Source organism: Cebidichthys violaceus, unplaced genomic scaffold, assembly GCF_023349555.1.
Source record: "Cebidichthys violaceus isolate CVI_PGR_0920_01 unplaced genomic scaffold, fCebVio1.0.p SCAF_11, whole genome shotgun sequence".
In the NCBI taxonomy this organism is placed as follows: domain Eukaryota; kingdom Metazoa; phylum Chordata; class Actinopteri; order Perciformes; family Stichaeidae; genus Cebidichthys; species Cebidichthys violaceus.
In genome coordinates this window covers 13290878-13412773 of record NW_027176274.1, presented here as the reverse complement: position 1 = coordinate 13412773, position 121896 = coordinate 13290878, and the positions used below count along the sequence as shown (strand labels likewise).

The 121896-nt window shown below is 40.5% G+C and overlaps 11 protein-coding genes across 16 annotated transcripts in view; 5 read left to right on the top strand and 6 right to left on the bottom strand.

The window, feature by feature from the left end:
• Positions 1 to 237: 237 nt before the first annotated feature.
• Positions 238 to 4377, bottom strand: otc (ornithine transcarbamylase). The gene is made up of 10 exons (XM_068735603.1): positions 4232 to 4377; positions 4001 to 4139; positions 3824 to 3905; positions 3085 to 3172; positions 2837 to 2990; positions 2630 to 2752; positions 2370 to 2423; positions 2132 to 2281; positions 1384 to 1521; positions 238 to 1269 (listed from the first exon to the last, which is right to left on the bottom strand). The coding sequence occupies exons 1-10, from the start codon at positions 4303 to 4305 to the stop codon at positions 1210 to 1212; spliced, it is 1062 nt and encodes a 353-aa protein (XP_068591704.1). The 5' UTR covers positions 4306 to 4377; the 3' UTR covers positions 238 to 1209.
• An 856-nt stretch (positions 4378 to 5233) lies between these two features.
• rpgra (retinitis pigmentosa GTPase regulator a) lies at positions 5234 to 16133 on the top strand. Its single transcript, XM_068734089.1, has 14 exons — positions 5234 to 5299; positions 5646 to 5771; positions 5862 to 5954; positions 6378 to 6440; positions 6548 to 6706; positions 6831 to 6980; positions 7076 to 7234; positions 8110 to 8265; positions 8408 to 8532; positions 8737 to 8913; positions 9733 to 10255; positions 10364 to 10446; positions 12288 to 12480; positions 13825 to 16133. The coding sequence occupies exons 1-14, from the start codon at positions 5269 to 5271 to the stop codon at positions 16041 to 16043; spliced, it is 4257 nt and encodes a 1418-aa protein (XP_068590190.1). The 5' UTR covers positions 5234 to 5268; the 3' UTR covers positions 16044 to 16133.
• Positions 16134 to 19128: 2995 nt separating this feature from the next.
• On the top strand, positions 19129 to 34791 carry srpx (sushi-repeat containing protein X-linked). Of its 2 annotated transcripts, XM_068704941.1 has the most exons (10): positions 19130 to 19249; positions 25207 to 25263; positions 26926 to 27114; positions 28213 to 28389; positions 30004 to 30130; positions 30265 to 30386; positions 30907 to 31086; positions 32197 to 32330; positions 33355 to 33476; positions 34151 to 34791. In XM_068704941.1, the coding sequence occupies exons 1-10, from the start codon at positions 19189 to 19191 to the stop codon at positions 34332 to 34334; spliced, it is 1353 nt and encodes a 450-aa protein (XP_068561042.1). In that variant the 5' UTR covers positions 19130 to 19188; the 3' UTR covers positions 34335 to 34791. The 2 variants fall into 2 exon arrangements, with proteins under 2 accessions (XP_068561043.1, XP_068561042.1); XM_068704942.1 differs by lacking the exon at positions 25207 to 25263 and having other exon boundaries at positions 19129 to 19249.
• A 1061-nt stretch (positions 34792 to 35852) lies between these two features.
• Positions 35853 to 69206, bottom strand: sytl5 (synaptotagmin-like 5). Of its 3 annotated transcripts, none has more exons than XM_068704938.1 (18): positions 69118 to 69206; positions 51507 to 51860; positions 51204 to 51419; positions 49939 to 50051; positions 49725 to 49836; positions 48410 to 48553; positions 47913 to 48012; positions 47673 to 47802; positions 45576 to 45676; positions 44853 to 44948; positions 42766 to 42831; positions 41123 to 41301; positions 40844 to 40946; positions 40561 to 40722; positions 40333 to 40441; positions 39461 to 39599; positions 38971 to 39179; positions 35853 to 38220 (listed from the first exon to the last, which is right to left on the bottom strand). In XM_068704938.1, the coding sequence occupies exons 2-18, from the start codon at positions 51623 to 51625 to the stop codon at positions 38078 to 38080; spliced, it is 2241 nt and encodes a 746-aa protein (XP_068561039.1). In that variant the 5' UTR covers positions 51626 to 51860; positions 69118 to 69206; the 3' UTR covers positions 35853 to 38077. The 3 variants fall into 3 exon arrangements, with proteins under 3 accessions (XP_068561039.1, XP_068561040.1, XP_068561041.1); XM_068704939.1 differs by having other exon boundaries at positions 47919 to 48012; XM_068704940.1 differs by lacking the exon at positions 42766 to 42831.
• A 1772-nt stretch (positions 69207 to 70978) lies between these two features.
• Positions 70979 to 73837, top strand: LOC137891131 (dynein light chain Tctex-type 3-like). 2 transcript variants are annotated; one of them, XM_068735591.1, is made up of 5 exons: positions 70979 to 71118; positions 71915 to 71956; positions 72057 to 72180; positions 72280 to 72357; positions 72816 to 73837. In XM_068735591.1, the coding sequence occupies exons 1-5, from the start codon at positions 71092 to 71094 to the stop codon at positions 72884 to 72886; spliced, it is 342 nt and encodes a 113-aa protein (XP_068591692.1). In that variant the 5' UTR covers positions 70979 to 71091; the 3' UTR covers positions 72887 to 73837. The 2 variants fall into 2 exon arrangements, with proteins under 2 accessions (XP_068591692.1, XP_068591683.1); XM_068735582.1 differs by having other exon boundaries at positions 70982 to 71118; positions 71912 to 71956.
• A 202-nt stretch (positions 73838 to 74039) lies between these two features.
• On the bottom strand, positions 74040 to 83150 carry xk (X-linked Kx blood group (McLeod syndrome)). The gene is made up of 3 exons (XM_068704935.1): positions 82659 to 83150; positions 77489 to 77751; positions 74040 to 76154 (listed from the first exon to the last, which is right to left on the bottom strand). Exons 1-3 carry the CDS (start codon positions 82901 to 82903, stop codon positions 75211 to 75213), a joined length of 1452 nt encoding a protein of 483 aa, XP_068561036.1. The 5' UTR covers positions 82904 to 83150; the 3' UTR covers positions 74040 to 75210.
• A 4835-nt stretch (positions 83151 to 87985) lies between these two features.
• LOC137891124 (gastrin-releasing peptide receptor-like) lies at positions 87986 to 90536 on the top strand. The gene is made up of 3 exons (XM_068735570.1): positions 87986 to 88383; positions 89177 to 89528; positions 90065 to 90536. The coding sequence occupies exons 1-3, from the start codon at positions 88010 to 88012 to the stop codon at positions 90377 to 90379; spliced, it is 1041 nt and encodes a 346-aa protein (XP_068591671.1). The 5' UTR covers positions 87986 to 88009; the 3' UTR covers positions 90380 to 90536.
• A 2067-nt stretch (positions 90537 to 92603) lies between these two features.
• On the bottom strand, positions 92604 to 96505 carry asb11 (ankyrin repeat and SOCS box containing 11). Its single transcript, XM_068735558.1, has 7 exons — positions 96409 to 96505; positions 95887 to 95966; positions 95687 to 95794; positions 94742 to 94892; positions 94526 to 94660; positions 93966 to 94154; positions 92604 to 93869 (listed from the first exon to the last, which is right to left on the bottom strand). Exons 1-7 carry the CDS (start codon positions 96503 to 96505, stop codon positions 93745 to 93747), a joined length of 885 nt encoding a protein of 294 aa, XP_068591659.1. The 3' UTR covers positions 92604 to 93744.
• A 761-nt stretch (positions 96506 to 97266) lies between these two features.
• On the bottom strand, positions 97267 to 102121 carry piga (phosphatidylinositol glycan anchor biosynthesis, class A). The gene is given in 8 exon segments (XM_068704934.1): positions 97267 to 97804; positions 97807 to 98056; positions 98521 to 98727; positions 99528 to 99660; positions 99970 to 100102; positions 100273 to 100543; positions 100632 to 101108; positions 102006 to 102121. Coding segments are annotated over 7 exon segments (1533 nt in total). The 5' UTR covers positions 101079 to 101108; positions 102006 to 102121; the 3' UTR covers positions 97267 to 97712.
• Positions 102122 to 102996: 875 nt separating this feature from the next.
• si:dkey-192g7.3 (T-lymphocyte activation antigen CD80) lies at positions 102997 to 109947 on the bottom strand. The gene is made up of 5 exons (XM_068735547.1): positions 109685 to 109947; positions 106008 to 106307; positions 105614 to 105901; positions 105283 to 105397; positions 102997 to 105085 (listed from the first exon to the last, which is right to left on the bottom strand). Exons 1-5 carry the CDS (start codon positions 109725 to 109727, stop codon positions 105019 to 105021), a joined length of 813 nt encoding a protein of 270 aa, XP_068591648.1. The 5' UTR covers positions 109728 to 109947; the 3' UTR covers positions 102997 to 105018.
• A 313-nt stretch (positions 109948 to 110260) lies between these two features.
• Positions 110261 to 121896, top strand: part of appb (amyloid beta (A4) precursor protein b) — a 13524-nt gene continuing 1888 nt past the window's right edge. The window contains exons 1-18 of one of the 2 annotated variants that reach the window (XM_068704930.1): positions 110261 to 110592; positions 113496 to 113663; positions 113801 to 113930; positions 114023 to 114135; positions 114494 to 114684; positions 114779 to 115020; positions 115180 to 115347; positions 117028 to 117161; positions 117274 to 117348; positions 118146 to 118304; positions 118635 to 118763; positions 118845 to 118944; positions 119766 to 119833; positions 120698 to 120836; positions 120975 to 121028; positions 121255 to 121346; positions 121442 to 121588; positions 121679 to 121896. The exon at positions 121679 to 121896 is cut by the window's right edge and continues 1888 nt beyond it. In XM_068704930.1, coding sequence (XP_068561031.1) covers positions 110533 to 110592; positions 113496 to 113663; positions 113801 to 113930; positions 114023 to 114135; positions 114494 to 114684; positions 114779 to 115020; positions 115180 to 115347; positions 117028 to 117161; positions 117274 to 117348; positions 118146 to 118304; positions 118635 to 118763; positions 118845 to 118944; positions 119766 to 119833; positions 120698 to 120836; positions 120975 to 121028; positions 121255 to 121346; positions 121442 to 121588; positions 121679 to 121780 — 2271 coding nt within the window. In that variant the 5' untranslated portion in view covers positions 110261 to 110532 and the 3' untranslated portion in view covers positions 121781 to 121896. The remainder of the gene's footprint in view (positions 110593 to 113495; positions 113664 to 113800; positions 113931 to 114022; positions 114136 to 114493; positions 114685 to 114778; positions 115021 to 115179; positions 115348 to 117027; positions 117162 to 117273; positions 117349 to 118145; positions 118305 to 118634; positions 118764 to 118844; positions 118945 to 119765; positions 119834 to 120697; positions 120837 to 120974; positions 121029 to 121254; positions 121347 to 121441; positions 121589 to 121678) is intronic. The other variant, XM_068704931.1, reaches the window with a different exon arrangement.

The following is a 121896-nucleotide window of genomic DNA, read 5'->3' as shown; positions in this document are numbered from 1 at the left end:
GTGGAGTAAAAGGTACAATAATTACCTCTGATAGTTAGTAGGCTCGAAGTATTTCTTTTTTTCTTTTATTGGTTTGTTTTTCTCAACAGTAAAACATAATATTAAACTAATTCTGTAAGTACCAGTAACTATCTGTAAGTGTACTTTTAGAGGACCATACTGAATAATTAAACCCTGGATTTAAAACACTGTTGAGCCTCCACAGTAACAAACACCAGACTATTGTAGACTGTGGACTAACATTATGAAGAAAGTGTAATGTCTTTATTTATAGTTTGTGAACAAGGATTTGACTCTCTCAGTTTCATCATTGGTGCATCACACTCACAAAACACTCAGAGTGGACTTTATAAAAGTGAAGAGCATGATGTAAGGCACATGTGTGTACATTCAGACATACACCTGTGTTTTTGTCCATTTACTACATTTTTAACCACATTGCATGGTAATACTGTATTGCCTTTTATAAACAATCTGCACTGACAATTGGTATGACACACAATGCCTTTTTTAAGAGTAGGTTTTTGCCATTTTGCTTTTAGTAGATAGTATACAGTAGAAACAGACAAGTAACATGGATGGAAGAGAGAGGGTTTTGGCATGCAACAAACCGGAGACGTTGTGGTTATATCATGGTATCTTTTTGGCAGTAAAGACAAATGTATAGTTGTGCATTTAATGGGCTTATGCACAGCGACTGATGTACGTTCCCTCAAAAAAATGAATTACAACAACATGTCGGGGCAGCGGCTACGTAAACACCATGTGGATACTGCAAGAATGGGAGTGGTCAGCTCGGACTGATTGCATTTTCTCATTCAAGTTTCCGATGCTGTTGGAGAATGTTGTGAAGTGAAGGCAACGTTAAACGAGTTGAAGAAAGGATCGGTAATCTTTTCCTTTTCAGGAACAGGTCTGTGAAACTTACGCTCGCAACAATCCTCGTTCTCTATCACAGTAAAGTAGAATGTAAACATCAATCTTTGGCTTATAATTGAACTTCGAGGGAACACTAACCGTGCCATCCATGCTGTAAACCAGGAAGTGAATTAAACAATGTAAACACAGTTACTCTCTGGTAACCCATCTAGTGTTGTGATGGTGCTATCAGTGGGTGAAATCAGACATTGAACTATGCAGAGGCATCTGCAGTAAGACTGTCATACTGTACTTCATGACGAGCAAGTAAAACTCCACCTTATGGTAAAGTTAAAACTTGAGCATGGGGATCTGAGGAGTGTAGTCAGTCAGAAGAGACACCATCAGACCCTGAAAGAGAAGACAGTTGTGACGATCAAACCGGAGGCAAAGACTATTCTGACAGGATCATTTTAACCCATACCAGTGTTAAACTGTGCGTTAAATACTAATCAGGTTATTCACCATGATTGTCCACTTTCTATTCTCCGCCTCGGAGAAGACGAGGGAGCGGGATGAGTAGAACACCTGGTCATCCACCTCCTCCATCTTGCGGGGGAGACAATGCAGGAAGGTCCAGTCTGGTTTGGCAACACTTCCTGTCTGTAGCGGACCAGAACCAAGACCCATTTCAACTCAGTGAAATTAGATAACATTAGATTTGAGCTCCTTTGCAAAGTATTTACTTGCCAGACATAAAGACATATTCTTATTGACCAAAATAATTACTGTAATCTTTTTTTTTCAGAAAATCCTAACAATTATATCATCATGTTTGGTGCAAAGCTTTTATTTTAAGCTTGCTTGCGAATTATAAGACAGATGACGTCTGTAATTACCGTTAAGACTATTTTACCATACAAACAATTTGCAGAAGATTAAAATCTACTGCTTTGTGTACAGGCATAAGAAAGGAGCATGTTTAAGACTGAATTGCTTACTGTCAAGAAGTGTGTACAGCTGTCAAAAGGGACCAATTTGTGAAAACAATTGACTGAAAACAACTGCTACCGTCTCCAAAAGCTACTGCTGTGTTTTGTGGGTGACACCATTTAGATTTTTAAGCAAGAAAGAGCATCTGAGAAAGTAAAAAAGCAGTTACAGTACAACGTAGGAAAGAGAGCAAATGTGAAAAAATAACATAAATTGCCAAATCAAAAATATACACAATGCCAAGAATATAAACAGGTAAAAAGAAAATGTTCTTAGTTACCTGCATTGTAATCTGGTAACCTTTAAAGTCTTTGAGCCTCTTTTTCTTCTCCTCCTCCTGTCCCATGCTCACCCAGGTGTCAGTGACCAAAACATTGCTGCCGCGGGCGGCCTCCATCGGGTCAGAGGTCAGAACAAGCTGGGTCCCATGCTGAGGGACAATGCGATGTTATGAATTAATAAGAAGTCCTTTGTCAAGAGGTCCTGTTTAAAATAATGACACCTGAAGAACACCTCACTTCTTTGGAGAGTCTCTGTGCCTCTTGAATAACACTGCTTTCTGGCTCGTACCCCTGTGAATTAAAATACAGCTTTAGCTTTGTACATTACAAAACAGAACCACAGGCTTTTGTTTCCCAAGCAACTGGGGGGATTTGATGCTTAAGGTTGACTGCATGCATGTATACCTGCAAACTACAAAACAAGTAACTACTAGGAAGCAGAGGTAGTGCGCTAAAAGAGAGGCCAAATGTGCATGACAACATAAAACGAGGCAAACCTTTGGTGTAGCAATCTTAAGATGAACTCCCAATTTAGCTGCAGTCATCATGAAGGAGTGGAGAACGTTGTTCCCATCTCCAATCCAGCTCACCGTTAGTCCACTAAGGGACCCGTAATGCTCCTGGGCGAGAGTGGTAATTAAGAAAACACTGTGTCATTATCATTTACTGGATGAAAACTGCAGTGCACGTAGGAGTTGCAGTACCTGTAAGGTGAGGAAGTCAGCCAGAATCTGGATTGGGTGGTAGAGGTCAGACAGGCCGTTAATGATGGGGATGGAGGCCTCCTTATCCAGCTCCTCCAGTGTGGAGTGGCTGTACACTCGTGCCAAGACAATATCGCAAAGCCCTGAGAGAACCCTGAAGAAGGAGTTTAGAGATTCCAGATGCGGACATGTCAGTGTCATTAATTCAATTTTATTTCCATAAGTGAAAGCATAAATATAAAACTCACCTAGCTGTGTCTGTGCTACTCTCATTCACTCCAAGGTGGATGTCCTGAGAAGTGAGGAAACAGGGGTGCCCACCCAGCAGAGCAAAACCTGAAATTATGATATTATGACAACTTCAATTTCCCTAATGGCCAACAATAAAAACAACAAACACCACCTGATGTGAGCGTTGAAGGGGAGCAGTGCAGGGAAAGAGAGGAGTGGACTGTAGACCGCTTTGTCCCTGGGATGGACTGAAAGTCGCCTTTCAACAGTTCTTTTGTGTCCATAATGACAATGACCGTCACACCGCTGAACACAGTATCAGTCCTGCTAACGGTGTGAGATGTTACATTTCTATTAGATTGTTGTCATTAATGCTTTTTTTGTATAAATTGTGAGGATTATTAGTAATGTCATTATCATTTTACTTGGATATGTATTTAAGCTGATGTATCATTATTGTGTTCATAATCTACCTTTCTTCTAGTTCATTTGCATGTATCTGTACATGTATTTTTCTCTTTCCTTTATTTTAAATCTATTTTCTCGTGCATGAATGCAAATTTTATATCACATATTGCAATTGCACTGTAAAATGAGTATACATTAATTAAACAAATCTTCACCAAAAAATAAAGATTGTTCTAATTGTGCAAATATGACACTTATAAAATGTTCCCGCCTTTCTAAAAAAAGTTATTTGTGGTATTGTTAAAGTATATAGTACATAGTGCAGATACTTGTATACAAAACGGACACCTGTTTCTGTGGACATTCTTGTTCTGGTGCTCCTCTTCTCAAATATCATAGCAATCGACTTTCCTTGCAGCAGAGGAAGATACTGAAATAGAAATGACAATTAGCTACCTTTGAATGATCCACCCTGAGGATATTTAACATATGGACACTACAGCAGACATTGGTAACTTAAGCTACCTGTTTTTCATGCTTGATGCGATGTTTCAGATCCCCTGACACCCACAACAGCCTCTTGATTTCATCTGAGCTGAAGTCTTTCAGAGAGAGACAACTGCGACCCTTTAAATGAGCCGATCCGAGGGAAGCAGCTCCACTACTGAGAAAGTAACACACGAGGACACAATGCATACAACTTAGTATTACCTGTACTAACAATACTTCATAATAAAGTTATCTGGAGCTGCTTACCCAAACCCTCGTGCCGAAAGAGTTTTCAAGCATTTGAAGACAGTGTTGTTCACAGACAGTAGTTTAGTAGACATTGTAGCTCAAGTAAACTAGAATGGAAGACAACTGTTTTGGGAATATATTTCATCAGCGTAGACGTTCATTCGCTGTCTGTCCGAACTGACGCGCGACCAGTAGCGTGGCTGCTCTGACGTCACCGCAGAACCAGGAAGTGAGGCGTGGCTTCCTCCCAATCACAGCGAGAGTTTACTGTCTGTTGTCGGACAAGTGTAATGGGATGACTAACGCTTTTTGGTTATTAATGTTGCAACATGTGGGCTATTCAATTGGGGTTTGAGTGTATTTCATCTGCAAAAGAAGAATTTTTGCAGCTAGTTTTCAAAACAACAACTTCCTGCGTTATAACGCTCTCTGCTGCTCCACTACTGATGGGCAGAGCTGCTGTGGAAACTATTGGTTTCGCCAACATTTTATCACATAGATATGAAGGCAAATCAATGTTAAAATCCGCGAGCACAAATGAGACCCACGAGCGGGACCTCTACACACGGGTGTGCTCCCGGTTTGATTGATTAGCCTTCACACCTATGTGAGATCTCGAAAATGCATTTTGTAAATAGCCTGCTGGTAAAAAACCCAAACTAAAACACGTTTTGTCTGTCCCCCAAATGAACAAATATTGTCTAAATATAGGATACGTGTTACTTGTCATAGATGTACGTTTGATACATTTTAACGTTTGTATATGGATAACGTAAAACCATAATTTGTCTTTTTGTTTTCCTTTTAGTGTGTTTTGGCATGGCGTTGAATAATCACGCCATTAATATGCTGCTTTATTCACTGAGTAGGCTACTTTGAAAACATATATTAATATTCCTCACCTATGAATAACTTTATTTCCATGGTTAGCTCAGGGATAGCAGCTAGCTGGCTATCACCTGTCCCTCTTTTACGTCATCGTGATCTTCCCGTCATTCAGCACCGGGACTGACATATGGTGCAGGTGAGGAGGTGCGAGGGGGAGAGCAGTGGAGATGACGGGACAGGATGATGTGGACATACCCGGTGAGAGCACTTCATACAATTATCCAGCATATATAACACTTATCTTAATGAATGGTATACTTACCTGTCCGTTGGAATAACGGTGTCCACATATCATGTGTGTGTGTGTGTGTGTGTGTGTGTGTGTGTGTGTGTGTGTGTGTGTGTGTGTGTGTGTGGTGTGTGTGTGTGTGTGTGTGTGGTTGACCTGTTGCTATTTCTGTCAGGCTGCTACTTAAATGGCTTGAGATGTCAGGTTGGGATTTAGCTGGTGTTAAGTTAGAGAAGAGTAGTGCTGCCTTAGTACTGCTCAGTGTTAATTATACCCAAAGGCTGTTTAAAAAATTAATCGTACATTTGTCCTCAGAAACAGGAGCCATCTTCACATTTGGAAAGAGCAGTTTTGCTGACAATGTGCCTAGTACATTCTGGTTGAAGAATGACCAGCCAGTGCATCTATCTTGTGGCGGAGAGCACACTGCTGTGATTACAGGTGCAGACAATCTATGCACATTTTAATAGTGAATAATTACTGTGTTAAACGTTAAATATTTGTGTAATTAAAGGATTCTTATGTCAGCAGAAAATGGCAGGCTGCTCATGTTTGGTGGTAATACTTGGGGCCAACTGGGGTGTGGATTTAAGCCTGCTGCCAGCAAACCTGCCTCTGTGAAAGGTGAGTTATTTCCACCAAAAGTGTCAATAATGATCATTTTCATTATTGATTAATATGCCAATTATTTCTTGATTAATCCTTTAATCGCTTGGTCTATAAAATGTAAAAAAAAAAAACAGTGGAAAAGCCAAGCTAACATCGTCAAATCACTTGTTTTGTACGGTGGTGGAGAGTAATGTACATTTACACAAGTACTGCTCAAGTATCATACTTGAGTATTTTTATTTTTCTTCTATGTACTTCTACTCCACTAAAAACAAACAGATGTTGTACTTTATACTACACTACGTTTATCTAATAACCTTAGTTACTTTACAGATTCAGATTAATGATACAAAATATAATACAATTTATGTTCTATTGGTATGGGACGAGATAACACTTTTACAAGCTGTATATAAAATCACTGTATTTTCCTTTCAGCCTTAAAGTCTGAGAAGGTGAAGCTTGTAGCTTGTGGGAGGTATCACACAATTGTCTGCACATGTAAGATGATTAACAAATAACATCAGAATTTCATATGACATTCCTTAAATATAGAACAGAAGGGCCCATAATTGGTTGTATTAAAGTCCGGTTTTGTATATCTTTAGGGCGGGGTAGTGTGTTTGTTTCTGGCAGTAACCTGGAGGGGCAGCTCGGTTTGGGCCACTGCAACAACACCACATCCTTTCGCCTCCTGCATCCCTTCTGTGACCATGCACCAATCAAAATGCTCTCTGCAGGATGCAACACCTCAGCTGCCTTAACAGGTCCGAACAGTGACGAGTAATAATGTAACAAGTGTCTCATTAGATCAACATGCTCTGGTCAAAGTCCAAACTGTGTGTGTGTGATGTTTGATTTTCTACTCTGTGTGTGTGTGTGTGTTGTTAGAGGACGGGAGGCTCTTCATGTGGGGAGACAACACCGTGGGTCAGATCGGTTTAGGGGATGAGTGCTTTGCAGCAGAACCCACAGAGGTGGATGTTGGGGAGGCGGTGATGTGGGTCTCCTGTGGGTACCACCACTCAGCATTTGTCACAGGTACAACACAGTCCAACCAAGCACAGCACAAGAGACTGTTTGAGCTTTCATTTAACCAGCCTTCACACTCCAGTGTTGTGTCGGCTTTGCTCTAGTGGATGGAGATCTCTACACGTTTGGCGACAGCGCGAATGGAAGGCTTGGTCTCCAGGTGGAGCAGCTGGCCAATCACAGAGTCCCTCAGCGGGTACAAGGGTTTCTGGGTCATGTCACCCAGGTGTGCTGCGGAGGGGAGCACACGGTGGCACTCACAGGTAGGTTTAGTACAGAGACTTTTTTTGCTTTTGTTTTACCGTCTATATTTGACGTAAATCAGAAATACAGTCTGTTAGTGGTGGAAGTATTCAGATCCTTTACTTTAGTAAAAGTCTTAATACCATCGTGTGGAAAACACTATTACAAGTCCTGCATTTATAATTTTACTTAAAAGTACAGTTTCAGCAAAATCTAATTAAAGTTTCACTCATTATGCAGACAGGCCTTTTTATTGAATTTTTATCACCACACCACAGATAGGTATAGATAGATAGATTTATTAATTTTGCACATTTCACAAATAGTAAGAAAACTAAACATATATAGAATAAATTCTAAATTAATAAATAATATTTGTCTGAAAATTAGTAGGCAGATACAAACACTTATATGGTCTTACCCATTTCTATAATTTAAATAATTAATATACACATAAATAATCATCTTAATATGAAAAAAAAAGCACAACATCAACAACCAGCGTCACAGCCCTGAGAGAGACAAGACCTCTTCCTCATCCTTGTACTGAACCCCTCAAAGCAGCATTTTAATATGTAATGCTTTCAACAGAAATCAACTTCAAGAATATTTTAGAGAAGAGTGTGAAAATCTTGAAAGAAGACAGAATAAAGAAATTGCTATAAAAATGTCACGCGATTGAAGAAAATTCATCAATTTGACTCTTTATTTAATTTAATTACTTGGAAGATGAAGATTTTTTTGCACAATGCAAACTATAAAGTAACCCGAGCAATTCAAAAGTACAGTATTTCTCTCTGAAATGTAAGTGAAAATACGCAGTAAATGTACTTTCTTTCCACCGCTGCTGTTCGTCAAAGCAGTCAGTTCCATTGTGTCTGTTTTGCCGTGCCAGAGGAGAATGTGTACACGTTTGGCAGAGGTCAGTACGGTCAGCTGGGCCACGGGACGTTTCTGTTTGAAGCTGATTTGCCAAAACCACTGGAGCACTTTTGTAACAGCAGCATCAAACATGTCGCCTGTGGAGAGAACCACACCGCTGTGATCACAAGTAAGTATTCTCTGAAACTCATTCTAGTCATTATGATAGTGTTTAAAAATAGTGCTGCCTGTTTATTTCTGATCGTCTGAATTAAATGTGAAGCGATTGAACACAAGCTTCAAACTTGATGTAAAGCGTTTGTCTTCCACAGACAACGGGCTTCTGTACACGTTTGGTGATGGTCGTCATGGGAAGCTGGGTTTAGGGGGGGAGTACTTCATCAACCAGTTCAGCCCGACACTCTGCGCACGTTTTCTCCATCACAGTGTTCAGTTAGTAAGTGAATGTGATGAAACGGCTCAGGGTGGTCGTGTCATCCTCAGCTCCACCTGTGTGTTTGTGAAATGTCCTTTAGCAAAACACTAAACCCACAAAATGTGACTGTAGTCCACCTCCCAAGTGGTTTGTCCTGTGTGTCTGCAGATTGAGAGGATCCTCTGTAATAAACTACATTGAGTCCTTGTGTTTTCTTACGTTTAGGTGTCCTGCGGTGGTAACCACATGCTGGTACTGGCTGCACCCAGACCAGAAGAAGATGTCACAGAGAACTTTTTAGAGCCAAGTTACACAGAAATGCTTCTGCTGGACACTTTGATTGATCCTACTCCAACAGTCCCACTCTCGGCCCTCTTTGCTCGAGCACGCCACAGAGAAAAAGTGAGAACCTACACCGTTGTACTTATTTTCAGTTGGTTGCAATCTGCAACTTCACCATTTGATGGCAATAAATCCTACACACTGGTCATTTAAATACACTAGGCCTGCAACTACTGATTGTTTTCATAATCCATTAATCTGCTGATTGTTTTATCCATTGATCGATTTATTGTTTGGTTCACCAAAAACAAAAAACTACAATAGTACAAAGGTGACATCTATAAATGTCTTGTTTTGTTCAACCAACTGTCCAAAACCCAAAATATAGAATTTGTTATATTTTAAGACCACCCAAGCAGCATATTATCACATTATTATTATCACATTACTGAAATGATAAATTAATCGAAATAGTCGCCCAATCAATTAATTTACTAATCATTGCAGCTTTTTTTTTAACTATCATTTGAGCTATATATTTATTTTATGCTGCATATCTGGATTCTAGTCATATTTATTTCACTAGTTATATATTTGGGAATATATTTTACATACTGCTGGGAAATAATTCTAGGCCCAATACTGGTTAGCCACCATACTTTCATACTTTGACCAGTGTGATTGTGAACAAGTATTAAATTGCTTTGTATGTAGTATTAGAAAGTCTTTTATTTAACTCGGGGAACCCTGCAGAACGTTTGTCCTCTTAGCTTTAGATAACTGTAATCACAGTTTAACTCCAGTAGGAGGCGGTCTTACACCAAGTCGTAGCTCTGCTGCAGTGCTGCTGACTGACATGTTGGGGGAGCTCCATGATGTGGTTCAAACCTTTTACTCACTTTTTTTTGTTGTTGCTGTTTTTCCTCTCTTTTCTTCCAGGGAAACTCTGCAGAGCAGTTTGGAGAGATGTTTCACAACCTCCCACGTCTAAATTCTGACTTCTTCAGCACCTCCTGGCAAACGTCCAGAAATATCCCAACCCCTAAAACACTCTCAAAGGACTTTGCCACCCCTTCATCATCCCCAAAACCACAATCAGAAGCAAGACTAAGCCCAGCACTCTCCCCCAGATCTCCAGTGTTATCCTCTAAGCCATCAAGCCCACATTCTCAATCATCAAACACCTTTCAGAATAAATCCTCTACTGCTGCTTCCTCTGAGTCTAAATCCAAAGAGCTGCCTTCTCCCTTACTATCACCAAAGACTATAACTAAACATAGTACCCTAGTATCTCATAAAAGGACTGCAAAAAGAAGACTCTATGGAGTGGCAACCACCAAAAAGGCCTTAATTGGTGAATCTCCTCTACCACCTAAAGAGCCCTGCAGCCCCACCAGACCCTCCAGTGATATTTCCAACAAACCTCTCAGTGAGGAGGAGCATGCTGCCTTGTCTAAAACAGGTATTTTCAACCTCTAATTTTATCCAGCGATGAGCTGAGTTTTTATTTTGTGTTAGATGCTCTTGTGTGCAGCTGTTTCAATAACCCAATCATTGTCGGTTTTTGCAGAGGGAGAAACTTCTCAGAGACAAATTGCAGTAGAAGAAAATATCTCTGAGAAAGGAGTCAACTCTGACTTTTTGCAAAACATGGTGAGAGAAGTTTGGTTTCACTTTAATAGAGTATTACAATATATTGTCTACAAAGTCATAAATGCAGAGTCAGTTGAATGTTATTTAGAGTCAGTTGAATGCTATTTTCCTCTTGTCTACATTATGTGCACTCCAGGGTAGGAAGCAGCAATGTTGAACACGCACTGACTTTTCCAGGAAATGTGCATAAGTCAGCATACATACTGTGTGTGTCTGCGGAGACATTTTCCATTTGGTAAAACATTGAAGTGAAATTGAATTCAGTGTTATGGTTTCTTAATTTTTCACTTTCATTTGCCTTTTTTCCCCCCAAGAATGTGTGTGATGAATCCCCTCAAAGCAGATTCAGAGATTAGGATTGCTTCTGCCAATATACAAATGTGTTTGGGCTCCAGCCTCAGATACACACACACACACACACACACACACACACACACACACACACACACACACACACACATTAAATACTTTGGGAAAGTTTGCAGGAATCTTGCCACATCTCATCAGTGTTTCCACAGCCAGAGATGAAGCAAGCTGTGAAAGAGTCTCCTGCGTTGTTGTGTGTCAGTGCAACATGTGGTGCTCAGTAACCCATTCCTGCCTTAGTTGTAATGTTGAATGGGCTCGTGTCTGTAGTAGTGGAAGGAGTAAAAGTAGTAGTACCACACTTTAAAACTGTTCATTACAAGTAAAAACATTCATAATCATACTTAGGTACAACTACTGATTTTGTGTGCTGAGAAGTTTTGAAAGTAAAATCTTACTATCACTAGCAACTTCAGGTGTAAAAAAAAAAAAAAAGAGTGAAGTGTAAAGTACAATATTTCACAGGGAAATGAAAATACTCAAGTAAAATACATGTACTTCAATATTTACTGAACTGCATTACTTGAGTAAATGTACTTAGTTACTTATGCTCAGACATGTGTGGGCTTAAATGTGTGACAGAGATGAATATCTCTAAAGAGGTGCACCACAGTTCACAGTTCAGAAATTCTGCTGTGACAGTGATTCATTGTCTGTTTTCACACACCACTGGCCCCCAAATAACCCCAAAATAAGTCTGTTAATCTCAAATGCAGATGGTAAAATAAGGATTCCCTTTTCTCTCCGTTGGTTTCCTTTACCTTCCTTCCATATCTGCATTTGAGCCTGATGACAGATTTGTTGATGACTAATCAGTGATCCACATCATGTGTGCCCACAATGCTCATACTGTAAAGAAAACCCATTGTTTTTCACATGTTTAAGCCGTGGGATGCAGTGGAGTAGAAGTATAAAGTTGCACAAAAGGGAAATACAGTACCTCAATTTCTACTTACGTACAGTATTTGAGTAAATACACTAAGTTACATTCGACCGCTGGCTTTAACTGCTGTTTATGACATTTCAAATTACATTGTACAAAACTGTACCAAAATGTATTTCTACATGAGGATGAGTTCCAAAATATACTTTTTATTGGCAATATATTATCTTACTATGTATTGCTGCCAACATTTTGATGTATATTTGTAATTATATTCAAAACATTTTAATCCATCTACACCTACAAAAATCTACTGCAACATATATCCAAAAAAATGCTGAAGTTCTGATTTAGTTTTGAGTTTTATTGAACAAGAAACAGCTTCCTCAAACTAGTGCAGACATGCTTTTGGCAGTAAACCACATAAAACATAAAATGCCACAACTACACATTCAGTAATGTTGATTGCAGGTCTGCTGCGGTGCTTGTTCAAATTTCCTTTTTAATAACACACAATTATCAGGCATCTGACTTTTTTCAGCCAGGCTTATTTTTATTTTTACATCCCTATTTTCTCTGTGATTTGTTATAGGAAAAGAGGAAAGGCCCGGCTCTTAGAAGAACTACGAAAGAAGCAGAGTTGTTTCAGTTCAATGGGAAGGCAGGACAAAAGTTTCTCAAGGCCTCACCCACAGAGCTCCTGAAAGGCTCTTTGAAGAGAGAAGTATCTTCACTGATGAGCTCAAAGAGTCTGAAAAACGCTTCTAAAAGTGCCTCATCTAAAGGCAAAGAGAATATCACTAAGCAGTACAATAAAGTCCCAACTTATGGACAAGCTCGAAAGGAACCCTCCCATTTTAAATCACCAAAACTATCGGAGTCAACCTCAAAAACTCTACAATCTGTCAGGAAGACACTGACTGAAGCGCAGCAGAGACTGACGAAACTGAAGGGAAATGACAGGAGAAACAGAAATGTGAAAGAAAGTAATATAAACAAAGAGGATATGGAAGCCATGACTTTAAAGAAAAACGTGTTAGGGACACCAAAAAAGGAGGACAATAAATCAGCTTTTGACAAGACTCATGTTATTAAGATCACTACAGGAAATGAAACAAGCAGTCCATCTGTCCGAAGTGAAAGTTGGTCACCTGTAGAAAAAGATGCAGAAATCAAGGGTGAAACCACGGATGTCAAACCTGTTGAAGTGCAGATGCAACAGGAGATGCAACGAGTCAAATCGACTTTAACAAAAGATTTGCACAAGGTAGACACTGCACTGGGAAAAGGTCAAAATAAAGCACTGGATTTAAAATCACCAGCTGTGAGAAAAGAAATCACACCTGCTCAGGTTGATACTAAGAAAACTCAAAGTGTGACATCTACACCTGTGAAAATGAAAGGTGAACTGCAAGAAGTCAAATCCACACAAGTCAAAAATCACAGGAAATATACAGGAAATACTCAATTTAAAAGTAAAAGCAAAGAAAAATGTGTAGAAAACACAACTGCAGATAAGCAGAAGATACCTGAAGGTGACAGCTCTAAAATAAATGACAAATTTAAGTCAATAGAATCTAAACTGAAGGTAAAAACAAAACCAGGTAGAGAAGGAGAGGATGAAATCAGAGTAAAAGGAGAAGCAGACTCTGAAGTTAATACGAGGGCCAAACCAAGGAGTAAGGAGACTGAAGCTTCCAGCTCGCTGATATCGCAGCAGGATACACAGTTTGAACTGCTCTGTAACCCCATTTCCTCACAAAGCACTCGGGGTACAGAGGTGGTTTCCGTCAGCGGCGCAAAATCCCTTCGAGACCCAGAACCTGTTGATAGGGATCTACTTGTTTCTGGAACACACAGAAAGGATACTCAAAGCCTGACTGAAAAAAAGCCAAGGGGGGGGGAGATCCTCAGTACCGCAGCCTGTCTTCTTCCCGCTGCTGGGATAGCAGGTGCAGCTATGGGGGTGCTTAGTGAGGCAGTGACAAGCGTTGCGGGCTTCCAGTCCGACAGTGACACGGTTACCTCTACAACCCCGAAAACACCGTGTCGGGTGAAACATTTCACAAAGCAGAGTGCAGTTATGCAACCTTCTTTTTCCTCGACATTGTCATATTTTTCTTCAACAGACGAGTCAAATTTACCAGAAGGAAGCATACGGAAAGACGGTCTGGTCAAGAAGAATGTGGTTCAAGAAGAGGAAAGTCATGATACCACTCGGTCACAACAGGGGGTGATGAAAGATGTGGGAACTTCCCAGCAAGAACATGAGGATAATGAGAAAACCCCCAAGGATCATGAAGGAGAAGAAACAGATACTGAAGATGAGGAAAAGAAGGAAGATGAAGAAAGTGGAAGCGATGTGGAAAACAAAGAAGAAGATGAAGAGGGAAGTGAAAGTAGCAATGACTTAGGGGAGGAAAAGGAGAGTGTTACGGGAGGGACTGAGGAAGAGCAAGATCATGAAACTGCAGAGGAAGATGGTGAAGAGGAAAAAGGCTCCAGCAGTGAGGAGGAGGATGAAGGAATTGAGAAGGGCAATGTCACTGAAACTGAAGAGGAGGAAGCAGAAACTAGTGAGGCAGCAGAGGAGGATGGAAGTGAAGAATCTAGTCAAGAAGAGAATAAAGAAGAAGAGGAAGAAAGTGAGGTGAGTGAGGATGAGGACGATGTCAGCGATGAAGACTCGGGGAGCAGCAAGAGCAAAGAGTCAGAGGAGGAGGACAGAGACGGAGGTGACGCTGCAGAGTCTGATTCGGAAGAGGAAGAAAACATTGAGGAAGAGGAAGATGAGGTTGATGCAGAGGAAAATGGTGAAACTAAGGAACAAAGAGATTCCACCGAAAGTGAGAATGAGGAGGACGACTCAGAAGAAGACGAAGAAACAGATAAGAGTGAAGGGAAGGAAGATGAGTCACGGGACAAAGCGAGTGATGAAAATAACAAGGAGGAAGACAGTGAGCCTGATGAAGACGAGGAAGAGCAAGATAAAAAGGGTGATAAAGAAAATGAGGAGGAGGAAGATTGTGAGGAAAAAGCATCTGTAGAAGAGGGAGAAGCTGAGGACGATACTGCTGAGAAGGAATTAGAAGAGGGAAAGGAGGAAGTTACTGATGAGGAAGAAGAGGGTGAGGAGGAGGAAGAAGAGAGCGAGGAAGAAGAACAGGGAAATGAGAAGGTTTCAGAAAAGGAAGAAGAAGTTGAGGAGGTGGAAAAAGAGAGTAAGGAGGAGGTTACAGAGGAGGAAGGAGAAGAGGGTGTGGAGGAAGAAGAGAGTAAGGAGGAGGTTATAGAGGAGGAGGAAGAAGAAGAGGGTGAGGAGGAAGAAGAGAGTAAGGAGGAGGTTATAGAGGAGGAGGAAGAAGAAGAGGGTGAGGAGGAAGAAGAGAGTAAGGAGGAGGTTATAGAGGAGGAAGGAGAAGAGGGTGTGGAGGAAGAAGAGAGTAAGGAGGAGGTTATAGAGGAGGAGGAAGAAGAAGAGGGTGAGGAGGAAGAAGAGAGTAAGGAGGAGGTTATAGAGGAGGAAGAAGAAGAGGGTGAGGAGGAAGAAGAGAAGGAGGAGGTTATAGAGGAGGAAGAAGAAGAGGGTGAGGAGGAAGAAGAGAGTAAGGAGGAGGTTACAGAGGAGGAAGAAGAGGGTGAGGAGGAGGAGGAGGAAGAAGAGGGTGAGGAGGAAGAAGAGAGTAAGGAGGAGGTTATAGAGGAGGAGGAAGAAGAAGTTGAGGAAGAGGTAGCAGAGGAGGAAGGAGAAGAGGAAGAGAGTGAAGTTGAGGAGGAGGAAAAAATAAAAACAAAAGAGAAACATATTGAGGATAAAAAGATGATGGTAGAGAGCGATGATGATGAGGAAGAGGAAGAGGAGGAAGAGGAGAATGAAACAAAAACAGAGACACGACTCAGAAATCAGAGAGGAGAAACAAAACAGGAACGCCTTGGTTGTGATTCTGAGGAAAATGAAGATGAGAGCGAGGAAGAAGCTAACGAAGAAGAGGAGGGAGGAGAGGAGGAGAGTGAGGATGAAGAAAAGGCTGCAAACGTCAAACATAGCAAGAAACATGCTAAAGAGGAGGAACATGAGAAAGAAAAAAAGGGAAATACAAAGGTGGAGCAGGAAGAAGGAGATGAGGAGGAAGAAGAAGAAGAGGAGGAAGAAGAAGAGGAGGAAAAGGTCAAATCAACAAAATCAAAAAACATGCAGGAGTTGCCTCCTGACAGAAAATACAAACAACACAAAGAAACACCCAAACCAGCACTGAGGACGAAGCAGAGTGCTGCAGGAGAGAAGAAACGAGACGACTCTCAGCAGTTCTGGAACGATGTTCTGCCTCAGTACCTCGATCTGCAGTGAGGTTCATATACAAAACAGTGTTTAACTGAAAGGACACGGACTCAGCACCACAAGGGCCATGCAGTACAGTGAAACCTGATCACTGTGAGTCAGACAGCTGTTGATAAATTATTCTTACTGTCAACAAATCACATTAAAAGACCAAAACTAACAATGCATTAGTTTGTCTCTCAATATTTATCACTTCCCAACTTTGTCTGTGGCACCCGGCACCAAGCTTCATTCCTACTGAAGGCATTCATTTTATTTGGTTCACAATTTTTCAAAGCTATACAGAAAAATAGTTAATTTGGTGATTAACACACATTTGATTATTGAAGGCAGCAGAGTGATGTATGTGGGATTGACTTAAAATAATCTACAATGCCCATGAAGGAGCCCAGAGCAATATAGCTCAATATGGCTCATCTATATGTTTTGCTCAATCGATTTGGCATTGAACTTCTCTAACATTGTCAAATTGTTTTTATTCCAATCAGTCTTCTTCCTTACCAAACCCTGGTCCCTACATTTCCCACAATGCTACGCGACTGCTGAAAGTTCTGTTCGAGATTTCGGTTGTGTTCTGCTAGTAGCGGCTAATGTAGCCCCGAGCTGCTAGCCTCGAGCAGAGATGAGGAGCGGGCTGCAGAAGTTCACTTCTTCCTACTCCACACTACTCAAGATCAGACTGTACAAGTGCACAGTGTGTGTTAGGGTAGGGATCAATGCTTTTAGATGCTGAATCTTCAAAATAATCCCCAAAATATATGCAAAATGAACACCAGCTAAATGTAAGACTGTGTAAACAACAGTTAAAGACAATAAAGCTAAACCCAGAGACAATCTTAATCCCAAATCATTGTCTGTAACACGACATCAAAGCAAAGCAAAGATGGGGTCAACTAACTCTTTGTTCACTTGACCTCACAGAAACATTTCGGCTAAACTGTCGGCTGTACCCACATTACATAATTACAGCTCAGGAGATCCTCTCACAGTCACTTCATCACACGTCTCCCCTTCCTGTTTCCTGACGAGACAAAGAACACCTTCATGTGTGGACTCGCACTCCAGACAGGGTCTACAACCAAACCATGTGCAAATTAAACCCTGATCAGTCTTTCAACAGCTCCTACTTTCACCCCGCCCTCCTGCTGTGTGTGTTTGTGTATGACACAGAATGATAATCAGGTGTAGAAGACTGCCGTGCAAATGTCAAGACAGAATCGATTACACCAGAGGTCTTCAACAGGGGGTCCGCGACGCCTAGGGGGTCCGCGACGCCTAGGGGGTCCGCGGAGGTACTGCAAGGGGTCCGCAAAATGTTTGGTTGATTTTTCCACAAATTTAAATGTCTTTAAATACACATTGACATGAATCCAACGAATGGATAAATGGAGGCAGAAGATGTTATCTCTACCTGCCCCTATCGCTGCTGTGCCAATCACGAGGCCGCATGTTACATGCTGGCTCTGTCAGGTTCCCCGTGATTGAACGAGAGCCTATTCAGTCCCCAGCTAAGATCCCAGACACAAGGACGCACAATGCAATATTATTTGAAGAGAAAATACCGTTCTAAAAAAAAATTTAAAACAACGACATTTACTTCACCCACGAATCCTTGTGCAATAATTTTTGCAAGACATTCCTGGCTAAAACACTGCAGCTCCTATCAACAACAGCCATTATATGATTATGCCAAGTGTATGAAAATGGATCGTTTTGTAACTCGACCAAAAACCATGAATCTGTCCATTATTTTAATAGTTCAGTATTGTATCCAAGATAACAGGTATGTTTATACATGGCACTAGGCCCAGTTTAATATAAAACACAATTTTATATAATATATATATTATATATATAATATATATATATTATATATAGTACGGGGTCCCTGCTCCATCTCTCTATCAGTTTGGGGGTCCTTGGCCTGAAAAACATTGAAGACCCCTGTATTACACTAAGGTTACTATGGAACATTTCATTGTTGCTATAGGAAACAACTTGGATCCAACTTCCCATAAAATGTTCACATCATTAGCAAACAGTGAAACAGGCAGTAAACTTCTATCCTTGTTTGAAACTGGAAAATCTTTCCACTGTGTTATTGCTGCGCTTTATAGGTGTGTGTGTGTATGTGTGTGTGTGTGTGTGTGTGTGTGTGTGTGTGTGTGTGTGTGTGTGAGAAAGAGAAAGAGAGAGAGAGAGAGAGAGAGAGAGAGAGAGAGAGAGAGAGAGAGAGAGAGAGAGAGAGATCTACTAGATGAAGTGATGTGCAGGAAGGACCATGTAATGTATCTTTCCATGTATTTACATGTGCTCTCCTGATCAAAAAAGATTTCTCATGAAACTCCATGACCCTTTACAAAATAGGTATTTTTGTAACATAATTAGTTATTCTCTCCTATGCAGTTCATAATTTCATGACCCCACAACCTGAGGTCATATTCATTATGGGGTCCCGGCCCTCAGGTTGTGAACCACTGGTTTAATTTGTAACATTTCTTATGTATTTTCTCACTCTGCTACTTTGTAGGCTACTTCTACTCCACTGAATTTTAAGGATCTATTGTACATTTTAGTCCACTGCATTTATCTGACACTTATAGTAACAAGTTACTTTTTACATAAAAAAGACATGATATGCTTATATATGATGCAGTGGGCCTACTAATCTACCCAGTAGAATACAAAATGTCTCTCCACATTCATATCCACACTCCACAAACTTCTGTTACTCTAATTTTGATCAATATTTCAGGACTTGCTTGTAATGTAGTATTTTTAAATGACGGTATTTCTACTTTTAACTAAAGGATCTAAATACTTCTTCCACAACTGAGTATAAGTACCTCAAAATGTTACTTACTGTATGTAACTAATTGAATATACACTAAAGAGTGTAAGAGTAGTTTTAAAAGGAGAACTGGGTTGACTTATTCTAGTAGATGTGTCCATGTCACAGTTTACCTACAGGGGTTGTTGGCACAGCCTCGTCTCTCTGACCCGCCTCACGCCGGTCACCGGGCCTGACTGTATTTGGAGAATCCTCCCTTGTTTCTGGATCTGGAGCAAGAGGCGGGCCTTTGGGAAGCAGGAATGCGCTGGAAGTTTTCCTGCGAGCTCCCTCTTCACACGTTGAAGAGTCCCGCGTCTCGACATGGACGTGTGGCCGCTGGTGCTCCTGTTCGTCCAGCTGTGCTTCTGCTCCGCTTATGAAGGTAAGGAACTGACAAAGACCCTCATTCACCTCCTGGACGTTATGAACCATGCAGGAAATAATCGACCCGTTTTTAGACTGCCTGGTGAGAAAGAATGGGACATCACTGATTTGAGGCTGAACTTAAATCAAACTCTGTGTATTGGGTGAATATTTTTGTATCCCTTTTTTTTTTGCATTAATTTGAAGCTTATCCTCACCGCTGGTTTTGGGTGAACCGCGGTGGTGTTTACGTGGAGGGGGTGGACAGCGGGGGGAGTGCAGTGTGCATCTGGGGGACGTTTCTCTGCACAGAGCTCAGTCTGTGGTCCTAATGAACGTCCTGCAGCTGTAGTGTAAGTTAAATGTTTCGCCCTCTCTTTTACTGCTATACAAAGAACGACCTATTCATCAACTCTTTGGATTAAACCACTGCAAAGGAGCTTTACATCTTTTAAGTATTATCAGTATTTTACTGATGAATTAGTCGATCGATTAATCATTAAATTAATCAGCAGTTATTTTTTGTAATCAGTTAATCGTCTGAGACATTTTTTTCCAAGCAAAAATCCCAAATAGTATCTGGTCTCTGCTTCTCTATTGTGAGCGTTTCCTGTTTTAGCTGTATCTTCTATCATTGTAAGTGTAGAATCTTTGAGGTTTGGACTGTTGGGTGGATAAAACAAGACATATGAGGACGTTATTTTGTGATGGACATTTTCTCAGCTTTTATCGACAAGATGATTCATTTATTAATGTTAGTTGAAAGGAAAGACTGTTGTAGCCTCACACTGAGGAAAAGCATACAACATAAGAACACACAGACTATTCAGATAGATGGGAGAGAGCTGGGCCTGTAGCCTGCAGTGAGGAGCTGAAATGACTTCAAAGCTTAAGTGTGGATGGAGTATTGTGTGTGTGTGTGTGTGTGTGTGTGTGTGTGTGTGTGTGTGTGTGTGTTCACAGTGGCACTGTGCCTGTAAATGGTTGGAAAGTGGCTGCTGTATGATCATACAGGCTGAAACATGAACACAAGCTGCAGAGCAGATTTACACTGACAGACTAAAAACTGCTTGTCGAGCAGTAGAGACTCTGGTCTGTACTTTGTGTGTGTGTGTGTGTGTGTGTGTGTGTGTGTGTTTTTATGAGGAGTTTATTTTACAGGGGTGTGTTTGTGTTTGTTCTGGTGGTCAATTAACCAGTTGAGTTGTTGAGTGTGCGCGTGCATGCCTCAGAAGGACTCCTTTTGCACCTTTTGGGCTCTTTTTTTTTTGGAAATGGAAATCTTTAAGCCTAGGCCATGTGTTCTACATCGCTTCTTACAGTTAAAAAAAACCTCTTAAGCAAGTAGTCATAAAAGCCTGATTCACATTTTCCACGACGATTCTTGTGCTGATGTGAGTCTGGGGAAGATACATCCTCCACACTGGAGAACAGTCACTCTAATAAGTTTAGCTGTGTCTTTGCCAGAAAGAAAGACTGTTACACACATGCTACACATCCATCACAAGCAACAATTCTTCATTTGAAGTCGTGTTTGCACATATGAAAGGCCCAATGTTAACTCTTTTAGCTCTGGGAACTGCAGAGTCAGCTGATAATTCACTGTGGATTTGTCACAGGCGAACCCTTTCACATTACACACACTCACTTGATCCATTGTTAATGCAAATATATTGATTAGAGCAGCTTTAGGAGCAGACGGATAAATGGCATATTAATTGAGCAGCGTGCTATGATGAGTTTCTAACTGTGAATCTGCATACTGAACGCTTTCTAAATAATTCATTCCCAATTAACTCTGCTGCTAACCCCTATTATTCATTTTTGTGCCTCTCAGGTTATGTAGCGCTTCATCCTACGCAAGTAGTTACTGAGCCTTATGCTCATGCATAAGTATGCAAAACACTTTTATTTATAAATATTGTTGAAATGAAACATCAGTTATGATTTCAACATATACAGTGGCGATCTGTGAGCCATTACTGTAACTACTTAGCAACTATTGTACAGTATACCTCACTGTAAAGTGTTAATGGCTGGTTCCTCAGGGTCAGAAACTGCTGATGTGTTTAAGAAACCAGCAGCGGAGGTGTTGGTATACAGTTTAAATGGGACAGAACTTATTAGTGCTCCAAAAGGAATTATGTAACTCTGTAGTTGCATACCGTTGAATTAAGCGATAACCAAATGACTTCCCATTTTATTTTCTGCTCTCTTCAGCTGTGTTAGCCTGTAGCTACTTACAGGGAATGAGCTTCCACATAACGACAGTTTGTATTACAGAGCCGCAGAAAAAAAAGCTAATTGGGCTATCGGGCTCTGTAATTTAAAGCTCCCAGAGGTTTGTCAGGAAGATGAGCTTCTATGCTTCCTACACAATTAACATTTTGACATCTAACATTTTGACATCTTTCTGGCTAAGACCTAATTTGAAGTAGATGAACAGGAATGTGATGCTGGCAGCTGATCCCACCTTGTCATCAGATCTCATTTTCTTTTGTTGGACTTGTTAGAATCTGGAGTGCTTTTATCAACAACGACTAACCAGGCTCTTTCCTTGAGTGTCTCTTTCTCTTCACTCTGCAGGATATATATCATAGACTTTTTCACAGCGATGACCTCACATGAAACAAAAGGCTTGAGTTTTTGTTTAACCAAGCACATTTACACAGTTCACTCTGCTCTGAGTGTCCTCCTATGGCCCTTGTCATCTTGGTTATGTTGGAGAAGGAAGAAGTCCAAAAGAAACAGTTCAGGACGACTAACAATAAACAAGGACTGCGTTCTGTCTTGCACGTTATTCTGCTATTGTTTACATATTTCTTGTTCAGTAGATTAAAAAAAAGAAAGTTTGAAAGTTAGCATTTTGGTGTTCTGCAGCCAGTTGAATTGTCTGTCATCTAGGTCATGGCATATCTACAGCACAAGTGCTGCAGTAAAGGTCAAAGGCTCTTGCAACACAAGTTGAATTGTATTTCTGTTCTATTTGATATCCGCTGGAGGCTAGTGTGGCACAATCATTTTATTATAAGATATTTAAAATGGAGTTTAGGGCCCTTTTCTTTCCCAGTAAAAGAGATACTTTTTAAATACTCCTGGGATTTAGTTATCATGGATTCTATATCTCATCCTCTTGCCTTTGTTTTTTTTCTGCATCCAAGTACTGGATTTGGCTGAACTGAAATGACATAACAGGACAGACTACAAGTTCCCAATGGACATACTGTAAATATGAATAATATACTGGATAAAAATGACTAATTGTTCTCTAACGCCGTAAAGGTGTCTACTGTAATGTGGGTTACTGTATCTCTGTCTTAGTCTTTGTAGATTTGTGTTTTACTTGTTTAGTGTTTGCTGTGGATGTGGATTCGAATCTATGAGGTTATACTGGTTAAGTCAAATTGTTATTACAGGGCGGTTAAAAATTATGAATGACAGTGACAGTTATGTGGTTGTTATGTTTGTCTTCAGATAGAAATATACTGTAGCTAACATGTGGCATAAGCATTAAAAAGTAAAACACACAAGTGGAAGAAACAATGCTGTGACACTGGTTGCCTGCAGGTGGTGCTAGTATTTAAAACTGCAGCATCTTTTACTTTGTGTTCCTGTAGAAGGCTACAACAGTTTCAATATGTTTCGTCTGCTGATGCTACGGTGTTCTGATGTTGGTATGGTGGTGCAGGTTGGCGTGTGTAGAACTTTTCTGGCACTGACCCCACTGTAAGTGAGTTAAAGTTATAATCCTTAAGGTTTCAGTCTTGGTTCTTTGATGACAGCCATGGCGTTATTGGCTGTAACCACAGTGTAGAGTGGTTTCCATTAGCTAGTGGGGCGCCACAGAGAGACTAACATACACTGAAATGCATTCCTGGCCGGCCCGGCTATGTCAACAAAGCACAACATTCGACACACAGAGAGGTATTCACTGCTCAGGTAGACATTTCTCCACTATATCTTTACATTGCAGATATTTGTCTGCTGCTATGATTCCCGTGTACAACCTTTCAAAAAAATTATAATTATCTGCTGAAAAGAAAAATGTTTTGTAAACACATATTTCAAAAACTGGTCGCACTTTGGGCCACAGTGACAAATAAACCACGTTTCCTGGGACTGCTTCACAATAAAAGCCATCCCGTCAGTTGCATGCTTTTAATGTGAAGCAGCAGGAGAAAATATTAGCTTTGCATTAGCAGTTACTTTACACAGCTCTAACACGGTGTTAAGAGAGTGAACAAGGATGATATCCATGAGATAAAAATACGAGGATAACATGCATGCATCGTTTTCTGTGAACCCCCATGCATGTGAAGGCAACTTCAATCCAGAGCAGGAATGGTGGACTCCGCCACTAAATACATTAATGGTTATTGCAGGAAAAAAACAACGTTAATAGTATCAACAGTTTCATGAAAATCTTAAGGATTGTAACTTAGCTTCATAAGGTGATTTGCGTCTGAAGAAAAGAGACCAAGTAAATCATTGTTTGTGGTAACACCTATCAGCCAATCACAGACAAGTAGCTGCTATTGACTGTGGTGTCACTTCTTGTTTGCATGGAATAGCTGCAAGTTGTCACAGAACTCTTCATTTTTCTGGCCCATGTAGCCCAAACTATTGTTCACTTTGAAGGAGACACAAACACACATACACACATACACACACACACACACACACACACACACACACACACACACACACACACGCGCGCACACACACACACACACACACACACACACACACACACACACACACACACACACACACCTGTAATTAATTTTCCATACCTTCTCTGCCTCCCTTCCACCCTCCATTAAGAAGCAGACATTGAAGTTTTCCCATTAGACAGCTAGATGTGATTCACTCAGTATGTGGGTTTGCTCCGTACAATCCATGCTGTGTGAGCTGACTGCTAAAACCTCAAAACCTGTATGTGTGTGTGTGTGTGTGTGTGTGTGTGTGTGTGTGTGTGTGTGTGTGTGTGTGTGTCTGTGTGTCTGTGTGTGTTTGTATTAGATGGCTTGCGGGATTTTGGTCCAGACAGCTTTTATTAAAGTGGCAGAAAAGCCATGGTGAGGAATGGAGGGAAGGGGACGTGAGATGTGCTCTCAGTATCAGGTTCAATCCCCAACATGCGGCTGGTATATGAAGCTGAAGGAGGCTTGAACACTCCTCTCTTGAAGATCCTGAACAGAGGACACATTCACACTGGGGTTCATAACATCCCGGGGCCAAGGTTGAACACCCTTCCCCCTACTTTAACCCCTTCCTCAAACATTTCCTCTTTCCTCTCTGTTTTTACTGCTTCCTGACCCCATCCCTTCATCCTCTTTCCTCAAATAATCCTGCTTGCTCATCACAATTCCCCTCACACTTGTCTTTTAGGCCTATCACTCAAGTGTGTTCTCCACCAGCTCTGCAGCCACCACTGACAAATATTTCAGTTCTCCTTGAATGCTGCTATTTTATACAATTTGCAAGTTGCAATGTATTTTCTCTGTCTGAGTGATCTGCTCACTGTTGCAGTTTACTTAAAATGGTAAGTGTGATCTATGGGAGCTGTTTTGGAACAAGAAGTTTCAAAATAGTTTCACTCCCTCCATTTTTAACAAATGCAATAGCCACAGTAAAAGAAGAAGAAGCAAAATAAAAAACAATACTAGATTGAGAATAATGAATGTGTGTTAAACAGATTCATTTTTCCAAACCAGCTGGAAAAAAGAGGATCTTTTGTGATTCATTCCGTGTGCATGTGGTCTGTCCAAAAGATCCAGATCCCCCCTAGAGTCTGGTTCAGATGAAAAGTTAAGCAATATTTTTAAGCCTGTTCTTGTGCTGTTTGCAATGAAAAAAGAGGCAAAGTTGCAAAGAGGTCAGCCCAGGACAATGCTTTCAAACATTGCTTAACATCTTGGATGCAACTCTTGTCATTGTATTAGTTGCTTTTTTCTTCTTTTCTTCCATCCCCAGGATCAGGACAGTACGCATATGGAGACGATGAGGACTGGTATTCTCGTAGATATAAAGGTGACTACCTGCTCAGTTGGATACGGCCAATACCCATTCATTCTGAAATGTGACTCACATTTCAATTTAGGGACTGCTTATTTTGAGATCAGAGTAAATATGGTTTCCTGAATTGTTATGAATAAAGATCCACTGAAACGTCATTTAGCGTCATTATCTAATATCTAGATGTTTCAGAGTGATACAGACTATATTGGTGGGGTTTAGAGCCAGAGGGATTTAGGTAAAATCCTTCAAATTTGATTGGCATAGCAAATACAGCACAATATGAAGCTAGAGGATTGTTAGCTTGCATCCTCAGCAGCGTTGTAAGATCAGAAACAGAGCTGCTACATCCACTTTCCACTACCCACTGGCTAACAGTATGTAGGTAGTTGCCCCAAATCACATTTGAGGGAATTAAAAAGAGTTCAAGATGTGTCATCAATAATATTTTAGCGTTTAACAGGGAGACAAAAGGGAGGTATGAAAAAATACAACTGATCAATTAACACAAGGACACAGCATTATAATTAGTTTAATGTTATTTCATTAAAGAGACATAACTCAACAGTCCACCCTTTTTTGTGAACTGACTCAGCTACGTCAAAGTAGCTTCCAGCTTTAGAGTCGGGGTCAGTTAGACACGGAACATTGTTGTCCAGGCCAAACCAAACTGTGTAAAAACTCAAATGTAGTATTATTTTCTCTTACTCAAGGGTTGTAGAAACTTTGCCAACACACACACACACACACACACATACACAGAGACAGAGAGAGAGGCAGCCAGAGAGGCTTGCTGTGTAATGAATACTCATTTTTATTCCAACTGGAAATTAGCCTAAACTGATGTGTTCTCTCTCCAAGTGTGTGCATACATGTGTGTTGATGTGAGTGCTTGTCCTTAGCCAGAAGGAAATAAATTGCAGATTTTGATTTCCCTGTATTGAAATAAGAACTTTGTGGCCCCTCATACTTGGCATGCAACAGGAATTTCTTTTGCATAAGCGTTGTAGAGATGGGCAGAGGTGTCCACCACGAGAGGAGCAAAGTTGAAGGCAAATTCTATTGTTTTCATAAGTATTAAAGGACTGGTCTTTATATTTACCACAGAGACGCCACATTTGTATTGAACTCCTAAATTAACTATTCCAATTAGGACGTTATTGTTTTGGAGTGAAACTGATACATCTGCAGTCAGCCTAATAAACGTCATGTTTTTGACAGACTAAATCCAGAGATAGCACAACAAACAGCTGATATCAGTAGTGTGATGAGTATCAAAACTGCACTAACCTCTCAACACAACTATCTATGTGGAAGGTTTCTCACTTTATCACACACAAACTTTTAAACCTAAGTGCTTTCTTCACATCATCATATGTCTTTCCCTCAAGTGAGACTATCTTCTCTGCCTCATGAGACACTGTTGGATTATGGGAAGTTGCAAATAAGGTAAAAAGAAATCCTCCGTATCAGTCTGAACTCAAATGATGGGAGGGTTTTTTCACATTTTCACACTAATAAAGGAAGTCTTTCTTGGCTTTTATAGTCTTCAGGTAAGTGCTTATTATCGAACACTGATAATCTCACACTCCAAGGATTTACCGTCAACAAAAAGCAAATAATTGCCATGATGCTGTGAAGGAAAGGTCATTGCAGCTGTCTTCCCTCCGTTTTTAGGGACCCCGTGGTGTGCTCCCATTAAGGTGAAACATGGGGACGTGAGCTGTCGTACACCCAGAGGAGAGCACTACAGGAACGTGATGGGGACTCGTTGCAAAATCCGCTGCAAGCAGGGATACGAGTCCCAGAGCTCAGAGGTGGTGTGTATGGCCAGCAAGCACTGGTCCTCTAACTACGCCTGCCGAGGTAAAAAAACGGACATCTACACATGAATATATACAGTCATGCACATACCTAACCTTACATACTAGGTTTTGGGATTCCTGATAGTAATTCTTACACTTTTTAGCAAGTTAATTCTTGGTCGTGGAGATAGCAGTCCACTTGCAAATCTTTTCTACAGCCTTGAACCACATCTGACTGTCTTTATCTGGGGAGGGAGTCCTTTTCTGTCCTAAATTAAAACTGCCTGTACTTGATGTTCAGGATTTTAAAAAGTTGGTTAATGTTCATACAACTAATTTGTATATGACTACATGGATAAATCTCATCTACCTGATGTCTATTCTCTGCAGGGTGTGAAAGTCTCTTTGAAAACAGTATTTACACCATGGCACACTGAATCACTCCATGGGAAATTACTGCCAGTACTGCTACTATAAAGTGGGATGATACATGAAAAGGCTAGTTTGTACAATTGTGGAAAGCACAAGTGTTTTATAGCTGCCCTGAGTGGCCACACTGGGGGTTTAAACCTTGACCATTCTAGAGACGCCATGGATACAATAATCGTTTAAATAAGGTGGATGGTGCACTCAATCTGAAAAGCACTTTGTTTAAAACCTACTGACTCCTTTACTACGTCTGTTGTTATTAAGGATACTGAATGAAGATTTGTTCCAATACTACTACTACTACTACTACTACTACTACTACTACTACTACAACTACTACTACTACTACTACTACTACTACTACTACTACTACTACAACTACAACTACAACTACAACTACTACTACAACTACAACCACTACTACACTACTACTACTACTACTACTACTACTACTACTACAACAACCATTGCTACTGCTATTATCACTGCTGATCTAGAATCAGCTCAGGTTAAGGGGTTCTCCTAGTCTTTTTTTGTAATTAAAAGATTTAATCAAGGAAGATCAATGATGATAGTTGATGAGTTGTAATAAAAGACCAATACAGGCCAGTTAAGGTATTATTTAATAGATGCATCAGCCTAAATGTATTGCATTTACCTGAACCAAATTGAACTAAGCAAATCATCCCTTACCTCAAAGCCCTTTACCACTGAACTCTTTCTCTGACAGAGATCCGCTGTCCCAAGCTGAACATGCCGGCTAACGGCGGCTACAAGTGTTCGGACGGCTCCTACTTCAACTCTCGCTGTGAGTTCTTCTGCTCGCCTGGATTCAGTCTGAAGGGACAGAAGACGGCAACGTGCCAGTACAGCAAGGCGTGGAGTGCTGGAGTCCCCACTTGTGTCGGTAAGACTGTGTGTGTTGTGAATTTGTGCATTATTTCATCTCCCACAGAGAACTGGAGCCTGCAGACCACTGAGCCGCAAAAACACATGTAACAGGTAATTATTTGCTTAAAGCAAAATGTGAGCTGCAGTCTACAGTGTATTCCTCATAATTTAAGGTTATGTGATTGATGTTTGGGAAAAAACAAAAACAAGCCTCAAGACATGTACATGTGCTCAGACACACAAACAAACATATGGTCTCTCATCATCATAAAATTACAAATGTTTTTCATGCTTTTGCAGCTGCAGTCTGAGCCTGAAAATGACTCGGTTTCTCATGGAAAGCTGGGATTTAAGGCCGGCACTTACTGTAGGTGTAAATGGCTGAATCGTCTTCTGACCTCAGTAACAGTGGACAATCACACTGAACTACAACCATCACAGCCATACCAATGCTGTTTGTGAAGCGAAGTCAAGTCTCTTAAGAGTAATGATTCACTTTACTGGTTTTGACTCTAACTCTGGTTATAACTTCTAATACTTCAAAAAAAAGCAGAAAGCGCTCTCTAATCATAAGACATTTGATGTTTGCGGAGAATGAAAAGTACAGGGGTTTTGTTGAAAAATGGAGCTACAGGAATGCAGCGTGCTGGGAGCTGCTGTTTTTGTTTTAGCAGCGACGACAAGGTGGTAATTTTTTTGTTAATAATAAACATTTGTTAAAGGGTCAACCTGTCTAATAATAGCTCAAGGAACAGCAGGCCTGTCAAGCATAGGATTTCTTTGCATGTTGAAACGATGTGCATGGTTGTGTTTATCGGTTCTAATGTAAGCTGCAATAGTTAGCGTAGCCGGCTCATTGGCCCACAGTAGCAAACCAGCATTGCTTCCAAGCCACAGGTAATGACAGGTTACAGGACTAACAACAACATTGCCCTAGATACACTATGTTTGACAAACTCACATGTTATTCCTCACCCTTAAAGTCTCATCTCTACTACTGTTAGCAGTGAAAAAATATATCAAATAATGTTTGAAAATACAAAAAAGTATATAAGCTAAGCAGCCAGACATGGTAATGTTGGAACAAAATGAATGACACATTTTTCTGTGTCATAGTTCAGATTAAGCTGTTTCTCTTTATTTCTGTCTCTACGTGGATTACAAACTGGGGAGGATGGGGACTTTTTGTCTGGGACTTGTTAGCTTTAGCTCAGTCTTTTAGCATTATATCATGTTAATTGCCACCACGTGTATATTTAAAACACACATTTTTATAATTAGTCAGCTGGAAACAAGTCAGCCGCTAGCCACTTTTTCAACCAACACATAAGGTTATTTAGATAGCCACAGTTTATCAAATTGGCTTGAAATAAGAAGCTGCTTTTGTCAACCTGTCTAAAATCAAATTGTTTTGTAAATGAGTGAAAATATAGGTGGGAAATCTGCCAGCATAATCATTGTAAACTGTAGTGCAAGATAGGAAAGAAATAAGTCAATTGCTACTCTACCTGCTCTGGCCAATATAGTTCTCATTTCCTATTCTTCATTTGGGGCCTGTGTAGTAAAATACACATTTAAATGTAATATTTTGTTCTCTGTTTGATCAATAATTATTTCTCTCTCTGTGTAGATATGGATTCTCCAAAAATGAAGTGTCCTAATCTGAAGGATAAGTGGGCAGAACCAGGAAAACTGACAGCGAGGGTGACCTGGGACACACCGGAGGGTGTAGACACTGCAGATGGCATTCTCACAGAGTCAGTCTCATCTCCACCACCCTTTTAAGCTTTTTGCTTCAATGCACCCAGTCTGTTGTATTCCTGTTGGTTATTATCCCTCTCTGAACAGGGAGATCACAGTGAACGATTAAAACAAAGCCTGTCTTTTGCAGTGTTATCCTGAAAGGGAAACCTTCAAAATCTGACTTCCCAGAGGGGCTCCATAAGATGTCCTACACTGTGTCTGACCGTGCGGGGAACAAAGGATCCTGTCGCTTCACTGTCAGAGTGCGAGGTGAGCTAATAAAAGCTTTTTGATAATTTTGTGGAGGAGGATTTTCGGTAACTGTATTTTATAGGCTTATTTTCAGGAAGCCTGCCAAAAAGTCCTCTGTAACTTGGTACTAAAAATGGGGAAAATAGAGGCTTCTAATTATATCAAATGTATTTCTAGTGTAAGCTACATGTCTTCTGGTCAGTGCACAGCAGGTCAACTCTATGCAAAAATGGAATAATTGTTTGCAGGCAATAGTACAATTCATCATATATGGAGAATAAAAGGAGATAAATTAGTTTTTCTCTCATGGAAATTCCTATTATTTCCCCGAATAGAGCCTAACTGATATCTGTTTTAGCATGGCTAAAAACAAATTAAATTCTTCCAACCAAAATACCTACATTTCTTGGAATATATAGACATGTACACACAGAGAAAGCCAAACTTCCTCTGTCTTTTTTTATTTACTTTAATGCCACCTCACTGCCTGTCAGGTCTACTGACTTTTTGTGTCTCAAGCTCCTCTCTATCTGTGCAGTGCGCCGCTGCAGCTCACTGTTTCCCCCAGACAACGGTTATATGAAGTGTGACAGTGACGGAGACAACTACGGGACCACGTGTGTGTTCACTTGCACCGGTGGCTACGAGCTTCGGGGCAGCGTTGCCAGAGTGTGTCAGTACGGACTCACCTGGTCTGGCACAGACACCACCTGTGCAGGTACGTGCTGCAGATAGACACACAAACACAACAATCTATTATTACTTATTATTTATAATATGGCAGTTTTTAAAAATGAACAAAACAAAAAACACACAATAAAAGAATCAGTTAAGAAATAATGTTGCAATATGATTCAACATTAACATAATTTTCTTCTGTTTCACTTTGTTTTATGGACCTAAGACATTTCTAAAGTTTTTGTTTTCATACATTTACATCAAGCTGCTTACCCCATTCCCTCGTGGGAGCTGCATCCTTGCTGTGACCAAAAGAACATTTGACAATACGTATTAATGGCTGCAGTCTTCAGGGATTACTCCCAGTACTGCAGCATCAGGATTCATTCAAAACATTATTAATTAGATTATTTATTTTTACGGCTCTGTTTGAGATTAAAACATATTTGTTAATAATTTTCCATTTTTATTCCTTCTTTGCATCACTCACAGGACATTGTCCATGCAGTGTTGCCAGATTGCGCTACTTATTCCTATTTCAAATATTATTACCATTGAATGTAATGCAAAAGACTTAGTGGAGATCATTTTGTATTATTGGATCGTTTTAGGACTAGTATTCACCAACAGAACATAACAGATAGGCCCTGAGTAAACAAAAAAAACAACCCAGTTTGACAGAGAGAATCAAAAATTGCCCTACATTTTATGTTGATTGAGATACTTGGTGTGAGTCAATTCTGGCAACAGTTTCCATGTCTCATTCTGCGAGCTCTGAATGAATCTCATTTATTTTCAATTTGGGCTGTCTAGTTTTCAGTCAACACAACAGTTTTGTGTTACCTGTGCTAAACTGGTTCCATGTGAGAGGAGAAAAGGGCCCACCTGCGCCATCCATCGATTCAAATAATCAATTCTGGACGCCTGTCTATTGAATTGAATGTGAGAGAAAGTAGCAGATGGGAACGACTGTGTTGCAACAAACCTTCAGTAATTTATTCTCAATGTTGCAGGTTTACTTTCGATGACATCTGCTCAACAGACCAAAAGAATCAAATAGCATCTTGCTGTGTTGTATTAAATCTTGTATTCTTGTCCCGTGCGTCACATCTTCTCATATCACTTAATTGTACATTCAATGTCATCACAGCCATGAACATTAACGTGGGAGTGCGTACAGCTGCCGCACTGCTGGACCAGTTCTATGAGAAACGACGGCTCCTCATTATCTCGGCTCCAACTGCTGCCAATCATAATTACCGCTACCAGATGACATACTTACAGGTGAGGCACAACTCACAGCGAGACCATGAGTTGTATGTGGGGTAACCGAGGCGGAGGGAAGAGGAGATGGAAGTCAATGCTGCAGTGATTTGTGTGTATATTGCTGCTCACTAAGAGAACCGCAGTGTGTTTGATTTTCCTTCTCGCTTTGCTGCGTAAGTGGGACAAAGCAGAGAGACAAATAGATAGGAAGGGAGGATGGGGAGGGGTGTGTGTGTGTGTGTGTGAGGGGGGGGTCCAGAAAATGTCGAGGCGATGATTAAATGATACTGACACCGGTTTTGATAAGGTTTATTCTGGGGCTGGATGTGTCCACAGCTCGTCGGAAACCGTTAGCTCCGTCTTCAGACACCTGACCTTTCAAAGAGACGGGATATCAGCTGAAAGACAAGGCCGTGTTAAAAGTGACCTGAGTGATCAGTCCTGGAATCTGTCTGGTTTGGAGTTGTTTGTGCTATTCAGAGCAGAATTGATTAGCTGATTCATTGATAAGTAGATCAAGAAGTGAGGATTTGCTGCCTTTCTCTTTTTTATACCATTGTAATAGTATATCTTTGGGTTTTGGACTGTTGTTTGGACAAAACAAGTACTTTTCCTTATCATTTTTATTAGTTCAATTACCTGTTTAGAAGTGCTTCATATTGTATGTACTCCTTTTACCTTATTTTACAATCCAGAATCTGTGAATATGCAAATATTGTTCATTTCCAAATGTTTAACTGCTGTTTGAACTCCTCCTTTTCAGCAGATGAATGTGAAAACAGCGTACTAGGTTCAAACTTTGCACATACATTATTCTGCATTTTAGTTCTGCACAGAATTAAAACTCAGTTCTGAGTGTAATTAAATTAATCATGAAGATATTTGTTATTTGCAGCCCTGGTGTTATTGATGATAACTTCAGTTTAACAGAGTTATATGTATATCCTCTGTGTTCATATCCTTCTTTTGCCTGCATAGAAATCAATAACAAAGCTATAAAAATGCAAAAACGTACCGTTTGTTCTCTGTATCTCCATCTCAGCACGCTCAGTGTGGACTGGACCTGAGGCACGTCACAGTAATTGAGCTGGTTGGGACTTACCCAGCACAGATTGGCCGAATTCGACACAGGCTGCTCCCTCCAGCACTGGCCTTGCAGCTCAGGTAAATACACACACACACACACACACACACACACACACACACACACACACACACACACACACACACACACACACACACACACATTATCAGCAAAATGCAGCATATAAAATAAAAGTACTCACTGTGCAGTAAAATGGTCCCTGTCAGTGTTTTATATATGAAATGTTTTTGGCTTAATAATACTGCTGCATTAATGTGTACGTTGCATTTTAATGCAGTAGATGTTAACGGTTGAGCCAATGTTAACTTATTTATATGCTGATGGGAGTTTAATTTGCAGCAATGCATCATATTCTATAAAATCATCATATGTTTGTAGCATCGCTGTCCTGTGAGAACCACATTTGTGCCGATGCATTTTCCAGCAGATCCAAGAGGCTTTTTTAAAATAGTTTATTCAGCTTAAGAAGTAGGACAATTTTCTCAGCACATAAAGGAACACTTCATCCTTCAGTTCATCACAAACATTCAACACCAACACATCTGGAGATACGTGGTTTTCACTGGACAGTAAGTGGATGAAAATGTGTAATCTGCTAAGCATTAAGCTGTCAGACGAGGAGTAAAAAGTATATTTACCTCTGTGATGTAGTGGAGTAGAAGTCTTTACTTGAGTAAATGTACTTAGTTACTTTCCACCACTGCTGCTCACTGAGCTGATGTGTGTTTCCTAGGTTACTGCTTCAGATCCCTCAAAGGTCTTTCCAAATGGTGCTGGTAGACAAGCAGGGCATGGACAAGCAACGCTACCCGTTCCCGATTACAGCAGCTGAATTATTCACCACCATCGACACCTTCCCCCTCCGCAAGGACGAGATGGTGCTACAGCAGGAAGCGGGCCAGACCTGCCAATCATAAAACACGGACTGTCAGCCATCTTTGATCCTTCTCCTCCTCAGTCACAGCAGACAGATCTCCTTGTTTTATCCTCTCATGTCACACACGCCTACCTGAACTCATCCAGTCCTGTTTCCAGAAGGTGTGAGTGTGTGTTTGTGTGTGTGTGTGTGTGTTGATCTGAAGCATTACTGAAAGAGGTCACTAAATGGAATCAGTCACACAGTACATTGCAATCATATTGATTCCTGTGTCTTCTGTATCCGTATGTTTTATTATTATTAATATTTTCAAAGCAGAATATGTTTTACTATTTTGTACAAAAAGTCTTTTTACTTCATGAACTGGCGTGTCCACTCTTTCCGTGTCTAATATTTATACCTCACATCTTTTAATAATGATATACACTCTTTGGAATAATGTGTGTGTTTTATGTATACAGGACAGTGATGCTCTGATTAAATATGTCTATCATTAAGGATGTGATCTTCAGTGTGTCACTGTGAGTGCAAGAGACATGCATGGTCCCCTGAGGACAAGTCAAAAGAGAAATTGAAGAAGGGTGAAAGGAAATTCAGGTGTTTGCAATCTGCAATCTCACTGCTAGATTCCACAAATTCCTACACACCCCTCCTTTAAATCTTGCTCTTGTCCAAACAACTATTTTCTAGAAAAATGCGTCATTGTTGGTCTTTAAAGCAATCGTTCAACATTTAGAGAAATACTCTTATTGTTTTTTTTGCCAAAAGTTTGATTCAGAAGATCAATACCACTCTCGTGTCTGAAGGGTAAATATAACGCTATAGCCAGCAGCTAGCTTAGCATAAATGCTGGCCTGGCTCTATTCAAAGGTAACAAAATCAGCCTACAAGTACCTCTAAAGGTGTGTTCAAACTGAAAGCAATGCAAATGCTGGTTTGTGTTTTCCAGATCAAATAGCCAATGTAGTATCTGTACAGACTCACCGGAAACCCTGGTTGTTTCTGTAAATTCTTTCCAGACTTTTCAAACTTGTTTCACTGGCAGATATTTTCTCTTGCAACACCAAAAAGATAGTGGACATTTTGGGATGTTCTCAATAAGCACGGCTGCTCTTCAGGAAAAAAAGCCTTGAAATCTGACCTCGTTATGCATTAATTTACAGGTGGAAGATAACAAGTGTCATTCAGAAAGCACTTGTCCAACCCCCAATACCAAAAAACATTTGCAGAATATAAAAATAAACACAGTTATTGAAATAAAACAAGTGTCTGAAATAATTTTCCTCATTTCGGCCTGGGTGTAGTGTTGCTTCATTTTTGGAGGGATTTGATAAAAATTCTACTTTTTTATTGGATGTTTTTTTTTTCTCAGAGAGTTTAAATATATTTTATGTCCCACACCACAACAACTACATTTATACTTTTGTGGCTCTTTGAATAAAATACTTAAAAAGATGGATTTTTTCATTTTTCTGGCACAAAGACAAAGACAACACTAAATAACTCATCCAAATAGTTTGATATAGGATATATTCCCAAACAGAAAAAGCAAACAGTCTATGGAAAGATGGATTTATTTCAAAATAACAGATTTGCGACAAAATAGGTTTGAATACAGTGAATACAGAGTTTGATGCTTGCAAACTAGACACAACAGAGATAGTACATGCTGTAAATCAAGAGTTTCTTCAGTAATCAGGTATTGCACGAGCCTCTCATCTAAAGTATGTTGTACAGTAAACACCATGTATTATTACTATAATTGTGCAGTGTGAAACCGTTGTGCTCAGGGACTTCAGAGCGGAGGACAAGCGCAACAAAATTGGCATTCCACATGAGAAATGGTTGTTCAGGGTTTAACTTTTGAATGGTTATTGTGAAATTTGTGATATATCGCAGGATGGTGGATGGCAGAGCCCCGGGCAACAGGGACAAGGTGACTGCCACTGCGTCATTATTAGGCTCCCCCTGAGATGAAGGCAGCTCGCCTCAGTGCTGACTCACTCTATAACACACGGCCTCTGTCTCAGGGTTCCTGCACTTTCTCTTCTGAGTGTAAAATGATCTATTTATCAGTGCGTTACTTTCTTTTGTTCTTCTACCTCTGTTTTCTCTAATGCCATGCAGTTTCTATTATCACACTGATACAGTGTTATGATCATTTACATTGAAGTTAATTATTGTGTAATCGATCTAGATTCTTTTTTCTGACAACCAGAGGTGGAAAGTAAGCACTCTTGTTACTGCAAGTACATTTTTCAACACCAGCGAGTCGATTATTGATCAACAGAAAATAATTTGCCAACAATTTTGCTTTCAATTAACTGGTCGTCATTTATCAAGCCACGAGCCTAAGGGCATACCATGTTAACCAACTTTGTTGAGCCTGTTAGCATGCTAGTATTTGCCAATTAGCACTAAACACAAACATTGTCATTAGTTTTGACCTGATAAAAACGCAGAAGACACATCAGTTATTAGTCTACAATTCACTTGTACAAAATTTCATGACAATCTATTAAAGTCTTTGAGATATTTTACTCAAAACTACAAATATCAACCTCATGGTAGCGCTAAAGTCATGTCCACTAAAGCCATTAGCATTCATTGACTGGGATTGGGAACCTTAAATGTCTGAACAAAATATAATGACAATCCCTCAAATCTTTGTTGACTGACCATCAATAGCGTGGCTAAAAATGCTCAACATTTGATTGTTCCAGCTCCTCAAATGAGTGAGGATTCGTTATCTTGTGCTGTTTCATTTCATTGTAAATTGAGTGTCTTTGGGTTAGAAACTGTTTGTTGGACAAGACATCCTTTTGAAATTTGAAGACGTCACCTAGAGCATATTTGATGGCCACTTTTCACACATTTTCTGGTATTTTTTGAAATGACTAATTGAGTGATTGAAATCCACAAATATTCAACAAAATTAGCTGCAAACCTTGTTTTTTAGTTTGTTCTAAAATCAGTATTTATACTTTCACCTCACATACAATATCAGAGCCTGTAGGAAGATACTCCATTATTAATAATATTTTCCCTCATAAAGTGATCTAAAAGAACGCTTATAAATAAAACATGGTCACTACTTTGGAGAGGGCATGGAAGATTAACGGAGATGAGAAGTTTTTAAAAAGTGCTACTATTGTAATTTCAACTAAGTTGTTTTCCTCAGTAAAAATTAAGTCTACTACTTGAGTAAGACAGTAGTACAAGAACTCGTCACTTTCCACCTCTGTTTATAAGGGAATGACTCTCAGCATCGTCATGCGAACCAGGATGCAGCTGGTTGCTTATAAAGGGAATGTCTAAGTCTCTACATTGTTGAGCAGAGCTGGGTCTAACGCCTCCGTCAGCTGTAACTACATGCAGATATGACTCTGGTTCATGAAGCACAGAGACGAGGACGGACACATCAGAAGTCACACCGTGTGCTTATTCGACTAGGTAAGTTACATACAACACATGTTTTTCATATACAGTGGTAAACAGCAGTGCTTTGTCAAAGACTAGATGCTTTGGAGGGCAGGGGAGGCTGTGGGTGGGACACATGTGGATGAGTGTGTAAGGCATGACTGGCTGCACAGGGCCTCTCATGGGGAAAGAATTAGGAAGAAGGACGGTCTCTATTCCCTAATGAGCGTTTGAGTCCTGGACACTTTTTTTTTTCTCAACCGTTCCACTTTCATCTCCAGCTCTCTCCTTCTGCCTTCACGTCACATCTTACTCTCGCTTTGATTCTTCTTTTATCCTCTCTTGTCTGTAATTCGATCCAGCTTATGTGTTGCACTTGCGCATGCTGGATCGTAGCATCAGAGTACACTCATGAGGGACTTCTGGGTTTTCAATCATGCGTTGCCACAGCCGCTGTTCCTCTCCGTATGAGTCCATCCAGTCTACCTCATTACCATAGCTTTTGCCTTGAGGGGAAGAGAGACAAATACATAAATATTTGTTTTCCTTTGTTTGAACTACTAGCAAGCCCTGAGGAAATGAATGCCCGCTCAACACTTTTGGATATTACTTGAAGTGATATCTGTAGTTAACTTTATAACGATACATGAACGAATGAAGTTTTCATGTTGTGCTATGCAAACAACCGACGTGGGCTTACAATACATAGATCCAGAATATGTGGTTCCTTTAAACGCACACAAATTGAATAACCATTCCAATTGTTCATCATCGATAAGCCAGAATATTTCAGGGTTCTGTCAGGCCATTTCATGGAAAAATAGACACACGAAAATCATCATAGTGTGTAAAATACAAAAGAAAATGGGCCTCACTTTCCATTTCTCCCAAATCACACAGCTCACACAATTTGTTTTTCAATCTGCAAACATCAATAGCGTGAGGAAGAATACCGGTTTTTCAAGTGAGACTTCACTGATGCCTCAGGATTTTGTTTAGTATGCATACATGTCCTTCATTTAGGTTCCTTACAATAGGTTTTAAGCCACTTTCTTTAAATCGGATTAAAAGCTTATTTTTATGGAGTAAACAATACAGCACAGATTATTCATGCAGATAAGCCTCAGTTCCTCAAAGTTTCAGTAAAGTCTTTGAGTAAATGGAGAACTGTGCAAAGTTTCAGAGGCTTTAATCACATTATCTGAAATTCTGTACAAGACTTTGAGCTTATAATGTATAATGTGTCTTTCACACACCTGTGCCAGCTCCGAGCCTGACTCCTCCCAGGAAGACATTGCTGGCCAGGGCTTCTTTGTCCCACACGGTGAGCTCCAGGCAGACGTTGTTGAGGTCTCCTGGCTGCAGGCCGCAGTAGGTGAAGGTGTGGTTCCACTGCGGGTTCACACTGCGTCGCTCCACCACCGTCTTGTGCTTGGTTGACTTGTTGCTGTCAGGGAGGAGATATCTGGGAAAAAGAATAAAACTTAACTTTACAATACTCAGGTTGGGGTTTTCCAAAATCACATTGTATCAAGGGAGACATATTTCTTATTAGTATATTTAAACTTGTTTATTCTGAATTCATTTATTACAACGAATAATTGCATAACGTATAAATTATTATTGCCGAGGATCGTGGCTTTAATAGATTTGACTAATTTTACAGATGTGCCCCCCTTCTATAAAACTGTTCCCCAGTCTCGCCCCCATTCAAAAGTTTCCAACCCTCTGAAGAGAGCGTCTCACCCTTTCACAAAAGGATCTGAAGTGCCTCCAGACTTGACTGCAGTTAGATTTTTGGCTCCTTTGACCAGCAGCTCCACCATGCCCCCTTTAGGCAGAGTGAAGCTGCTCGTCTTCTTGCTTTTCAGGAAGCCCTTTTTCACTGAGCGAGGAGGGAAGCAGACACACAGAAAGAACAAACAATCTTCATTTTGAAGGTTTCGGTTTATTTACGTCACACTTGAGAAACGAAACAACTTCGTAGTAAATGCTTTAAATAATGAGGAAAACGCATGCCCCACAGACATACACAAGCACCTTGTACGTACGTAGGCCAAGTACAAACTCAGGACATGTATACTTATATAATCATCACATGGGTTTAACACAGAAAGAGACATTTATATTTATGTTTCAACAAACCACAAATGTATGAATAAGTTAGATAGAAATTCAATCTACAGACACATAATCAAAACGGTCTATTTTTTGTTACATCTCAGCCTCACTCTTGCAGGAGCACTAATTAGAGACACGGAATAAAATTATGAGAAATTATTACATTAAATTGCGTGGAAACATATTTTAGTTTGGATGGGTGAAGGAAATGCTTCATTTTAAATATAGCTCTAAGTTGGAAAAAAAATATATATTTAACCCTGTTACCAAGCAGCATTCCACTGGCCGGTCACTCATTATTACGAACTCATGCTGTGCAAAACCCACAAAACCTACATAAACTTCCAAATATACCAAATATGTCACAGTGAGTTTTGGGGAAATACATATAAAATGATCTGTCGAGCAGTTACTTATAACTCTTTTAAAAAACACAATTTGAGTTAAAACATGCTATATAATATAATATATATTGGTCATCGCAATTATGAATGTACCTTGTACTTGGTCCAGTGGCAGCGTGAGGTTTTTCTCTGCAGGTATGTACTTCAACACGACAGTCAGTTCTCCTTTATACTGCATTGAGGACTCTATATTGCCCTCTGCCTACACAAACATAGTTCATGTCATTAACAACCCTCTCAACCACTTGTCTTTGTGCCTGTTTCTATAACGTAGAAGAAAAAAAACAGCATGCGTGACAACGCTCTGATTGTGGTTTCTACCTTGGGCAGCAGAGAGTACCAGTCCTCTATTTGGGAATCAAACTCCCAGGAGTCAAAGGTCAGCTCCACCTCTCCCAGGAAGCTGTTGTGTCCAAACCGGTCGTGGTGCCACACCGAGACCTGCAGCGTTCGAGTCTCCAGCTGAGAGTGGCTGATCACGTACTGCACAACACAGCAAAAACATGAGCTCAATGATATAAAAGTTTGGAATTCTTGCAATTTGACTTCACATTTCTAGTATATTTCTAGTATATTGATTATTTAGTATATTTCAGCCACTGACCCTCAGATTCTCATTGAAAACAGGGTTAATGGTGTTGGCCTTGATGCTTGTCTTCCTCTTGCTCTGCCGTGACGTATCTGGCAGCAGGTACGTCTTCACATATCTGCCATGAAAAAGACACAGGGACTCAGTCGGGCTCCGCAGGAGGAGATGGACACTTTTTGTTCTTGTTAAATCCAACAACATGCCCCTGAAACACATCCTGGACCAGTCACATTACTCCGAAAATAAAACTGAAAACAATTTTCAAGAAGTCTGATGGTGTTTTTGCAGTCTCACGTGTCTGTGCGTTGCCTCCTCTCGTCTCCTGTGGCCAGGTTGTGACACTCTTTCACCAGGACGTTGAGAGCACCAGTCTTGTAGCTGTAGCTGATGTTCAGCAGGATCTCGCCGCTCACCCGGGCGTTGCCATAGTCACCAGTCTCACTGTACATGCTCATCATGCTGTTTATACTACTCTGTTAGGCAAAGAACAAAGACAAGGAGATGTAGGAGAGGGAGAAGGTCAAGGAGAGTTGAAGAGGTGAGGACAGAACACGACACATGAGATATGAAGCATTAAAGAGAAACGGGGGAAAGACAAAGAAAACAACAACATCGAAAGTATTACAGAACGCTGATGAAACAAGGTAGAAATGAAACAGTTGCAGCCCTTTATGAACTTCAATCTGTGGCAGAGCATGGTAATGTTGAGGGTAAGACTCATGGAAACAGAATCACATTTTAAGTTGCTACAACTGCAGCCCCACAAGGTTGTATACTGTAGACTTCAAAAGATTCGGTGGCCTGCTGAAAAGATATGTAGTGAGCACTGCTCTTAGTGAAGCTTGCCTGGATGAAAATACTGTTGACCAAAATCCAAGAATTCTAGATGAAGATTCACAGTTATATATTGTGCACATCGCAACCTTGCAGTTTGTATTATGTCCCAAAAATACTGTATTATTTGGGTCTCTGGATCTATATAATAATACTGATGAGACAGTAAAATTATTCTTTTCAGGAATAAGAAGTTTTGGAAAGATGAATACATATGAAAGAATGTGTAACAGAGAGGAAAACTTGACCACATTGTTTTATAAATGAACGAGTGAAAGGATGAGGTGGAAATACATAAGTGGCACTGATTTCCATGTGGGATTTATGCTTTTTATAGTTTCAGTGTTATATGTTTCTCTCTTTCTCTGAGAGAGTGACTTTAACCATTCCTTATCGAGCAACCTGCCAATCATTTCCTTGATTAACCTCTTTATTGTTTGGTCTTTGAAATGTCAGAAAATAGTGACAAATACCTGTCACAGTTTTTGAAAGTTCAAGATAATCTCTTTAAAATTGCTTATTTGTTAGAAGAGTGAAAGTTTCCAGTCATGTGGTTAGATTATTATCTGTACCATCCAGACAGTTAACTTTACAATGACTGTCCGACAGTGAGTTTCATAGATTGCCAAATTAGAGATATTGAAAAGCACACTTTGCCTCCTCATGTTGTGTACCTGCAAAACCTATTTCATGAACAAAAGACTCCAATCATTACAAACCCAGCAGGTGATTTTTTTTCTGGCACACATGGCTGTTGTAGCTTTGGGCAGGATTTAAATGGTATAATCCACTGATGATAATATTGCTGTCTGGAGAGCGCTGGGGAAAGAAAGCCAGAATTGAGCCACACTGTGTTTCTTCTACTGGGAAGTCTACCTCACTTATATCCTGCTTGGAGCCAGTGTGATTAATGACCAAAAGTTGAATGTAGGGAGCGTAGACTTAATGGAAAGAGATGGAGCTACCATCACATTTAAAAAAACTCAGTAGACATTAATGAATGCTAGAGATTTGTGCTCTGATGCATTTCTGCTGCATTTTACTGTTTTATCATATAGTGGTGAATATAAATGCATGCACAGACGTGGAAAGGGAAGACTTACAGTCTCAGCATCTGAGTCGGGGATATTGAGGTACCCCCACCTTCTCTCTGAGCCAGGAGTGGAAGACTAGCAGCAGATTAATTTATGAGATAGAGAGGAAGGAGGGAAGGAAGGAAGGAAGGAAGAAAAAAATGGAGAAGGAGATAGGTCTGTGATCTTTGATGTACTAGTCATAGATGCAGGCCCCCCCCCCCCCCCCCCCCCCCTTGAGGAGGAGATACAGAAACCCTGTCTACAGTAGCACAGCCAGAAACACATGGTTGCCATGGTGATGATCAGATAAAACCAGAGATTACAACTCATCTGGAACCACTGGACACACACACACACACACACACACACACACACACACACACACACACACACACACACACACACTCACTCACTCACTCACACACAAACAGTCAGAATGAGGAAGCTATGTAGTTCCTTTGTGATGTTTATATAACAATAATTGTATATATATATATATATATATATATATATATATATATATATATATATATATGTATATATATATATATATTTACATATTTTAGATTTCATAATTCATTCTAGTCACAGTGTTGTAGCCCAAGTGATGAGAGAGACTGAAATATCTCAACAAGCTGTTTGATAAATTGTCATTACATTTTGTACAGATATTAATGGTCCCCAGAGGACGAATCCTATTGACTTGATCCTATTGCGATTTTCTGATTTTTAATCCAGCTTTAATTTGATTTAATTTGTCCACTACTTGTTTTATGACCAAAGATCTAGAAAACTAATAACATTCTCATCAGTCTCAGCTGTAATACTGATAGATATTTCTATTATTTACTATTATTGTTTTGTCCATCCCATTTATATAAATGAGAGTAGTCTAAGTAATAGAAACACCTCTCTGTATAATGCATTACAACTCAACAGCACCACAAACTACATCCTTCATAATGTAATAATATTATAACCTTTGCAAAGGTAGGATTAATTACAGACAGTTGTAGCTAGTGGTACTTAATAAACTGGCTAATATGGTGTATGTGTATTGCTCATTTTGAATCATCAGTAAAACTGAATAAATAGAATAACAATAAAGGTTTCTCTAAAGCTGGAAAAACACAATCTAACCGGTGATAGAAAGTGCAATATTAAATAAATGGCACTAATACTCCGTTGTGCTATCATTATCTATCCAAAGCCCTCCATGAGGTGAATCATGTAACAGCAGGCTGAGTATATTAAAGCTTGATTCAACTATCTGCATAATGTCCCTCATCACCTCCTTGCTCTTCCATTCATACTGAAAACAGGAGCTCAGTGACGGCTCCTAGTCATTTATGAGATGAAATGATAAATGACAGACAGGCAGGACGTCTGTCTCGCCTGTTTTGCTGTGGAGTTCTCAAATTAAATACAACCTCTCACACACACACACACACACACACACACACACACACACACACACACACACACACACACACACACACACAGACTGAACAAGGAGACTGAACAAGTCAGGAAATAAACCAATTATTTAGGGCTATTTGAATTTTCTGCCAGACTTGGTACTTTATAGACCAAGTGACCAAGTCAACTGTGCTCAAGGCCCAAGTGTAAACATGGGAAATCCAGAATTGAGAAATGTGATAATATGCAACAGCATTGACAAACAGAGACCAATATCTAAAATCTTGTGCACATAAAACTATCAGCATAGCTAGATACCACTAGGGGGTAGATGATGTAATATCCAGGTTAATCAACCTAATAATATACCAAAGTAACAACTACATACACAACATCAAAGTACCTTGAAACGTGTGTATTCTCACACGCGCAGCAGTAATCGTTCACATTATGATATTACAAGTTAGTTTATGTAAATGCAGCAGGCTTTCTAAGTGTGCAGCGCCAGAGGAAATTGTTTGTAAAAACAGGCTTACACCATGTTTACACAGTCAACAACAGTACGCAGACGCCTGACTCACACATCAGGTGTATGAGTACATGCACATGTTTGTACTGTATGTGAACACACATCACTTCCCAGAATCTGCTTTTGATGATGTTATGTTTGCACTAGGTTTTTTTACGGGTGTTACCGTTGACAGTGCGTTGCTGAAGCGTCGGTTGGCAGTCTTACTGTGGGCTGACATCAGGGCATCAATGTCTTCCTCCGCATCCTCATCAGAAAACTCCTGCAGATGACAGCATTCAGATTTAATCAAAGAGGAGATGCCATCTGGGAAGCTGGCCAAAACGTCTTGTACAAAGTACAGTTTTCCACACAGCAGGTCTGTGTGGGAGGATGCAGCCAGCGTCCATAAATTCAACCAGACAAGTCAGGACAGAGTGTGGTAATTTGTTTACTTGTTTTTCACGCGCAAAAATCACAATGTCATTGGGTTTGCATCAAACTTGTGAGAATGAATGAATGAGTAAAAAGTAAAATGTGTGTGTGAGTGTGAGTGCCTGCACTATGAATGGAAATGACCATTCAGTAAAAAACGAGACAAAGCAGCCCTATACTGACCATCAGATCCTCCACCTGTTTTCAGCCTACAGCCGTTTAGATGCTTGTCATGCTCTTTGAAGTGAGCTCTGGGGAGAAATTAACATTCAGCCCCACATCTGACGCCTCACGTTGAGTTCATCAGCTCAGATCCTGAGCTTAATATGGACACACAGTATATTAGATCTATGTATTAAAAGGTTACTGAAAAATCTACGTGTTTGTGGTCCTGCGGTGAATTTGTAACAGAAACCAAATCTGTGTGCAGAGTTAGAGCTGAAGGAGGAAGAAGGAAATGGCTGAAGCGGCTTACTGCTTCGTTGAGCCCGGGGACCGAACGGCTCCTGAGACTGAAGGTATCGTCGCTGGGTTCAGAACCAGGAGCTGACAGGTCCATCTCCGAGCGGCTGTGATCTGGAGCAGGAAGGGAGGAAAGGGAGGCGGGGGAGTCAGAAAGACAAAACAAAATAGTTTGAAGGGAGTCAAGGGCCGGAAGGCAAATACAGACACAATACAAGCAGACAGTAAAAGAGAGGGTAGAAACTAATGATTCACTCCAGGTTGTGTGAACTTTACTCTCCATATAACATAAATATACATTTGATGGCCAGATTTATTATATCATGCTGAAAGAGAGGGTCTTAAGCGAACAGGTCACAGGCAAATACCAGCAGGTTCACCAGTTAATTATCCATGTACAGATGTTAGAACAGTGCACAACTGTGTGTATAGGCGTGGGCAATATGACCTCTAATTTTTTCTCATAACACCCAATTTTCTTTCTTAAAAACAAGCTAGGCCTACAAAAGACAAAGGAATAACTTTAACCAAACTAAACTTTTTTTTAATAAATAAAAGATGCCCTTTTGTAAGCCCAAAGAAAAAACTAAATTAAACATATGCTATTCTTCACGCACACACACACACACACACACACACACACACACACACACACACACACACACACACACACACACACACACACACACACACACAAATGCACTAAAGAACCTGTCTGATGTGGCACTATAGAGAAGTATTTCTTGGCCAGAATACAGTGAATTGTGCATTGGATGTGTTTCTAATATGGTTTCTATTCACAAACTCTCCAACGGTGGTTGGACACACTGTCCTCGTCTTAAATGTGATTTATGCTTGCTGCTACAGCAACTACAGCAAACGTGCTGACAGAGCTAACAGTGTTTACCTGAGGGGGAACCAGAGGGTGTGTGCTACGCTTTCGTGCCGACACTGTCGGCCAGGAAAGCGTTATTAGATATAACAGCCGTATGAGAGCAGTGCAGAGCAGCGGCAATGAGCTGATCAGTAAAACACACTCACATGCACTAAAAGGATGGCCAGCTATGTAAACAAAGAACAAAGGATGACCACACACAGAGGAAGGCAGACATTACTGCACTATATATTTGCTGTGAATGTTGTATATTGCACCTTCAAGGGATTCTTAGCTAGCAAGACATGCTAACAATTGCAGTTTATGTCAGTTTAATCGTTTTATAACACTTTGCTTTGCTTGTGTTTCAGATTTTAAAAAGGCTTCAAAAACTCTTTGTGTACAGATTAAACATAATATGTCACTGTAGAGCTGGAAAGCATACTTTTGAACTTTGGAGATTGCATAGCAGTCTTTATGATGATCAAATACTTTCCACGTGGCTCTAGCTCCATACACAAAGACATGAGATTGATATAGATATTTTCATCTAACTCAGAGAAAAAGATAAAGTGAGTCGGTACATTTCCCAAAATAAGTAATGTCAAATACATATGGGCAAAAAAAAAGAGGGAAGTTGAGTAAGATTTGGAAATTGATTAGCAGTGTAAATATGATGCCAAACTGGAAATTCAATGACAAAACAAAATGGTGAGCTATACTGTTTATTACTGAGTATATCATCTGACACATCTGTGGGCGTAAGTGGCGATCCTCCTCTTTTCCAGCTAACGACACTAATTGAGCCATTGAAAAAAAATCCTGACACACTTCTTAGCAGCTGTTATTAGTGGAGATAAAGGCTCTGAAACTGAGAGAGACAAAGTGGAGAACATTAAACTTAAAAAAGTGGAGAGTTCAACTCATAAAGAAAAGCAACAGACAGTGACGGGGGTGTAAGTTAATAATGTTATTTGTGCACACGTTACATCTGCTCCTCACAGACGGAGAAATTTCGTCCTTTATGAGGTCTAAGTTTGCGAGCAGCTGAGTATTTTTGCACAGCTCTGGCTCGACTGTCTAACATCACCTTTGATATGATACGGCTGCCTCTAACACATCCTGAGACTGTGATTCAGATGTTGCAATGGTTGTGAGCTGTGAAGCTGTGAGACAACAGCAGGAGTCATGTCGCTCCAATGTGAAGCAAAAAAAAATAAAAAATGACTGTGATACCTGATGAAACCGAGGCCCTGGACACAGAAATTGTCGGGGTGCCCGAATTTGTCCTGTGATGGCCAGTAGCTTTTTTCTCAGGCGCACTGTCACTGGAGTGTACACTGGCAACGCTCTCCGCTCCATCAGGCTGTGTGCAGAAACAAATCCAACACACCCAAGCTGTTAAAATAAGAATTTGAACCACACAATTTCCCCAGTGTGTTGCTGTATGTGTGTTTGTGTGTATCAGTTGCTGACCCTGACCCTCCGGTTGTCACTGAGAGTGTCTGGAGTTTGGGAACGCAGGTTGTTGGGTACAGTGGGCATCCCTGAGGACTCCAAGGCCTCGGCACCGCCCCTGAAAACCGTAAAGAAACCAGCCATCCCATGATATTCTGTTCATCTTTCATCATGAAATAACATCAATTTAAGTCTTACGTAGTTGTGTAACACTTTTGGGAAACAACCTGCCTGAGGCTCTTTGGCTTCATAAATAACATTTACTCAAACATCAATAGATTCGTTAACGTCACTGACATCTCACTTGACTTTGTGGCTTATTTCTCTTTTGAAATATTTTGCCTTTATGCTTGCATGTGTAAGAAGGATTTGTTGCGCTTTCCATCTAGTTTCAATTAATTCATCATTAGATCTCTTTGGGACTGTATTTTGATGATAAAAATATTATTTGAAATATTTGTATGGAAGTGGTATACAGCACACAGTTCAGTCTGTTCGTAGGTAAGCATGGACACCTGTTGGAACGTGGACTCGGTGCCGAGCGAACACTTCTTACGCTGTGAGCGTCTCCAGCCAAAACAGATTTCACACCGACGCTGTCGACTCCATTCTCCGGCTTCAAGGCCAGTCGGCTGCCTTTTTTATCCATCTTCATCCTTCTACACACACACACACACACACACACACACACACACACACACACATGCACGCACACATACATGAAGCCTGTTATCTACTGTTAACTGGAGATATTCAGTCATGTCCATTATTGCAGAGTTATTACACTGTGTCTCTCTGCTTTATCAAGATTATCTAAGTCACAACTCTACAGTTTGCATCCTGCAGAGGAAATCTAGTAAAGGAGATATTCTAAAAAGGATTTATTTTGTAAAGTATAAATAAAAAAATGATAACACTATTGGCTGATCTTCAGTGGCAAATTTATTTTAGATGTGATAGTCAACTGAAGAACATACCGCAAACCAATAGTTTATACAGCCACGTACGCAAATATTTGAAAAGGAGTGTTTGCATATTAAATAACACATATAAGTCTGTGGGCAATTTCATATTAATATGCTTTGTGCCACACCAGCATACCAACAAAAGCATCTAGTTCAAAGCAGCACTGTGCCGAAGTACAGATAATTGAACTATTTCTCTAATTGTCTTTTACCACGGCATTTACTTGATTGTCAAAATTCTGGCATATGAATCCGATTATTGTCCATTTACATTTTGTGAATGTTGATGCAGATCTAGATTCAAATAAAAGAAGTCCACTTTTTTCGCTCTATGAGTTCTTCCTCGCAATTTTTAATATCATTATTCCTGCAATGATGTTTAATATTTTCTTTAATGATGGGTTATTCCATTCATTAGTCAGAAAATGTTCAGTAATCCCCACTCTCATAAAATAATCACAGCTTCTTGTTATTTTTTAAGTTTTTTGACTGAATCACTGTGATGCCTACAGGTACCATCAGAGTGCAGCCAAGATGTGGAGCGATGCAAGCCGCCACAATCCAATTACTGCTGTGTTGCTTTGCCAAATATATTTTGAAATGCATTCAAAGTCTCTGTAAAATCATATGAGTATCCCCTTGATCTTTTCTAATGCCTTTTGTACTGAGGCGAGTTCTCAACACACTGCAGATTTCATTCAAATGCCGGTTGAGATGATTTTATCCTGTGCACTCTGTTTACTGCATATGTTGCATATCTTGTGTTTTCATGTTGTGTTATTCACTCAGTAAACCCTCTAATATTCAGAACATGTATGTGTTTGCATGAAATTAAACTGAGCTGTTTTATTCTTCCTCTGCTTACCCTTTCCTCCTGGCACCGATGTTAAGTATTGCACTTCTGTTGGATTTCGGGGTGTCGGATCTGTCCGACTCAGAAGGGTTTGACAGGTTTTCTGTTGAATTTTTGTCTGTGACTGGTAATCAAAAACATTGCATTAATGCAACCAGCATATATTCTACACTACTCCACATAATCATTATGGTTTGGGTAAGAGGACATTAGTGGTGAAACTCACTGGTTGGGCTACTCATGATTGTCTGTTTGATCACGTCGCTGCTCGGCACTCCCTGCTCAAAGCGCTTGGACCGCTCCTCCAGGAACCACTCTCCTGTTACCACCTTGAGCTCCCTGCAAACACACAAACATTACTGGGAGCCTCAACATACAAAAGGCCACCCAGACTAAGATATCGTCAATCAGTGAGTTATCGGTGTTTCTGCAGGGGTCAGTATGTAAAATGTAAGACTTTTAAAGACTTTTTTTGATATCATCTGTTTCACAGTCATACCAGCCAAAGTTTAAAAAATATTAACCAACCAGTAGGGAGGATAAGACGAAGAATAGTTTACCAAGTGCATGAAGGTTTTTGACAACACATTGTTGTCAGTACTTCCTCACTGTATATAACAATAATTCATAATAATATCATTAATTAAACATTAGACACAAACTAGAACTGAATAAAAAACAGAAAATGGATATATGGATAAACCAAAAGTAAAAAAAACACATTTATTTTTCTTATAACTAACACTACTGACTACTGCAGGCTATAAAATACACTAGGATTAAATTAACTTTCCCTCTGGCCTTTTGTTGTTGTACGACTGTTCAGGACCTGCAGATACCCTAGATAAAGATTGATTCGTGTAACCACTTTCTCCCCTTCTGCTGGAGTTTCACTAATTCAGTCCATTTCTTCATTTCTTTCTGTGGGTTACACGAGTAGTTGGAGAGAGCCAAAACATTGCTACTAGCACACAAGCAAAAAGGTTTTACTTCTCACACAAAAACATTTCGTGGTCACAGTGTGATTATTCAGACCGGCAGCAGTGGAGGACTTGATAAGATATATATGCTACAGTATTTCTGGGATTGATATATATTTTTATTGCGTGAATGTTGAGTGTGCAGAGCGACTGTAGAAAGATCCTACGGCTGATCGATTTTCAACAACAGACACACAACCCTGATGTTTATAAGTAATTATTCAGTTAGCTCTTAACAGTTCATTGTAGCAGAGCTGTAAATATCTCACATTACTTCTTTGTCTAGAATGTATAAACCCTCAAAGTGGGTGCCACAAATAAAGGTCTTTAGTGCTCAAAAGGGTTTTTGGGGGGTTGGTCATTATTCTTTTAAGCCCTGTAGAAGATGACAGCGCTGAAACACCCGAAGCCCTCACTGACAAATGGAGACATATGTGGTGTCATTAACCATCTGATCCGAACCATCTGGAGTCAATTGCTCTTCTAAACAATAGGCTGTTTTTGCTCTTACGAGATCTTGGCACAAACGTTACATCTCCACTGGCGTCTTTTGGAAGATGTAACGCGGCAGTCGTCGCAGACGCGCAGCTGACACTCCTTGCAGAGATCTCCACGGCCGAAGATGAGGCCCAAACTCTTCATGCAGCGAGCGCACTGTCGCTCCTCCACCTCCTGGGGCCGACGGGACCCTTTCCGTTTGATCTCCAGCAGCTCATTCTTCAGCTTCCTGCAGGCAAGAAAAAAGAAAATATAAAGGGACATTAAGAAAACTCTGTAGTATGAACGTTAAAACTTGCAATACTGAAGTCCTCACCGTATCCTCTTGTCCTCTCGCTTCCTCAATTTCTCATCTTTCTGCAGCACCTTCAGGATCATGTCTCTTTCATGTTCCAGGAGATAGGAGAGGTTGAGATCCTCCCCGACCTGCTCCATTTGTCCCTCAGTGTACACTTGGTCGATGAAATCACCAAAGCAAAGATGTTGCAGGAAAGACGTCTGAATGAGCTACATTATGCTTCAAAAAGCTCCTCTTTCTGTAATTTTCTGCTCACGATTGGGTTGTTGTTCTTTTAGCGCCAACATAGTCCAAACTTTGTCCCGCTGGCGTTTCCTCCTCTGACATCTGTTTCTTAGGGAAGCTGACAAGAGCTGACCACTCTCAGGAAGCCTAAATGAGGTCAAACAGACACAATAGAAAGTTAGTAAAACATGACTGACATTAATAACTCATTAATGAAAAATATAAATATAAGGGTTGACAATAAAAGTCCTGGTTTAAGAGCTTATTTTTTCTAATGTTTATTAAAGCATTTATTAAAATAAGACAATGATTTACAAGATGACAAGAGGAAGCACAAGTAATTGGTAGACATTCGACAGCTCTACAGCAGCTTAACAAGCTCCCAATTAGGCTCCAAGCCTGACATTCAGAGCACAACACCCACATTTCTCAGCTTCTATTAGCAAAGCTCTATCTTTCCTGAAATTCATGACAAGACAAGGTCTAATTATCTTCACACCTTAATGTCAATGCTCTCAGTTAAATAACATTAATTTGGCAGATACTAAAGAGGGATGGAAATCAGTCAGTCTGCAGGTCCCCCACTTTTGATCCGGACTGAAATATCTCAACAACTTGGATGGATCTAGGTCAATACACACACACACACACACACACACACACACACACACACACACACACACACACACACAATACCTCAGGGAAGATAACATATGCGCACCACTGCAGTCTTAGTCAATGAGTCGACTAATCGATCTCTTTGGTCTTAGACAACTAAAATTTCTTTAGTCGATTAGTCAGTGTTAATGCCAAGTGACTTGTTTCTAAGAAACAAGTCAGATGTGCTCTTGTTTTTACAAGAGCACATCTCTTGTAAAAACAAGATTTAAAGTTGTGCTTTTGTGTGATTCTTTGTTGAGAATCTGATAACTGTCTATTAAATCAATGAATCTATATGTCGACAAAATTGTATAAATTTCAGTCAAATAAGAATTTCTTTGGTTGTTCTTTGGTTTGAATGCTATACATGAACACACTCGATTCACAATCTAGCTGTTATGCTGATCGGGTGAACTACCGCTAATAACCTGATTTGCACAAAAATAGCCATCCATGCTTTCAATAAAACCGACCAAGAAGATCAGAAACTAATATATATGGGAGGACAGGGACAGAATTCTGCCAGTGCTTGTGTAAATTAAGTTGGGAAATAAAAATTGAATGGAGTGGAGGGATCTGCATAAGCCCACACCAGCCTCCTTCAGTCCTTATTCATCACTGTCTCTTTCATCCTCGCCCTTTCTTCTCTCGCCTCTTCCCTTCACTTAACATGAATTAGCACTAATGAACTGGCAGACATCATCTCAGCTTCATTTGCAACCAAAGGCACACCATGACATCAGTGATTATAGCGTTTTAAGATGAACTGCAGCTGCATTGTAGCCGATGAAGAGATCTTTCTTCACCTTGGGAATGAGATGGATTTAATACAGGAAATAATGTAGATTTAAAGATACCTTTGCATTTAAAATACTTAACTGCTGAATATAAATAACTCTTATGATTCAATGACTGTGACTTCTCCTGGAAGGCAAGGCAACTTCAGCACATTTCAGCAACAAGGCAATTCAAAGCGTTTTTCGGCGACCACAAAAGGCCTTCCTTAGGGTGTAACCTTACTTTTGGTCTTATCTGTGTTGGGCATCACCCGAAGTTGCACAAGAGTCTTCTCTGTGGTGCTGTGGGGGTTTACAAACACACCACAGTGTTATTATCTCAAATCTAATGGTCAACCACTCACGTCAACAGTGGACAAAACTAGCAGCTCTGAGAGGCTGTTTTGCATGTATTTCGTCAGATATTGGACATATTTTACCTGATGGTGGCACTAAATTAAAAGTTGGGGTATTATCAGAGTCATTACAATGCATCCTGTAGGAAGCATGCATCTATGAACAGAATTTCATGGCAGATCATCCAATAATTGATTCGATATTTTAATATGGGCCAAAGTTGTGGATTGACAGACCGTTCCATCCAGAGCCAGTGAGGCTAAAAGAAAAAAACCTTGGTAGCTTTGTAATGAGCATTTTTTATGAGCATGAGTCTTACTTCCTGGTAGGGATACCCCCCCCCCCCCCCCCGCTAAAGCTAAATTTAAGGTATAAATGATGATTTAATTGACAGACCTCAATCAATGATATGAGTCACTGATTGTACCTGGTCATATGCAATCCTTTTCATTTATGTGTGGTTCAACGTTATTCACAGTATTGTTCATTATATTCTTTATTCATTCCCTTCCTTTTGTTTATTTTATTGCTTATTCATTTATTAGTCGTTTAGTTTATAAATAACTTGATAATTTGATTTGTGTGTATATGAAATAATAGGTCCCTGTACACCTTGAGAAGAACTCTGTAGATTTAATTGACTAATAACAAATTTGGAAGTTTTCTCAATTTTTCCAAAATTGGGTGGTATCCAAAAATGTAAAATAAGTCAAACTAATGGTGGCTTGTGGCGTAGGCTCAGTACCATCATTCTTTTATACTAATGTATTGGTTTATAAATCTGAATTAAATCATTAATAATAGTTACATAAATTGATATTAATTCATTATTATGTATTAAATCTGCTACCAGCGACAACGCTACAATACACAAACACATGCATAGATTGCCAGTTGTCCTCACACAAATACTCACTGTCTGTGTGGGACAGAGCTGCAGTCCAAGTGTCCAACTGATCCACTTCTTAGGTGCACTAGGACTGTTGCATTAAACTACATTAGTTTTGGCTAGGTTTTTTAAAAAAACTGGCAAGTAGTAGTGTATATAAAGCAAGGAAGCCAAAAATGCAGACTATAACCACACAGAAAATTGTGGTAGCCAAGCAACTGTGCTACATGATACTCCTGGCGTACTGGATTGACTTCAACAATCAATAAAGAAAAACTAATATTTATCTGAGCATCTTTCATATTACAGTTGTGCCGTGAGAGCACAACAGTATCTCAGAGTTTGAATTGTGTGCTGCAGTAGGCGTGAGTCCTGACGCAGCCCTCCCTGAGTACACACTGCACACATTCCCGCTGCCGCTCTTGCTGCCCTGAGCAAACACGAGTCATGAGACAGTTAAACTTTGGCTGAGCGGCGGAAACACACTTGCTTCTCAGCTATGCACTAATAACAAAGCTCCAAGCAAAGCTCGGTGACCTTCTCAACACAGTGCGGGGAACGTTTTCATCTTTTCCACAATTCACATTGTTCAAACATGGAATGGATCGTTTTTGTCACCAAGTCTGTGCTCCACCGGGGCACATCTGGCCACAAAGCCACATTGTAATCATACTTGGTGTTTTGTAACTATGTGGCATTTTACCACCTGTCAGTGTGGTGTGTTTCTGCAGGTGGCCAGGCTTATAGACAGCAGAACCAATTAAAGACCACAGATGTGCTGGGAGCAGCTGGACTCCAGTTGGCAGAGACGCAAAGTAGACTTGGATGAGAAATGAACATGGGATAAACACGTTATCAATAAAATGCATTCATTACTGAACAGTCAATGGGCAGACAAAGGAACAGAGATACCAGGCAAAATATGAGCGTTTCAGTTATGATCCAGGCCACAGCTGGATTGTGTGTAGCTCAATACTGGACTGTTCTGCTAGGAAGGAAGGAGGAAAACCTTCAAATGTAAATTGTGTAATGAGGAAAACAGTGTAAGATGTTCTGACATTGCAAATCCCTTCGACCCTCGCACTTTTCTAGTTACCTCCATGATCATTTTTAATGCCATTATATTGTTATAGTGCTGCACTTTGGCGTCTCACCATAACACAAACAAGTTGTCCCCTCCAGCCATCAGTGCTCCTGTGATTCAAACAACAAACATCTGTCCTCTCCAGGTGCTTATCCTTGTGTATTGCATTGCCATTGTGATACAATACTAACACAGATGGGGATGGTCAGACCTCTTGAAGCTGGCATATGCTGCTAACTGGAACTCTGGTTTAACTGGAAGTCTTTGTGAATGTGATTTGGGCCCTTGAGCATTACGCTGCACACAATACACGTCTGAGTATACGCCCACATCCGAACTAACTCGCAAATGGGAGAAGTATGTCCATTCCTTTAACTGTGTGGGTTTTCTCCAGTTTCTTCCTGCAGTCCAAAGACATGCAGGTTGCAACTCAAAATTATCGTGAATGTGAATAGTTGTCTGTGTCTATGTGTCAGCCCTGTGATTGGTACACCGCCCCCACATTTTAAATTGAAAATTCATCAGCTATGACTCCTGCTTTAGTCTTGTTATTTCAGCAAGGGGCAGCACAGATCTGTTTTGCCTTAAAGATAATGAATAAATCATACAGTAGCTCTTTAACCTCGTGTCAGCAGATTCTCCATCTCCTGGGGGGGATAATGCTTTTCCAGATAATTTATGTTTTCTAGCATCTTCACTACCACGCAATGTTGACAGAGGTGGCGACAGTGTGAAGAGCAGCATGTCCAGACCATCAATAAGTTATTAAAATTATACAAGTTCCATGTAACAGACAGCTGCACAAGTCTGTTAACCTTTATTCTGTCTAGATGTTGTTTTTTTCCCGGGTGGGTAGGAGCTACACACCATGGCTCTCCTTCGTTTTAATGTATAACCCTGACATCTCCCAGTGGTATGTACGTTTTCCTCTTGAATCATTAATGTCAGACGGCAGTAGACTGATGATGAGTGGCAGAGAGCGTCTCTGGTGACCATAAAACAGCAGGTCACTTTAGCTCAACCAGAGACCTCTTTCTGCTGGCCAATAAAGACTTTTACATGGTCCACACACTCACTCACACACAGAATAGCAGACATGTATAAGTGTCAAAAATATTAATTATTCATCAGAAAAGGTCCATAACAACAAATCTCACAGCTTCTCACCGGTGCCATGACACACACAAGAGAATATCACATATTCTATTATATTTTATCTCTGCTTTGGTAGTTTCTGCTATATCAAGTAGGGGCTGTTTTCTTTTACTTAAATTGCTATCCGACATCCATGCATATATGCTGCATTCATGCCGTGTGGGAGATTCCATAATTACCAGTTTACTGTCAACTTGTATCACATCAACAAGTCGTGATTACAACTGGAAAAAAAAGCTGAAATATGTCCAACTTGGTGCTAAATTATATGGAATTATATGGAAGTGCTGGATGACAAAAGTCTGTAATTCAAGGTAATAAAACGATTCATCTGGTGGTATAATATATATTTCAACCATCATTGAATTTATCCTGCTAATGAGTATTGTCTATTTAGCCAAAGCACTATTTTAACAGATTTTGGAGATAAATATCATGACAATGACAGATGTAGCTGATGATCAAAGAACAGCAACTCTCAGCAGACACAAAATTCAATTGCTTTTCTACGTAGAAGGACGAGATGAGGCACAATCAGATTTACCCGTAGTGGGTCTAAAACAGTGTCTCTACAGACTGAGAGAGCTCTTCATAAAGCAGTAAGCAAGAGTGCTTCAGAGTGCAGTGCAGGTTGTGACAAAGATCCATATGGATGTTGTTGCACTTCAAAATGGTTTCCAGCTTGCACAGCTTATCTCAATTTAAAGGAAATGAAGCAAATAAGATTCATCCAGCCATCTCAGCCGTGCAGCTTCCTGCATGTAATCTGCTTCCTGAGATCGGATGTGGGAACTGTGTTCACAGCGAGGTGTGAAATCAATAGGCGGCCACCGCTCTCACAGAGAACTCGAGATGAGATCTGGCGTGCTGGAGGAGACTGGCGAGGTTTTTGGGAAGAGACATTGGGATGGAGGAGAATTTTATATGACGGGTTTTACAGAGTGGAAAGTATCCCTGCTTATGAGTACTTTTCACTGAAGTGGTGACCCCTCTGTTTGTCTCTCTCTTTTTCTGTTGCTTGCTTCGTTGCTCTCAGAGAGACACACACACACACACACACACACACACACACACACACACACATACACACACACAATACCTCAGGGAAGATAACATATCCGCACCACTGCAGTGCTCTAATAACCCTTTCTCTCAGCCTGGAGACCTGTCAGACACCCTGTCTATGTCACTGCTAATCAAGCAAGGACCTGTCTGCAAATACTCCTCTTCATCCTGCGGACTCTCTGCCTGTCAATAACTCTGCTGAAACACAGAGACCATCGTGGTTGGTCAATCAGAATCCAATTTGAAACCTTAATTACTTGGCAGGCTCAAAGCTAATGAAGCGACTTAAGACAGCGAAATAAATAACTCACCTTCGTCAAGCCTGCCACTTTGTATAACGGTGACTTGCATTCTGTCCTCACCAGATTTGACCTTTTGTCTCTGATTATAAGTCTACAGGGAGGGTGAAGATGTCAAACTACAGCTGAGGGAAAGATCCAGCAGAACAACAACCAATCCTTTGCCCTTATCTCTAAACTGGCTGTCTGCAAATTCTACAGCACAGGAGAGAGGGTCAACTCTGTAAAGGCTGGGGTACGCTTGAAAAAAACTATTTTACGTGTCTGAAGGCAAAATTGATGGTAGTTGCTATAAAGAGCCTCGCTCGAAGCCATGGGGATGAAATGACGGCTGTCACAGAGAGGGGCGAGACACAATCTCTCAAATGGGGAAGCGCACATCTTCTGACAGTCTCTCCTAAAAAAGGCATTCACGGTGTTTCACTGGTTTGTAGACAAGAAAAGTCATTGTTGGAATGTCCGTTTCAGAAAGATAAAAATATTGTCGGATGCAAAGTGTCTGTATGCTTCAACTGTAGTCCTTGTCTGCCGGTCAAAGATCTTTCCAAAGTTGGAATTGGGGGAGCTGTGGAGAAAGTACGCAGCGTCTCAAATTCTTTCTGTTTTTTAATTGTTCACACATCTACTTACATCAGATTTCCTATGTACAGCCGAGTGCTGTCATAAAGTGTGCGATATTAACCCCATTTGAACAATTATCTCATCTCCACCCTCTCTGACGCACCAGCTCTGGTGTGGCCGTTTGGAAACACAAAAAACACTTCCGACGTCCGTTGTACAAACTACTTTGTTTCAAGCATAATGATGACTGCAGATCCCCACCCACATTTCAGTACTCCACTTGAGTGCGGTTTTGAGGTATTACTTGTGTATTTTTATTTCATGCCACTTCATACTTATAGTCCTCTTCATTTCAGAAGGAATAATTGAACTTTTTACTCCACGTCAAATATCTGACAGCTTTAGCTACTAGGATTAAGCAGCTACTAGGTAAGGATTTTATATGAAAAAAAATATAATGAGCCAACGAATTATGATGAATTTTCAATCAAACCACGCACCAGTATACAAAATTAGTAAAACTATTTGCACCTCGACCACCTTTAGTACAATAGTAAGCCTATACAATAATAACACTCCAAGTGGCCATCAATTATTACTTTTGACAGTTTGCACATTTTGCATACTTTTACTAAAAGGAGTGTGTAGAATTAAAGAAGGTGAGACACAAATCGATCATGTGTGCATGGCGTTGCCTTGCGTATCGTGCATCTGCTTGGAGCGTTGGTTGTGTGAGTAGTCAGAAATGAAGGCTCTCTCTAGAGCCAGTGTTTGGTTTGTCTGTTCTGGGCTACCGTAGAAACATGGAGGACCAGCTCCATGTAAAGATCCGAAGGGCACATTCCAAGCTAACGAAAACACAACAATTATTAGTTATAAAACATAATAACAAATTATATATTCCATTTCTGCCCGTAGATCCCGCTAAATCCTACACATTGGTTTAAGATACATTTGAAAAGCAGGACTTTTAGTTGTAATATATTTTTCTACGACTCAATATTTCCTCCTCAAGGCCTTTCAGAGTTGTTTATATTTAATTGTTTTCAGTTTGTTTGACCACCAACGTTGTTTGAAGGAATTCCTTCTTAAGGACTATTAACACTTAAAATGATGCCGTTGCATCCATGGAGCACACATGTCAGAGTCACCATAACATTACAACTCTCACGGGAGCCGTCAATAGTAATGACCTATCAAGCCTGCAGGCCTCCACAGTTCCCTGCAGGGCTCAATAGAGCAGAAAATAGGAAAAAGCAAACTAACGGAGTTAGTGCTTCTAAAAACCTCATCTGGAGCTTCCTGTTAGCTGTCCTCTCTTATTCTCCCAGCAGTCCTCCTTCCAATTTCTGATTCTTTCACCTTCACTGAACTCTCCTGCATCAGTCAAATCTGAATGCTGCTTCATTGTCCTCGCACTGATGGGCTGTTTTTTGTCATTTCACCCACTAATTAGGAGGAAAGGGCAGCGTGGACTTAGGAAAAGGCTGCCACTCCTCCGCACAGACCAGCAGAGAGAAGGCACAGAGCCAGAGACGGGAAATAGATAATTTGGTTTCAGTCATGTTGTGTTGCTGGGTGTGACCGGAGAAATCAAAGACTACCAGGAAGAGAATATCAGATCTGGACTTTAAGCGGAGAAGGAGCAAGAAAGTTAAATCAGGTGTTCAGTAATGACTTCAGCACACCTTAAAACAGACACAAAGAAGAAACTTTTCTTTCCCTCATGAATAAAAACACATCAGTAGTTCTGTGGTCTCTGTTGCATGAAGCTAATATTTCTGGAGAATTGCTTTATTAAAAAACAGTTACATTAATATTGCATCACCAAAGATGAAAAGGACTCAGACCATTTCCTGAGCTGAGTATGTTTCCTGTGAAGTCTAAAGCCAACATCATTTCCATATTTTTAATATTTCATATAATACAGAGATTACCAAGACTAACAAGCACCACTCACACAAATAACAACCGATGTGACTTATATTCTGCATGATTCTAAAATTAGTCCACGACTAATTTGGGGGTAAAATTGGGTTTAATCTGTACAGTGACTGCCTGGCATGAGAATCTATCGCCATGTTTGCGACTCTGATTTAGTCACAGTGTTTTGAGCTAAACGCTAACATCATCATGCTGATGATGCTGATTGGTATCATATTTACCATGTTCACCATCATATTTTAGCATGCTAATATTTGCTGATTAGCACTTCAGCACAGCTGAAGCTGTTGAGAATGTTGTTAGTTTTGCAGGTATTTAGTCATGAACTGAAATATTGGACAGGTTCCAATTTGATTTCATGGCATGATTACCAGCCGCACATAGCCGGCAAATGCCCTGGGGGAGCATGTGTGCTCAGGATTCTTTGTTCCCCAGCTCAGTATCCCTGCTATATGACACAACAAGACCTTTCAAAGGGTTTTATGTTCTCAGCAATGTTTTGTTCAGAGGTCAATTGTTCAACGTATGTTTCCCTGAGTCAATATGTTTAAATCCCCCACCTACAGATTACAGCCTACTGATGTTATACTCCTTGAAACCAACACGATCTCCACGGTGGGTGAACGGATTTAAACCATTCAAACTGCATTTGCATTGCACTGCATTAATTTGGATATAATGTTATAATATGTTTGTTTGGAAAAGTGTTAAATCATAAAAGTATAATCATTCTATGTATCAAACTATACAATACAGTTACTGAATGTTTTGAGGGAAAGAGAGAGACCTTTGAGACAGGCTTTTCAGATCCGAAAACAACTGTATGATAATGAGATGAGTTTGGTGAGCTGACTTCAGGAATGTGGGGTGTTAACAGTGGGGGAAGGAGATGTATTGATCAAACAGAGATGTAGATGAAGACAGCCCTAAGAAAACATGGGGGTCGGGTACATGCAGTTTTATGAGGAGGAGGACAGGTCGGACCAGAGGACACTATTCAGACATTATGCGGATCACTTAGACCAATGGAGAGCATTGTCCGAGGACAGGAGGAGACAATCAGATTCCAGCCAATCACAAAGCTGATAATGGACTTTTGAAAGTAAACTACTGACTTTTGGGTATAAAAACATTGTTGGGAGAGATGTTGTTCAGTTCTTGACATCCTCTTTACTGTAAACTGGCGTTTGTAGGCCGGTAGGGGGGAGAGTCTTTGAACTCGGTTTCGCGATTCCTTACTGTCGACAGTGTAATTCAGTTTGTAATTGTCTTTTAGCATTTGTGAATTATAAATACTTTTTCATTGTAAGCCGGATCCAGCTGATTTTTCTTAGCGTGACTTTGTTGCTCAAACAACAACGAAAGAGCGAGAGGTCCGCGGCCTCCTGCGAGCAGAGGTCCCACTTCACCACAGCATGAAGAATGAACCTGATGAGTGATGACACCAGCCAAGGAAAATCATGTATAATAGTCTTCATAAAATAATGCAGACCTCTGATATAAATTTTCTCTCCATGTTGCCATTTTGTTTGTTTTTGCACTGCATCAAAAATCCACATAATTCAAATCAAATTCTGAAGGCGCATCTAACAATTTCTGTGTGACAGGCTATGGAGGCACCATACACAAGCTTCTCCCTCCATCTTCAGTATAATCAAGTCTTAGCATCACTGCAGTGTGAAACAGGCCAATTTCTTCTGGCAGAAACAGCAGTGAAATGGTCCAGATTTCAAGCCACAGTCTGCCTTCTACGCCACAGATCTGGCACTGTTTAGGCTTATGATGGAAACTGTGAGACAGTTCAAGTGAAGACAGTCTGGCTGTTGGATAAACATGCACATATTCAGTGCAGAGTATCTGAAATCTAAAAAAAAAAAAGGATGTCGGGAAACATATCTTTAAGGAACTCTGTCAGATATTATCACTAGATAAAACTAAGATATCAAGGACTGTGTGATCTTTTATGACATGCCTTTTTCAGAAAAACTTAACACAGCAAAACCCTTTTTGTTTGTCAACGTGTTAAAGATTCCCAGGTATGAGCACTTAAAGAACAAGAGATGAGAGGTTTTTAGATCGAGGCTGGATCTCATTAACCCAGTTACAGTCGTGGCCTCTGCTGCTTCTTCACAGAGAAAAAGAGAGAGAGAGACGTTCGGGTTATAAACAGCTCTCCCTCTCCTTTCACCAACATGGCTGAATATTTCATAGCACTCATTCCTGTTTAACTGCTGCTTGCCTGCCACATTTGACTGTACTTTTTTCTTTTTGATGCATTACCCTGAGAGAGGGGAATCCTCTGAAAGTGCTTGTGTGTGTGTGTGTGTGTGTGTGTGTGTGTGTGTGTGTGTGTGTGTGTGTGTGTGTGTGCAGAGCAGTGTTACCATTAATCAGAGTGTAACACCTGCCTGAACTGCATGTGTAATTTAATGCTGCAGTGGACACTAATGGTTTATGATTTTCTTTTAAGATTAGCCCTGTGTCTCTTCAGTTTTATTACAAATTAGCGTAGCTGGAACACAAAGGAGACAGATGGACAATGAAATTCAGTGTTCGGAGGACTGATAAGTGTCTGGGCTGGCTGAGCCTCTAGGATGGATCGATGAATAAAGATCCTGCAGCAAAGACAAGCTGCTGTTTCAGGCAGATGGACTCCAGGTTTAGAGCAATATTGAATTTTTAAAAGGATGTATCAACAGTATCAAGCCAAAGAAGCATGTAGAAAGATTTACTTGTCAACCTTTTCTTACACTGATCAGGAGCCAGAATAATTAATTTGCTGAGGAGCATGTTGGTGAGGGAATTTCAGGTGCTCATGACATCCATTCAAACACTTGCGAACTTGTGAAACTTCTGAACTATAAAACAAGTTCAGTTCAGTGTTCAAGATGCTTCAGTAACTTTGACTTTGCAATTAGCTGCTTCCTTGGTGTCACTTTCTGATAAGGCACCATTTCTTAAGGCAATGAAAAGATGTAGTAATGGCTTTATTAATGGTTAATAAAGATTGTAGGGGGCTTAGTTTGAGCCATTAATAAGATCAATTTTAAGGTTTGCAAAGTTGTAAAAACAATTCCTTTGGCTGGTGTTAAAAAATGGTTGGTAATCTTTTTTATAAATATATATCATGTCGGCAAGTTATAAATGATAGTAAGTCATTAATTAAAAGAATATTTTTACAGTTTGGGAATATGCTTATTCACTTATTTATAATATCACTCCTGCATACAGCATTTTATACTGCAGATATATCGTGCATGTGTTTATGACCTCCATCAAAGAGGATCTGTTTTCGGTTCGGTCTGTTTGGCAGCAGGATTACAGAACGTTTTCGGGTGTAGCATGGGCCAACAAAGAACCAATTACATTTTGGAGCAGATCCGAATCCGATCAGATACACAAATTATTTTTTACTTTTGTGTGATACGGCACAGTCGAGTGCCCTTCTAGTTGTAAATGTATGCTAAGGCAAATGAAAATGAAATCTCATCTAACTCTTTTCACGAAAGCAAACTATTCCTTCAAGGGTGACGCGGTTCTCACTTTTTAATAAAAGAACAGCAAAAAAAAAGTATGTTAGCACAACGTTAACTAGTGTTAGCACTTCAATGCCTCACACTGAATGTATACATGCTGCTTAGGAGCTCAGATGAATGAACTTGTCTTGTGGTCTTACGGTATGTAAAGACACTGCGGATGTTTCTCAATGTGAAGGATCCTTCTTTCACATTGAGAAACAATGAGTGTCTCCAACAAACATTTCAATGTGGACTTTGCCCTTTTCAACAAATAAAGGCACGGTGGACAGGACATTCTGCCGAAACTAATGATTAATGCTCAAGATTATGTGATTAAAATGTGCATGGCACTGAGGACAACATTTTAATCCTATGAGTCTCCACCTGTAATGACATCATAAAGTATGTTACCCTCTACCTAATGTTTTTAAGACCGCTCGGTTTGAACTGATGGAGAACAAAACATCATCTAATGCCTTAAACATGGAATTCAGGTTCACAGGCTCCACCTTTGTGCACGTTACTTTGTCTCTCCATACATTGACCTTTTCTAAGTCCCACCCTCGGATGCTACACCGTCAAGCTGTCAGAGTTAACGTTACCATGGAGCCCACACTGTCACTAACTGTCACTAAGATTAGTGTTGTCATTGTTCGCATGCTGATGTTAACATTTAACTCAAAGGACCGCTGTGTCGAAGTCACTCATAGAGCTGCTACCATGGTTGTGGACTCTTGTTTGTCATTTCTTATTCACTGTTTTCAAATGTATTTTTCAGACATTACGTTACAATATCATTACATATTTTATCAGTGCAAGTATATTTGAATGATCAAATTGTTTTAAAAAACTAATATAAACTCTAGGTCCAAGCTTTCTACTGCATACCACAGTTTCAACTGTACATCACCGTTGGTCGCTAAAAAGAAGCCCGGATAATTTACCAATGTCAAGAAAGACCTTTCAAACTCAAATGATTGCAAGGCATTTCAACTGCATGTTAAATCTTTTAAAGAAGAATTGTAATAACATACCTTTAAACGTCGTCATTTTTTAATCCACTATAATAATTTCACAGTCAAAGTTTGTTGTTTTTAATGTTTCAATTTACATAACACTGAGGCTGTGACACCCAGTAATGTCCTTACAGCTGTCGTTAATCTGTTCAAATACATTTATTGAATAAACACCTGGATGTGCATGAATTGCTAACAATGAATCTAATTAATGTCAGTGTTTGATGTACTTTTTGCCATGTTGACTTTTCCATAAAGCACACCCAGTCAACATGCTGGTGCTGGGAAATAATAAAATAATGATCTAATCTTAAATAAAAAAGGTTTGTTTGGAGCATGTGGGCATTCACACATTTGCCTCATTGTCAGGTTCAAGTGTCCCATCATCCTATGACAGAGTGCCCACAGTGTATGGCATGTGTCCATACACATTTAGGGTGAAACAGAGGCATCACTCCCTGACCGGCAATCTATTATCCAACTGAGTCATTCCTCTCAGCACTGCTTGCAAATTACATTTCTGCTTTTTTAAGTGTTTTTTGCTACCTCCCACATCTGCAGTGTTGGTGTGTGGACGGGCTTCCACTGATTGCCTCGCTGCGGCCGTGATTGAACGGGGATGAGCTGCATCTCTGAGGCCGCGTGGGGCTATATGCTGCATACCAAACGGGGTATGCACTAGAGAGCCACAGATAAAGAGAAGCATCAGTGTGTGGGAGGGAGGGAAACCCCGCACAACACGGCACTACAGAGATCAGAGTTATTGAATGCAGCAGCACAGACGAGCTTTGTTGCAGCAGCTCAGGTCATCAACGGAGTTAATCTTGTTATAATCATGCAGATTATAGTGGGTTTAATAGGCTAATATTCCACGTTTTAAAGGCAGCCATCATATGTGCAAGTCCATTATTTGGGAGAATAGGGAGTGGATAGCATTTATGTGAGGGAGCGATGAGTTGCCAATAGTACTGCCATATAAAGACAGAAAGCAGTAGCTGTCATGTTAACGAAAGGGAATTTAAAGTTTTCAGACTGGTCGGAAAATGTATACTAATACATTAATTATACTTAATAGTAGCTTAATAGTCTTTTTAGGCAACATAATACAAAAAAATGCAGGACCTGCCAATAAAATGTGTTGTTTTAGCTTTATTGTTCCCTTTAAAATGGCCATTATGTGGTATTTCAGAAATGGAATATACTGTTCAAAACCATTTTCATTTGTGGATTATCAACTGAAACCGAGAATCGTTGTGTTGTCGTTAGCTTAGAATGAGCCCTTCATGTGTACATAGGGGGTGCTTGCCGCAGACTACAAAACCTAGTTATTGTAATTATGGTAAGGATGGCCTCTGAGTGAAGCGAACCGTGTTACCACGGTTTTGCACTCTGCAGCTCCTGTTACAGCTGCATTGGAAAGGGAGGAAGGTTGGAGGGGTATTCAGTTGGTTGCAAACCAACACCCACTCGATGCCACCAATTCCTACACACTGTCTCTTTAAGAAGTTGTTTTTCCATATAAATAATTATATTGACATCAATTTCATAAACTAATCTAGTCCTTCTATCTGATACATTTTCATATTTTATCTAGGTAGCTTAATCGCAGCAAATCACAAGAACTTTAATAATTTTAACTTTGAATGCAGCATTCTGTGGACATTTTGAGCATTGCGCCATGCCAGGGGCAGCTCTTCCACATATTTGGGGGCCATTGCTCTCCCCATAAGAAAATGATGGCACAGCCAGCGCAGAGTGGTTTTACTGCTGATCATGTGTGGGCAGCTTACTGAACTGAATTACTAAGATGTTGGTTTATTAAACTAGTAAATACTGTTTTAGCTTTTGCTAGCTAAGGCTACGTGACAAAGTGCAATTCTTGTGTAATTATGTCAAATTTGACATGCTGTTTTCATGGAAAATATACATTTATGTAGTATAATAATTAAAATCTTCTATTTTGGTTTAAAAAACGATCTAGTTAAAAATACAGCACGTTGGTTTTGTAGGTCAGAGTACATAAGTCTGGCACCATGAGCTGCAGCCTGTCACAGAAATGTCTGCCATAATAACAAATACATGTGTGACTGACTATATGTGCTTGCACACACGCACACACACACACACACACACACACACACACATGGACACTTCTACTATGTCTTGCCAGATCTTGGAGACGCAGACCTCTAATGTTGTGTGACTGCACTCCCCAGGGCTTCTTTCTGCTCTGCTGGATGAGCTCTGGGTGCCTGCATGGAGAGAAATCAGGGAATCCCTTCGTTCCCTGGCTTCTCTCCTCCTTTATTCACCCATCCATTCCCCCTCCGGCAGCCTTGTGTGTGTGAGCTGTATAAAAGCTTGGTTATCATTAGGGAGCCGTTCTCCCCGTGACAATGATAAAACAGCCTCAGCTGATGCAGCATCTACTGCTTACAGGAGCCAAATGAACCAATTTAAGGAAGCGTCACTATGACAAATTACGTGGCGGCATGTTGTACGCAGCAAATCCCCCCCCACAAAAAAACAGCAATGTAAAACTAGTGAGGGATTTGAAAATGTTTTTCTTTTTGGGAAAGCATATACTGTACAAACCTTCAAGAGGCTGCTTATTTTAATAGTACATTCACTTACGTTGTTTCATAATGAACCCATGGATAATGTATGAACTTGTGTTATTTTAAATCATTAGCACAACTGCTTTGTTTTAATTTACAGCTGTTTTTTAGTTGTAGGCCTGATAGCTGACCGAAAACCCTAGCTAAATGTTGTCCAAGTGTAATTCTCCATTAATTGATTTAAAGCTGAAAGGGCTAATTGATTAATCAAATTCTCAATCATTAGAAAATAATCAATTCATCTTGTTGTTCCCCTTGTTCCTGTAATAATCTAGCTTTTGATTGTTCGGATTTACTGCTTTTGTTTGTTTTATTTGATGAGTAAATCGTATATATTTCAGTTTGGGACGGTTGTGGAGACAACAACTGCTTGTTTAGCCTTGTGATTGTCTTTTTTGACTGTTTTCTGAATTTTTATAGGCCCAACGAATCAACAACATTATCAGAGTCATCAACAATGAGTTATAACCATTAGCTACAGCCTTAATTTGATTGAACAAATAAACTAGTGAGCCCTACAACCATAATGAAATGTATACATTCTGCATGTATTACAGACTCAAACCCTCCTATGAGGACTTCTGGTTCCTGAATAGAGGCTTCAAATCCTGCCGCTGACAGCATCTTACCATCTTCAAAAGAAGCTTCACATTTCTTTTATCCTAAACTGGATCTCACATCCCTGCTGTGAGACGAACGCATCAAACACAAGCATAACACCAACTAATCTGAGACTATGAAGAATTGTAATGAGGAGTGTACCTTACACGTTTCCAGACATGGTGCACCTTCAGAAAACAGAGCAAGATATTTAGCCAGTCCTGCAGACATTAGGCAGCATCACTGTGAGTCTGCCACCTCTTCAGCAGCACCAGTCTTCCCTGAGAAGCCGAGGGATATCCTGGTGACTCCACATGAAACCACCACAGGCAGGGTCCTCATTAATCAACAACTGACATGGCATAGGGCCATTAAGTTGATTCCAATCAAGTCACTCAAACCCTCATGATCACTTGATCTAAACACATGCCCACCATATCATGACATCATGGTGATTGGTCTCGAACCTCTCCGGACAGCAAGTTAATTAATGCAACACATTCTCAGCAGATTATCAAATACAAGTGAGTTGATTTGGCTGCAGGTTTATCTACCGTCGAAACCAGCGGGAGGCAACAAGAAACAAGAAAATGAGCGTTTTGCTGCATTGCACCTGCCCAAACGCGCGTAACTTTAGGAAGTGGGGCTGTCTGGACCTGCTGGTCTGTGACTAATCATCCAAGGTCGTGGTCGTGATGGTGGATAGACAGCCCCCCTCCGCAAAAAAACCCAAGGAAAAGACACCAACAAAACAGCATTAAAACTGGAGACGAGCAGGCAGCGGCTAACTGTGCCATATGCCAGAGGAAACACGGCGGTGTCGGGTGTCCCGGTGTGTTGCCGGTTGACCTGAGCGTCTTACCTGGTGACTGTCGACGAACCGGCACAGGAGCACGGCAGGCTGGGAGAGTCCGTCCCGGGATCAGTGACCGTACGTTAGTGCGTCGGTGCGCCTCGGCACCGTCTGAAGGCTCCTATCCACAGCCAGGGTGTTCCCGACAGGAGGGGGCGTGGTGTGTGTATGTGTGTGTGTGTGTGTGTGTGAGAGAGAGAGAGAGAGAGAGAGAGAGAGAGAGAGAGAGAGAGAGAGAGTATGTGCGCGTGTGTGTGTGCGTGAGACTGTGCGTGTGTGTGTGAGAGTGAGAGAGCGAAAGAGAGAGAGTATGTTTGTGCGTCTGTATGAGAGAGTGTGCGTGTGTGTGTGTGTGTGTGTGTGTGTGAGAGAGAGAGAGAGAGAGAGAGAGAGCGAGAGTATGTTTGTGCGTGTGTGCGTGTGCGTCACGCAATCCTCACAAATAGGATTATTCCTGACAATGCGACAGTTGTTTCTGCAAAAACTCAGACTCTGTTGTTTTAGGAAATACACTTAATGACCCAATTAAACTTGGCAATTTGGTGTATTTCCTTGAAATTCACAATATACATATAAGTATGTATAGTTCTGTGCTCTAAATAGGTTCAGGGAAACTCCTTGCTGTCACCGGTGGTAAATTATGTATTATGGACTATTGCCCTGCTGAGATCCTCTGGAGTCACAATTTCAGTGGTTATGGGCAGAGCTCTGCTGCAGAGTTGATTTAATAATGAACTACATGGGTTGGTCATATACTCAACTTGTGAAAAGAGATGGATGGTAAGACAACCTTATTCCAGATGAACACAGCTTGTTAAAGCATTGAAAATAACCTGTTCATCTGTGCTTTTTTCAGTCAGTCTCTATATGATCTTTCACTGTGACCTCTTTGCTTTCTTTAATTTTGCTCAACCATTGCTGTTGTATGTAATTGTTCCTGTTGCATGTTAATTACGTGGCAATAATGAATGAATATAATGATGTCCTGCATAACACATTTTATCTTTGTTAACAATATAATATTTTATGTTAATGTCTTTCCAATATATTCTCTGTTAGGGTTTGTCCAGAGATACAGATGAAAAACTGTCTTTTAGGTATAACTCGTACAGCAGTCATTAATCCACTGTGCCCATTAAAAAAATAAGGAATAAAATAAAAGACATTTCTCTTCAAATGAGATTACAAATTATATTCATGGATTCAATAATTAAAAGCTTTATTACTGGCATTAAGCTATACAATGCATGACTCCACAATGAACTGTTGGTTAGTCGTAGCCCCCTCACACAGAAAGAAATATAAATAACTATTCAAAATATTTAAATGAGAATTAAACAATAAAATAGAGAATGCTTTCAACAACCTATATACTTTGCACTAAATGAAGAAACACAAAACTATTAATTATATTTACAATATAAGATATACACACTTATATGTGCAAAATATGTCATAGATTAAAATATGGACAATTATTATTGTCCATATTTATTATCAAAAATAACATTAAACCATATTTCACGTGTTTTTAACATACAAATGTAAAGACTGAGTAAATGATTTGCTGTGTATGTATGAACAATATTATAAATTATGTGAATTACCAAATATTAAGAACATGATTTTAAATCATGTGAGTACAGTGGAGGTCTGAGTTTAATTAATTGCTGTTTAAACCGGATTTCTTTTATAAACCTGACCTCCGGCTACTCTGAACCTTCATCCTGATAAATGAAGACAGGTTTACAGTATTTCTTTTCATTGAATGAGACGCCCTCCAATGTTGAGGCTGGTCTGGTGTTGGAGGATCTGACTTCCACCAAAGTGAGGCGACATTGTACAAACAGTCTCCAGCTTCAGGAGGAGCAGACATGTCTTCTCTGTGCTCCTTGACTCTGTAAAGCAGGAAGTAAACAGGAAGTAAACAGGAACAGCAACTGAGCCGGTGATAATCGAGAGAATAGCTCTGTGTGACTAACGATGGAGGAATATAACTCTGGAGATGAGGTAAACTTATTTTGAATACCGTTTAATTACACTATTTAAATCTCCTTCGTTAAGCACAAGAGAGACGCCTCTGATAGCTAACGTTAGCTAGACCAGCTAGCTTAATCAGCTAGCCGAAGCTAACGGTTGTTTCCATCGAGGTGTGGTCACTGTCAATATCTTTACATTTATAATGTAAACAGATTATTAACATCAGAAAAACCAAGATGCTGGGATTTTACATAGATACATTACACACAGCTAAAGTTATATATATATATATAAAGAAACATAACATGATGAAAATATTTCTACTTTTCTTGTTTTAATGGAAATATCGCATTATGTTGTTTAAAGTTACCTATTAGAAAACTCACTTAAGAAACCTTAGATTACAAATATAAGATACACATATTTATTATTCATTAAAGTTATTGAAATTGACAAACATGAATGTACGTAATTTGCTTGATAATGACATAAATCTCTGTTCCTAATATATTTTGTTATTTTACAACTGCTTTTCTCCAAAGTGACTTCTTATAAGTGCATTCAAACTCATTCATTGTTACACATGTATACTCGTTTTTAATGCTCCATTGGATAAGATCAGTATGAGAATAAATGACTTGCTGTTGACATTCATGTAAGTTATGTGAACTCATTAAACCTTTATAAACCTATTAAAATAACACCTGATGTGTCATGCATAGATTGACCATCGTATATAAAGATTCAGTCTGTTGGGTGGTTTGAAATAAAACAACGACGCCACCAACTAACAAAGTTTTCCCTTCTTCTTGACATTTGACAGCAGGCTGTCTTCAATGCTGATGAAGTCAATATCTCGGTTAAAGAGGTACATTTTCACTTCTGGAAACACGACACATATTCTATTGTGAATCAACTATTTAATGTGATGACAGCGTACATCTCTCCTCTGTCTCTCTTGGTCTCAGTGTATCGAAGGTGTTATTGGTGGAACAGATTACAACCAGAATAAAGTGAACCAGTGGACGGCAAGTATAGTTGAGCACTCTCTGACTCACCTGGTGAAGCAAGGACGTCCGTTCAAATACATAGGTGACCACTATATACAGTACCGTGACACCTCAGGACGTGATGTTGACATGTGACCCATAAACATCTCACTGAGTAAGACTGCTCTCTGATGTTTTGCAGTAAACTGCGCGATCATGCAGAAGAGTGGCGCTGGTCTCCACACAGCCAACTCCTGCTTCTGGGACACAGCCACTGATGGTGAGAGATGCTTTATAATTAGAGCTGGTATCATTTTAAAATGTGTTCGATACCCGGTGCCAATGTGATACCTGAGTTTCACTACAGGTAACAAAACAAAATACTTTTTTTTACAATACCGTACTCTAGGATTAAGGACTTATTTTATGAAGAGAATGTGAAGAGAAAGTGTTAAGATTTGATAACTAGCACTTATTTTACTGGAGATAATTTTACTAGAGATAAATTTACTGGAGATAAATTGTCCAGACTAATTTGAGCTTATTACTGATATATTGACATTGGCATTTATGGCTAGTAAGGAACAAATATTTCTGTACAGATATACCAATGTGACTGTATGCTTGAGGTCATTTAGAATATATATATTTTTTTCAAATTGTAAAATGTCCAGCTAAGTACATTGTGGTCACAGTACTGCTGCTGTGTAATTTCTACTGCTTGTTTGTGTCTTTCAGGAAGCTGCACAGTCAGGTGGGAGAATCGTACCATGTACTGTGTGGTCAGCGTGTTTGCTGTGGCGCTGTGAGCTGCTCTCTGTCTCTAACCCTCTGGACACTGATCATCTGATGCTTGAAATGGCACCGTGACCAAGAAGCCATGAAGATCCTCTGATGTTTCCCTCTGTGTGTACAAGTAACTTATTTCTCCCCCGCAGGCTTGAACGACGTAACGCTAGAATAAGAGCTGTGGTTTGTGTGTTGACAGCCTGCGTTTGTTTGAGAGAAAATGTTGCTTTGTAAGGACCAAGGACAGAATTCAACCCTGAAGCAGTGCTTTGTTTGTAACATCTGACTGAACGCTAAAATAGTTTCTCTCCCAAATGTTGTAATCTGTGCATAATGTAAATCTTGATTAGTCTTAAGCCGTGCTAGCAGCAAAGCTCTGATGATGGCAGTGACTGAAATATCCCAACAACTGCTGGATGGATTGCCATGAAATTTGTTACACACATTCAAGCCTCCATCAGGATAAATTGTAATTGGTTTGGTGATGCATTACTTTGGTTTATGATCAAATACCTGCAGAACAAACATTGTTTTTAAACCTAATTATCAAATGTTACTATCACGCCAAGATGGTGAACATGGTAAACTTTATACCTGCTAAACATCAACATGTTAGCATGCTGACGTTAGCCTTTAGCCTCAGAGAGCTGCTAGCATGGCTGTAGACTCTTCGTTTGTCTCTTTCTGTACATTCCCAAATAAAACAGTTTCTGTCATGATACGTTTGTTATTTAAGAAAATCTGACTGTTGTGTTTTAGTAGCTAACTGACTACTTGTATGAAGTGTCTCTGCTAGTTTGCATTCATGTTTTATTGATTAGTCTGTAAGTGCAGATATGAGAGTTTGTATTTCCAAGATGATGGAGTTTAATAGTCAGAATGACAAATGCACTTTCTCTGTAGAAATCCTTAATTTCTTCTGTAAAACTGAGTTCATGAAGGCCATTTAATAAAGAAGTTTATTGGAACGATTCTAGTGTCATTAAATGTGTTAACAAGCAACTTCATCTGAGTGAGTGTTGATCTCTTCAAACCAGAATGGGATTTCTCAAAGGAGATAAATGTTAAAAATTTTCCGTTTGGGTGTTTGTCCACTAGAGGTCAGCACATGGCAATGTGTGCAGTAACTGCTTCTCAGCCCCCCCCCCAAAAAAAAAACAATGACAATTTTCACATATAAATATAAATTTATTTTTAAATAGGATTTTAGGCCTTTTTTATTTTGCTCTGTTTGCAAATGTTCAATGTGTTCGGTAGATTTTTAAATTTTTTTGGCTTCTTATCTTATTTGTACAAAAACAGGAGCATTCATTTGATACCCGAGGCTGACGTCCCTCTGCAGATACATTGCAAAAAGGAGTAGGTGCAAAAACAAACACTGACATTCTCTCTCTCATACACATATTATACATTAAGGGTTAAAAAAATCAGAAATACTTGATGCAATTCCAAACATTTTCAGTTAGATATAATCAATGTTAGTGTGCACTTGGTGTAAATATTCTAATTAATGAGACACACAGATTAAGAGCCGACAGACATAACAAGCACGAATTAGAAAAAATGCAAATACATCTAAAAGCATTTCACATCACTGCGGCTGTTGCTGCTCAACAGTTAAAACAAAGCCACTTAAATCCTTTTTTGTAAACGTGCAAAAACATTATGCCTGGAAACGTCCGTGCTTTACAGTGAATGTGTTTAGTGATCGAACGGGCTCTGTAAATAATGTGTGGAGATTCACATCTCGTCGTCAAGCACAAATACATCACAGAAGCAGCGAGTATTAATTAATGATAAAGCTCTTATCAAGGAGTAAAAAAAGCTGATTGCTTGCAGCCATAAAACTACAGGGAGTTTCAGAAAAAACAAAACAACCCTGTACAAAAAAGCTCCGCCATCCTGCAGAAGTTCATCTGAGGCTCCACACATGCACACCTCCATGCCAAACAGAGATACTAAATACAATCAATTCGCATGGCGCCTTGTGATCAGTAATGCAGCATAGAAGTGGACACACTAAAAACTACTATAGAAGTAATGGTTCGGTCCATGGTTTTATTTGTAGGCCTAATAAAGGCTGGTTTGGATTTTTGGCTGATGAGATGGGTGAGCACCACTCTCTGCTTCTGCTCCCAACTGAACACTATACATGTTCAGTGTACCTCTCCAGTTAAGGACACATGTGCTTCATGTAGGAGATATGGACAGTGGTGGAAAACAGAGTAGAGATGGATATATGTCAAGGATTCAAAGTGTGAACTCAACTGGCGGAGTGATTCATGTGGCACTTAGAAGGTTAAAAAGGGTGTGATGACTATCGGCCGCTCCTCTGGATGGCACGTCAAACAGTTGTGATGCTTTGAGCGTTGCAGGGTGCGCTGTGGTTAATGTCACCGTTGATTCCACCACTAATATTATTGCCCGTTTCAATAGCATTTTCATAGATTGTATCACTGAGCATGTCATACGATGTTTCATTCGGCATGTCGTCCGTGGTGTCGCTGGCTGTGTCGTGGGCTCCGTCATTGGCCGACTCTGTGCTTGTTGCGGGTCTGGGCGACTTTCCCATCGGCCTGTTCTGTGGGGAAGCAGAATTGCACACGAGACAGAGGAGAGAGGAGCAGTTCCAGAGGCCCCGGGTCATGCTGGAGGAGAAGAGCCTCCGACACGGATGACAGAACTGGTAGAAGACCAGCATGAAGAAGATGGCGATGGCGTAGGCGACCAGCAGCTGCAGCACCAGCAGCGGGGCACAGAAGAACTTGTAGAAGTCAGTTTTATAGATGTACCACAGCAGAAGCAGCGAGGCGTTCTCCACGAAACGCAACATGTAGTACACGGCCATGCGATACCAGTTCTGGGACTTATTGATGAGGTCCGGGTCATTGAGTTTCACCTGCACAGCTGACCAGCAGAACATGTTGATGCCCGCGTAGAGGAAGGTGAGCAGGCAAAGCACGATGGTGGTTCCCACCCTGGTCAAAGTTTTCTCTATATTCTCAGGGAACGGTGAGTGGCTCTGCCAGAACAGGATCCACGGGTAAAGGAAGAAAACCAGGAAGTTGAGCAGAACCACAGGCAGGACCCAGAGCTGCAGCACAGAGCTGAACAGAACCAGAACCACCACGCGAGTGGCGATCTCGAAGCTCCTCCACAGGAAAATGCACAGATAAGCCATGGGGCGGACGTCCACTTCATAGTCATCATATTTGATCTTAATGGCCAGGATGTTGCAGCGCAGCGCTCCGTACACAATGGACAGGAGGGAGATCACCATCAGTGTGCCTGACATTGAAAAAGAGAGACAGAGATATGAGAACACCATCAAGTATATCCTCTGGAGTCCATGTTGATTTTGGTTCATTAAAAAAAGAAAAAAAAACAGTGTTTTTTTTGTCTTTGTTTAGCAGTAGTCGGTATCATGCATGTTTTTTGTGCTGAATATATTCTTTCACCCCAAACTATAAATAAAGAGCTGCGTCTGACTTCTCATATTGTCAATATAACAAAGTATAAAGCTGTCAGGAACCCAAAATACATGGAAAATTACACTTAAAATATACAAATCTTTAGTCCAAATCACTAAAAATATTGTTTCTCTTATTAGACACACAAATACATAAATATTTCTATATTACAGTGTATGGTGTCCATGTTATGGTCTACCGACATAATGAAAGCCCCACATCAGCACTTTCAACTGGTTTTCTCAGCTTGTCTCTACAAGATGTATAAATAATATTCAAGCAGCTTTTGCTTGCTGAAATCTTTCCTCCCATTGTTGCTTCCAGGGTGAGTGATGGGGGACAAAATCTAAAATAAATACATTCCAAAAAAACTATCTGAAGTTAATATAAGGGCTTCGTCTTGGGTTATGAAATATATCTGTATTTTTAGTACAAAATCACCTCTTTAAGTTTCCCTGTAATAACAACAATAAAAGATGGGATTTGGTACTAAAAAAACTTTAGATAAACTTTGGACTTTTTGTCCAGAGCGAGATTGTGGATTTTGTCCTCCATCACTTACACTGAAAACACATGAAGGGATCTTTTAATTGCCAGTATGAAGAGGATAGATGATTACAGCCAGGGAAAACTGTTTAAATGTACATTTGGGAATTTGTGAAACTCTCCTTTAGAAGACCCTGAAGCTCCCATTCACCACAATCAGGCTGTTAAATCGCTAAGCGTGAAATAGAAGTGTCAGAAGGTCAGGAGCAAGGAAATAAGATTTATGTATTAATAACATCTTTTATTTTGTCCTAACTCGAAGACCAGATGTCCTAGTTTGACTTTGTGTGAACCTTTAATAAATCTCTCTCAGGAATAGAAAAACTGGCTCCCACAGGGAGTTGGACAGCCAGATCTGCACCATACTGGCAGAGAGAATCACCATTTTCCCTCCTCTGTATCAGAGAGGAGCTTACATAACACCACTTTGACTCATGAAAACACCATCCTCTTATTTCCAATATGGCACTTCACTGATCGGCCCACATCACGGTGGAGCTGTTGACAGGCGAGGGGAGATTAAGGGGAGGCGTGACCACATCAATCAAAGAGTGGAACACACTTAATGTACATGTACCCCGTCCTCCTCCTCCTCCTCCTCCTCACCTTGTCCGATGGAGACCCCCTGCTGCAGGACGCAGATGTAGAGCTGCAGGGTGAGCTGGGGGGCAGATCCCAGGAAGGCCTGAATGACAGAGGTGCGGGCGAAGGCTGCTCGGTGTGTGAACAGTTTCCCCTCCGCCTGCCCCACCTGCCGCTCCACCTCCTCAGACTGACCCCCGCGAGGCATCTGCTTCTTCCTGGTGATGCTGACATACGGCTCCTCCACACGGCCCACACTGCCATAGATACAGAACGCCTCCAGACACCTGCAGGATCAACAACAGAAGACCATGAAGAGCATAGCAGCATAAAAATAGCAAGCACTAGTTAAATCTAATTTAAATTTACACATTTACAAATGTATAGAGAGAAAAGTTGATAAATAGATGTTAAAAATCAAAAAGATATTGAAATACAAAAAAACACACACAAGATAAGGCAAATTCACATTAAAACAGCAAATCAAAACATACAAAACTGGACAAACTGAAAGAATCAATACTCTAGGCTCACAGTGCTTTGAGCTGAATGCTAACATATTCCCTCCACAATGCTAATTTGCTGATGTTAACAGGTATAATGGTATCTGTGTTCACATTCTTAGAGTAGCGTGTTGGCATGCTAACATTAGCTACACTCAGCACTAAACACAAGGTAGAGCTGAGGCTGTCACCAAAATAACTCTAATTCATCCAGAGGGGAATAATACAATAACACACATCCAATATAGCTCAGATTCACACTTATTCAAAAAGTTTACTGACATTTCAGCACAGTCTGATTGGATTTTTTTTTTCTTCTGAGCATACCAGAGCTACTGACCTCACTGAGTGTGCACATTATTAACATTTGAAAAGAAAACATCTGAAATAGCTTCAGTGCAGCTTCAACCAAAAGATTTGTGATGAATCATCCAGCTTGAAAGAATCAGGTTGGTTCAGAAGGATAAATATGTATTGATGAAAATGTGGTTCCCTTTAATGGCTTCTGTGGAGGATGCTTAACCAGTTCTAAAGAGGGCAGCTTTTTAAGGAAAGGACTATTGGTGGTTTACTGGGCAGGGCTGTGCTTTTAATTACTTATTTATTTCCAGCTCTTTTTTGTGTTCTTGTGAGTTTTCTTATCCTTGTTTGCATTCTATTGAACTGGTTTTACTTTTGAAAAATGGAAGCGATCTAGGGCTGCAACTAAGGCTAATTTTAATGATTCACAAACCTATTCTTTTTTATTTAAATGAATTCATGAATGAATGAATCTATTAAATTTCGCAGAGCACATCTTCAGAAGTGTTTGTTTTGTCAGAACAACAGTCCAAAATACTCACATCTGCAGAGCTGTAACCTGAGACCAAATTACATTTTTACTAAATAAATGATTTAAACTACCAAAACTGTAGCAAATAATTTCTCTCTCAATCTACTAATTATTTCAACTCTCAGCGCCTTTCAACTGTGATACATTTCAACACTAACAAGGCTACAAAAGAAGGTCCATATAAAAACCTTTGTTTCAACACTCGCTCAGTCAGGCCAGAGATGATTGTGTAATATAATACTAATGTAATATTCATCATCTATATCTTTCGGTGCACGTACACCAGCATTGAGCTCTCTGATATTGTGGATGTCTAAAGAGATGTCGGTCGCAGTAAGTCATCTGCCAGTCGATGCGTGTGGGTCGAGGAGAGGTCGAGGCAGAGCTGGTGCACAGCGCCGCTCTAACTGCAAGGCAGGAGGATTTAAGCCACAGGGGTGCTGAGGGACTGTTTATCAGCTGGAGTGGCACGCACAGTAAACACATCCCTGACTTGATTAAAATATAGATAAATAAATAAAAGTGTGAAGGTTCAGTCCATTAGCAGCTTTTCAGATTTTAAAACAAATGACCTAAATCTCATTGAAGGATGCAGAGATGAAGATCAGTCCCACACTGGACTGAGTTCATCATGCTGTAAAGTAGATGTGTTTGTGTGGCTAAAGGTAAAAGGAGTGCAGACAACAGACATATTTTGACAAAAATAAACTTGATTTATAGCAGCTATAATCTATTAGTGGTGCAACAGATCATACAACTTAAGGTTCGGATCGTATCACAAAAGAAAAAAAGGGAGCACATATATATTTTAGAGATCACTGATCACATTTTTTTTTGCCACCGATACTAAATGCTGATCATTGTTGATCCTTGTTGGCAGATACAGATCCCTTTGTTGTTTGATTATAGCGGCTGGTCTACAAGTTCCGGACTATTTTTGTTTGCCAACGTTCCAAAATGTAATTTCAACGACTCTGAATTCAGTGTCAACCATCAAATATTCTAAATGTTATCCTTTGACTTTGTTACAGTAATTTATAGTGTTTTTTTCTCTCATAAAAATTATTCAAATAATAAGGAAATATAAGATGGTATTTTTATGGATTAAAACAAATCTTCATTAGTAATTTTAAAGATGTATTATAAACTACTTAGAGCTTTTGTAAACAGGTCAGAATGCATCTCTAATATCTATTTATGTTGCTGCGGAAACTTCTCCTTCAAACAACTGGATTCAAACAACTTTCTCACAAACACTACATTTTACGAGATATAAACACATCATGATAACGTTATAAGTTACCTTCGCCCAATACTCATTTTCACTGATCAGAGCCTGAACGCATCATAATGTTAGGGAACGGAACCATCGTTCTCCTGTCATTTTAAACACGCACTGTTTGTTTACAAAGGAACATTATCTACTTAAATTAACTGCCGATGTCCTGATCTCATATTTTACTGAATATCTGCGTCCGTAAAACTTGATTTGACACTGTGATGGTTAACGTTAAACTGTGTAATTAATCCCAGCTCCACGTGCGTGCAGAACCGCGAGGAGCGTCTGTTCCACCACTATAATCATATGTTTGTATTATAATATTGAATCAGCGGCCTCAACACCGTTGACACTGTGAAATAGTCACAAAATAAAATCTATTGGTTTCGTGTTCAGGGACACGAATTGACCGTTTTTTAGTGTCCCTCGGCACAACTTTCTTTTCGGAACGACTTGGGTAACAAATCCACGACATAAATCCAAAACGAGGTGACGAACACCTGTCTCCTGGGGGACAGTCCTGCTTGTTGGACTAATTCACGAACTTCCAAGCTACTAAGTTGGTGTAGCAGCTACAAAGACAGATATTTCCATCAGGAGTTGGTTGAGTCCAAACACAGAGATAAAAGAAAGTACATAGTATCCAGATGTAAGGTGAGCACAGAGAAATGTTACTTTTTCAGTAGATTAAAGTGAAAACAGGCTTCCAGTGTCAAACTCTGCACATATATTATTTTGTATTGGTTCCTCCAAGTGAAGGAACTATAAGCAAAACACGTTTTTGAGTGGAGGGGGACTTAAATGGTACAACAGCTGCATAAAAAAAGCCTAAGTATGTGGCCCTTGAGTTAAGATTACTTTGTCAAAGGCCAGCAATGCATTTTTAACCCTTAACAGATCAACTCAATTTAGAGTTGTGAAAGAGGAAATGATCACACAAGCCCAATGAGGAATTAGAATAAGGTTTTTAAGATAAGAAGCTGGAATGAAGGAAATAAAACCATCAGTTGAGTGTTTTCAACCCTGACAGCAGCGTCACTGCAGGTATGATACAAAATGATTAGCTCACTGGTTATGATGTGAGAAGTGTTGTTTGTTGAGGAAGTGCAGTGTGCTGCTGGCAGAGACGGACATTTCCCTCCCTGGTTGTGTTGTCAGAGATAAGGAGCCGGCAGCCGCTGTGTGCTATTCTTAGATGTGCTCTTCACTGAGAAAGATGTAAAAGTCTGAACAGTAATCATCCCAACACACTCGAGGGGAAACAGGCCGGGCAGGGTCACATCCACAGGGGCCACGGCAGGGGAGTCAACATGTTGGAGAGGCGTCTGTTCAACTGGTCGACCAAAGACAAACATAAAATATGGATGTTCCTGGGTCGTCATAAATAGAACCGTCTCTGTCAGTGGATCCGTTTATGTCCTCAAGCTGAAGGCTTACTCAGTGGTGACAAACTAGAAGTGCAACTGTTGTTTTTTTGATTAATCAATTGCTTTTTTGTCCAAGCAACAATCAAAATACTCAATTTATATTGATCTAAAGAAGACAAAAGCAGCACACTTTACATGTGAAGAGCTGAAAGTAGTAATGAGTAACTGACTTAAATAATCAATTAGCAAAGAAATGTTTGTTCCTCAAATAGATAGATTCATTTTCTGTCAATCTATATAATGCGTTTCCATTCCTGCAACTAACTATTTTTTTTTCATTAATCCAAGATGAAGCTTTTACATCTCCCCAAACTCAAAGAGCTTCAGTTTACTTTAATAGAAAAAGCAGCAAATTCTCACATTTGAGAAGCTAAAATAATCAAATGTTTGGACTTATTTTCTTGAAAAATGACTCAAATGATTATTCGATTACCAAAACAGACATGCTGATCGATTAATCGACTGATCGTTTCAGCTCTAGTTTCTCTATCACAGGAGATGAATGGGTTTTCACAGTCGTCTCTCCTGCTGTTTGTATATTTGACAACATTGTCGCGCGGCATGTCTGACAGCAGGGAGGTTCCTCTACATGCAGGATTAGGCTCATATACAGCTGAGGCAGATGGTCCCTCCGGGTCAGGGCTTACACAGAGCAGGCCTGTTATGGCCTATGTGTTTAAAGGTTCCTCCATCATTGTGTAACATGTCTGTCAGCTTCTTCTTCTTCTTCATGTGATGTAATGTCCCTTTAGACAGAGTCATGAATAAATCAGACTGAGCTGAACGTGATCAACCAATATAACAGGAGCTCTTAGTGAAAGGAGCCCATAGGCGGGGGGGGGGGCAGCCTGCTGTGTGGGTATGGAACATATCGATACGCATATTGATCAGCTGTTCATATGCGAACTCAATAGCACATACATTCACTGCAGCCAGCCGGAGACATGTATGTGCGCAATGCATTCATCAAACCACCCGTAAGCAGCTTAAGTGCAAACCGACCGGTGGCACGTTTAAATAGACCCCCCCCCCCCCCCGTGGACGCGACACATAGGCGTCCATCGCGTGACACGGTGATTAGGGAGCACCACTGGAATCCAGGGCTTCTTCATGGGGCCAACCGTCGGTGGGAGATAAACGAGCCAGCACTGACCTGACTATGGGTCCGAGCTGCAGGATGTGCAGCAGCAGGACGAGCGGTCTGTCCCTGCTCAGGTCCCGGTGGATGAAGGTGAGGGTCAGTTGCACGAGCACGGACGGTACGAGCGTGAAGAGGAGCGTGAGCCCCTGCCAGATTTGGTCTCCAGCAGAGCGGTACGTTGAGCTGAGGTAGAGCGCCGCCGTGGTCTCGGCCGTGAACAGAGACACCGACACAAAGATGGAACTGGGGAGTCGCATCCTCACTCACTCCGCCATTTGGGGAAAGCGTCTTCGCCCGCCGGAAGGTACGGCGTTGCTTCGGGCTCTCGCTGCCGCCGCAGCTCATTTGCGATTTATTTAAGGCAGGCGAGATGTTTTCACGGCAACGTGTTGTCCCCGTGATAGTCTATGGGGGGCGCGCGAGGCGCTGCGGTCTTCGGAGTGCACTGTGTGCTCGCGAGAAGCGCCTGTCAGTGAGAAGAGACCCCCTGCAGACTGTGGTGTCGTTCAGAGTTTTGAGACCATGGCCGTCATATTACTCATCGTAGAAATTAGGCTAGAGATGAGGGCGGTCGTCCTGTACTAACAGCATCGGTGGTTCGATTCCCAAACGTATCATATATCGAACAGTGACATATACTTAAAGTATAGTGTAAGTCATTTCCTAATCTAATTCACAACAAATTTAGTTTTTATCTTGATAGAAGATACAATTAAATTAATTAATTAATTAATGAATTTATGCTTACTGATTCTATTGGTCATATAGTATCAGTAGGCATATTTAATATTCATAATCACATGGCTCTGGTGAGTTTATAATTAATAGGTAATTTGTACATACAAATAATTTATCTCAGAAATTATTTAAGAGATTTGATTTTGTTAACAGTTTTTTTAAACATGTATCATATTTGAGTTGTTTTGATCAACTATTGATATGTATTATGTAATGAGGTGGGGTTTTTATTTCATTTGTAGTATTATACTTTGTATCATAGATTACATAGATTGTTTATTCTGTGGGGTTTTGTTACCACATTTGCTTCACAATGCTGCATGTTCTTGTGCTGCTTTTATGTTTTGGTCAGCAAAACAATTTTGCACTCTATTCTATTGTAAACTATTAGTGTTGTTCTATTTTCTCTTTTCTTAGATATATGCATTCTGATGGATACTGTATTTTATCTTTTTTTTTTACCCAAGATAACATGTGCTGTATGTGATATTTAATTGATAAGATGATGTTTTCTTCTTTCTCTGCTGTATCAAATTGCTATTAAACTATACTAAAAATGCAATAAAAAACTAAACCACAATAAAATAGAGTAATGTAAGAGTATTGTCAGAGATTCCCTGATTTATGTTTTACAGATAATACTTTTCATATAGAACTTTTCATAGTGAGATTGGCCGGAGAATCGGAGCAGCTGGGGCGGTATTGCAGTCGCTCTACCGCACCGTTGTGACGATTAGATAGAGAGCCAAAGCTCTCTATCTACCGGGCGATCTTCGTTCCTACCCCCACCTATGGTCATGTGGACTGGGTCATGACTGAAAGAATCAGGTCGCCGGTACAAGCGGCCGAAATGGGTTTCCTCAGGAGGGTGGCCGGCATCTCCCTTAGAGATAGGGTGAGAAGTTCGGTCATCCGTGAGGGACTCGGAGTAGAGTCGCTGCTCCTTTGCGTGGAAAGGAGCCAGTTGAGGTGGTTCGGGCATCTGGTGAGGATGCCACCTGGGCGCCTCCCTAGGGAGGTGTTCCAGGCACGACCAGCTGGGAGGAGACCCCGAGGGAGGCCCAGGACCAGGTGGAGGGACTATATCTCCAAACTGGCCTGGGAGCGCCTCGGGACCCCCCAGTCAGAGCTGGCTGATGTGTCTCGGGAAAGGGAAGTTTGGGGTCCCCTGCTGGAGCTGTTGCCCCCGCGACCCGATCCGGACAAGCGGTTGAAGATGAGATGAGATGAGAGACTTTTCATATAGATCACATGATTTATTTTCATTATGTGAGGCTGTGAATGCAGATAAATACAATGATGTTACATTGAAAACAAAAACCCTTATTTTTTTGTTCATCCGGAAACTTTATTTATAACAATAATCCTTTATAATTTGTTGTGGACAGCTCGGATTACAAATGCAGCACACAAACAAACACAGCTCATAAATGCTTAATAAGCATTCAGAAACTATTTTGAGTTGCTATTATTGAAATACTTTTTTACCATCTTGAGCCATGATGATGTCCAAAACTCTGATCTAAGCATTTTGAGTTTCCATGGTCAATCCTTTTTTTACTCTGAGAGATGTCATCATATCCAAATGATAGAAATTAGTTTTTGAAGCCTCATTATCACATTTGTGTAAAGGAGTTCTCTGCTGACTGTAGTTTGTAGAACTGAGGTGCAAAAGAAAATTACATTCTCAAACTGACAATATATTATACAGTCTCACAAACCTGCAGTCAAACATACTGTTGTGTTTATTTTCACACAGAGAAAAAGTCATAACAATTACATATATTGAACAATTCAAAGAGCCCCATACAGGTCCACCACAGTTTGATTTCTCCCCCTTTGATCGCAGTTTCAACCCCGGTTCTTTGTGCTTCTTCTTCAATCCAGCTCTTGAAGGATATCTGAGTCAGGGAGCGTTCAGCTCTGTTCAGGTCAGTGAGATATTTTGAAACTGCCATCCCAGCAGCCGAGTTGGTGTGGGGAGGGTTTCACTGACCTCATGACCTCAGTATTTCTAAAATCCAGACTACAGCCCTGTGGTAAACACTAGCCTCTGAACATGGTACATGTATTTCGAACATCTGTGATGCTACAAGAACAAACTAATTTCTCCAGAAAATTAAACTATCAACTCTTTCTTATTCTCTCAGCTTTCTGTTCAGCAGCTTCACCACCAGGTGGCGACAGACGTCAAGCACAGCTCGCTGCTGTCCATGGTGCTGAAGGAAAGTCAAACATGGTACTTAATGTTCATTTTTATGAACATTAAATATAAATACCATGTTTGTTGAACGAATACACACTTAATATCTAGTATATATATATATATATATATATATATATATATATATATATATATATATATATAGTATAATTGTTCAATTGTAGCTCTCTAACTTGTAAGCATTTATGTATTTACTGAAATACTGTACTTGAGGATAAATTTGAGGTAGTCGTACTTTACTCCAGTATTTTACTCTTCTACCACTTTATAATTGTACTCCAGATGGAAATGTTGTACTTTTTACTCTACTACATTTATCTGACAGCTGTAGTTAATTTGCAGATTGAAATATAACACATTGATAAAGATTAAACCACTGACAAAAACAACCCCCTCTATGCCTTTTACCTGGTTTCAAAGAGGTCTATGTATTGAGCTGAGATTTTTCTTCTTTTCGGTCCCCTCTGATTTCTCTGGAGATAGTTTGGAGGGGTCTGACCCTTAGGTTGGGAACCTATCTGGACTAAACTACCTGTATTTTAAAAACTTAAAACTAGCAACACCTCGAGCTGTTACAGCAGTACGATTCTGCTTATACATTGATCACTACAAACAATCTAATAATGTCAAAATGATAATGTATTAGTGGACATTTTTCTGCAAAACAAGTACTTTTACTTTGATACTTTAAGTACATTACACACACAACCAAAACACTCAAAAATCTCATGGAATAAAACATGATGCATCACTCTGTTTAAAACCACCAAACACATGAAATATTCAGATGTAAAACAGGTAACCGGCATCAGCCGTGTTCACTACAGCTTTAATCACTTCCAAGATGATTAAAGTGATTATCTGAGTCGAGATTGTGTCACATTTTAATTTGAAATACGTTTTCATTTAATTCAAGAGATAAAAAGAGGATGAATGCCAAGGGAAGATATGAATTGTGGAAGCAAAGGTCATCTTATGAATACAGAACTAATTTCACTTTTGACCATTAAAAAAAACAGAAATGCAAATTGAACAAAGGCTTTTCTATGTGTTTCTTTTAAAATGGAAAGACATGGAGGGTGACAATAATGGAGAGAGGGAGGTGGTGAGGAGGTCGTCTTGAGATGAAGGGAGAACAGAAGTGGATGCAGTTGCATTCAGAGTTGTGAAAAACATAATTTGGTTCAACGTGATCCATCTACATAATACTTGAAATAGCAGGCAGTGGAATACGTATCAGCTTTCTGAGTGTGTTCCTGTTGGTGAGTTCACATAAAAGCGTGTATCAAGTCCAAGCAGCCATTTTACTTTGATGGCCATTTTTGTCAGAAGTTAAACACAGTTGGGCTTGAAATACTTTTGAGGATTACCAACTCTGCAGCCATTTTGTTCTTTGAAATCACATTGGGCAACGGAAAAGTCTGGAAAATCAAATTGGTTTAAGTCGTGCTTAAAGAAGCATATTTTCAACCGTGTTTTCTAATGCTTTGATACAGGAAAACTCAATTAGCATTTATATTAGAAAATGATTTTGAGCTCAATTGGCGCCATCTGATGCACCAACAAACATGTCTCCAGTGTGAAGCACCATCTGTCTTTTTCTAGACATTTTCAACATGAAAACATAAAGGTTTAACCGTCACCTCTTTTTAAGTGACCAGGGGCAATTCTTGTCTAATATTGTTTCACTTCACTTTATAGATTGGCTATATTTTAAAATGATCATTGTCATAACCTGACCCGTGGGCTATGACGAAAACACAAACAGACACAAAATGCCAAATAACATAAATCATTATTGTAACAAAGAATAGAAACTGAGGAATACATGTTGTAGTACTGGATGTAGAAAAAGAGACTTCTATAGTAAAATACTGAAGTGAAAGCTTAAGATGTCCTGTTCCAATGCAACTGTCATAAACAGTAAAGGACACCAAAGACAAAATGTAACTATATGATAGGACAAGCTAATGGGTCACTTGATAACTTACAAATTCAGCATGTCTCTTCAAACTAACTTCAAATTATTTCCACTGGCCTCTAAAACACTGACCAGCTGAATGAACACTGAAGAGATAATAACTGCAAATCACATCAAGGTGACCACTTTGTTTGTACCACTTTGTGTAACCTTGGACATTTTACAGAACATTTGTGCATATGTGCCAATAAATTCATACACTGAGGAGAGTTTACCTCTCAACAATGCGGTTGAAACAGATCTGCCTACCCCCATAGACATTTGTTCAAAGAGCTTTTAGCCTGTGGCGCGTGAAATGACGCGCGCAGCATGCAGCAGGTCATGTAGTTTATAAAGTCAGTCACCAAACGCGCGGCACCAGGATACAGCAGACTCTCCAGTTGAAAACATCCGTCTCTCCGCGTGAACCTCGTCCTCGTTATGAGCCCAGAGGACAGCGGGGTTCTGGTTCTCAATGTTTCCACCGGGGAGCAGCACCACTACAACATCTGGCTCCCTGGTATCTCAATCGCTGCTGTCTACGGGATCATCATTATCGTGGGTCTGGTGGGAAACGTCACGTTGATGAGGACGTGTCTGACGGTGAAGTCCATGCGGACGGTGCCCAACTTGTTCCTGTCCAGTCTGGCTCTGGGGGACGTGCTGCTGCTATTGACCTGCGCCCCGGTGGACGCCAGCCGCTACCTGGTGGATGAGTGGCTCTTCGGCCGCGTTGGATGCAAACTGATTCCGTTCATCCAGCTCACCTCGGTGGGAGTCTCCGTGTTCACCCTCACTGCTCTCTCCGCTGACCGGTAGGGTTCTTACGCAGTCTGGGCATGCTTTTTAAAAAGTGTTAGGAACTTATCATCTTCTTGATTGAACATGAGGTTGCTTTAGATTGAATCAAGTATGGCACTTCTGTTGTTGCGACACTCCATCCACATGATGGGTGAAACGCTTATTTTAGCCTATCTCTTGATGCTGGTGTTAGCTGTCTGAATTTTAGTTGGTAATAGCACGAGTCTAAAACGTGTCTGCTCTCCATGGGACGGTTGGGGCAGTGCTGTTTATTGTTCCTACCTTGTTATAAATAAACAAAAAGTTAACAAAAAACAGACAAAGGTTTTTCCTTATTGAATAGGACCCACTGTGAAGTCACTGAGTGAATGTTTGCTCAAGTGGCAGCCACTCAGAAACCCTTTTTTGCCCCCGATCATATTATGATCAGGGGGGTCAATACAAAAGTATCCAAGCCGACCGCGCTCTCTCCTACTTTACATTTCTATTTTATTTCCTGTAATTGTTATTGCTGCCAACAGCTCTTAGCTTCTGTAACTCATCCTAGCTAATATTGTCTACTGTTGTTCCTGTTTCCTTTCATTCAAAGCCTAATTACATTTTTCTCAGCTAAATAATATACGGTCAGACAAAGTTTCAAAGCGTATTTGTCCCCCACAACACAGTAACATATTTTTCCTACAGTTGCTTTTAAATACGTGACTGATGAAGAAACTATAATGAGGTGATCAGTTCAGTTCATCCTGAGAGGATCAGTCTCTCTACAAAGTGGCAAAAGAAGTTGCAGTGATGCTCTTCTCTGTTCAGGTACAAAGCAATAGTCAGACCTCTGGACATCCACACGTCCAGCGCTACATTCAGTTTCTTTTTTCGAGCGGGGGCCATCTGGCTGCTCTCTGTGACCCTGGCGATTCCTGAAGCTGTCTTCTCCGACCTGCACACCTTCACCATCAGCCACACCAATGAGACATTTGTGACCTGTGCGCCCTACCCCCACGCCGGGGAGATGCACCCGAAAATCCACTCCACTGCCTCTTTCTTCATCTTCTACATCATTCCCCTCTTTGTCATATCTGTTTACTACTACTTCATTGCTCGCAGTCTGTTCAGGAGCTCTGTGGACATCCCTGCTGAAGGACACCTGCACCTTCAGAAACAGGTCTGATTGCAGGGTCCATTAAATGTATTTATCTTATATACAAAGTACTCTTTATAGACCACTTTCTAGACTATTTACATATTCAGTGATCTTACTGTGTATTCGACAGAAATTGATTTAAATCTTTACTTATACATCAAAACTCACTGAATGCGAGCACAATGATAATGCTAAGTTTAAAAAGAAAAATTGAAATATTGATCTAATGATTGAGTTAGATGAAAAGAGGATGACCAATGTTATTTAGATTTTTTTTGTAGGGGGAATGTCTATACTAAATTGTATAGCAATCAATACAATAGTTGTCGATCAATTTCATTAGTAGAACAAAAAGCAAACTCAAATAATTAACATAAATGGAATGTGGGGCTAGACTCACATTTCCATTGTTGTAAAATTAGCTGTTTTGCTAGCAGTAAAGACAAAATTGTTAAGGTGCTATTGGCGCTATAGTAGAAAAGGATTCATCCTCTGGGAACCATGAATGTCTGTTAAATTGTAGAAGCTGATCTCTTCTCTCTCTTCTCTTCTGTCAGATCAAGTCCAGAAAGCGTCTGGCCAAAACTGTGCTGGTGTTTGTCGGTTTGTTTGCCGTGTGCTGGCTGCCCAGTCACGTGATCTACCTGTACCGCTCCTACCACTACGACCAGGTGGACACTTCGCTGGGCCACTTCATCGCCAGCGTGTGCGCTCGCATATTGGCCTTCACCAACTCCTGTGTGAACCCATTTGCGCTCTACCTGATGAGCAAAAGCTTCAGCAAACACTTCAACAAGCAGCTTCTGTGCTGCACTTCTCCCAGACGCTTGTACAGTCAGAGCAGTAGGAGCACAAATATAACCACCGTCTGAAAGCATCTGTGTTTTCAGAAACTTCGTAACAACCTGTGCTTCAGCAGGACTCGACGTATGTTGATCGACTTTGTTCACGCATGTTTACCTCTGATTTGGTCATCTTGAAGGGACACTGTTACGATCCTTTGGCCTTGTTGTCAAGTCATTCTGTACACCGTACATCTTAATATTCATTTCTCTTCATCACCTTTTTTTTTTTTTTTTACATGTTTCTATCTGCACAGTGCCATTATTAACAAAAAAGATGACTACTGCTGGAGATAAAGCAGAATGCCCTCTGACATTTGAGGCGTTAATGTTCTGACATTTGCTGTTCTGTATGGTAGAAGTCTTATTGCCCTTGTAAGAATGCTTGTCAAATGTCAAGTTATTTAAATTGTCAAATGTCACATTTTGTACATAGAGATGTTTCTGTTAAATTATATTCAATAGTTAATGGTGTGTTGGTCGGCTATTCTTCTGTATGTAGAAATGTCAGCAACCATTTGTTCATTTCTAAGTTTGTTTAATGTTTAATATAAAATGCAACTAAAAATAATTAGCAATATTGATTGAAATATTATTTTTGTGAATAATGGATTAATTGTTTAGTCTTCTACAAAATGTCGCAGTTTCCCAAAGCCCAAGCAACCAATAGTCAAAAACAAAAAAAAACATTCCTTTCACAGTGATATAAAACATATAATAGCAGAATATTCAGACACTTTTAAAAAGAGCAGAAAACTATGAATATTTAGCATTTTTACACCTGCTAAATATCAGCATCTTAGCATTGTCACCTGGTCACCTGGAGTGAAAGCATGTTAGCATGCTGACATTAGCATCAAACCACTGCTTCCTCACAGAGCAGCTAGCATGGCAGTAAACTCTTCGTCTTGTTCTTGATAAATTACCTAGAAGATAATTGAAACTATTGCGGATTCATTTTGTGTTGAATGACTAATGGTTTAAGCTCTAGTAATATATTGGTGATAGCAGTTTAACAGTGTAGTCACATGTATGACAATAATATTAATAATGTGCAATTTACAGAACTGCGGTGTAAACTTGTTTTGTATCGTCTTCGCCATGAATATGTTGATGTTTATGTTCCATTGATCTTCTCCTCTGGTCGTAATTTTTATGAGAGGGTTTTGTGATTGTAAACTTTAAGCTGTTAAAAATAAATTAAAAAATGATCTGGATTGATTTGAATCACAGTCTGTGGCTCTGCTGCTTTTCTCTCAGCAGAGTGAAACACTGCTGCATATCTGACCTTTAAACATGGAGCAACACGGGAAGTGAATGGAGCTCAAATTTGAGGTATTATATTCCTTGAATTATGAATTTTATTGCATTAGACCTTCTTTTTGTACCTGCACCCTCCGTATAAACCCACTGTGAACCGTGGCTTCAAAGAAAACGTCAACATCCGTATTGTTCACTCTAACTCTGTTTTCAACACCTTCAGAGGTCGCTTTGTACAAGATGAATGACTTTGTCACAGGTACAGCGTGTGTCCGCTGACTTCAGACAAGAGCAGCAGGAAGTCCATCAACACACACACACTCACACAGTCACACACACACACACACACACACACACACACACACACACACACACACACACACACACACACACACACACACACACACACACACACACACACACACACACAGAATCACAGCATATATCCATCTTTCAGAACTTTTGCTGAAGGCCGAGGCTTTTCTTTGCCGTTTAGGTAAAAGACACGTCAAGTTAAATTAGATCAAACAAGATTTTTTGAGGCTCTGTAGGTGACCTTTCAGGGTGGCATTTGAAGACTGGAAATTAATTCCCCTTCAGCAGCACCGCCTCCAAAACTCAGTCCACCCCTCAGTTCATCAGATCCTTTTCATCAGTTCACATGTACTTGCTTGACTCTGCCTTCTTTAATTCTATAATGTGTCAGATTGGACAGTGCTACACTATCTGGGCATATTCCTAACAGGTCTTTGTTTGTTTTAAACCTATTTTGTAAGTCTGCAAACTTTAAAAACAATGTCAAACGCCACTTATTTAAAGTCTGTCGATTACTCTTTTGACTGATGGTATAACAAAGGCTGTGGCCTTTGAAGAAAATGTAACAAGTCTGGGTTGGCAGATCTGAATAGTGTACGGGTCAAAGAATACGGGCAGAAAGGATCCTCAGTTCAGTGAATTTTATTGTAGGAAGTGCAGTGGATAGACGTGTGTGCAGGTATAGCAGGATGGCTATAAGGGTGATATCCAGAAAGGTAGAAGAAACTCCCCTTGCAAGTACTCAAATTACTGCACATGTACTGCACATAAGGGTACATGAAATAAATGACTCTACATTACTGTTTATCACCCACAATATAAACATTCAAGGCTAACAACTACAGCCCAAACAAATCAGAGTACTGACTTCAAGAGGCAGGCTTACTCACATGTAGATCACCAAAGATAATAAGAATACAGCATTACAATCATCTTTTTAACACACTTTTTACAAAATACAGTATTTACTCTAAGTGGATACACTTTTACACTTTATACCTATTTTGTGAGATCCTGCATAACAATATCAGCCTTAAACAAGTACTCCACTGATTTTATTTAATTTGAGTCTTCAACAGACACTGAGAAAAGTGACATCACAGCTCCTGGAGCCACAAAATGTATCCAACTTTTTTCTACATGCAGTAGCAGCCCACTTGTGGTGGCGGGCCGTGGTTGGGCTCAGCTGCAGAAGGGACAGAGTGGAGGAGTGGTTCAGGGAACGGTGACAGGAAGAGGCTTAATTAGCCTCATCTGTGAGTGTTTCTCTCCTATAAAAACAACAATAGTGATGGAGCAGGGAGGGAAACAAGTGAGCAGGAGACACAGGCTGGCAGAGCGACGGAGAGGACGACAGATAACCCGGACGCAAGCGTCCACGGCGGGTGCGCTCGGAGGCACTGCAGGAGAGCGCGCGGCCGTGGCCAGCCTGAACTGTCAGTATAATAAAGAACGTTGAGAAACGCTATTTGAGTGTGCTGCCGTCATTGTGCCGAGAGAACCCACGGTGGTAACAGGAGCTTGTAACACCACTATCCAACACCTGTAAACAGACTTCCCAAAGTTCCCCTTTGAAAACATTTTGGAATGATGTAAAATCCATAGACATGAAATGGTAAGCACTTCATTAAAAGTATAAAAATACAAAACCTGATACGTTAAAGTTACTGCAATACGAATACCTTGGAACTTGCAGTCCCGTTCTCTGAATTAGGATGTCTTTTTTCACTTGCCTTGGTAGTTAGGGACAAGGCACAAATGTGAAGCACAACTCAGTATATGTGGCACACAAGCAGCCTCAGCAGCAGGGCAGAGATGGCTCATTGGTAGAGGAGAAAGTCCTTCATACTGTGAGGGAGGAAGAGGCCAGAGGCTCTGTGGAATCGACTCTTTCCCAGACTTCGGCGAATACAGAGCCGACAGAGCTGAGACAGAGAGCACGGACCTGGGTAGAGATTAAAAAAAAAAAAAGTAGTGTTTTTATACCTTAATATGAATAAAATGGGTTCATGGAACTTGCATGAATGTCTCTACAACATACCTTTTTTCTGCAGTGCAACTCTCACTGCGCTGTTTGGCGATGACAGAGCCAGAGGAGTCTTTCCCTCTACGTTCCTACAACACTCATCAGCCCCAAAGTCCAGAAGAAGATCCACAACGTTGGCTCCTCCTCCTCGTACTGCAGCATGTAAAGGACTGTCCTGCCCACACCCGATTCGAACATCTGCTCCTACAGGTGCACACACACACAAATGGTTACACACCCGAGGCTTAGTCCTCCAAAACGTAGCACTAATAGATACAGAGAAGACAATGAGAGACTCTCTAATGTTTGATTCATTGTATTGTGCTACCTTGTTTCTTTGATGCGTTTTTAATCCTCTAGGATATTTTATTAAATTCAGCCTATCTTGAAAGGTGCTCTGTAAATATAATTCTTATTTGTATGACTGTTAGAAATCTGCAGTGAAATCAAACAAAGCAACACTTGAGGGGATTAGAGGTTTTTTTCACTCTATACATTTTACTGTTAGGGGAACTAACATCTCTGTATGAACTATGATTGTTCCTGACTCTTTGACAGTTTGCAGATTACATTACCTGAGTGTAGCAGCACCTCAACGCAGGCAGCAGCTCGGGCCATGCAGGCAGAATACAGCGGCGTCCCCACCACAGGCAACTCCATGTCGATGTGAGCTCCATACGACAGCAGCAGCTCCAGACACTCTCTGTGACCTGATGGAGAAACATCATCAGAATCGAGGCACTGACAAATCATGTCTATTCACTTTGACATATTTGCACACACACACACACCTTTCTTAGCAGCCTCATGGATGGGTGATGCCAGCTGGTAGTGGGTGTGGATGGAGGCACTGTGCTGCAACAGGAGCCTGACACAAGCAGCACTGCCGCTGCTGCAAGAGTTGAACAGAGGTGTGGCGCCATCTGTTGATACTGTCTCCACCTACGGGGAGATATAAAATGAAAATATGTCAAAACCTGGCGCCTGTATTACCCACAATGCAACCAAACCTCTGACACTTCTTTCGGAGATTTTGGTTTAGTTGTGCTATCAGGCGGCAAACTCCAGTTCTGCCGACTGAAGCCGATGCGGAAGTGTCTTGTCTTCTTTGCGGGAGCGTGCCTCAAAGTCCGTGAGTCCATAAGGGGGGACATTGGGATTTGGCCTAGGCGACAGACGTATTCCAAGATGGCGACGCTGGACAGGAGGCTTCATAATGACTCAAGTGACATCACTGAAGTCAATTTCTCAGATTTTGGCAGCTCCCTTTGAGGCCACAAAATGCCTTACATAACACATAGCAGTAGTACTCATTCAAACCTGTAAATAGTTGTTGATGTCAAAAATCAGTGGAGTTCCTCTTTAATAACATTTTATAACATTTTGTTCTTCACAAATTCAGTCAAATGGATGAATTAAGTACAATGTATTTTTTTATGTATCTCAATAAGTTTGAGTGTGGTTTTACATGTCTGAGACAAACTAGTCATACAAAAGGAAGGAGAACGATTGTGTATATTTGTTCTGCTTCCATGGTCAAATTGATTCTGATGAATAAATGAAGTTTTACTGTATTGACTAAAGTAGGCTAAAGCTGGAGAATGTTCCCTCATCTACATCCTGAAGTTTCTCTCCCTGGACAAATACCTCAAATATGTCCATTTTGTCATTCCTACAATAAACACAAACGCCCTAAAAACAAGCCTGTCTTTAAACTGAAAATAGAATGTTCTTACATTTGCTCCATTGTCCAGCAGGAACTTGGCACAAGCATAATGGCCACCGAGGCAAGCTTCGTGGAGAGGAGAGACTCTGTCCATGGTGAGCGTGTCTACATGGAAGCCCTGCAGGGGAGAACAGAGAGGATAACGCTGTCAGATACAACAATGAATGTGCTGTGCATCGTGTGCACACATCAGGGGAAACCCAACTTTACCTGAACGATGAGGCTTCTCAGCTGTAGCAGCCTCCCTTGGTAGGCGGCGTCATGGAGAGGAGTTCTGTCTGACCAGAAGTCTTGAGACACAGAGAATAAGATCAGGAATGTCTCCACATTCAGAAAACACACACAGATGGCCAAGTGTTCCTGATCTCTGCTCATTGTAATGTTAAGATGACCTCATTTAAATACATGTTTATCTGGTTTCTCAGGGTCACCCCAACCCCAACCACCAAACACACTGATTTCTGAACAACACACACACACACACATAGGGTTTCAATGGCTACTGCAGAGCCCAGTGAACAATATTTACATGCAAAGTTCAAATCAAGAACCAAAACACTATAAAGAAACTTGCATAATGCAAATACATGCAAAGCTAAACCACACCGACTAGAAGGTTTATACATTTTCTCATAAATTAACAAAAGTAATCCAGTTGTTACTCTTATTTTTCTCCCACAACACAAACAAAGTGAGCTGAAAGAGCAAAAAAGACAAAGAAAAAAAACTTACCAGCCATTAATGAGTTGCATGCCAACCCCCCATAGATGTACAAGGGCTTCTGCCAAGGTTGCAGGCACAGGGAAACCTCTGTTTGAACAGCAGCCATAATGACAATGAAACAACCGAAGACTCCTCAAAGACTGTCCAGGACTCAAGCTTGTCCAGGCGGATAAACAAACCTGAAGTCGGCCTTCCTCCCTCTATTATCTGGGTCCTTGGCCACCTCCCCCACATTGCCACCTCCCGCCTACCCTTGTCCCAGACCATGGATACAGTCTACAGTATATCCATAACAATGGTTCTTTGGAAGGGCCAGTACTGATACACCTTGAATTAAGCACAAACAAAGTGCATGCAAACAGCTACAAGCAAAGGGACAACTATGCTTGGACAAGTTTTAGTAGATATCTGGGTGAAAGAGCAGCGTTATCCATCTTCTGTTATAACAGATTTTCAACCCCTAAAATATTTCGCCACTACATGACTTAAGTGTTATGATTACTTACAAAGAATTGACTAGTGAAGGCATCTGTCACATTTTTAATACATAACAAAGTCCTATATGTTTTGTTTTAGCTCTTTCCACATGAAATCATGCAGCAAGTTTTTTTTTTGTTGCAGGCATGATATAATGTTCAACCTCCAATCACGACGCAATGCAAATCCCCACTGTTGGCCTCTAAAAGCCACGCCACCTCATCCCTATCACCGCCTGTTTCACAGCTAATCTGCGTTTTGTCTAGCACTCTTCATTCCACAGAGAAAGTAGTTGCCCATTTTGTTTCTACGCATAATGTACTGGTCTTCAGAAAGATCAAACTGCTACAACGCTGTAGACAATCTAAGTAAGAAGACAGAAAACAGATGAAACATTAGAAAGTACAGTTTATTTTCCAGAGTGGAATCTCTGGGAAGTCACAAGATCGCATGAAAAAAAACAGTTTGGTGTTTTATAAATATGAAACATCTCAAATTATTAAACAAAAGGAGTGGTATTCATGATTTTAAAGTCAGACAAATAAACCAATTTGCGCTCATCTACATACAGCTTTGCATCAAACTGAAAGTAGTTTGCTGCCATCTTGTTTCCCAGTGTGAATACAATCAACCTGTTCCGTTCCATCGATACGGAGTATAGCAAAAATAAGTGCTTATTGAAGCTCCAACGAGTGCCACAGGTTTCCATTTTAATGATTAAATATAAAAATAAGTAATTCCAAGTCTTTGACAAAATGCTTTCACAAGAGGTCCCTTTTGATAAGTAAATGTAAACAACGTCCGGGGTTACCATGAGCACATTCGGCAGCCATGTTTCAAATGTCAGATGGCACCACAAAGATTAGCAACTGGAAGTGAGGCAGAGGACTGATCACAATGCTGACATTTTGGATTCTGCCGCTTGCTTCGTGGCACTTTTAGAACGAGCTCCGACTTTACCGCGCGGTTCCTGCCACCACAGTCCGCGAGGGCCGGTGGCGTCCACGGCGACGTCCATGACCCGATCTGGCGCCCACCACTGCAGAAGCAGCAGGAACAGAAAGTCTAAAACGGCCACGAATGCAAAGATGGAGCCAGCCACGGGGCCACAGTGGGCCCTCAGTCTCCACAAACGTCTGTCCAGGGGAAGCACCTCCTCTCTGGCCACACGGTCGTACACCTGCGAGGAACACAGGATCATTCAGCGGGAGGCCCTCAGCTGTGTGAACCATCAGTAGATTTACATGCACAGAAGAACACAGATTGCTGTATCTATGTGTACATTCATCAGGTCAGTAAGCAGATCACTCCCCTCACACCACATCTTATTTTGAAAGCACGGCTTTCTTACTGGAACTGTATTAGTGATACAAGATGCAGCTGCTTGATGACTTTAGTGTGTATTTGTGTGAGGGTTCTGCAGGGATTTTCAGATGTAGAATAGTCAACTATTCGTCTGTGGAAACTGATTACCGTCTCATGAACCAAACATTTGAGTTAACATCCAAAAACTAAAGCTTCAGCTGTAGCTCGCTTTGGTCTGTAAAAGAATAAAAGCTGAAACAAGAAGGTCTCAAGTACATGCAAAAGTACTAACAGAATGCAGTCGAATGAAACGGCAGGTTTTGGTGTTGGTGAAACTACCTTTTCAGTCCTCTCAGCAACGTTTTTCCAGGTGTAGAGGTTTTGCACACGAGCGTGGATAGAGGCGGGAGAGGGGACGGTCCCCGAACGCTGCCGGGCGATGACCGTCTCCAGACCAGCACACAACGCCCGCACAGTAGGCTCACACATGGTGATCAACTCCTCAGGCAACACCTCAGGAATGCCCCCGACACGAGTGCTCACCACCTGAAAACAACAACAACAACAAAAACTAGATGTACACGTTTTATACAAACACACATAAGTGTTATCAATGCTGGATAATGGCAACTATTATCTATGGCTGCTTTTGTGCCACAAACTGTCCGCGGACGGCCCCATTTTTTCCCTTTTGAGTGTAAAACTTATTTTAAGCAGTGCTATGAGATCGAGTCGAGCAGCCACCTACGTGCACACACCCACAGGAAATCTGTGACAAGAACACTTCAAAACCTTCAGCTGTGTCAAGCCAATTCTATTCAGTTGAAAGGGCGGTTTCTGTAGAGCTGGTTGGTTTGAAATTCAGAAATGCTTCTTTTGTTCCTGTTTTTGGAGCCATTGGTAGTAAATAATTGAAACATGTTTTATACATTTGATAAGTTGTAGAAATCGGTGGTTTACCACGCTTTGTGTTGCCACATGAACGTAAGCAGAACGTTTAGGACAGAATAATAACTGTTTCAGCATCTAATGAAAGCAGGTTTCTCTGAAACAGAGAGTGAGAGACACAGGGAGGCAGTATGTCTTCTCCTGTGTTAAAATTAGTTGTAGAAAGTAAATGTAAACAGTTAATGCACCTTCCACATTTATTTCTTAGATATAGGAAACATTGCACCTAATATGGCCATGAGTGTTAAGATTATCCCATCAATCCAACGATACACAGTGATTTTAATTAAGGTGTGTTATCAGTAAAATCACCAGGTTGCCTTGTAATTTATCTTTGAACTGAAAGACTCTTTCCTATAATTTCCTAACCTTAAACTATTGTATGAATGCCAACACACCTGCAGTCCACAGCTGGCTCCTTCTACGATGGCCATGCAGAACGCTTCAGTGAGAGATGTGTTGAGGAAGATGTGACCCTGCACCAGAACTCCACGAACATCTTTATGCTCCAATGCCCCAAGCAGACGGACCCTGAAGTGAACCAATTCAAAAGGAGTGAGGCAGAATCACTACCAGCTTCCAGGGCTAAATAATAAGGATTGCCCGATTGCCCAGGGCAAGTAAAATGTCATGTAAATCTTACTTGCATACTGATTGGGCAAGTGGTAAAAAAAGAATTAAAACACATAATTTTGTATATAAATTCAACTCTCAGTAATACCTGACATTCAACACAATGTTGCGGGTAAAGTGGTATCATTTTATGTTATTACAAAGAGCATGTTCTTAAAGAGGTTTAAGTTGTACCCCCCTATTATAAAAAACTTCACCCAGCAGTACCTGTCATGTAGTTGGTATTTCTCTCTCACTTCCTCCAGCACAAGTCTCTTCGGTCCCTCTCCACCAATTAGAAAGTGCAGATCCGGATGTTTGAGGCAGAGCTCCGGGATTATTCCACCAAGAAGATCGATTCCTTAACAGAGGAAGAGATTGTGAACACTTGCTTCGACAATGATGACGCAATACTTAATGCTAATTTTTTTATATTTAGGTGTGAATTACTTGTGCCAACATGAGGGCTGGAACAAAAAAGGGCAGTGTCTTATTCACCATGACATTCTGCTGTCTACACTTTCTCTGTACCTTTGCGGTACACAAGACGGCTGACCACAACAATAGTGATCCTGTCGTCCTGGCGCTGGGAGGGGTCGGGGGTGAAGTCGGTCGGGTCAACAGCGTTGGGAATAACAGACACTATCTCCGGGTTGAGTGCTGCACGGAGCACCGTGTTCTCCTTACTGGTGTACGACACGCACACAGTGTGGTTGGTGTCGCACAGCGTCACAGTCAGAAGCTTGTTGGTCAGCACGGAGCTCACATCAGCAAAGCCGAAGAGTGAGTGGTCAGTGAACACCTGTAAATGACAACACGCTTTAGGTTTATGTCAGCAGATTATGTGCAGCGTCATGATTTTGACACCCGGCACACAATAAATCATATACCGTGTTAAGGCCCATGGTCTTGGCGTGGAACAGTGCGTCATGGCCCATGGCGGAGAATGAGCTGTGTGCGTGCACCACGGTGATGCGTTCCCGTACAAACACACAGCGCATCAGTGGGAGACTGTGGAAGCAGGTGGTGGCTGTGGACTGGTTGTACATCACCTGCAGGGGGAGGTAGTAGACCTTCAGTCCGTTGGTCAGGTGCCTGATGCCCTTCCTCCTGCCATAGGCATGCGTGGCAATTACCACCTTGTGTCCCTTTTCAATCAAACACTGAGATAGCTGGTAAATGTGACTCTCTACTCCTCCCATGTTTGGATAGAAGAAGTCGGACACCATGCAGATGTTGTGCTTCCTGCTGGGGACCCCGGCAACCTCTGCAGGAGCTCCAGAGACTCTCTGAGCTGAAGACTTATTCACAGCCGCTGATCTCCTTCGTTGGCCCATTGTAGATACCTTGTGTGGCTGTGCACCTCACTGAAATGATTGGTTTAGTGATTGATTAGTTGGTAAACAGCAACATGAATTGGTGACAAATGTATTTTGATAATGAAGAAAATGTGTCAAATAATTTTAAAAGTAAAAATATCATACATTTAGAGCTAAAGCAATTACATTAATCAACAACAATTTAGACAGTCGATTAATTATACAGTGATTTTTTAACAAAAATTGCTTCCATTCCACATTTTTAGATGTGAAAATCAGCTTTTTTTCTCTGTTAAATGTCATAAAGTCTATATTTTGGAGTTTCAACCTTGTTTTTTTTCAAATTGATTAACAACTTAATTATTGAGTTAATCAAATGTCATAAAGGTGTGGAAAATGCTCGTTTGGTTTTAATCTTCAGTCCAACAGTCCAAAACTCAAATATAAATTTAGATTATAATCATAAAAAATAGTGAAAAAAATTGAGAAAAATAAATAAATTACCATAACTGTTTCTAACTTACCTCAAGTACTTTTTAGTTTTAGTGCACTCTTTTCTTTCTTTTTAAATAGTTGAATAACATGTAAACCTGAATTAATCCACCTGTGGTGGTTTACTGTAGCATCTGTCTCATTTCTCTCCTGGTTGTAGCAGCTTCTCTCTTAGCATTAGATATGTCCTCGAGTGAATTGTCCCTTTAACTTGCATTTCAAATGTAGTAGTCAAGCTCACTCAAGTATTTACCAACACCTCGGAGACTAACGCTATCTGGTGTAATGTAGGTTAACTATTAGCCAACTCTTCTAAACTACATTGACATTGTTTATATCTTATCTGACGCTAGTTCATTACACATTAGCATCAAGCTAACCAACTCTGCTCATATTTAACCACTTTACTGAACTTAAAGCAGTTAGTTTTACTATCTGTCCGAATTGCCTTACCGTGGACAAAATGTCAGTCCTGTTCCAGCCTGTGAAAACACAAACAACTATTTTTCAGATGTAGATTCATTTCTACTCGCTCGCCCTGAGGTAGAAGCCAGTCAGCGCCTGTATCACTTCCGGGTGTGTTACTACGTCACACGCAATGACGTCCTTGTTATGTTTTTTGTCTCTTTTTATATGCCCCCTTGCTATATCTGTCTGTGTGAAGAGGGTGGTGAGATATGTTTTGCGTTTCATGTTGTGTTTTTATCTTTAAAAGTTTTTTTTTTTAAACTTGACAATTAGAAAACAATTAATGTGCATGTGTTCCAACTGAATCCAAATCCAAATCCATTAGTTTTAGAACAATGCCTTTAAACACCACTACACTAAGGAGGGAGGTAGAGCTATATATTTCCAAAATGACACCAAAGACCAAGGCTTTAACTAAGCTTAATGTCTAGATTTTCAATATAGACAATCGAAACATTACAGTAAAATTACATTAATGGACATAATCGGAGTGATCATGAACAAGAATCGATTGAAACTGTAATATAACCTCTTTAGGAACTGTTTATTTAACAGTTCAAATATGAGGACATTATGAATATCATAATTTAATTTGAGATGACTTTGCCTTTATCTCAAAGATTGTACAGTAAAATGTCATGAAATTCTACATGGCCATAGTAGGGGACCGCATGAACAACAATGCAATGAAAGTGTAATATAACCTCGTATGGATTTGATTTTATAACCTGTCAAATATGGGGACATTATTAATATCAAAATGTCATTTCAGCTGACTTTGCCTTCAATTATCTCAAAGATTGCACAATAAAATTATATTACATTTGACATGGACATATATGGGGACATCATGAACAGAACTCCAATGGAAATTTTAGCTAACCATTGAAGGAAATGTTTTTATTACAGATCAAAGATTATTATTAGGTAATATTATAATTTTCAAACCCTTTTTCAATTAAAGATAGTACAGCAGTGTAACTTCAGATTTTATTATTGTTGGATTTCATATAAGGTACAAAATTAGGTTGTTTTTTTAACAAATTGGGCAAATTATTGATCAAATATAGGTCTATTTCCGGTCTTTTAGGGCTATCAAAGCACCCGTACCATAGCACCACGAGTAGACGAGCATTACATTTCAAACGCCGGCTGACGTGACCGACTTTCCGCGGATGACGGACCACTTGACCGCAGTCTGATACTCCCATGGAGCTCTGCTGTAGGGACGTTTGTGTATATCTACAGGGTTACAAAGGTTTTTATTTGTAATTGTATGACAGGGTCGCACAACGACATTTAGATTGTAGTCCCAATTTGCCACATAGGAAATAAAACAAACAATAAACAAATATATTATATATGGAGGGTAGAGGTTAAATTAAGGAGTCTCACAGCCAGAGGAAAGAAGCTGATTTGAAGTCTGGTGGTTTGGCAGCTGATACTTCTGTATCTCTTTCCAGATGGCAGCAGGGTGAACAGGTTGTGGCTGGGGTGGGTTTTGTATTTTAATATCCCCTTAGCTCTTCTCAGGCTCCTCTTCTCACCAATATCACTGATGCTCAGTAGACGGGTGCCAATGATGATCTGGGCGGTTTTAATCACCCGCTGTAGAGCCCTCCTGTCCTGTGCCGTACACATCCCATGACAGTTTGTAATGTTTGCAGTCAGGATTCTTTCTATAACACCTCTGTAGAAGTTGACAAGAATTTGGCACAGGAATTTTGGCCATCTTAAGTTTCCTTAAGAAATACAGCCGGGAGCTTTCTTCACCAGGATGGAGAAGTGTGATGACTATGTCAGGTTGTTTGTGATGCTGATTCTTAGGAACTTAAAGCTGCTAACTTGCTCCACCTCAGCTTCATTGATGTAGACAGGAGTATGCGTCTACGCCTCCTTGGCTTTACTGACATTGAGCAGAAGGTTGTTCTCCGAGCACCACTCTGCAAGGTTCTTGATTTCCTCTCTAAATGAAGTCTCATTGTTGTTTGTAATCTGGCCGATGATGGTACAGTGTCAAACTTTACAACAGAGCTCTCTTCATGTTTGGGGTTCTGGGTGTACAGCGTGAGCAGGAGGGGGCTGGGCACACAGCCCCGGGGGGCTCCGGTGTTCAAAAATTCAATTGCCTTTAGGCAAATCTGGCAAATATACAACATTCAGTGTAACTACTATATCCCAAAGGCAAAAGAACACGCAGCATTTTCACACATCCTGTCATACGAAAATAAGTGGCTCGTCCAAGGACCTTTATGAGGAAATCACAGTAGATAGTAGATAGAATTTACAAAGCATAGTGCTGATATTGCACTGTATAAATATCACCCTCATGGTCATACAGGATCAATGACCTATACAATTGTTGCATACCACCCCAGAATTCATATTTTACATAATGGTTGCTAAGTGAATCAGATCAAGTTACCTCAAATATCTACAGTAAATCTGTAAGTATAAATAACTTACTTTTCTCACATTTGAAGTATAGCAGTTACAGTATATTGTACCTAACCAGCAAGGTACATTGGGGATGTGATTGAATGGCTCAGTTCCCTGCTGTTTTTCTTTACAAAAGTATATCTGAATGGTCTGGCAATTTATCATGTCAACAAGGCAGTTTTCCAAAGAATGCAGTTGTCTGATATCAATATGAATCCCATCATTGTTACCTGCCACAGAATCCACAAAAGTGCACACTTTCAGCGATCTATTTTTGTTGCGTGATGATTTTGTGATGATTGATAACTGATTACATTTAAATGTATCACTTCATCTTCATATCGTAGAGAGCAATCTCCTTTTACAGTCCTTGAATTTGAAGGGAAGATTATAAACACATCCTTGCAAACATCCATAAAAGCTTTCAAGTTGGACATCCTTTTCAGAAACACCTCATTCCTTTTGTTGCATGAACACAGGATGAAACCTGCCTGTAAACAGTGTTGGAATGGGCACAATGCCACATGCATAATTAACCAAATTGGTTGAATGTAGAAGCCTATATTGTGACATTGGAGTTTGTTGTGTGTTTAGATGTATTCACTTCTTGTTTCCTCTGTAATCTCCTATAGGACAAAAGACATGGAAAGATAAATTCCACTGAGAGATCCAGTTACAACAACAAATTTCAACACTGAAGAGCAAAAGTCGTTGGGCTCGACTTAACAACTGCAGGAAGTGTTGCACAACTCTGGTTCAACCAGTACAGCTCAAATGCAAGAAACGTGGAATAATGCTCTCTGGTGTTATGACTCACACTTACTTTGAAAAGTACAACAACAAGAGACTGAAAAGTCCAAGCAGCAACACACTGAGGATGATCATAAAGTGGTTTCTCATGAAATCTACTGCTTGGGGTCTTGGGTTCTGGTAAGGTTCTGTGGAAGAAAATTACAAAAATATGATGCTTTACATAACAAAATAATTTGAAGTCACATCCTAAACAACACTTTACTTTTTAAGGTGTTTTACAATATGTTGTAGTATGATTGTTGCTGAGTTTACTAATAATATTGTAATGCATTTACTGTGGAGTAGTAATGGGCTAAATGTAAGTACAATCGTCTCTGAAATAGTTAAAAACAAATAGTTACCAGGCCCTCCACAGTCACGGTTCAGGGTAGTGGATATGTTTTTGGCCTTGACATCACATGTAGGTTCTGAGGTCCAGTTGAGTTTAGTGCTGAGTGTGCTGTTGAAATGGTAGAGGCCAGCATCTGTGTAGTTTGTGTGGGTTATGTTAGTTGTGGTTGAATATGTTAGAAGCTGCCCATCCAAAGTCCACTGAATCCAAGCCTCTCTGTAGCTCCCGCTCACATTACACCGGAAAACCTTCACACCTCCACTCAGGCTTTCTTCTGTCTGACAAACACTGTAGTTCGCTGGTGAGAGAAGACTCAAGTTCAAATTGTGCAACATGTGTAAATTCCTGGGTGCATGAATGAGTGATCAAACACTGCAGGTATGCATAAGGGATGAATGACTCACCATTCACGTTTAGATATACTTCGTTATACGTGTATTTCTCTTCACGGTGAAACAAACATCTGTATTTCCCCTGGTCCTCCGCTGTGATATTGTTGAGGAGAACAGAGCAGTTATTGCTGTCCTCAGACAGAAATGTTTTGGTCCTGCCCTCGTATCTATTCGAAAGGGTCTTGTTGTATATTAACATCACCATCTTGGTTGGTTCTTCCATCTGCCACTTAAACTCCTTATCCAACTCTGAGCAGTTGCATGGCAGAAGGACACTGTCTTCTAAGAAACCTCTAATAGTCGTGACATCACCTAGAGTAGAAAAGATAAATAGGGATACAAATATTTGTTTCTGAAAACACATCTGCCTTGAAAATTTGAGTTACCTGAACTAAACTTGTGGGCGCATAAGTCGTGCAAATATAAAACCAACTGAGTTAAGTTCACTAAACTTGACAAAACTGTTGGAGCACATTCATACCAGAGTAAGCCTTTACATGAAGTTGCTCCCAGCAATTCTCTTAAATTAAGAGTGTAAGGAGTACTGAATTATATTAAGTACCAATGTTCATCATTGCTTTAATTATTATCAGAAGAAACAACCATGCCTGAACATTTATTAAAGACTGATGTAAGCTTTCTGTAAACTAAAAAAAAGTGATCTCTAGCGGTCGTCTGCTGATTTGCTGATCCGAGTGGTGGAAAATAATTAAGTACATTTTCTCATGTACTGTACTTAGGTTCAATTTTAAGGTACTTGTAGTTTATGTGAGTTTTTCCATTTCATGTTACCTTATTTTTCTACCACACATCCTTTTAGAGGGAATTCTTTTACTTTTTACTCCAAAAAGTCCAAAATGTATTTTTAAATTAAGATTTTACATTTGAAAAAAATCTGATAAGACAACGAAATACAAAACACAATTAAAAGTTAAACTAGTGGCACACAATGTTTTTGTTTCGTGACCTCTTATTGAAAATCAATGTGAGGTTGGGTGTCCTTGCCATGTTTCAGATATCTATGAGTTGTAAGCAGCTCCAACAAAAATAAATGTATCTAAACTTCTCATTCAGTTCATTTAAATAACAATTTGAGGTCAAATTAAAATAGTAATATATACATTTTCACAAACCAAAACAAAGATGTGAGAAATATCCAGACGATTAAAACAGATTAGGGCAGTATTTCCCACAGGATTGTGAGAGACTGGGTGGACCTCTGACCCTCTAGAGCGAGAAAAAGTAATGCAATTTTTTACATCTTAGATTTATATGCATCAATCTGGTACCCTTTGAGAACACAATTAAGAGGCAATCTATAAAGAATGTTGTGCGCATGTAAACTGTACATTTAGGCTACTCCAGTACTGTACTTATGTACAATTTTGAGGTACTTGTACTTGAGCATTTCCATTTTATGTAACTTTATACTTCAACTCCACTACATCTCAGAGGTAAAATTGTACTTTTTACTTCACTGCATTTATTTGTATATTTATGTACATTAAGTATATAAAGTGAAGTAAAATGAACTCCACCTTTACCAGCTGCCACATTAAAGTAATGAACACATTAATGCATCGATAATTGTAATTCAATGATATATTCTGAAATGGGCTATTCTGCATAATGAGTAGTTTTACTTTTGTTGCTTTAAGTAATTTTCCTCCTTCTTGTTTTCTATCCCATTAATTTAATTATCTCACAACCCCTCCGATTTATCTTGAGGTCCTTTTAAGGGACCAGACCCCTTAGTTGGGACAAAACTGACTACCTGCATAAAGTAGTTAAAAATGACTCCACCTGGACCCGCAGCTACAAAAGTAAAATGCTGCTTTTACATTGATGCAGCAGTATTAATCTAATAATGTTATATTAATTATAACATGTCTGTTAGTTTTCAAGAATGAGTCCTTTTTCTTTTGACACTTTATAAGTACTTTTAGCAGATGATCCTTCTGTACTTTTACTGAAGTAAGATTTTAAATTCAGGACCTTTATGAAGGTATTTTCACATTGTGGTTTTTTTCCACCACTGGCTGATCAGGTTTGTCTAGAAACGTTGGTGTAATTGCAGTCAACAGACCACACAATGTCTGCTTTCATTTTACATCTTTTACATCTCAATGCGTTTGTTAGCATTTTACCTATTTCTTTCTTTTTTAATTAATCGTATTACTTTTACATTTACAATAACATCTTCACTCTAGAGGAAATATTGTTTGCGAAGAAGATTTTAAATCAATTTGTAACCTCACTCCCGACAGTTAATCTGTCTCGCCTTTCTGTTTGTGTGATAACCGCCAGTGTTATCAGTGCTTCATAATGAGATATTCAAATAATATGAAGTCATATTATGAACTCCATTCTGCTAATTACTGTGCAGATTCCACTGACGTTACCCAATTTAATAACTCTGACCGTTTGTGCTTTGATGTTCAAACATGATTGCACAGCCACTCATTTGAAGACTCTCACTTTGTATTTCTCTTGTGAAGTACATGGAAGTGAAACCAAATTAAGATAATTGTTTACCTCTGAGATCATGGAAACAATGACAGTCCTGCTGATATTCAACAAATAAAATAGTTTTGTTTCAAACCATTTTGAAACATTCATAGGCTTTTTCACTGAAGCCCAAACATTGTGTTGTACAAAAGTATGACATGTATAGGGTGCATAAGTTAATTTAAATAACGGAAAATAAACAATACAAATGTATTTGCTCTATGTATTAATACAAATATTTTCAACTAAACAAAGCACTGATGCCCAAAGCTTTCATTTACATGGCATTAGTGGCAAAACTCTGTTGATTGTAGGGCTATAATCAGAGCAGCTGCTGGTTCTCTTAACATAATGTCGACAGTGTTGAATAAACGGTGTCAAGTTTGTTACTTTTATACTTTTTCTCAATTCCTGAAGCCACACAGCACTTTTTAACTGTCAGTATGGATTATTTAATGGGATTTAATCAGATGTTGACCCAAGATATCCATTCGTTCAGTGTTAAATCAATCCAATGTTATTTTATTGTATGGTAGCTATATATTGAATATTTGAGCATTGTTCATACTTAATATTTTTATGTTTACTCTGTAACTTCATTTGCTGCTGCTACAAACAAATTTCCCCCTGGGGATTAATAAAGTATGTATCTATCTATCTATCTATCTATCTATCTATCTATCTATCTATCTATCTATCAACACATTTGTATGGAAACTGCTTTAATTTGCCACTTGAAATCTTACAATAACTGAAAGTTGACTCGTTTATTATGTTTTCATTAAGGAGATGGCTTTGTAAAGCAAACTACAGTACACCAACTTTATATTATTTTATATATGTATATATTATACCTATATTTCAACTTCTACACTATTTCATTAAATTTGCTTGGTTTTCTTCATTACTTAGACCATTCAATGAGCATTGTTGTGGGAGTCTGCATCCAAGATTATCGTTGCCAACGACTGCTAAAGTAACAAATTTACCAGTATTGCAAGACAAGGGCTGGGGCTACAGGGGCATTATATCATATACTGTAAACACTCACATTTTCCATCTAGACTCGTTAAATTATAATAATACCAAAAGTTTATGCGGGGTTATTCTGTGGTTGCTGAAGAAGCATTTCCAATACAACACATTTTCAGAAGCAGACTCTGGTTAATGTAAAGGCTTACCTGAGACAATTACCACCATTAACACTCCCAGGAAGGTCCTCATGTTGCACCCTGCGGGTGGGTAACTATGGATCTCAAGTGAGGAATATGCGGTCAAATTGGTAGCCTATAACATTTCCTAGGCTATCATTATTCTATCCTGCTCCGTGTCGTGGGATTGTTCTGATTACATTTGCAAGATCCGCCGAAAACTGTTTAAAATCCCAGCCCGTGAACATGAAAAGCAATCCTCATACGTCCGTCTTCTGCGTGACTGAAACCAAGTGAAAGATCAGCGGTGGAGTTTCCGGACTATCGTCGTCAATAAATGAAAGGAAATTAATGGGAGGCCGCATATTGAGAAATCCGCCTCCCACTCAGGAAAAAACCCCAAACAAACTTGCAGTGCAGGAAACAAAAAAACCCTACGATAAGGGTTAATATTAACGTGTCGGGCAGGCCATAACTCATTGGTATAATTCAATATTATTTTATTCAATGTTGCATTTTATTGGATACGATATATACAATATTATCAAATAAATGGGTAACGTTAGAGGCTCACACACACACACACACACACACACACACACACACACACACACACACACACACACACACACACACACACACACACACACACACACACACACACACAGACTCACAGACTCCCCCGCCCCAGCTCAATCCAAACACACATCCAGGGATCAGCACAGTCACCATCGGGAGCTAAACAGAGAGGGATCACCGGGAACACTTCAGCCGCCGCTGCTGTCGACACACACACACTACCACCTGCGTTGACACTTTTTTATTTCTAACGGAACAATCGTGAACATAGCCGGGGTGCTGGATACCGGGAGGACGGCATGGGAGAGCTCACGGCGTTTCTGCTGTTACTGGTGGCGACCTTGACGCTTTCATCCGAGGTGAGTAGCGTACCAGCGGAGGAATCATATTCGTGGGAGTCGGTGCAGTCTGCGGGCCTGGAGCCACAGCGGCCATCAAACCGAGCACAGCGCCAACCGTCGTGTCTAATCTGATTAAAGACGTTATAAAATAACGGTTAAAGCCATCTATTTATGACACGAACACTGTGCAGCGTTAACAGTTATTATCTGCCGTGCTGCTACCAAAGATAACATGATTACTGGGCTTTGCTGAGGCCCACTCTTTGTTTGATCCAGTAACGTTTTAGTTGGTTTTCCCTTGACAGTTGTGAACATATTGTTCTACGTGTCCACCAACATGAAAGGGTTGTTAAACAGATTCACTGCGTAGAATCAACAAACCTAATATTATCAGCGATGCTCCCAAGGCCTACCGTTAGATGTCAGTGATTGACAGCTTGGCCCTGCCGTGTTGGACAGGTTTTGATTAGTTAAGGGGAGAATTTGTTTGATGTTTATTACAATACGACTTGTTGCAGGGTTAGTTAGTCGCTGTTATTTATGTATTGCTAACGTTAGCTAGATAGCTACGTTAATTCACCTAGCTAATGCAGTGGCTAGGGTGTAGACAGCTAACTTGTGCTAATGTTAGCTTCTTCCAGAATAAGACACACAACGTCGTATGCAGTCAGTTTGCCTTCTTATACACAGTATATGGTTGGTCCTCTTTAACATCTTAAAGGTTTCAAATAGGCACGTCCAATACACCAGCTATACCTGACAAATACAGCACGTTAAGCACAGTTGGTTATAAGTTAAACCCCCTGATACAAATAGAGGTTTTTAGCTATGCTAATTTGGAGTGCTACTGCATCGACCTGGACGACCTGGACCACCTGGACTAGTCTAGCAGCGTTGCAGCTGCAGGGTGGTGATATTGCTGAGGAGAAGGGAAAAAGGATGCAGCCTTTTTTTTTTTTTTTTTTTTTTTAGTTTCACACAAGCAAGATGGCGCTTGCTGCTTCTGGTGCCGTGCAGGACGAGGGAGACATACAGAGCTTAGGATCAGCTGGATATAGGATGAACAGGGTCTACAACGCTTAATGCAAACCAGTAGATGCATACAGTGTTTTTTTCATCACTTCATCATTTAGGAGAGTAAGCAAGTTAGGGAGACAGTACTCTTGGTTTCACACCCAAAACTAACCCCTGTGTGCTGCAGAGAAAATGTCTCTGTGCAGAATTATCCAGGACACACTTTTTCAAGACCTTTCATCAATTAATATCACCACATTGTCGTACCTGTGATCGTCCTGAGATACTATAGCTGCTCTGTTGCTGGTCTGGATAAAGGGCATGAAATAAATCATGTTCTGCTGTATTTTTCTTTGCTATTTTGTTACAATACTGGTCATAGTTTATATCTTTGCTGTACTATTTTTCTGTTATTTTAAGATCGCTTTTTTTCACAGCATGATATGATATGTCTGGTGAGATTAGCTTTATAGCCTATCCATTTAATGTAGTTAAACCTGCCCTTTGGGTGGCAATGTATTTCATGTTTTTTAAGCTGCAGGCTGAGTCACGATTGAAAGTGTCACACAGGCCCTGCAGCACAATACCTAGATGTGATAAGATGTGGCATGGCCTGCTGCAACACTCCTACAGTCACAGTGTTTTTTTTAGCTTTTTCTTTTGTGTAAGACCAGGTTTGACTGGTTGTCTCAGTGTAATACGATACTAACAAGCATAGGAGCATCTTACTGGTAGCTTAGCACATGGCTTGATATATCTGTGTCTTGTGTTTTTAACAAACGTGATTTGAAGCACATTAGCCTGTGATAAGTGGGGTGAACAATTGCCCATTGACTGATGTACTCAGACTTGTGTGATTTGAAGCACAGGTTGGCAGGTTAACACCATTTTGTTTTATAATGAAGCCTGTAACACACTTTCTGTGTTCAAGTATCCACTGATACATGCACCAACTGCTTATTGCTCCAGTTTGTATTTTCCTATTTTAAGTTTTTTGATTACAACATTATGAGTAGGACTGCAGTGATGTATGATGCAAGGCGCTCAATTAAACGAAGGAAATTGCGCAAGTAGATAAATGATGGATGACATTATGCAATGTGCTGATGAGGTGATAATCCTAACTCACAGCAATGCAGATCTTAACAAGCAAACATAGCATGAAGCCAGAATTAGTCATTAAAAGATTGTTAGCAGATGGCTTGGTGGCTAGAGTAATGTCAGCTTGCAGCGTCAGCCTATTGGATTTCTGCCAGAAAAATTCAAGGCCCAGAATTGGAAACATCGAAACATCCTCCAATTGTTTACGCTAACGAAAACGAGTGGAAAACAATGAAAGCAGACTGCTATCAGCTGTGTCCTATTGGAAAATTAGAAGACCAAAGTCGGTTCAGTTGAAAGAAGAGGTTGTTTTTCACCTCATATTTTGATTTTAATAGCCGGTGAGCTTCAGTAAGTTTCTCTATATTAAAGAACGCTCATTGAACGTTCTTTAATATAGGAAATGATTAAAACCCCATAAGACCGGCTAACAAAGGGCACACGTGCTGCCCTGTGGCTGTAATGCTTAGCTCACCGGCTTATGGGCTCAATGGGATGAAACGGGAGTGTCTTTCCTTGCTTGGGCTTAAACCAGTAGCAAATTCCTTTATTTATTTATATAACAACAACTTAAATATGCTGCGATATTATCAAGTACTTTAAAAAGGCCTTTATCCTTATGATTCGCTAATCCCAGTATTGCATATAGAGACAGAAGTATGTGTAGGATTGTATGTGAAAGGCAGTCTTACAAACTGAGAGGGGCTAAGTATACATACGCTGCATCAGGAGATGTTCATGGTTAAGTTATACTTTAGCCAGTCTGGTACCGTCAATCTTCATTTTTCTTCCTCTTGTCTGTCCAGGTGCCTGCTGATGACTCTGTGGGTTTGCTAACTGAGCCCCAGGTGGCCATGTTCTGCGGGAAGCTCAACATGCACATCAATGTGCAGAGTGGCAAATGGGAGTCTGACCTCTCGGGCACGAAGAGCTGCATCGGCACCAAGGAGGGCATCCTGCAGTACTGCCAAGAGGTATTTAAACTGAGTGAGAGTGAGAGTGAGAGTGAGAGTGAGAGTGAGAGAGTGAGAGTGAGAGTAAGAGAGTGAGAGTAAGAGAGTGAGAGCTAATGTATGTAGAAAGAACATACAAATCTCTCCCTTCTCTCCAGGTGTACCCAGAGTTGCAGATTACAAATGTTGTGGAGGCCAACCAGCCCGTCAGCATCCAGAACTGGTGCAAGAAAGGCCGCAAGCAGTGCCGCAGTCACACACACATTGTGGTGCCATACCGTTGTCTGGGTAATCCTTTTTGACTGATGCAGTTCTATGTGTATGGTTGAGAATGGATATGCAAACTACCTGTACTGAGCAAATTAATGTTCATGTTGCAGTTGGGGAGTTTGTGAGCGATGCCCTGCTCGTGCCTGACAAGTGTAAGTTCCTGCACCAGGAGCGTATGGACCAGTGTGAGAGCCATCTGCACTGGCACACGGTCGCCAAAGAGGTGAGACAATCACAGCATTCAATGCTACTGCATGAACTTCTTATTGTTATCACACCACAATCATTACGTCTGCTAGTGGCTTTTTCTTTTGACTTCCATTCCTTTTCTATCTGGTCTTTCTGTTGCCTCCTGTTGAATGACACCACACTCCTTAATTTCATTTTTAACCTCTATTATGATAATAATCTGTGCATCAGAGCTGAATTATGAGTGTGGGGCTACACTCCTTATCTCCAGTCACCATGGCTCTCATATCTTTTTGATCATAGCCTTATGACATTATTGAATGCTGTGTGGTTTAATTTAGTTTTTAATAGTGTTGTAGGAAGTCATGATTATTGCCTGTTATTAAATTTAGTCCTGTGGAGACCGCTCCATGAATCTCCACGACTACGGGATGCTGTTGCCATGTGGTATTGACCGTTTCCGAGGGGTGGAGTTTGTCTGCTGCCCGGCGGAGGCAGAGCGAGAGGCGGACAGCGCAGAGCTGGAAGGGGAGGAGTCGGACGTCTGGTGGGGCGGAGCTGAGGCCGAATACTCTGATAACAGGTACCATCACTCGCACACATTCATCCAGCCTGAAGGACACATCGTTGAATGATATTAAATATATAATATATATGTAACATCGCTCTCCCGGCAGCATGTCACACCCGACCGACACAGAGGCAGCCATCACTGAGGACGAAGAAGAGGAGGACGAAGACACGGAGACTTTTGAAAGGGATGAGAACGGAGATGGAGACAATGATGAAGACGACAACGACGATGAGGAGGAAGACGACGACGTGATCGATGAACGGGATAGCGATGAGCGCAATGCTAACATCGCAATGACAACCACCACCACCACCACCACCGAATCAGTTGAGGAAGTCGTTCGAGGTGAGAAATCAAGCGCATACGCACGCTTTGTTTACATGTATTCATCTATTTGTTGTTTTTCATCGTGTGTTGTTTTGTTGATTTACGTAACAAGCTCCCATTTTGCTTTCATTTTAATTTGATCTTTAATTTGCGTTTGCCTGTGTGTACGTATCTCAGCCGTTTGTTGGGCTCGTGCTGAGTCGGGCCCCTGTCACGCCATGCTGGAGCGTTGGTACTTCCTGCCTGAGAAGGGCCGCTGTGTTCCCTTCTTGTTTGGGGGCTGTGGGGGCAACAGGAATAACTTTGACTCGGAGGAGTACTGCCTAGCTGTCTGCAGCAGCTCGTGTAAGTCCCAGGACCGGAGCAGTCTCAACCACGATGTGTCCACGAGCCTGATTCCTGTCCTCAGGCTGTTGCAGATTGTCTCTCCGTCTCACTCACTGTCTCTGCGTCTCCCTTTCCTGAGTGTCTGATGGCTCTTAACCACTCGGAGTACTGACAGGTGGATTTGTTTGCTCGACTTCTAGTCTTGTGTTGAGTATTATAGGATTATTGTCTCACCGAGATAAAAAAAAACATACCTTTTGATAGTCATTGGCTTAAATTATAAGGTTGATGATATTCTATATTTCTGTAAACAAATCCAATGAAAAGACTAAAACCAACAAAGCATCAGCCTGTCCCTCAAAATTGCCAAACTCTGCTTTTTTTGTGAGTTTCAGCATAAAGGGCATTCCTTCGTCTAGAAGAAATAGATCTTTAAAAATGTGTCAGATATATAGTTGTTTTGATTTAAAGTGTGGTGATGTCCTTAAACATCTGGGTACTGTAGTTTCAGCTAATATTATTCAAACAGGAGTAAATATAGCATCTGTTGGGGACCATATTCTGGTTTCTAGTCAGTATTCACAGCAACCAGTACAATGAATGTACAGTTTACTGAGAAACTACAGTGCCCATAACACATGTCAGCCAGTGATGTAATAGTTTTTGTACAACAATGGAGGACTATGCCAAAGAGGAATGAACTTGTTATTCATATCAACAATTGTTCGCATTCATGGGATTTGTTGACAATAAATATAGAATATTGTTAGCCATAGTTTTAAAGAAGCTTAGAGACCAACCATTTGACATGAAAGGTATCTGATGATATTTGAACATTGTAGTGAAAGAAAGATGAAAAGAAAAAAATGGAAAGGTAAGCTGATCCAGTGAGTGTCCCTTTTGGAAAACAGCCATGACACCCTAGTAGTCACTTACTTCTAAACCATGTAATTACTCATTTCATCGTTTTCACACTAACTGATACTTCTTACAGCATGTGGACGATGCAACATAAATATTACCGAACGTTGAATGTCGGCGTGCGTCTGCATGCTTTTCTGCACACGTGTGTTTGCATGCCCTGCAGCGGGACGGTCTGCTGCTGCGGCTCCGTAGCAGTCTGACCTGGCAGCTGTGGGTCTCTAAGGATGTCATAAATATGTCTTAACCAGCTGAGTGTTGCCGTGTGTTAACCGTCACAGTGAGTGTGTGAATCGGGGAGGGTGTTGTTAAAGGTTAAATGGGTTAATTTGCTGTTTCCACCCATACTCCTCAGTGGTGCAATGCCTGCCCTGATCCTGACTCAGCACTTTTAATCTTATCACCAGGCTCCCACATTAAATAAAGACATACGCACTTGTACTGTGAAACTAATCACCCTTTGTCCCCTGATAACCGGTGTGTCTTTTAAACCAATATTTGTGTTTCTATTAAAACAATCTGTATGTAGCTAACACATATTGTATGTTTTTAACAAACTTGAATTTCATGTGTCTGAAGTACTGAAACCCTGTGTGACGTTACCTCTATAGACTGCATTGTGTGTTTCAGATGCACTGGGATCAGTGTTTTTCCTCCATTTACCGTTCATGCATCCTCTTTTTTTTTTTATTTATTTATTTTTTTTTTTTATATAAATCCTCTGGGTGTTTTCTCCCCTGCCCTGTGTTTGATTGTGGACTCTTTGTCCTCCTCCAGTGCCCACCATGGCCCCCAGTCCTCCAGACGCCGTGGATCGGTACCTCGAATCTCCCGGGGACGACAGCGAACACTCTGACTTCCAGAAGGCCAAGGAAAGCCTGGAGGCCAAACACCGTGAAAAGATGTCCCAGGTATGCTTGTGCGTCCTAAACATTTCTGTGTGGGATATTGCCCTGTCGAGGTGTCCACATGTTTGTCAGTCTGTAATGCGTTTGTCCCTGGTGTGACCCGCCTCATGTCCAGGTGATGAGGGAGTGGGAGGAGGCTGAGAGGCAGGCCAAGAACCTTCCTCGTGCTGATAAGAAAGCTGTCATCCAGGTAGGAAACGCATCCCAACTTCTTCTGTATTTCAATGTCATTTGTTAATGTCAAAGGTGATTGTTGTTAGTTCTCTTATCTAGGCCAAAATTAATGAAACGTCACCTGTGTTTGATTAAGATGCAGTGGACAACCTAATTTATTGATTTTCAAAACTCATGTGGCATGTCGAGCGTCAGATTTTTGGCCAAGTTATTGCTCTTCTGGGTGTAGATGCATGTTTAGCACTTTGGATTTTATACATTTCTATATGAACACGAGTCATCGTAAATAGAAAAAGTGTTTTTCTGCCATATATTTGACTTGAATGGAACTATTAACCCATTTTTAACCCTCTGAACCCCAAAACCCACCAGCGGAATTGAAAAGCATGTTTTCTTTAAACAATCGCCAACACTACCCGATTTATCATAGCCAGAAGCTGTACAAAACGTTATCGTCAGATTTTCCTCTTACTGACAGTCCTTGAACACATGTGCAACACAGAAAAAGAACACAGTGCACTGCATTTAGGAGAGGACGGGAGAGGATAAGTTGTAAAAATGTGAATAGTTCAATAGAGCCAACATTGGTAACACTTGTAGGCACTTGGGAAAATGTTGGATATATAGATTCCATTGTTTTCACTCAGCAGCATGACTGCGTCCTCCACCACCCTTCATAGTAAATATGTATTTAAACACTCTTCTCGGTGCAGCACAGTGTGCGGTGAAGTGTTCTTATAAAACTGTAACTTTCGCTAGTTATAATCAGATGTATAATTATTATTGTTACTGTAAGATGTACTGTATTTGCAGCACTTCCAGGAGAAGGTGGAGGCTCTGGAGCGGGAGGCAGCAGGAGAGAGGCAGCAGCTGGTGGAAACCCACATGGCCCGGGTGGAAGCGCTGCTCAACAGCCGCCGACGCCTGTCTCTAGAAACGTACCTCACTTCCCTACAAGCCAATCCTCCACGGGTACACGCACACACACACACACACACACACACACACACACACACACACACACACACACACACACACACACACACACATACCCATGTCCACACATCTCTGGACTTTTCAACACAGACAGAGCTCTTGCAAGTCATGTGTTTAATTTTCATTTATTTATTTAGCTTGGAGACAAATAACAACAGCTGTCTCAGGAAATTTCCTGTATGTGTCAAATTATTCTGCAGTCATAGCTTGCAGGAAATATAGTGAAGTGTGTATGGAATATAAACAGCACACCATATATGTTTTGATGACGTCATTAACACAATACAACGCTGCTGCCTCCTCCAGGCTCGGCAGGTGTTGAGCCTGCTGAAGAAGTACGTCCGTGCAGAGCAGAAGGACAGGCAGCACACGCTGAAACACTACGAACACGTCCGCACCGTTGATCCCAAGAAGGCTGCACAGATCCGACCTCAGGTACTCTACCTCACGTACATACAATCAAAAACCCCTTTTAGCTGTTTCAAACCTTTAATGTAACTTCTTCGCTTCCTTTAGGTGTTGACCCACCTACGTGTGATTGATGAGAGGATGAATCAGTCCGTCGATCTGCTCTACAAAGTGCCCAGTGTGGCGAATGAGATCCAAAACCAAGTCTGTAAGTGTTTTAGACTTCTTACTAACTGTATGAATGACTGCTTTTCACACATCTGCATTGGGAGTCAGGGTATGATGATGCTGTTAAACTTTGTTAAACATTAGAATATCATAAAATAGAAAGAGATTACCACAAGTTAATCTTAGTATCATATAGCGTTGACACAATTAAAGTTGATCAATTGATTAGTCGATCAACAGCAATGTGGTTTATGGATCAAATGTTGAAAAATTCACCAGTTTCAGCTTCTCATATTTCTGTTATAATTATGATAATGAATTGAATATCTATAAACAGGTTTAATGACGTTGTTCAGACATTTGAAGATGTTGTGGGAAAGTGTAATCCTGACATTTTTCCATGTTTTCTGACAATTTATAGACCGAATGATTAATTGATTAGTCAGGAAAATAATCAGTAAATGAAAACAATGTTAGAGTAGCATCCAATGTTAGGGTAGCAATGTTAGGAAAACAATGTTAGGGTAGCATCCCTTATTAGTATGCTAAACAAGTCTTTTACATTTGTTCATTTTAAAGAGAGATGAGCTTGTATTGGAATACCGTCTAATTAAACCAACCTGAATATTACTTTACCTACACTCTTAATGAAGCAGCCCCTCACAACCTCTTGTAGTGCTGACTGAGGATGAAAAGCAGTTTAACTGCATGTCTGAAGTCAAGTGATGGATGGCGTGCTGATAGCTACTGTTAGTTTGTCTTCAGTAATCAGGACACTGGACACAGCGTTTCTCCCTCCCATCCATCATCATGCTGCATCTTTACCTCTCTCACACTCTCTTTCTCCTTTTGTCTTGCTAGCGGTTATAATGCAGAGAGTTCAGTCGGAGCTGTCTCAGCAAGTCTCTTCACTGCAGAGCGATGGGCGGGTGAGTCGAGTTGCACTCACTAACCCTATGTATGGAGTTTGTCCCGTATGGACCGCACTGTCTCTCTAAATAGAGTCACCTGTGAAACAAGACAAAGTGGCCACGCACACTAAGGAACTTGGATGCGGTGTTGGTAGGGAAATGGTGTATTTCTCTCCACCAGGTGTGTCTCCCTCTCCCCAAACAAGAAGAGTTAAATCTCACTCAATTGTCCCTCCTTGCTCCATTTCAGTCAAAAATAACAAAAATGGGGATTTATTAATCTCATCTCGTGCTAACTTTAGAGGATCATAACAATCGGGTATTGCGTTAGTCTGCAGATAAGAAATGAGACCAAACTTTTCTATGGATGTCTGTTTTTTGAGCCACGACAAAGGCTAAAAATGTGGCCTGCAATAGATCAGGTTTGTTTTTAATCCTAGCCGACTGCAGGAAATGCATTTATCTACTGAAGCAGTTGTTGATCCCTTGAGGCCGGTTGATAGGAACAAGGAGTCGGCAGTCAGTTACGGTATAAAACGAAAAAATAATATAGGTTTTTCAAAAATGTGGAATCGCTGCAACCACAAACGTTCCTTGAGCAATGAATGAGCACAAACATTTTTTGCTGATGGGTCCAGTAGTATGCAAGATAAGCCATGGACAGACAGACAAAACACACACACACACACACACACACACACACACACACACACACACACACACACACACACACACACACATAAACACACACATAAACACCTGTGGGCAATGTCAGACTTTCCACCTTTTAGCAGATAATCTGGATTAAATAGCTTTATCAAAGAAAGCCTCCCTGACAGTGTCACACTGATATGTCCATATTACTGTTGCTCTGTGTTTCAGGTGGACGGCAGGGTGAGTTACGGTAACGACGCTCTGATGCCCGATCAGGCCTACAGCTCTGCTCCTCTGGACCCTGGTCTGGACAGACTGGGTTTCATTCATCCTGAGAGCTTCAACCAGCCCAACACAGAGAACCACGGTAACACACAATAACTTAGTATAGACACAGATATTCTTTTCAATATCATAAAATGCATGTGGATGTCAACTTGACTTTGCAATTTGACATTTTATCCCCTTTTAAAGAAAACAACTAATGGTGTGAATTTCTCTGCAGTTGAGCCTGTTGATGCTCGTCCAATTCCAGACAGAGGACTCCCCACACGTCCTGGTGAGTGTGAGTCTGTGTGTACTTCTCAGTGGTGGTTTTCTCCATAAGGCAACTATAAGCACGTAATATACACGTTTTATTACATACTGTGTGTGTGTGTGTGTGTGTGTGTGTGTGTGTGTGTGTGTGTGTGTGTGTGTGTGTGTGTGTGTGTGTGTGTGTGTGTGTGTGTGTGTGTGTGTGTGTGTGTGTGTGTGTGTGTGTGTGTGTGTGTGTTTCGTTTCAGTATCTGCACTGAAGCCAGAGGAGATGCCAGAAGTGCGGATGGAGACTGAAGAGAGGCAAAGTGCTGGTTATGAAGTTTACCATCAAAAACTGGTACGAAAACACATTAATATGTCATTTATGTTTGGTCCTGCAGTGGTCTTTGCTTTGCGCACATTAACAGTTTGGTTTTTTGTTCTCGATGGCAGGTGTTTTTCGCTGAGGATGTGGGGTCCAATAAAGGGGCCATTATTGGACTGATGGTTGGTGGGGTTGTCATTGCAACTATCATTGTCATTACTTTGGTGATGCTGAGGAAGAAACAATATACTTCTATTCATCACGGTGTAATTGAGGTAAAGAAAGGCCTTTTTAGGAATAGGTTTTGAGTGAAATGCAGCAAAGTGTGTTAGAATCGTTTCACTCACCCTCTTTTACTTTGGCAGGTGGATGCAGCAGTGACACCAGAGGAGCGTCATCTGGCCAAGATGCAGCAGAACGGCTACGAGAATCCCACCTACAAATTCTTCGAGCAGATGCAGAACTAAAGAATCCAGACGCATCCCCACACTCTCACTGTCATAGGGTCTGCTCCATTCTGGTCCCATGGCCCTCAGCCCCAAGCACCCTCACTCTCTCACCTCGTTTAAAGGCAAAGGAAAGG

Bases quoted from the DNA above. Each gene is read 5' to 3' on its own strand.
- otc (XM_068735603.1), bottom strand. From the start codon at position 4,305: ATGTCTACTAAACTACTGTCTGTGAACAACACTGTCTTCAAATGCTTG. The intron at 2,753-2,836 runs GTACTGCAACTC...ACTCTCGCCCAG, and splicing joins CTGACTTCCTCACCTTACAG to GAGCATTACGGGTCCCTTAG. The intron at 1,522-2,131 runs GTAACTAAGAAC...GGTCCGCTACAG, and splicing joins GTTACCAGATTACAATGCAG to ACAGGAAGTGTTGCCAAACC.
- rpgra (XM_068734089.1), top strand. From the start codon at position 5,269: ATGACGGGACAGGATGATGTGGACATACCCG. The intron at 6,441-6,547 runs GTAAGATGATTA...GTATATCTTTAG, and splicing joins TCACACAATTGTCTGCACAT to GGCGGGGTAGTGTGTTTGTT. The intron at 12,481-13,824 runs GCAAAGAGAATA...TTTCTTCAACAG, and splicing joins TAAAAGTGCCTCATCTAAAG to ACGAGTCAAATTTACCAGAA.
- srpx (XM_068704941.1), top strand. From the start codon at position 19,189: ATGGACGTGTGGCCGCTGGTGCTCCTGTTCGTCCAGCTGTGCTTCTGC. The intron at 30,387-30,906 runs GTGAGCTAATAA...CTATCTGTGCAG, and splicing joins CTTCACTGTCAGAGTGCGAG to TGCGCCGCTGCAGCTCACTG. The intron at 33,477-34,150 runs GTAAATACACAC...TGTGTTTCCTAG, and splicing joins GCACTGGCCTTGCAGCTCAG to GTTACTGCTTCAGATCCCTC.
- sytl5 (XM_068704938.1), bottom strand. From the start codon at position 51,625: ATGGAGCAGGTCGGGGAGGATCTCAACCTCTCCTATCTCCTGGAACAT. The intron at 51,420-51,506 runs GTGAGGACTTCA...TCTTGCCTGCAG, and splicing joins CGAGAGGACAAGAGGATACG to GAAGCTGAAGAATGAGCTGC. The intron at 39,600-40,332 runs GTACATTCATAA...CTCCTCGCTCAG, and splicing joins GCCACTGGACCAAGTACAAG to TGAAAAAGGGCTTCCTGAAA.
- LOC137891131 (XM_068735582.1), top strand. From the start codon at position 71,092: ATGGAGGAATATAACTCTGGAGATGAG. The intron at 71,957-72,056 runs GTACATTTTCAC...TCTTGGTCTCAG, and splicing joins TCAATATCTCGGTTAAAGAG to TGTATCGAAGGTGTTATTGG. The intron at 72,181-72,279 runs GTGACCACTATA...GATGTTTTGCAG, and splicing joins ACGTCCGTTCAAATACATAG to TAAACTGCGCGATCATGCAG.
- xk (XM_068704935.1), bottom strand. From the start codon at position 82,903: ATGCGACTCCCCAGTTCCATCTTTGTGTCGGTGTCTCTGTTCACGGCC. The intron at 77,752-82,658 runs GTCAGTGCTGGC...TTGATCCTGCAG, and splicing joins CAGCTCGGACCCATAGTCAG to GTGTCTGGAGGCGTTCTGTA. The intron at 76,155-77,488 runs GTGAGGAGGAGG...TTTCAATGTCAG, and splicing joins GGGGGTCTCCATCGGACAAG to GCACACTGATGGTGATCTCC.
- LOC137891124 (XM_068735570.1), top strand. From the start codon at position 88,010: ATGAGCCCAGAGGACAGCGGGGTTCTGGTTCTCAATGTTTCCACCGGG. The intron at 88,384-89,176 runs GTAGGGTTCTTA...TTCTCTGTTCAG, and splicing joins ACTGCTCTCTCCGCTGACCG to GTACAAAGCAATAGTCAGAC. The intron at 89,529-90,064 runs GTCTGATTGCAG...CTCTTCTGTCAG, and splicing joins ACCTGCACCTTCAGAAACAG to ATCAAGTCCAGAAAGCGTCT.
- asb11 (XM_068735558.1), bottom strand. From the start codon at position 96,505: ATGGCTGCTGTTCAAACAGAGGTTTCCCTGTGCCTGCAACCTTGGCAG. The intron at 95,967-96,408 runs GTAAGTTTTTTT...CTGTGTCTCAAG, and splicing joins ATGCAACTCATTAATGGCTG to ACTTCTGGTCAGACAGAACT. The intron at 94,155-94,525 runs GTAATGTAATCT...GTGCACCTGTAG, and splicing joins TGAGGTGCTGCTACACTCAG to GAGCAGATGTTCGAATCGGG.
- si:dkey-192g7.3 (XM_068735547.1), bottom strand. From the start codon at position 109,727: ATGAGGACCTTCCTGGGAGTGTTAATGGTGGTAATTGTCTCAG. The intron at 106,308-109,684 runs GTAAGCCTTTAC...TTTCTACTCTAG, and splicing joins AATGGTGGTAATTGTCTCAG to GTGATGTCACGACTATTAGA. The intron at 105,398-105,613 runs GTAACTATTTGT...TTTCTTCCACAG, and splicing joins CCGTGACTGTGGAGGGCCTG to AACCTTACCAGAACCCAAGA.